The 144179-nt window shown below is 39.2% G+C and overlaps 3 protein-coding genes and 1 long non-coding RNA gene across 7 annotated transcripts; all 4 read left to right on the top strand.

Annotated features, from left to right (window-relative positions):
• The first annotated feature begins 2171 nt into the window (after nt 1–2171).
• On the top strand, nt 2172–49983 carry ZFR (zinc finger RNA binding protein). 2 transcript variants are annotated; one of them, XM_082783413.1, is made up of 20 exons: nt 2172–2249; nt 2591–2675; nt 16647–16929; nt 19442–19586; nt 20371–20589; nt 21871–22118; nt 23121–23312; nt 25429–25717; nt 26594–26787; nt 27297–27416; nt 28370–28515; nt 28881–29043; nt 30568–30773; nt 31030–31180; nt 32614–32755; nt 41584–41681; nt 42503–42598; nt 46669–46780; nt 46886–46983; nt 47567–49983. In XM_082783413.1, the coding sequence occupies exons 1-20, from the start codon at nt 2213–2215 to the stop codon at nt 47744–47746; spliced, it is 3204 nt and encodes a 1067-aa protein (XP_082639539.1). In that variant the 5' UTR covers nt 2172–2212; the 3' UTR covers nt 47747–49983. The 2 variants fall into 2 exon arrangements, with proteins under 2 accessions (XP_082639539.1, XP_082639538.1); XM_082783412.1 differs by having other exon boundaries at nt 25429–25729.
• LOC309890037 lies at nt 32764–34994 on the top strand. The gene is made up of 2 exons (XR_014319364.1): nt 32764–34603; nt 34686–34994. It is a non-coding gene; the product is annotated as an uncharacterized lncRNA (long non-coding RNA).
• A 10534-nt stretch (nt 49984–60517) lies between the features above and the next one.
• On the top strand, nt 60518–96477 carry MTMR12 (myotubularin related protein 12). Of its 3 annotated transcripts, none has more exons than XM_082784336.1 (16): nt 60518–60680; nt 68388–68442; nt 69590–69729; nt 71523–71595; nt 72790–72920; nt 73546–73639; nt 75752–75875; nt 77000–77075; nt 78249–78355; nt 80563–80687; nt 84191–84269; nt 85891–85961; nt 87100–87293; nt 88011–88178; nt 89099–89260; nt 90259–96476. In XM_082784336.1, the coding sequence occupies exons 1-16, from the start codon at nt 60621–60623 to the stop codon at nt 90844–90846; spliced, it is 2247 nt and encodes a 748-aa protein (XP_082640462.1). In that variant the 5' UTR covers nt 60518–60620; the 3' UTR covers nt 90847–96476. The 3 variants fall into 3 exon arrangements, with proteins under 3 accessions (XP_082640462.1, XP_082640463.1, XP_082640464.1); XM_082784337.1 differs by having other exon boundaries at nt 87121–87293; nt 90259–96475; XM_082784338.1 differs by lacking the exon at nt 60518–60680 and adding an exon at nt 65467–65499 and having other exon boundaries at nt 90259–96477.
• A 13801-nt stretch (nt 96478–110278) lies between these two features.
• GOLPH3 (golgi phosphoprotein 3) lies at nt 110279–143843 on the top strand. The gene is made up of 4 exons (XM_082784177.1): nt 110279–110824; nt 132551–132682; nt 138643–138757; nt 141854–143843. The coding sequence occupies exons 1-4, from the start codon at nt 110609–110611 to the stop codon at nt 142276–142278; spliced, it is 888 nt and encodes a 295-aa protein (XP_082640303.1). The 5' UTR covers nt 110279–110608; the 3' UTR covers nt 142279–143843.
• The last annotated feature ends 336 nt before the right edge of the window (nt 143844–144179 follow it).

The following is a 144179-nucleotide window of genomic DNA, read 5'->3' as shown; positions in this document are numbered from 1 at the left end:
AAGTGCTGTTTTATGAGCCCTCGTTCGTTTATGAAAACTGCATGTCACAGTGCAAAGCACACAAACGAGATGAAAGTATTTAAGGCTTCAAGTTTTGCTGTATTCAGAGTTTTGAGAAGCGGCCAATGCTCAGAGGGAAGCATTACTTAAAGGTGACATGGTCACTGCTGCTTTCCCAGAAAGTTGAATAGCTTGTTAGTAACTTCCTTCACAAGTGTTTTCTCCTGTCCTGACAGTAAAAGATCATCCACATATTTGTAACAGTAATACCTCCTCAGGAGGTTGCAATTGCTCCAAAATCTGTTCTAGAACTTGCCCAAACAAATAGGTTGCCCTGTAAACCCCTGAGGTAAAACTGTCTGCCTGTAATGTTGCTTCCACCCCCATTTCAGGGTCTTTCCAGCCAGAGGTGAATGTATCTTTGCTCTCAGGGCCTGAGAGCACTCCATTAATAACACTGTTATTCCAGTCTAACAATTTACTATTTGAATGCCCAATTTCATCGTCAAATCCCTTCCCAACAAGTTAGTCCCTGCCTTGGGTACATACAATAATTGCCCAGTGATCATTTTATCCCCTAGTCTCAGCTTGGTATCCCCCAAAAGTGGCACTGTTATCCCAGCCCCTTCTACCCCCATCACATTTACGGTTTCATTAGTTCATTTAATCCCTGATACTTTACAAGCCAGTAATGACCTAGCTGTCCCAGGTATTGGGTTCAATGGGAAGGTTTGGGGGGGAAGAAGGGAGGCTGCAGTGGCAGCCCCCGTGAGAAAAATCCAGAAGCCTCCCCGTGGCAGATAAGGGACAATTTCATCCGGCCCCAAAGAGGCCCACCGCTGCTCAGAGCCAAGCCATGAGCAATACAGTCCATGCCTCTGTGAGAATACATCCACGAAAACAACCAAACAAACATAAACCTGCTGCTCAACAGCAGCTGGGAGAGCGAGGAGTGAGAAACCTCCCCGCAGACACCAAGATCAGTGCAGAAGTATGGGAAGGAGGTGCTCCAGATGCCGGAGATGAAGCACCCCTCTGGGGGGGCTACAGGGGTAAGATATGCTTATCACTGTAAGCATATCTTAATGCTACATTCCTTTCCTCTAAACAACATAACTGTGCAAAAACAACATTTCTATTCCCACGCTAACAGGAACAGAACTGCACAGGTGCAGGTTCAGTCACCCGGAGCTAACTGCATGGCCTGCAGTATGCTGCCCCACAGTTTCTAGGAGCAATTTGGTGGACTGTTGCTGTGTGGAAACATCTGATAAATGTGCCGTGTACATGTAAGTCTTTACCTTGCGTGCAAAATAAGCATAGGGAACTATGGGAATTTGTGGGCAAGCTGTGGTATGGTGGGGACGGGTCAGGCTAGGTGTGCACATGGCCTCAGTTGGGTGACAGCTACTCTGCTTTTCTCTTGCGTGGTTGTGGTGGCACACCACAGTGCACAGGTGAATTTGGAGCTCAGTCATGGCAAATGGAGCCAACTGTAGGTTTTGTGGCGAGCTCTGTGTGAATGCAACTGTTTTTGCTGTCTTCTGGCTGCGTGACCTTGTGAGTGCGGTAGCTGGGTGCTTGGTGTGTGTGTCAGGGTTGGGGTGGGAAGGTGCTGGGGTGGGACACCTCTGGTAGGTGTGTGGGGACAGGTATGGCGTGGGGCACAGGTGGTGGGCACCCCTTGTGTTACTGGCTGCTGCGTGTGCTCCCTGCGTAGGCAGGAATGGGAAATCAGCCCTATACTTTGCCATATAAGCTCACGGGTACGCCCGTGGTGCGGCTATGGGCACACACACAGAGTAATGGAGGGAGCGAGGAGGTACACGCGCTGCTCCCTCACGCCTAGGGCCTCACACAGAAGAACTACACCTCCCAGCAGCCTTTCGCACATCCCGCGCACGCGCACCCTCCGGGGGCTCGGCTCTCCGAGCTGCGGCGGCGCTCACGGCGCGGGCGGGCGGGCGGGCGGACTACAACTCCCAGCGCCCCCCGCGCGCATCTTCTGGGTGCGCACGGCGCCGGCCCGGCCGCACTCCGTCGTTGTCGCCGTAGGTGGGTGGGAGGGAGGGAGGGAGGCAGCGAGCGCGGCGCTGAGGAGGAGGAGGCGGAGGTGGTGGAGGAGGAGGAGGAGGAGGAGGCGGCGGGAGGGGGGGGGGGTGAGAGTTGAGAGTTCAGACGCCGCCGCTGCCGCCGCCGCCAGCTCGGACTCATGATTCCCATATGCCCGGTAGTTTCGTTCACCTATGGTGAGTAACGGCGCTGGGGGGGGGGGGGGGGTTATGGGGGCGGCCGTGAGGGGAGCGGGGAAGGGGGGAGGGGGAGGGGATGCGGGGGGGGGGGGAGGGGAGGGGAGGGGGGAGGTTGTGAGGGGAAGGGATGAGGGGGAGGGGATGCGGGGGGGGGGGGTGCTGAGGTGCCTCGGCTGACCGGGCTCGTTCTGTCTGTCCCCTGTCCGTCTGTCCCCTTCTCCCCCTCACCCCCTCCTCCTCCTCCACCTCTATCCCCCCCCCTCCCCCCCCTTCCACCCTCCCCTACTCCTGTCATGGCCCCGACCGCCGCCTCCTGTCGGTTACCGCCGCCGCCGCAGTGCCCGGCCGGCTGGGAGAAGATGCCAAAATGGCCACCGGCAACTACTTTGGGTTCACCCACAGCGGGGCTGCTGCTCAGTACAGGTAACCGCCGATGCGCTTCACTCTTTTTCCCCGCCCCGCCCTCCCTCCCCTCCGCCCGGGCCCGCAGCCCCCTTCTCCCCCTGCTCCCTCCCTTCCAGCTCCCGCAGCCTCCCCCCCTCCCCGCACCTCCCTTCCCGAGGGGAGCCTGGGGCTCGCTGCCCCCCTTTTGGGGGCCTCCTCCGCACCCCGTCCCCGTCCCAACCCCACCCCCCCCACCCCCACCCCCCCGGGTGGTGGTGCCAGGGACCCTTCTGCTCGCCTTGCCCCGCCCGAGGGTGTGTTTTGCTTATCCTGCTGCCACCCGCGTCCCCCGTGGTGTGAGGGTGGGGAGGTGGAGCTGGGCACCACGGTGGGAGGAGGAGGAGGAGGATCAGCGGCAGCATCAGGTCCCGAGGCCCTTAACGTTAAAATGGCCACTTGCAGTCAACAACACCAGCGAATTACCGCCTGCCGCCCCCGGGCCCATCTCCTTCAGCTGCAGGGAGGACAGGGTTTGCCTCCACCCCCCCCCCCCCCCCCCCCCGTGTCTTTGCCCCCACCTCTGTCAGCGTGGGAGGACAGAATCCTTTAAAATTACACCATCCCAGCTGGTGGGAGACTGGATGGATAGGGCAAGAGCTGAAGCTCGGGGAAATACAGGGGATTGTCTCGTTTCGCTGAAGCAATGTTGTAATTAATGCTTGCCTGAGAAAATAGGGAATGTACTTTCATGGCCAAGCAAGCACCTTTTTAAAAAGATTTCCTTACTTGGTTATCTAGGACCAGGGGAAAGTCTTGGAGTGGAGCTCAGGGATCTGAAACTGTACCTCTTTTATGTAATGCATGACGTACTCCCTTAAATCTTGGTATCTTTGTGCATCAAAGACTGTGTATCGGAGTTGAAAAACAAAAAAGTGGTAATTGGTAGCATCTATTGTCTCTTTCTGAAATGAATGCTCTTAATTTGGCAACAAAAAAAAGCAAATTATATAACCAGAAACATCTTTACATTTTTGATTTGTATTGGAGTAGTACCTTGAAGCCAACATTTTAATCCCCATTATTTGTTTTATACATCTCTAATAAAGATCGCCCTAAACACCCAAGTCTTGACTAATGGAAAAAATGTAGTAATAAAGCAAATATATCAGAGGTTATTAACAAACAAATGCAAATGTTAACAAGCTAATGTAATTACTGTTAAAAAAGCTAATGTTAACCATTGTTAACAAGCAAATCAAACTTGCATACCTGGTGTAGTTTCAGGAGAGTACAGTTCTATAGAGGTCTTGCAATGATGCTAAAGTCGGTGCATCTATTCTTTCCTGGAAATAGATATAAAATATGTTTGTTTTCATTTATCTTCAATGTTGAATATTTAAAGGAAGGGATTAAAATTAGCACATCTACTAGTTCTTTTAAGATGAGGTGCTCATGGTGTATTTATGTGTTACTTGACAGTTATAGTGAAATTTGAAACTGGGTTCTCATGGGTTGTAGAACAGATTTTAAATAGCATAGTGGATTTTCTTTTATTTTTATTTTTTTTAAGAAATGATCTTAATGAATGATTCTTAATGAATAATAAACTGTGAGGTCCATATGACTGCAGTTATGGAGATGAATTTTTAAAATTATTTTTGCTTTTGTTGTGAAGCTGAGGGGGTAGGTATATAGACTTAAGAACCTGAACAGCTCAGTTGAACTTTCCTTTTGCATTGTAATATTAGAGTGTGTAATTGGAATAAAGTTCAAGTTCAAAACTGTTTTCATAGTTAATCATAAATGCGTTCTTGAGAAAATGGAAAAACTGATCAAAAGATGGTTTTTCCCCTTTCCTACCACAAGTATATCAGTAAGACTTTGTGTCCTATAAATGGTTTGAATGTGTACTGTGTCTGAAAGTGATGAGACACAGCAACCAGTATTAAAGCAGTCCTTTCTTGAGAGAAATTGAATACTTTGATCAAAAACCACAGAAATCACTTGGAGCAGCTGAAAGGGGGTCTTAGATTCATAAAGCAGATTTGACAGGTCCTTAGTGGCTTATTTACTGAGTGCTACAAAATGTATATTCTACTCTAGTATGTTTTAGGTAGAGATAGAGGCCATCAGGGAAAGATAATTGAAGATGTAATATTGCAAAATGCTCTTTAAGCTTGTTACCAGTATTCAAAGTATCACAATATATAAAAATACTAAAATTCCTGCCTTATCAGAAACCAGGATTGTAGGGAATACGGATGAATGTTTATCTGCTAGCTAACACACAGGTGGGCCTCATAAATCCACAGAAGACTTCTGGCCACAAAAGTAGTCTGTGGATTTAAAAAAGTTGATCAAAATAACAGGTGGTTTAGGAGGGAAAATCAGACACTTGCAACTGCGGACTTTGTTCTTTTTATTCTTTTTTGTTATAAGCCAGTTACAAGTTGTCCTATATCTGACCCTTCCCAGCTCTTGCTGCACTCCCAGCTCTTGTTGCACCCCCAGCCTGCCCGTTGGCAGGACAGAGTGAGAAGCTGAAACGTCCTCAGTGTAAGCACTGCTCTGCAACAATTAAAACATAAGCATGTTATTGGCACTCTTCTCATACTAAGCCAAAACGTAGCATCCTACTAGCTACTAGGAGGAAAATTAACTCTGTTCTAACTGAAACCAGGACTTAAGTTTTACTGCTCTGGCTTTTATAGAAAGTAACAGAAATGTTCATAATAAACATGATTAGTCACATTTTTGGTTTCTCTCTTGACAAAATGGCTGTCAAAAATTCTGGTGCATTGGGAGGACTTCAGGATACGACTTTAAAGGGAGTATCAGTGCTTCTTTATGATGATTTGTAGAATCTTGTTCAGCACTTCAGCTAAGTGCAAAAAAGTCTTTGCAGTTCTTTGTAGGATATAGGCCTTTCTTGGAATATCTCAAAGTGCAAAACCGTTAAATTTTCTGTTGAAAACATGCAGATGGGAATAAAAAGAACTTTGCATCAGAAAGTAGAGGGTCTAAGTAGTTTCTGAGATACAGTTTCAGAGGAGAAAATCTGACATACTAATTGATAGTTGAAAGGTGTTTGCAGCAGAGGTTTTCTGTACTTAATTGCAGGCTCATAGATGACCGGTATGAAGCCTGTTGGAATTCTTTTTTCTCAAAATGTTAAGTCTGATTCACATTAATGGTAGTGAAGACACAACGTATTAAAAGCGTTGGGCTCAAGGAGGTGGCTTCTTAATGTCAAGAAATGAAAAGATGATGAAGCTATTATTGACATAGAAATCACTGCATGTCTTCCTGTGATTCTGGGTTGTTTGTGGCCATGGTGGATCATTTAAATATTGTCTCATCCTTCGTGTGCTGAGTGAATGATCAGTAGCTGCACATATGTTAGATCTTGGGTTTGGGAGATTCATGAGCAGAGTGTTCAGGAGTTGATAACATGTTTACTGTTTAGACATGTAAGCAGTATAGCTCCTGAATTGGCTAGATAAGAAAGGGAATAGATGTCTTTTTTATTTGTTCATAAATATTAGTTTTCATAAAGTACATCTGAAATCTTACCTCATTTCATACTTAATCAAAGGCAGCAAAAGAGCTAAGTGCCCTTTAAACCTATAAATAATGGATTAGAAGCATTCTTGTTCCTTTCAATGTTGTTACTGCATAAAATTTCCTGCTGCCCGCTTCATTTAGAATTCTTCTGTGAACTGCACAGTAACAATATCATGACTTAATGAGAGAAGAATCAGATTATGCAAATACCCATACAGGAAATTTCTCTGAATATTGGAATAGCTTTACAATTTGTACTTTCTGCTGATGGTGGTATTACGACCTAAAGTTATAAATCTGCGTGCAGTGCAAAACTCATCTGTTATTTTTTTCAGTATCTGTTCTAATCTATTTAGGAGTCTGAAATAAATGTGTAATTTGGTGATACCACTATTCTTCTCTTGTGTGTGTGCACATTGTAGCTCACATGAACCACTGTGTGTCTTTGGTTTGAAATGAAGAGCTTAGTATTGGCTTGTCTTTCACATGTAAAAAAAAAAAAAACAAAAAACAAAAAAACAAGGCATTCTTATTTTGATGCTGCAGAGTCATTGTTACACTTTTATTTTAAAGTTGGCTGATTAAAATATGGGGATGCTGGTGGAAAGATGAGAGCATTGAGAAACATTTGGATAGAGAAGTAAGCTTTTCTTTGCTTGCAAATGTAATGGTCTCATTTAATCAACCTCGCGTTAAAATTTTGGTTTCAAGAAGATAGAGTAACTATTTGAATTTCATCTTAGTGATGTTCTTACCAAGGCTTTGCTGTAATGAGACAGGTCATAGATGGGAGACCCTTGGGTAGTTAGGAGTGATTTGTTAACTTCAAATTGCTCTCAAGTAACGTGAATATTGTACATTCAATATTGCAAGGTGTAACACATAAGGGCAAAGGAAGCTGCTTGGGTCCAGAGCAAATCATGACACTTGTGAGTTTAGGTTAACATGCAGTCTTCTAGGCAGCCATATGGAAGTGAATTCTTACAGTTCTAGCTCGTGTGGCATTCAGGTGCTGTGCTTAAAATGAATGGGGAACAAAAGTAATCATAATTTTATCACAGGATGAACCTACTTATATCAGATAGAAAGCATTTACAATTTTTACAATCTGTGAATTTTATGACCCTTGCTGCTCTGAGTTGCATCACATCTTAAAGGATGTGCACTTTTAGTGAAATGAACTTCTTGATATGATCAAGGTGCCTGTATTGCTGATTCTCCTTTGCTCAATCTATGGTAGTCTTAAACCTGCTATTCCATCTTGCTTAATGTATACAAGAAGTGTCCAATAAGCTACTGCTGTTTATGCAAAGATTTTGGTAGACTTGTTTCCAAACCAGTGAAGTGCCACCCTCAAGTGAGATGTGCCAACATTACTAAGGCAATATGGAGCTCTGGTTCTGTTAGTGTGGGCTGTGTGCCAGTTCTGCAGTTGACTATTGACAGGGAGGTGGTGGTGCTTGGGGAGGAAAGGTGCCTCAGTAATAAGAGAAAACTTTGTCGTTTGTAAGACTGAAGTCTGACAATGAAGTGAAATTTGCAAAAGGCTTGTGACTTTAAGAACCAAGAGCTTGGGGAAACTTTTCAGTTGATTCTAAAGTCTTTCGTAGTTGTAACCTCAAAATAGATTGATTGTAACTCTGAGGTGTTAAATTTTTTGTAAAGTTTGTCTGTCACCAGGTAGGGTGAAGTGCAGTTGCATTATTGGTACCTAGAAAAGCAAAGTAGCAGCTAAAAGCAGGAAATATAGAGTGCTTTGAGAATTAAATACATTTTTCCATACTATTGAAGTTTCTATCATCTAATAGAGAATTTGCCAATTTTAGTGTATCTTTTTCTGACAGGGAAAATGTTAGTAGTTGATATTTTTTCAGGCAGATGTGACATCTTGAGCTCAGTTCTTCTGTTGTGCTATCATTGTGAACGTGGCTGTTAACTAGACTTGAAGAAAAGTAATGTTTTGATAATGAAGAAAGCAATATAGGGATGAGCCGTCTGTTGTGTGCAACTGAGTGTGGGGGTGGTAGATACAGAGTGTATATTGCATCACTGTTGTAGATGCTTGCAGCTATGGTCAGAGGTACAGAGAGAAGAAACATCTGATTTGATTGGCTTAAGAAGGTGGTGAGAATGAGTGTGAAGATTAAATGGTAAAGGTATATTAAAAGCATGAGCATATTCATCTTTGAGATGAATTATTGATAGCATATGATTTAGCTATGCAGTTGCAGTCAGTACTTTTTGTAATAGAATGATACAAAGATGTTTTTAGAAACAAGGAAGAGGAAGAGAAAGTTAAAATTGCTATAAGGAAATGTCTTCTTCAGGTCATGTGTAGTTGGACTGTAGAATGCATTACCAGAAGCTGCTAAAATTTAACAGGATTCAAGAGAGTTGTACACTTGCATACCTTCATGTCTCCGTTTGGATTCTTTGTGAATTGCATTACAATCAATATTCTGTTCACAGAATTGTGATAATAGGAAGTAATAAATTTTGTTGAAGTAATAAAAAAATTATATTAAATCTTCATTAAAGTTTGATGCTTACATTGAGTGACAGGCTACAGAAAAACAGAAGTCTCTTCTAAAATACAAACTAACTTACTGTAACTGAATATCTTATTTCAGCATTTTATGCTGTTTATCGTTCAGGAGAAAAATGTTTAGTATTTTTCACTCTGCCCAAGTTTCATTAACACATCTGAAACTTCATCTGACCAGTTAATTCAGTAGTACCACTTTATCCATTTCTCTGTAGAAGCAGCAGGTTGTAGCGCTTCATGCAGTTTTTGCAGAGTTAGGTCGTACTCATTTCAATCTTGATGTCATTGAAAGAAAAAACTGCAGAATTATATTTTTAGACAGACATTTTCTATTCTGCTATTGATAGAATAGTCTATGAAACTTTGAAAAATCCCACAGTTGGGTCTCAATAAGTACAGTTTCCTTAATATTAAAATATTTGAAGAGGTTGGAATTTTCAAGAAATAAAGTTTATTTTTTGTCTTAAGTTCTAGATATTTGTATTTTTAAAATTATGTTTGAGTAGCTCAAATGTTGTGCTAAGATGTCATGTAAATGACTTATTTAAATGAAAAAATATGCAAGAAACATAGTGAAGTTGTTGTTTCTGAGGAAGCTTGTAATTTGGGTTGAGACAATTGGTTTTAGATTTACTCTAAAATCTCTGTCCAAATAGCACTCTTCAGAACGCTAAAAATGAAAATACAAGAATGTCCTTTGCCTCTAGGAAGAGTTTTCAATGCTCTAAACCAAGCTGGAATAGCAGCAGAGTTGAAATTTATGTATTGGTTGTTAGTACACATGCATAGGAGATCAGCATTTTTATATTCTATGGTCTTATGTGCATGTGAGCTGTAATTCATTTTTAAGTTAAATAAGTTTGTGTGGTGAAACGCAAGGCTTATAGGGAGCCTTTTTTGTAATATTCTTTGTTACCTTTCACATGCTGAATACCCTGTGTAGAAATTCTGTGTTCTTTTGAAAGTTAATTCCTCTGGCAATAATAGCAAAAAGTACCATATTAAGTTTCTTAATGCATGGCTTGCTCCACAGATGTCCTAATGAGGAAAATAAAGTATCTTATAATCTCAAGTCACCTGAAGTTATCTGGTAAAACAGACAGCATTATATCCACGTGTTACATTTGCTTGATATTAATAATAATAATAATAATAATAAAAAGAAATAAAGCATTAAATAAATAAAGCTTTCTACTTTCAGTGTAATTTTTTAGCAAAGCCTCAATTATTTTTAATAGAAAAGGCCAATATCTGGAAACGGGCAAAAGCAAAGTGTACTCCAGAGGAGGATTTAGTATTTGTTTCTTAAATTCAAGTGCTCTTAGTTCTCTGTCATTGTTAGGAAGATAAATCACAGGAAATCCAAGCCTTCCATCAGTGTTCATTTACAAAAATAACTAACAAGAGGGGTGGGGGTTCTGCTGTATTAGATCTAACAGTTAAAAGTTCCCATCTAAGCTTGTTTTTTGTGGAAGGATACTACTCACTTGCCAATCTTTATTATATAGCTGTTTAAACTAGACAAACTTTTATTATTTTGGAACTGGACAATAATGTTTTGCTAAGTGGACACCAGTTCTTCATTAATTGCTATTGATCAGCAACATCTGCTTCCTGGCTAGCTTGTGATCTACAATAATTTGAAGTGTTCTACCATCATGTGGAGAAAGGAATAAGGACTTTCAAAATGGGGGAAAAAAAAAAAAACACTTCTAGAGACCATATTTCTTCTTCTATATCAAAAACACTGCTGCAGTTTCCTTGGTGAAGATTTTTGTGCAGCACAGAAGAGGCTTTGAATCATTTCTTGAATATACCTACAAGCACACTTTTTTATTTTTTTAAGCTATACTATAGCTTAGCGGATTTCACAGTGTAGAATTGGGCCCTCATAACTCTTCGATGCCTCTGTGTTTTGGAATGGGTCCAGTCTTGTTTAACATCTTCCTTCCCAATCTGGACAATGGGGTAGAGTACATCCTCAGTAAATGTGCAGGTGATACAAACTGGAGGAGTGGTCTACTCACCAGAGGACCATGCAGCCATCCAGAGGGACCTCAACAGCCTGGAGATGTGGGCTGACAAGGATTTGATGGAGTTCAACAAGAAGAATCACAAAGTCCTGCTGGGGGGCAATTCTGCAGAAAAGGACCTAGAGGTCCTGGTGGACATGAGTCAGCAGCATGAGTTGAACACGAGTGAGCAACGTGCCCTTGCTGTGAAGAAGGCTAATGGAGTTCTTGGCTGCATTAGGCAAAGTCTTGCTAGCAAGTCAGGAGAAGATGATCCTTCCCCTTTATTTAGTGTTGGTGTGGCTACACCTTGAGTACTGTGCCTGGGTGGTTCTTCACTCCTCAGTACATGAGAGGCATGGACATACTGAAAAGAACCCAACTGAGGGCAACCGTGGTGGGCCACCAAGATGAAGGAGGTTCCCTCTGAGCATCAGAAAGCACTTCTCTGCGGTGCGGGTGACAGCACTGGCACAGGTTGCCCAGAGAGGTTGTGGAGTTTCTCTCCTTGGTGGTCTTCACATCTGGACAGCTGGGCATCCTGCTCTGGGTGTCCTAGCTTGGGCAGAGGTTTAGACCACATGTCCTCCAGAGGTCCCTTCCAACCTCAGCCATTCTGGGATTCTTAAAATTTTAACATGGAAAAGTTTTCTATGTTACACAGGTTGAGAATCACAGATCTGGGTATACACAATACCAAATGCTGATACTAACACTGCAGCTACAGTCATGGTCTTAAGTCCAGCTTGCAAAGTATAAAAGCAAAACATGCATCTATCTTGGGAAAACTTTCTTTGACTTCGTGAAAGAAGTTTCGTACAGCACACAGCAATATGGACAAGGCTAACTTCTGCAGTGGCCTTAGCTCTGGGATGAATTCTGCAAGATTGCAGGACAGTGCATCCCTTTACCCTTCAGAATATCAAGTTGATACGGGGTTGGAGTTTAGTGTGGAAAAAGATGTATGGTCACAGCTCATTGCAGAGAGTCTTATCTAGGAGGTCTAATGTCATGGTATTTCATATGTGGTACTTTTTCCCTGATACTAACACATCAGAAAGATTTTATTAGTATTTTCCAACATTAATGCCAGTAGAAAGTAGTATAGATGTTCTTCAAAGATTGAGTCAATGATTATTTTTTTTTTTCATACAAAAAATACTTTTCTCACTCACTGTAGTCCAATAATTATGAATGTAGATTTCATTCTCAATCTCGAGGTTTCTTAGGTATGTTATGGAAGATAAGAGCAAACTAGGTATAGTGTGGGGTGTAAAATTTGAAAAGAAGCAGATTTATGTGGCAGTAATGAGCAAAGAGCATGGGGAAATACAAATATGCATAGTAGCAGTTTAGGGCAGGAAGGGAAAGACAGTAAATTCAGTATGGTGCTGGAAATGACATTAAAGTTGACTGAAATTGACTGGAGCAGGCGACTTTAGCACTAAGTGTAGACTGTAAACTGGCTGTGGCTGGGATAGTGAAAATAAAGTGAAATCTGAACTGGAAGATTCTTACTAATTAATGTGCATTGTTCCTAGAATAGAGAAATGGAAGTGAGCTTGTTGGTGGGGAAGCACTGTTGCTGTTAAAATCAGCTAAAGAAATAGGTTGGCATGAATTGAAAATATTTTTTGAATTAAAATTCCTTTTAAAATTCTTTAAAGTCCTTTACTAATAACTTAAATAATTATGTTTATTTTGATTTTGTTCTTAGAGTAAGCTAAAACACTGTAAGAATTGTAATATGAAGTTACCTTGAATTGAGTGGTCACAAGCTGGATTTGCTTTAAGTAAATGTTCATCTAGCACTCCTTTGCTTTCCTGGAAATAATCAGAAATTGACTAGAGAAAACCCTGAGAAACATAATTAAACTTCAAAAATATCTGTGCTTTGAGTGTAGAATTAGCAGAGATGATTTCCGAAGGTTTGTTTCAATCTGAATTATTTAGTGTTTTTAAGCTTTGCCCATTTAGTGAAGTCAGTTGGTCTCAGTGAAACTCCAAATTCAGAGATGCTTATAAGGACGTGAGAATTTGTTTTGGGCAAGAAAAGATTTGACCTGCACAGAAAACTGGCTAGGTTAACAGAGCATTGAATTTGTTTGTGTTAGCTGTGCTGCAGTAATTGTGTGCATGTTCTTAGCACATAGAACATACGGAGGAATTTAGTTCAACTTTTTCCCACTGTGTTGGATGATTAAGCTAAACTGAATTACTTTCTTTGTTGTGTTGAAGAACACGCACGTGTTTTGTTACCATAGCTCAGCTGGCATATTCATTGTTGCTCTAATAACTTGATCACATGCCCAAGTCTTTGGGTCTTGTTTATTGGGACTAAGTTGAAATACTTGATGAGGTGCAGTATGGAAAACTATTACTTAATGTAGAGATTAATAAAATAATTGTAGAGACGTGCTGGTAGGGGTGGTTATTAGAAGAGTGATCGTCAAATAGGAATAATTACACCGGAGTTATCCACGGTTTGGTTGATTGTTATTTAGTATTTACTTTAGTATGGCATGTCATCTTAGAGTTTGACGTGAGGGAAGTAATGTCAATACGTGGGTAGCTTTACAAGAAGCTTATTTGAGAAAGCCAGACTGGGAAGAAAGCAGTAGCTAGCAAGCACAGCTGAACCTTCATCTGAATTGATGCCATGCATAGCCACAAAAGATGAGTAGGTAGTAAATAGGTGCAAAGATGCATTGCAAGAAAGACAGGTAGAACAGGGGGTCTGACCAAATAGTCTGAGAGGAGTTAAGTTGTGTGATGAGACGCTTGTCCCTGAACAAGGATAAAACCTCATGTAAGTCAAGTGACAAAGTTGGCAGAAAAATCGTTAAATACAGGTATAATTACATGGAAGAGTCTGGTCATCTTAAGTGTTAAAGGTTTTCAGTAAGGACCTGAGGAGAAAAAGGAAGCCTGTACATTTGGAAATGATTGTGTGAACTTCTGTAACGATGAGTAGTTCTTTCAAAAAGGAAGAAGCAGCCAGTTCTAGAATATTTTTCTTGTAATCTTGCAAACTCGATCACTAGCTCTGCATGTTGTTGCAGAAGCGAGGGGAACAGGTTTGCTAAAGTAAAAATGGTGATAGAACTGTACTGGCCTTAGAAATCAAATGATTGGGGCTGTTAATTCTATACCATGATAAGGAAATTTAATACAAAAATAACAAAAAAGTAAGACTGAGTAGAATCTTGTTAATATTACCATCACAATCTCTTTACACTGTTGAATACAGAAAACTTGCAGGTAGCTTTAATCATGTATTTCTGAGAATAAAAGCATTTTCTTTGATAAACCGGCTGATAGTGTTACCACATAATGTGGTGTGAGCACTGTAGTGCTGTTACTAGGACAAGGGGGATTGGCCTCGACTTGCACCAGGGGAGGTTCAGGTTGGCAATGAGGAGACATTTCTTCTCAGAAAGAGCAGTCAGGCACTGGGACGGGTTGCCCAGGGAGGTGGTGGCGTCACCGTCCCTGGGGGTGCTCAAGGAAAGGTTGGACGTGGTGCTTAGGGACATGTGGGTGACATTGGGGGTAGGGAGATGGTGGGACCAGGTGGTCTTGGAGGTCTTTTTGAACCCTAATGATTCTGTGATACTATTTTGTGATAGCAATTTGGGCATGATTTCATGAAACTAGAATTTTGCTTCCTTGGCAGGCCCCTTTCTTGTCTCCCCCTCCAAGTTGTTTTTTTTTTTCCATACATATGCCTCATGTCAGTTCTGGCAGTCAGACTGCTCTGTGAGCTCCAATGTTTCTAACCATTCTACCATGTCAGAAACTGGGCCAAGGGGAAAAAAAAAAAAAAATCTTGTACTTTTCTGCTAGAGTAATGAACAGCAGAACTAGCTCAAGGGATGGAATATGGCACGGCCAGATCCAGAATATGGGAGGAGGGAAGAGCGAGAATGAGGCTGGGGTGGAGCAAGACTGACCCTTCGTTGTCAGTATTGGACTGTTGATGAGTTCAGGTGAAGTCCAAGTGAAAGTGTAAGGCTGCCTGTTTTCCAAATGTAATACAATTACCTCAGAACTTGTGAATATTTTACACTTCTGTGCTGCTACGTACATAGATACTGCAGCCTAATTTTATAGATTATCATTCACTTTTACTATCTTAAAATAGTCTTCATGAGTGTTCTGACACAGTCTGATTTCTGACCATATGCTTACAAAACAAAGGCCCTACCTATGTAGATCAGGTAGGAGAAATTGTTTCAAGCGGTGGTAGGAGCTACACCAAAGTATTTTAGGTCTTACCCTTCCACTGTTAATGCTAAGAAGCTGAAAATAAAATGAAATATAATTGTGAGTACAACCCACAGCTGCGTTGAATTTGGATGTACTGTAAATGGTCTTTTAACAAATGAAATGTCAGGGGACTATGGTGGAAAGAAGGTAGAGTCCAGACATGGAAGTCCAGTAGTAATAAAATTTTCTCAGTGTGTTTCTGCCATAAAAATGGCTTTTTAATATGTTAAAATCAATGTGTTCTGCTCTAATTGAATGACAGTTTTATTTTATTTTTAATTACTAAACACAAGGGAGTTATGGAAATCTTTTTAGCAAAAATTTCTACAGCACAAACATGCTTTGTTTCTGGTAGTTATGTCAGGGAGAATATTGCTGTCTTTTGGAAAAACTGTTGTGACTTTTTGTTCTTTCTGGTTTTGAATATAACCATTTTTCAATTCCACTTTGTCACTGGTTTTCTTTCAAGTGAATATAGTTTCTATTTTATTTAAAATAGTGGCTATTATCCCCTCGATGGACATGAAATTGAGTTTGAATTAGCTTGTAGTAGTTCTATGGAGATGTAAAACCCCATATAGATTCTTAAGTATTATTGGACTGTACTAGAAGCGTACAAAAAATCAGAATAACCACTGAATCCCCATTTCATATCGTTGTTCCAGATAATGATATTTTGCCCAATTTGTTTTATTTGTTTAAAAAGCAAAAGCACTATTGTAAGCTTTCAATCGTAATGGGTACAGAAGTAAGTAACATCAATTTCTGTTAAAATAATTAAACCTATTATTAATTTTCTGTTTCCACAGTTAGTAATTACTCATTCTTAGTAAATAGAGGCACATTAATGTCCTACCTGCAAATATTAGAAAGGCACATTAGGCACAGCGTGTGCCTGGAAGATTGCCAGAACTCTGGTGGCAGTCTTCTTGCTTGATTTGGCTGTCTTTTGATGATGCTTCATGTGGTGAGGCAGTGTATTCCTGTGCAAGTGTGGCCAGTATTTTATAATTCTAAACTTTAGTGGGAAGAGCCTGATGTTAGAGGTATGTTTTGAAGTGTGTCTGCCTTAACTTTTAGAGTTCTGAGCTAATTTTCATGGAAGTCTTTAAAAGCTCATACCTTTAATATGATTTACTGAAAAACTTTTCATTTACTGTGCAAGTGCAGGTCAATAATGAGCCTTAGAAAATAAAAGTAGTATTTTTCTTAATTTGACAGGTGGTTTTATTGAAGAACTAATGAAGCACTTATAAACTTGTCAGATATTAAAAGATAATGGTTTAAAACATTGAGTGAAAGACTTCTGTTCCACTGCTTCAGAAAAAAAACAACCACAAAACCAACCCACAAACCTTCTCTAAGAAGAAAGTAATCAGCCACTTGATACTTCTATATCCACAGAAACTTCAAAATAATATACTGTTGTTTATTTTTTTTTGAGAGAGTGGAAAAGAGGTAATACTAGCCATTGAAGTGTATACATAGGTAGATAGCCATTCCTGTTTTGTTTGTAGAACAGACAAGTATTGATCAAATCCAGGATTTTGAAATGTTTACGTGTGATCTTAATATGTTGAATTAATCTAATTATTTACTTACTGTCTTTCTCCCGTGTAGCCAGCAGCCTGCTTCGGGTGTAGCCTATTCCCATCCAACCACAGTTGCTAGCTACACTGTCCACCAAGCCCCAGTCGCTGCTCACACGGTTACTGCAGCCTATGCCCCAGCAGCAGCTACAGTTGCAGTAGCCAGGCCTGCTCCAGTAGCTGTCGCAGCTGCTGCAACAGCTGCTGCATATGGAGGCTACCCAACAGCACACACAGCTACAGATTATGGTTACACACAGAGGCAACAAGAAGCTCCACCACCCCCACCTCCTGTCACTACACAGAATTACCAGGTATGTTAAAAAAAAAATACTCTGTTTAATGGTTTTTAATGGTTTTTAAATTACATGTTAAAAAATAGTTTTTAAATTACATGTTAAAAAGAAGAGGCCTGTGATGAAGAGAATGTGATGGTATTTGTATTTTTTTTTCCTTCTGTGAATCACAGCATGAATACAACACAAATTACTCAGCAACTAAAATTGATTGTGTGAAGTGACTGCAGTCTCGTGGCCCACATAGAGAATTATCAGCAGTACTACTGTGAGATCTAAGACGTTCACACAATAGTGAACTGACATTTACCTCCAAGTGATTTTGTGAACTGCTGCTGAGAAAAGTAGTGCTGTCTTGGCTAGCCTAAATGTTCAAGTAGCATGTGTTAAATTAGGTCATGGAACTGACTTAGCTGACAGAAATGTTTCAATAAAATTTTTCAGTGGGAGGTAGAAATTGTTGTCTCATCAGATTCTTGGGTGCCACAGGAGTTGCAGCAGCAAACATAAGAGGACAGAAGATTGCCATAGGAGAGAAAGCACCCTTTTTCCTCTCTGCACTAGCGAGGTCACTGCCTAACCTTGTGTGACTACAGACTGCCACAAAAAGGAACTGTTTCTCTATTTTCATTTTTCCCGGTTTTCTGTTGACACTTCCTTGTGTTGAGTCCAGAAGTTGTCAGCACTCAGGTGGGTCAGTTCAGGAAAAGGATCCCGTAGAAAAATAACCAATGAAAAAAGGAGGATCTTTCCATGGGATTGATAAGCTGAGTTAAATCTGTTTGCCTCTGCACAGTTACGATGTCAGTGCAAGAGGTAAAGGTGCGATGACACAAGGCTGTGAGGAGTGGTTTATTGGTACCTCAAATAATTTCCCATTCTTGCAGTGGCTTAAACGTAGTATGACAGCATCCTGTTACTGAATCATATTCCTCCTCAGTTAACGAATAAATAAACATGCAGTATAAATCAGAATGCTTTATCAGTTTTGCAGCTGGAATAGTTCAGTCTGCAGAGGTCATCTTGGAACTTTATAACATACATGTTTACTCCTGTTCAGTTTTTAGAAGAGAGTTAGAAGTTGCAATTTTTCCTGTCTGTCTAGATTCACATAATACAGGTGTATAAGCACATCAATATCCTAGCTCATTGGTTTAGATAGGGCATTTTAGATGCAGAAAGAGTGGGGGTTTTACGTGGCCAGGTAGTTTTCCATTGGAAATGTGAGCTTGATTTGTATTTTTAACAGCGTTTTTTCTAGATTAGCATTAATTAGTCCACGTCTTCAGTGGATATCTCTAGGCTGGTGTGTTTATGCACAGGAATTTTATAAATTTTGTGACATGGCTCATTTAAAATTTGCATTTACTAATGAGGCAGAGGATGTTGAAATAGTATGTCCCATGTAATATCTCCTTAAGATATTAGTTATAAAATTATCAAGGCGTTATATAAATTCTAATTAGTAGTTTTGTTTGTTTAAAAGGATGGTAGTGTTGTTCTGTGTTATCAGTTTTTTTTTGTCCAGTTTTCAGAATTTGTTAGATACAGTAATGCATTGTATGTAACCTAGGAGTCCTTCCAGTTGGGTGTATACTCACAAGGTCGTTAAGGTAGTCAGTTACAAGATATATTCAGACAGATAAGAGGGTCACCTAAATTAAAGAGAAAAACAATTCCATTTTATGGAGTTGGATGGAAGAGAGTATTGTTATATTTCTTGGAAATTTCATGTGTCAGTAGACTTCAGCTAACGTAGTTCATGTGTTGCTACCCACTAGTCAGTCGGTTAGTCACACTTTACCATAAATATGGTAAGGATGAGAAAATACACGTACATGTATATAGTGGTTTCCAGGGTCACCTCTTCCAAGCTTACTTACCATCTTCTTAGTTTTGGCCATGTTGAATGGACTATTTGCCTTGCCCTTCTAGACTAGTTATGGTTCCCTCATGGAACAGTTGATATGTCAAAAAAAGAAGAAAGCTTGAAAAGTGTCACTTCCATATTCTAAAAAATACAACCAAGAAAAAATATTCTTGATTATGGGATTTTAAAGGCAAATATATGGTGATGTTTTTAACCATGTGACTTTTTTGTTTATGGAAATCACATTTTGTGGAGACCACAAAATTGTTGTTTTTTCCTTCATATACTTTAGGAATTTGATATAGTCCCTGTGAAAAAAACTACAGAAACTAGTTGCTTTTCAGTTACAAAAATAGTGTGGAAGGGAAAGTGATTTAGAAACGTGAGGTTAATTTCTATATTAAGTCTGAAATTACCAGGATTGTCTTTTGTATGGAACTATTTGTGAACAAATATAATAATTTAATTTCTTTAATGCATATATCTACATATATTGTCTCCATAAATATATATCTATTAAATATCTCCTTTAATATAGACTAGCAGGAAATATGTTTTGTTTTTTTTTTTGACACTCTAATGATCTTTATTACTCTAGATACCTTATTTTAAGGAGAAAATTACTATTTTCTTTTTTCTTTTTTTTTTTTTAATTTTTAGGATTCCTACTCATATGTTCGATCTACTGCCCCAGCTGTAGCTTATGACAGCAAACAATACTATCAACAGCCAACAGCAACTGCTGCGGCTGTGGCTGCTGCTGCCCAGCCTCAACCTTCAGTAGCTGAATCATACTACCAGACAGGTGGGTTGCATCCTTCCAGCTCCTGTCATTATATAGTATGGGTAATACATTAATGCCTTAAAAATATGTCTTTGAACATAACACATTACCTAGATTTTTTTGTTAGTTTTCTCATGTATTTCTCGCCAATATGTAGAAGTATACGCTGCATCTAGAACTTGAACGTTACTGGGACATTGCTGTAAGCAACTGTCTTTGTTTTCGATTGTTATTAAATGCACACAAAACATACTTCTAGGCAAACGCTATGCTGATTTGTCTAGAAAGTTTGCTGAACTAGGTACAAATAGTCAATGATGGGTTCGTATGATAATTTGGTTAGACTTTATTTGTAATTCTGTGGTTACTTAATGATATATGTAGTTCTTTAATTATTGGTATCATGGCTGCTACTAAGTGTATTTTTTTTTTTTTTTTTACATTAGTGAGAAGTAATATAAAGGTTTAGATGTTATTTGGCTGAGTATATTCCACTGAGTAAAACCACTGAATGAGAAGGTCATTTGAGAACGTGACAGCGTAGTAAAAATAAATAAATAAATCTGAGGCTTACTAATGTGACCTAAGACATAATTACACAGTTGTGTGTTACACAATTGCACAATATGTAACCATGACTGTTAAAGTAGTAATAATAGTAATAAAGGAACTAACCAAAAAAAACACCTCCCCTTGTTATATTTAATTCCCAGAATTATTAGGTATTAAGCATTACTTAATATGGTTTACACTGCATTCAACTAAAGCCTATCTAAGTTTGTATACTTCTGTTTTCTATATTTAGCTCCAAAAGCAGGATATAGCCAAGGGGCAACTCAATATACTCAAGCTCAACAAACGCGACAAGTGACAGCTATAAAACCTGCAACCCCAAGTCCAGCAACAACTACGTTTTCTATATATCCAGTATCCTCTACTGTGCAGCCAGTAGCAGCTGCAGCTACTGTTGTTCCATCCTATACTCAAAGTGCAACATACAGTACAACAGCGGTTACTTACTCTGGTAAGGGTTTTGCATATTATGCTGCTGGGATCTTTGCAATTGTTACAGAAGATTACAGGATTTAAATACTCTGAACATTTGTGTTCAATTACATCATAGTCTACTGAGAATTGTCAACCAGTTACATCAAAATGTTTTGCCAGTATAATGATTTATCTTTAAGAGTTTCGATGATCAAGTGTGCCTATTTTGTTACATGTGAAACTATAGAAAGTATTAGCAGTGGTATGTGCACCGTGTTCTGTGACTTGCTATAAGTTTTGGAGGGGAAATATGGGGGGTTCGAAAAAAATGAAGAGACACGTCCACACAAATAAAACCCAGGGAAACTGGAAGAGAGCATGATACTACCAAACAACAGAGAGGAGCAATCCAATATAAATCTTGTAATTTGGGGATGTATTGGCCCAAAATGGGGGGAGAATGGGTGCTAAAAAAATAACAAAAACACTTTCCTTTAAACCTTAGGGGTCCAAATCCTAGTTAAAGGTGAAAAGAAAATTAAGTTGTATGGCCAGATGGTGATCAACTGGCATGTTATAGCTACCTTGAAGTCTCTTGTTTTCTATTTAAAAAGGAATTTTAAAGGGACTTCATTGAAACAGAACTTGATCAGAGGATTAAAGTATTTGAACCAGTAGATGTAGAAAGTTTATGGGAAAACTGGCTCAAAGGTATGAAGGCCAATTTCCTTGATTTATTCAGCTTTTATACTAGAAATCAAGGAATGCATATGTCGAGTGTGCTGCAGAGGTTTTAGCAGACAAGCAGATTTGCACTAAAACAATTTAAATCACTGAAGTAGAATGTAATAGCACTAGCAATTCTGTCTTTTCTGTTCATTTTTTTCCCCTCCCTTTACATAATTTCTGTCCTCCTTTTAATTTTGTATCTTGAACAGTGAATCTGGTTCCAAAAGACCATTCCAATTGGCTTCGAGAAATACTTTATTCTTGTTACATCATACTCCGTCTTGCCAGATGTACCAGGAATTTTCATGTATTCTTTAGGGATGCTTTGATATATCCAGCAACATAACTGTGTGTCTGCAAGGACGACAAAAAATATATATATATATTCAAATATTCCCAATACAAGTAGTATGCTGTATATTTGTGTACTGTGAAACATCAAGAAAAACTTGGAATGTGTAATATGATATCAACAAATTGTTTATACCCAACACACTATTACGCAGCATGCTTGTAACTACTGTGTTATGTAATTGATACAATATGTACTGTACAGTGATGTAATATTTATTTTATTTTGATCTTTGAGGTACCTCTTATTCTGGCTATGAAGCTGCTGTGTATTCAGCTGCATCATCCTATTACCAGCAGCAGCAGCAGCAACAGAAACAGGCAGCGGCAGCAGCAGCTGCTGCTGCTGCAACAGCTGCTTGGACAGGGACCACCTTTACTAAAAAGGCACCATTCCAAAACAAGCAACTGAAACCAAAACAACCTCCCAAACCACCCCAGATCCACTACTGTGATGTTTGTAAGATCAGCTGTGCTGGACCACAGGTACCTGTATTATGTAATATTCTGCTATACGTTTTTGTTGTAATTTCTTCAGCTTAAAAAAATGACCCACTTTAGAACATTTGTTAAATTTTAAAGACCAATTCTGCAATTTTATTAAAGGAATAATTAATTAAATGAAAGCGTGTGCTATTACAGAGTTACTATGAGAAGACAAAAGATGCATCCTGTTAGCTTGTACAGCGAAGCTTCAACAATACTTTGAACTTCAGAAGTATTATAAACTATGAATTTTATTTGCTTGTTTAGCATAGCAAACGTCTTAGAAAATAAGTTTTTCAATATTACTCAATTATATACATTTTGTCAATGCTAAGCCTGAAAATTTGTTCTTCATTGTATTCCATCAATCCAGTTTAGTTTCACAGTGGGTAAAAGTGTGTAAAAAAGTACATACCAATTCACATAAGATCTGCGTGTGCTTGGCTCAACAGTTCTTTAAGTAAATATATCATTATTTCCCACCCTGTATCTCTCTAGGTTGCCATTGCTGTTATAGGAGCAAATATCAACTCCTGCATTTCATTTTCAGCACAGCTTTATGTGCTACCTTCTTTTGAATCAAACTGTTTTGCTCTCAGGATACGCTTAATTAGTGTAATCATGCAGGTTGAGGCAAATGCAAATTTGAGAATAATTCAATGCAATGCAGGAAACTGCAACTGAGATACAGTTTTCTGATCATCTCAAGTTTACAGTCACAGTATCTTTAGAACTGTACTTGATTGAGAAATTGAGCAGGTAGGGGAGGAAAACCCAGACTGTATTACTTCTAACAGTGGAATTCTGGTGGAGGAGAAGAAAATTTCTTGGTCTTACAAGTGGCCTGCTTATTCTTGAGAGCATGTCATATAAAATAAAGGTTCGGAGTAGGAAGTAGTTCTTATACAAAGCATGTATTTTATGTTACATTCTATGTGTATTCATTTGAAAGATGAACAAGCAGTACAAAGGTGGTTTACTGTGTATTATTTATTTAAACAGACTTACAAAGAACACTTAGAAGGCCAGAAACACAAAAAGAAAGAAGCGGCATTAAAAGCTTCCCAGAACACCAATAACAGCAGCACTTCTGCTCGTGGAACTCAGAATCAGTTGCGCTGTGAGCTTTGCGATGTGTCTTGTACAGGAGCAGATGCGTACGCTGCCCACATCCGTGGAGCCAAACACCAGAAAGTAAGAGCTTTCTTTGTTCTTATTACACAAGTCAGTTGTATATTTCCCCCCTCATCTTAGAGGGAAGAAAATGAGCAGAAATAATTTGAATAATTTTGTTTAAAAATGTTTAGTTCTGCTTTCTGTTTCAAATGTAACTTTAAGCTCACTATTAGAAGGGCATTTTGGGGAAAAGGGGGGAAAAATACTGTCACTGCATCAATGAGGAGGGAATGTATTAAGGAAAGGATGGAAATCATAGCATGAAGATGTAGAATAAGGTGGGGAAAAGAGTCAGTAAGTACATGCAGTGTCATGCTTGTCTTTGCTAACTCTTTCCAAAACTTTTCTTGGTAGCCAGCCTACGTGTTTGGTGCTGTGGAGTTCACAGTGTGCTTTGAAACACTGTAAGCTGAGTCAGTACCAAGGGACGGGACAATTACACATCACACCTTGGCATTTCTTGCTATCAAAATTCCTCTGTGGGAGCACAGAACAGTGCCCCACAATAGTAGACTTCATAATGAGTGTGTTTGGAGTACTTCAAGTAAGCATGCTTTCCCTGCTATCTGGGTGCAGATATGTAGGCGTGTTGGAATGAAGACTACAGGCTTCGCTGTGACCCTGTGACCTGTGTTTTGAATTTGGTCATACAATAGTAAATGGAATAGCACTGTAGTGTGTGTGTGTTTATATATTACAGATCTTTTTCATAATTTGAGCAAGATTGATGTCAGTAACATATACGGTGTTAATATTCAGCTTTTACAGCTCTTACCTTTCTATGTCAGTGGACTGTACAAAGTGGTATCAGTAACAACATTCCTATTAAAATAAAGAAATCTCACAGTGCATTTAAAAGTTTCCTCAATATCAGTTTTGTTACTGCAAGAACAAATACAATTTAGACTAGTCTAATGTTTTTTTCATAAATATGTTTAGCCATTATTTTTTTTTTGTGGTGTGCCCAGTAATTGGGTAGGTATATGGAGTGTGGTATATATTAACCTCATACATGTGGATGTTTCCCCGTAGATAGTCACTGTCTACTGCTAATTTAAGTTGTCATCTGTGTAAAACTGAAATCTCAAAGAAATCTCTTACTTTGACACACTATGAAGAATCCTGTACATTCTACTACAAAAGTCATTTTGAAGAGTTGCTTAAAGTTACAGTCTGTATTCCAGTGGAGAAAATATGATTTACTTTAAAAAGGAAAAAAAAAAAAAAAGAACAAAAAACTAAGTGTGTTTGTACTGTTGTATGCATATTATTGTCTACACATGTTTGTGTTAATGGTGTGTCTAGCAGATTTTTTTACTGCTACATTCAAATCTTTCCTAATCTTTAGCTTTCATTTTGCATGTTTGGTTTTTATGGACTGCTTGCATTTCTTTTTCAGGTGATGGTCAGCTGTTCCAAAAAAAAGCAATATTCTATCCTTAAGTACTAGACAGCTAGATATCCTTAAGCACTAAGATAGAAGTTATGACAAATCATGTGACTCTTTGCTTTCTATGAATTTTAAGAGCTCTAAAATACCTCTCACATCCTCCTTAGTTGCCTCTGTGGATGTGCTTAACGAGAAAAACAATTACTTTGTCTAAGGAATCTCTTTGGTTTTGCTAAGTAATTTGGCTGTTCTTTCAAAATGAATATACTTAAAAGATAGTGATCAAAAGAGAGAGAATCGTTGAATTTGATTTAAATAACTTTTACTTCTAAGGTGTATATTTGGAACCAAAGTAATTTAATTTACTGTGCTTTTTGAAGAAAAGAAAAAGCAACCAGGCAGCAGAACAGTGACATTAGAACAGTTTGAGCAAAATCCTTCCTTCAGTTTTATGGGCCTTTCAATTTATTGGCTTTCTCATCCACATAGCTTTTGGAGTAAATGCTGAATTTGCAATGGAAATAAGCAATCTGAGATGACACTTAACTATTTCCTTCTTACAGATGACAAAAACTTCTACGTGTTCTTTTTTTTTTTTTTTTTTTTTTGCCCAAATCACTTGATTTTTTTTTTTTTTTTGGCATCATATTAATGTTTGCATTACAGCTTCAATAACCTATAACAAGTTATTTTTTTTTCTGGTTGTCCCAGGAACATTATATGAATTTCTTTTTATTTTTATAGGTAGTAAAATTGCACACAAAACTTGGCAAACCCATTCCTTCAACTGAACCAAATGTGGTTACCCAGGCAACTTCCTCAACATCCACATCTGCTTCCAAACCAGCTGCATCTGCTTCAAATATAGCAACTAGCAGCAGTACTGTGAACTCCTCTGTTGCATCCTCTGCAGTGAAAATTCTTACTCCCATGACAAACACACCACTTAACACGGCGTCCAACAACAAAACAACTTCACCTGCTGCTAATATAGCTGTAAAGAAAATATCTACACCGAAAATAAACTTTGTTGGCAAGTACAGAAGTCAGTCTTTATTTTGAAACCTAACCTATTCCATATTTTTTTTTAAAGATCTTAGTGTAGCAAATGCAAATGTATTTAGTTAACCATGCATGACTAATAAATGATAGCTGAAGATAAAAATGCATATAAAAGTTTTGCTTCACAATTCATGGTGTTTCCTGACCTGTTGTCTCCACCTGACCTTTCCTGGAGGCTTCTTCCTCTTTCATGAGTGTTTTGGTTTCTTACATAGTAGCTGATGGAGTATTGCAGTTTATAATCCAGTTGGTCCTAATTTTAGTTTACAGTTTGGGCTGCTAAGGCAGGCAGGCCAGTTAATAACTGGACAACTGAAACATCTGTATAACAGTGGAAGTGTAACATGGAAGCTTTTGAAATGAGCTTGATAGACATACAGAGATAGGAAGCAACTGTTCTGAAATAAGCTATCCTCCTCTTGAGGGAGAAACCTATGCAGTTGCAACATTGAGAGCGTAGTACCTTTGCTAATATGCAAATTATGTGGTTTTAAAACACGTTTTTGGATCCACTTACAAAAAGATTTGATGATGACAAGAGACTATTACAATGTCTTTGTCCCTTTCAGTCTCACCTATTTTGAAAAATCATGAAAGTAAATGATGAAAATCATGTAAAGCAGTAGGTTTTTGTGCTAAAACTAATACTAAATGTTTAAAACAAACTCGAATGTTTTCAAACTTATTAAAAAAAACAAGACTGTTTAATTATAGTTTTAATATGTTTAAGTTTTACCTTGTTTTAGAAGACTGATAAAGCTTTGGCCAGAACATTGATATTTGTACATCATGTGTAATCAGGTTCTCATTTTATGGAAGTTAAAAATTTTAATGTTTTGATTTGTAGGTGGTAATAAACTTCAGACAACAGGTATTAAAGTGGAAGATACGAAGTCAGCAGAAATTGTTAAAACAGCTCCTGTTGCCATGGTACAAACACAGGAAATAAAACAGGAAGTAAAAACTGAACCGGTGACTCCTACAACTCTTGCTGCCTTGCAAAGTGATGTCCAGCCAGTGGGCCATGACTATGTGGAGGAGGTATTGAGACAAAAATGTGTATTTTAACTATTTCAGTGAAAATTTGTTCATCATGAAACAAGGCATTGAACCTGCAAAGGCTTGTGCAAATGTTCACATTTTTGTGTTGTGTATGTTTTGAGCAGAGTGGGGCACTCTTCGTGTTGGTGGTATGAGATGTGGACGAAATTACTAGAACCAGAATCTGATGTAAATTTTTCATTATTTGCAGGTTTACAATTATGAATTTCAACTCAGTATGTTCAGGTTGAAGTTTAAAGCTGTGTGCTCATTGGAATGGAAGAACTCTGTTCGTTACGGAGCACAATGGTGTCTCTGGCAGAAGTGAAAGTTCTAGTTTGCCTTCTTTTAGTTATTGTGTGAACTTTAATTTACCATATGTTGAGTAGACAGTATCCAATGTCACTAAATTAAAATAATTTTTACATCACTTTTGGGTTTAAAACAAGAAACAAAAACAGCAACAACAACAAAACCCACAAAAACAACTGTTAAAATTTATTTTCCAGGTAAGAAATGATGAAGGAAAGGTGATCCGCTTTCACTGTAAACTTTGTGAATGCAGTTTTAATGATCCTAATGCCAAGGAGATGCACTTAAAAGGGAGGCGGCACAGACTTCAGTATAAGGTTAGTTAAAATGTTGATGCTGCTATATGAAAATCCACTAGATGACAGCTGACTAATTGCACAGTCTTACATTTAAAGAATAGCTAAGTACTCTGAGTGAACAGCACATTAAAGAAGGTAGAGAAATGCATTCACCTTCCAGTTGATTTTCTTCACAGAATAGTCTTCAAAGTAGTAAGGCAGACTATAAAACTGCATTTTGAATTTGTTTTTTTTTTTAAGCATTTTGAATGTAGCTTTTGGGAAACTTTGCAACATTAAAATATGGTACAACATATGCAACCAACAGTAGGTTCTTTTGTGTTGTTTACCATTAATTTCAAACAGTGTAAAAGAACAGTGTTTAATATTTGGGCAGGATAGACCACATAAACCTTTTGTGAAGACACTTGATAAACAAGCGTTGGAGCTCTTTTTCCAGTCCTGGATGGAAAGCCACCTGTATTGACATATGGTGTGCATTTTGATTATTATGAGCAATGTAAGAAGAATCTACTGTGGTCTCAGGAGATGTAACTAACTTGTGTAATCGTGAAAGGGATGAAAGAAGAGAATTGCTGGAAAAATGTATTCAGTAACTCATGCCTGTACATCTGTATGAGGTACCTTTCAGGAATAGGGTGTCAAAAAGCACACAGTAGGTGTGAGGAGATTTTTTTTCAGGCTACAGAATAGTCACCCAGCTACAGAATGAACAGCAAATTACTTGGTGTTTCATGTAACATTTTAATCTTAAGTAACTTTGTTCTTGATGTAGGTAAAGAGGGGATTCATTCTATTTGTAATAAGTTATTTCTTTAAAATACTGGATAGCTATTTTTCTTCAGCTACTCATTCAGTGTAGTTCTGAAACTGCATTTTACTCCCCTGTTAAGCATTCCAGAAAAAAGCCTGTAATTTTGAGATGGCAAGAGGTAAACCAACATTTCATTTGTTTTTTTTTTCTGAACTAGAAAAAAGTAAATCCAGATCTACAAGTAGAAGTAAAACCCAGTATTCGAGCAAGAAAAATCCAAGAAGAAAAGATGAGGAAACAGATGCAGAAAGAAGAATACTGGAGAAGGCGAGAAGAGGAGGAACGCTGGAGGATGGAAATGAGGTAATGTGTTGTTTTATCAATAAATGAGACAAAGCTGCAGGCAGATTAAAACTAACTCTGCTTCTGTGGTTATTTCTTTTAAATGATGTGGGAACTCTGTACTGTCTTGTTTTAAATTAAATTGTCATTAACTCACTGGGGTTTTCATTTGCTAGTGTTGGAGCCCTCTGAGGAATGTGGACTTACTAGAATTACTTTGCTATAAACAAAAAAAAAAAAAAAGCCATTCATTTTTGTTTACCCTCTGGAATTCTCTGGTATTTGCACAATTACTAGAAGGGAGTGAGTTAGTACATCCAAGAATTCTTTTAGAATGTTTGGAAATACTAACATCTATGTAAAGAGAATTCTTTGATGCCCTTCAGGCGATATGAAGAAGACATGTACTGGAGGAGAATGGAGGAAGAGCAGCATCACTGGGATGACCGTCGCAGAATACCAGATGGAGGATATCCTCATGGTCTTCCAGGACCTCTAGGCCTGCTGGGAGTTAGACCAGGAATGCCTCCTCAGCCCCAAGGACCAGCTGTGAGTTTAACTTGAGGAGAAGAAATTAAATCTTACTTACCAGGAGGCACAGTTAAGGGCTATAAATTATTCAGTGCTGAGATGTCTCCATTGTTTCTTAATAAAGGATTTGGAAAGGTGAAGAAAAAATTACATGCTAATGAAACCATGTAGACGAACCTTTCTTCCAAAATAAGTCCACTTAATATGACCATAGGATGCCTCGAAGACAAATACTGATGCTTCTGAAATACAAGTCTTTCTGGATTTGTGTATTACTTTTATTTAATTCGCATTATACAACATTATCTTCTTGATCTTTAAAGGTCCCTTCCAACCCAAACCATTCTGTGATTCTATAATTGTGGGCAAATATATGTGTAAAAAGTGGTTGGATCATCAGTCCCAGAGGATAATGGTTAGTGGTGGGTCCTACTCTCCTTTGAGGTTGGTAACAAGTGGAGTACCACATGGGTTTATCATGGAATTTGTCTCGTTTAGTACCTTATCAATCATCTGAAAGGTGATGGAGTTAGTGCATGCTCATCAGGTTTGCTGCTGATGTGAAACTTAATTGCATCAGGGTGGGGAGAACAACCTGTACCTTTGAGAACAGGATTTCCATCCAGATGGACAGAGGAATAGGCTGGCAGGAACTTCATGCAATTCTGCAAGAACAAATAGCTAGTGCTGTACTTGGGACTGAGTAACCCATTGCATTGGTGCAGGCTGGGGAATGACAGGCTGGGTAGCAGAGCTGCTAAAGGGAACCTGGGAATCTTGGCAGACAGTAAGTTGAACATGAGCCAGCAATGTGCCCTGCCAGCAAGGAACACCAACAGCATCCTGATCTGTATTAACAGCAGCATAATCAATAGATGATAGAAAGCAATCTGCTTTCATTAAACCCAAACTGCAATACTGCACTCAGTTTAGGGCTTTCTAGTACAAGAAAGACATAGATAAATAATAGCAGGTTCAGTGTGGGGTTACCAGAATGACTGGGGGCTGCAACACACGTGCTTTGTGGAGGGATCTTGTCACTGGCAAGAGAGGTTCAGACCGCATACAGGAAGTAACTTTTTTCACAGAGATGTTGTGCAGCCTCCATCTTTTGCATTTTTCAAGGCATGACTGGATAAATCCCTGAGCAATGTGATCTGATCTTATAGCTGACCGTGGTTTGCACAGGAAGTTTGACTAGAGACCCCTGAGGCACCTTGCTATTTGAATTCTTCTTTATAACAGCAACTATAGATACCTTGTTTTGCAGCAGTGAATAAGTATGCAAGTATTTCCCATTTAATAAAAAGACCATAGATATTTATTTTGGGGGAGAGGAGTACTTTGGATCTAGAGATTTCATAATTGGTTTTATTTTGATACAGCTTATCTTTCTTCAAACGTGATTGTTTGTGAGCAGTGTAAGTTGTTAAGTACATCTCAGCTCATGTTTTGTTACATTTCAGTCATTTGAGGCTTGAATATTCTGTGAACTTTGAAATGTTGTCACATTTCAGAAATACACTTTTTTTCTCTGTTTAGCCTGTACGCCGCCCTGACTCCTCTGACGACCGCTACGTGATGACCAAACACGCAGCAATATATCCAACAGAGGAGGAACTTCAGGCAGTCCAAAAAATTGTTTCTATTACTGAGCGTGCTTTGAAACTTGTTTCTGACAATATGACCGACCATGAAAAGAACAAGAGCAAAGAGGGAGATGATAAAAAAGATGGCAGTAAAGACAGGTATTTTTATTTTTTAAGAAATTCACCTTTTGTTTCTAAAATCTTACGGTTTTCCTTGTACCTTTTTCAGTGCTTCCAGGGGTCCTGTTCTGTTCAGGTTTTTATACAGTAAATTTTGATGAGGACTGTGTCCTCAAGAGTATGTGGAATATTCCTATTCCATTTCATTTTTCTATCTGCAGGACTAGCTTTAAAATTTTAATACTACTTTAAATACTATTTTAAATGCAACTTCTGACTATAATTTACTTCACAGAGCTCTGAAAGGAGTTTTACGGGTAGGTGTTTTGGCTAAAGGTTTGCTGCTCCGTGGAGACAGGAATGTCAATCTTGTTTTGTTATGTGCTGAGAAGCCTTCAAAGATGTTACTCAGTCGTATTGCTGAAAGTCTTCCCAAACAACTTGCAGTAAGTACAGTTCAGATTCTTTCATCTGATTTTTTTTAAGTTTCTGTGTAAAAAAAAAAAAAAAATAATAATAAAAAAAAAAAACTGTCCAAGTCATGTGTCTGCAGGGCTGACTACTGCATTCCATAGCTCAAGTTGAATTTCTTCTGTTTTGCTGAGTGTTTCCATCTGAATTCAGTGACCACACTGCATGTTTTGCTTTCTGTACATTGTGTTTACAAGTGTCTAAGTGTCTAGGTGTTTATGCTAGTGGTGTAGTATTAACCATCATTTAATAGACTTCATTTGACTGGAAAACAAAAACGAGCAGAAGATGACTTTCTGTTGTCCAGTTACCACCAGTGACAGAGGTAATTTGTGCAGTGTTACAGAAAGCTTACTGCTTTAGGGTCAAAGTTCTCCATTAATGCCAGTCTGCTTCCAGTACGTATGCTTCGTAGTTCCACAGTTAACAAATTAAGTTTTGTAGCTTCTTAATGTGGCACCATTCTTAAAAGTTACCAAAAAATAAAAAGGCTGTCTTAGACCATTCAGTGGAACGCATATAAACTATTTGCTATATTCCTATAACAAATGAATATTGAGTCTTTAACTCCATTGCTCCCTACAGAAAAAAAGCCTGCCCACCATCATTATAGAAAGGTTTCTTGTGGCATCAGTGTTTCAGTACAGTCTGGTAAATTGCTCAGCAGAATCAGTGGCATGGTAGAAGCATTAGCAGGATCAGATTAATTAGGAAATAGTCTTGGGTCCTGCTCAAAGTAATAAAGCAAGAAAAGCTGAAAATTGCTCATCCTGGTCTGTCTTTGTAGAGAACTGGCTTCTAGTTTGTAAAACGAGATGACAGTTTCCTACAGCTTCTTCTTGAGATATTTAGAACTATTAAATCAGTAGCAAGAAGAAATGCAGAGTAATCTTTGTTCTCGTCTGAAGATGTGACAGCCAAGTATAAAATGTGCCTAGCAGTACCCAACCTCTAAATGAGAGCTGGAAGGAGGAGAATCACCGAGGCTTTGTCTTTAAAAAAGACTCGTATGTTTGACCAGGAATAATACCCAACTGACATTTCAAGTGGCACTGAGGCTTTTCTTTCTTTTAAATGCTGTCCAAGTTTATGCTGTGTAATTTACTTTGCATATGAACTTCCTATATGGGTAGTTTTTCCTCTTTCTTTTGCGCGCTTGGTGACTGCTGTGTGTTTTCATTAATGATTTGATAACAGTAAGTCAGTCCACAGATCTATGTGCATCTACATGTTTATACGTTTTTTTTTTTTAATTGCATATACTGTGACCTCTTTGAATACAGAGGTATTTGCTTCATATAATTAATGCTGCATTTCTGTCTTTCTGTTAAAAAGACTACATTGAAGTCCATTTTCTTCTCCATACTTTTATTGTTGCTGATAGAAATCTCTGTTTCCCAATATTTAGGTAATAAGTACTGAGAAATATGATATCAAGTGTGCAGTCCCAGAAGCAGCAATAATTTTAAATTCATATGTGGAACCCAAAATGCAAGTTACTATCACGCTGACATCTCCAGTCGTTCGGGAGGAGAACATGAGGGATGGAGGTTGGGAAGTTGTTAAAAATGTTACTTCTTTCTTATGTATTTTATATGTTTATCTATTCTGCTTAAGGTGGCGTTAAGGTCCTGGAAGGTAACATGCTGGCACAACTAATACTGATTGAAACCTTGTTTTTCAACAACCAGTCTTAGTAGACAACAGTTGGTTAAAACAAATGTTTATATGATGCATTTATTTAATTTTTTGAAATTGTAACTTTATGTCCAACCTCAGCTTTCTGGAAAAGGTACAAACTTAAGTGTTTTTCCCCTCTTATAAAATAACTTGAAAAACTAAGTATTTTACAGCATGTGGCTATAAACTGGCTTTGTAGAGCAGTCTTGCCCTCAGATAAAGATTTTATCATTTTAGAAAAACAAATCAAATGGTCTTGGATTTAAACCAGATCGGTATTACCGTCACTTACACTTCCAATTAGCAGTACCACTTAAAATACATTTGTGTAATAATTTTGATGGTAATGGTGCTTCTAACTTTAAAAGACAGTGCGATTTTTTCCAGCTCTCTGAGGTTGCTTCTTGGTCTGGAGTGCTTTTTTGAGTATATTTAGGCTCCTGGTATTACAATCAGTCTTCTATCCAACTGGCAAACCCAGACGAGTAGTGTAAGAAATGGCTTTGTCATTGAGCTGAAGAAGAAGGTTGAGTTTATAAATCAATTTACATTTCTGAAGTCCACAGTTTCTCTGGTGCCAGCAGTGTTGCTTTAGGGTCTGTTCTGTAACACTTTCAAAGCTCCAAAAGCTTTTAAGCCAACAAGCATGATTAATGTCTGCAGTACATTGGTTCTTTTTATTTACGGGTCAGATAAAATTAACTTTTGTTTCCTTTTAATCCTGTATTTTCATAGTTGAAAGACATGGCAAACAGGGTTCTGGTGATTGACAATGAACCTACAAATAGGAAATCTGGTGTTAATGCTTCTCATGCAGGTTGAAAAATTGTGTTTGTTTATGTATACATGTGCTTGTGTATATACATATTTATATAAGCCACAGTTTTTTAATTTCATCTGATCATTACATGTCCTCTAAAATACTTGAGGTTTTATACTGTATTAGTAAATGTTCTGTAGCTGTGACTAGTGCATCAAAGGCAAACTGGGTTAACAAAGTCATCCTATGTAATCAGAACAAAATCAAGATGCATTCTGTAGTTTGGATGACTTCTGAAGAGTCTTTGAGTGCTTTGTACATGACTTTTAAGCTGCACATATCATACCTAACTATAAATGCTTTGTACATGTACTGTCACATCCAACCAATACTACTTGGTTTTTGGCAATTTTAAGTGTCACATGACTTTTGGTTTGTCTGAATCAGACTTTGCATATTGCTTAAGTCCTTAAGGAATACTTTCTCTTAAAAGCTTTGATTATTAAATTAGATTAATAATTAAAAGAAGTTAACCTTAAACACTATGTTAATTTCTTAGTGTACTATGCAAAAGTGCAATATTGATTCCTGCCATAATACTCAATTTCAATTGAATTTTTTCAGGCCTAAAATTTTATGATGCAGACTAAAAATAAATTTCAAATGCCTACAATCAATCCCTTAACTTATGCCCCCCAAAGGAAACAAACCTGTATTTTTGTCTGACCCACACTTGAGTTAAAATGATCGTTGTGAGTTTATTCACTGCTGAATGCAGTACTGCCTCTAGGCAAGCCAAATCAAGTTAGTTTTCTCTTCAAGACACTGAGCAGAATAAAATGGATGTGCAGTAAAGTTCACTCTTGAAACAAGAGAAAATAGAAGACTGAATTGCAAATTATTGCAGCAAAGAAAGCCCTATTATGAAGACTGCTGGTTATTTGCTGCAGAGTTAACAGTATGTGTTTGTTTTTTTTTTCTTACTGCAGCTTCTCATGCTCTGTGTCTTACAATGGTTTAAAGTTTTCATTTTTTTTTAGCTCGCTTGGGAAGCTAGTTCAGGTGATAAGGAAGGCTTTACCGGAAGAACCAGTTTGAATAAAGATGAGACTGAGATTTGCACTTGGAGTAGAATCGTGTTTGATGTATAATAATCCCATTACAAGATAAAAGGAAAAAAAAAAAAAAAAGAAAAATACAGTGTGAAATAAAATTGTTAACTGCATAGCTACTGTTCCTTACAGTGTTGTGCATTTGACAGTTTCCCAAATCTGATACATTCAAAGTGCTCTAACCCCTGCTGTGGAATATTTCCTTCAGCAAACAAAGTGTACATATTTATAAACACATATGTGTGTGCGCGTGTGTTTTTTTCCATCCTTAGCTAACAGCCCCGGTCCAAAGCCTTCTAGCAGAGGGACTTGATTCCTGTCAGGGGTTGCTGCCAAGACATCGGAAGGATTTTTGACCAAGGTTTTCTAAAGCTCATTGTCACACCTGCCATACATTATAAAGGAGGGGGTTTGGATGCATAGTCCTAGCATCTCCTGTTACTTTGTGTTTGGCTTTTTTTTTTTCTTTTCGTCTTTGTCTCTCAGAGTTCAGCAGTGTTCACACTAGTTTTGAAATAGTTGACTGGGTAATATGTGTTTCACGTAATAAAACTACCAAAATTGATATACCTGTTAACTTTTAATGAAGAAGTAGTGTGGACACGGCATGTTTAACTGAAGATTAACCCCTTATATTTAGGCTAGTAATAAATATGTAGGGTGAGAATTCATGCTTGTGTTTTGTAAATTAATTCAGTTTTGTGATTTAGCTTTAGGGTGGTAGGTTAGGAGTCTGAATTTAGTTGAATAGTCTTTAAGGGGTTAATCCTAAAATGTGAAACATGCAAAAATCCACAGATTAAATATTACAAGAGTTCCTTTTTTTTTTTTAAGTCAGTATATTCTTAGTTCAATAAGTGCCTTGGCAACTTCTGACTTTCACAGTCTTTTTAAGTTTCAAGGGTATTCATATGATTTCTATTATTAGAGGGACACTGTAGATTGACATTTCCAGCACTAAGTGCACTTCTGTGCTCTTACAGTGTAATAGTTACTAATAAAATTATTTTCCAAATTAAAAAAAATATAATTTTTTTTTCCAAAATTATTTTCCAAGTTTTTGTAGAGTTGGAATTGAAGTAATCAGAGTTTAAAATTACATAGTGAATTATTGTGCTATAAATTTGCAGTGTTACCTATTTGCATATTATGCAAGACCGATGGGCGGAGGCCAACTGTATGAAGTTCAACAAGGCCAAGTGCTGGGTCTTGCACCTGGGGCACAGCAACCCCAAACAGAGCTACAGGCTGGGAGAGGAGTGGTTGGAAAGCTGCCTGGCGGAGAAGGGCCTGGGAGTATTGGTGGATAGTCAGCTGAATATGAGCCAGCAGTGTGCTCAGGTGGCCAAGAAGGCCAACGGCATCCTGGCTTGTATCAGGAACAGTGTGACCAGCAGGGCTAGGGAGGTGATCGTCCCCCTGTACTCAGCTCTGGTGAGGCCGCACCTCGAGTACTGTGTTCAGTTTTGGGCCCCTCGCTACAAGAAGGACATTGAGGTGCTCGAGAGAGCCCAGAGAAGGGCAACGAAGCTGGTGAGGGGTCTGGAGAACAAGTCCTACGAGGAGTAGTTGAGGGCTGGGCTTGTTCAGCCTGGAGAAGAGGAGGCTCAGGGGCAACATTATCGCTCTCTACAGGTACCTTAAAGGAGGCTGTAGCGAGGTGGGGGTTGGTCTATTCTCCCATGTGCCTGGTGACAGGACAAGGGGGAATGGGATAAAGTTGCGCCAGGGGAGGTTTAGGTTGGATATTAGGAAGAACTTCTTTACTGAAAGGGTTGTTAGGCATTGGAATGGGCTGCGCAGGGAAGTGGTTGAGTCACCATCCCTGGAGGTCTGTAAAAGATGTTTAGATGTAGAGCTTAGTGCTATGGTTTAGTGGAGGACTGGTTAGTGTTAGGTCAGAGGTTGGACTCAGTGATCTTGGAGATCTTTTCCAACCTAGACGATTCTGTGATTGGTTTTATAAGAATGTAAATAATTGACTCTTTAGGCTACTAGAACAAACAAACCCATATTTTGTTTTAAGCTTATCAACTTTATTAGCTTCTCTTTTCCTGCTGTGGGTTTTCTCTGGGTGTACCCCTTGTCTGTAATATCTAAGTCATACCTATTTCTTCTGTTATCTTACCTGAAACCTTCCTTGTGTAGGTTTGCGTTGGTTCACAGAATCACAGAATTGAAGAGGTCAAAAAGGACCTTGAAAGATCATCAGGTCCAACCCCCCTGCCAAAGCAGGTTCCTCAGAGCAGGCTGCCCAGATAGGCGTCCAGAGGGGCCTTGAATATCTCCAGAGAAGGAGACTCCTCAACCTCCCTGGGCAGCCTGTCCCTGTGCTCTGTCACCCTCACCATGAAGAAGTTCTTTCACATGTTGGTGTGGAACTTTCTGTGCTCCATCTTGTGGCCATTGCCCCTTGTCCTGTCCCCACAAACCACTGAGAAGAGGTTGGCCAGATCCTTCTCTCTCTCTCACTTATGGTATTTGTAAACACTGAGGAGATCCCCTCTCAGTCTTCTGAGGGCTGAACAGAGCCAGGTCTCTCAGCCTTTCCTCATAGGGAAGATGCTCCAGGCCCCGTATCATCTTTGTGGCCCTCCACTGGACTCCTTCCAGGAGATCCCTGTCTTTCTTGTACCGGGAAGCCCAGAACTGGACACTATTCCAGGTGAGGCCTGACCAGGGCAGAGTAGAGGGGGAGGATCACCTCCCTTGACCTGCTGGCCACGATCCTTTTAATGCATGCCAGGATCCCATTAGCCCTCTTGGCCACAAGGGCACAGTGCTGTCTCATGGTCAACCTGTCATCCACCAGGACCCCCAGGTCCTTCTCCTCAGAGCTCCTCTCCAGCAGGTCATCCTGCAGCCTGTACTGATACATGTGGTTGTTCCTTCCCAGGTGCAGGACTCCACACTTGCTCTTGTTAAACCTCATTTGGTTTCTTCCTGCCCATCTCTCCAGCCAGCCCAGGTCTCGCTGAATGCCAGCACAGCCTTCTGGCATGTCAGCCACTCCTCCCAGCTTTGTGTCATTGGCGTACTTGCTGAGGGTGGACACTATTCCCTCATCAAGGTCGTTGATGAAGATGTTGAACAAGACCGGACCCAGCACCGACCCCTGGGGAACACCGCCAGTCACAGGCCTCCAGCCAGACTCTGCGCCGCTGATCACCACCCCCTGAGCTCGGCCAGTCAGCCAGTTCGCAACCCACCTTACTGTCCACTCCTCTATCCCACACTTTCTCAGCTTTGCTATCAGGATGTCATGGGAGACAGTATTGAAAGCCTTGTTAAAGTCAAGGTAGATGACATCCACTGCTCTCCCCCCACTTACCCAGCTGGTGGTGCCATCATAGAAGGCAATGAGGTTGGTTGAGCACTACTTCCCATGGTGAATCCATGCTGACTACTCCTCATAATAATCTTCTCTTCCAATTGCTTGGAGATGGCCTCCAGAACAAGCTGCTGCAATACCTTTCCAGGGACAGAGGTGAGACTGACTGGCCTGTGGTTTCTTGGATCCTCCTTCTTGCCCTTCTTGAAGACCATCGTGACATTGGCTGTCCTCCAGTCTTCAGGCACCTCACCCGTTCTCCAGGACCTTTCAAAGATGATAGCGGTTCGGCGGGCGTTCACCTCTGCCAACTCCCTTAGCACATGTGGATGCATCGCATCGGGACCTATGGATTTGTGTGGGTTGAGCCCACTCAGACGCTCACAAACCACTCCGTTGTCAACAAGGGCGGAACCCTCCACTTCCCAGACTCTTTCTCCTCCCTCCAGGGTCGAGGAGTCCTGGGGGGGAGTCCTTGAAGCAAAGACTGAAGCAAAGAATCATTCAGGATCTCTGCCTTCTCAGCATCTCCCGTTACCAGGACACCCTCCTCGTTCAGCAAGGGACCCACATTATCCCTAGTCTTCCTTTTACTGTTTACATACTTAAAAAAAAAAAAAAAAAAACAAACCTTCTTGTTATCTTCTATGTCTTTTGCAAGCCTCATCTCTAGGTGGTCTTTAGCCTTCCTTGTCGTATCCCTGCAGACCCTTACAACCCTTCTATACTCCTCCCAAGAGGACAGGCCCTTTTTCCACATTTCATAGACCTTCCTCTTCCTTTTGATCTTATCAATGAGCTCCTTGCTCATCCACACAGGTTTCCTGCCCCCCTTTCCCAATTTCCTACTCTTGGGGATGCATCAATCCTGAGCTTGGAAGAAGTGCTGTTTAAATGTTGCTCAGCTCTCACAAGCACCCTTGCCTTCTAGCAACCTAGCCCATGAGATACTCCCAAGCAAGTCCCAGAAGCGGTCAAAGTTGGCTCTCCGAAAGTCCAGGGTTGCAAACCTGCTTTTCGCCTTACTTCTTCCACCAAGTTCCATCTGGAACTCCACCATCTCATGGTCGCTTCATCCCAAGTTGCCCCCGACCTTCACATCCCTAGCAAGCCCATCCCTGTTGGTAAGGACAAGGTCCAGGAGCAATCCCTGCTTCATTGGCTTCTCCACCACCTGCGTCAGAAAATCATCTTCAACGCATTGTAGGAACTGTTTGGACTGTTCATGCCTGGCCGAGTTGCTTACCCAACAGATGTCTGAAAAATTGAAGTCCCCCAGGAGAACCAACGCCCATGATCGTGAGGCTACTACCAGCTGCTTGTAGAAGGCCTCATCAACCTCCTCCTCCTGATCTGGTGACCTGTAGTACACCCCCACAACAGTATCCCCCATACCAGCCCACACCTTAATTCTCACCAACAAGCTCTCCACTTGTCCTTCACCCTCCTCCAGCTGGAGCTGGGTACACTCTAATTGCTCCCTCACACCCCTTCACTTCCCCAGCCTGTCTTTCGTAACAAGGCCGTAGCCCTCCATGACAGGATTCTACTCATTCAAGCTGTCCCACCAGGTCTCTGTGATTGCAACGAGATCGTGGCCCTGCGACTGAACACAGATCTCGCGCTTATCCTGTTTATTTCCCATGTTTCCGCACATTCCTATACAGGCACTTTAGGGAAGCAGCAGGCACAGTGACCCCTGGAGGGATGCAAGAAGAAAAAAATTCTGGATGGAGTATTGGGATCATTGCCTTAACTGAGGAGCACTCAGACAATCCTATGGGACAACTCAGAGGTTTTTCCCTACTATCTTCAACAGTGAGAGTAGTGACAACTTCACCCGGCCCTTCTCTGTCGCTTTTAGCTCCCCTCTCTTATGGTTTCTTTGGGTTTTCTTCCTTTTTTTTTTTTTTTGGACTTTTTTGATTTTGTTTTAAATGAAACACATTAAATGTCTTCATTTGCTCTGTAAAGGCTTTGTTCGTTTCTTATTTCCACTTCAACATATGGTCCATAAGTTGATTATCTGTGAGAGAAGATAACCTTGTTTTTCTCAACTTGGTTCTTAGTCCTCATTTTAACCCTATGCAGAGCAATAAGAATATCATATAAAAATGCCTAAATCTCAGTGTAGTACCTTAGTTGAAATTCAGTTATTGGAAACTTAGAGCACCATGCTCGTTTACAGTTTTTTTTTTTTGCTCTGCGTAGTAGAGTATCCTACTGTTCATTATATATTTGTCTATAAGTATGTGGCAGCTTCAGGGCTGTCTCTGCAGCATACCTAGAATTTTCTCCGTGTTGGCCTGTTTCGTAAGTCTTTCTGTTTTACTAATTCAATTCTCTGACTTACCGAAGGTTATATCTTGCTGCAGTAAACCATATAGTTTTACACAGTCAGTTCCTGTGAAACAAGTGCCATTGAGAGAGGGCTTTTTGTTTCCTCTTACCTGGTATATTACCAGTCATGCTACCTTTTTTTGTTGTTGTTACAGGTCACAATAACCATTTTCATAAATAATAAAATAAAAACATTAAATGTATCATATGCTTATAATTTTAAGCAACCTGAATATACCATTTCAGACTGTTCAGTGTGGTTCCTGTTGTTGATTAAACCAATTCCAAAATGGCCTTCTGGTCTACTCTATTTAGGTAACAAAGCAGTCAGCTTGGTAACTTAATTAAGTCCTTTTCTGAATATTTAATACACAAGATCTACATTTGCGTTTAGACATTGTGCTTTTGTTTTTTAAACTATTCCTAGCTTTTCTTTTTTCCTGCTGAATCTTAATTAAAGCAGTCCCCTTTCAGATCTTTCTTTACATCTGAAGTTATATTGGAGCATATGTATTATGGGTTGAGGAATTTGAGTAAGAGAGGTTAGGTACTAGAAGGTAGTGGAACTCTGTAATATTGAAGAGCATTTCAGATTCCTTCAATTAGCTTTTAAAGCAAAAATCATTTCATACCAAGGTTAAGATATAATAAAAATAACATCACTACTAAACGTCTAGTGCTTCTGAGATGTTATACGTCTTTTGAGGACTAGGTCCCAAATAACAGATGACAGTTAAAACATACAAGAAACTGAGATTAAATGTTACTACTTGGTTAAAGTGGATTTTTGTGTTCTGTCTGTCTTGTGTTCTCTGTGCTGGCGCACTGTGTCCAACCATCCTTCCTTCAGTATTTAATTTTAGGGGATACGTATTTTTCCAGTGATAGCTTAAATAAAGAAGTGCTAAGCATTGCGTAATCTGCAATGCATTTGAAAATAACCTGAGAGCTAAATGAAGTTTATTATGCTCTTGATCTTCATGCTGGGTTGCCCTAATCCTAATTGAATACCTTTTATGGAACATTTACACGTGTTGTTCAAGGGTTTAAACTTCAAATGGCATGTGTGACATTGAAGCTACTTTAAGGAAGTGTCTTGCTCACCTGGTCAAACACCCATTCCTCACTGCATTTTGCCAATTCAATCCATTTTAGATGTAACCTCGGGTATGGTGAAAGACCCAGCGGACGTCTTGGACAGGCAAAAATGCCTTGACGCTCTGGCTGCTCTACGCCACGCTAAGTGGTTCCAGGTTCGGAACATCATTTTACTTTCTTCTTGTAGCCTTATGAGAGATTAGTTCAGTTGCGATATAAATGTTTAATTGTGTGAAAACACTCAGCGTTGTTCATGCTAATAATACTTACTATTTTTCTGGTCCCTAAATTTAAATGTAGAAAGTTGAGTATGGAGGAACTGCTTTATGCAGTTATTGCTCATTTGACATGATTTTTTTTTCTGGTCATTGAGAAGGCGATGTTGAAAGTTTGACTTGCTTGGGGTGATCATATGTTGTATATTTGTTATATATTCCATAAGGCTGCAGAGTAACTTTGCTTTAAATAATGGAATATGTGTTTAAAGCTTTGTGTTTAGATTTAAGACTTTTTTTCCTATTTTTTTTAAGTGCATTAAGTGTAGGGAATGAAAGGTGAGAAGCAACTGTTTGGTTTAGTGACTTTGCATTCTGGCAAAGGCACAATAAAGAAACCAAACAGATTCCCTTGACCTTTCAGTCTCTATACCTACTTCTTAGGCATTTACTTTATCCTTTTTATTTCTAATATAGAAAGATACTGTATTTATTGTTACAAGTGAACATAGGTCAAAGTGTACAGGGGATCAAGAAATGTTATTCTTGTATAACCTGTGCACTTTGACTTTTACAAGCTTAAATTACTAACCCTGTATAAAATACTGCTGTAAATGGCGGCTCATGGAATAAACTTGTAGAATGATTTGTTTCAATCTTGTATCTGAGCTTCCATTGAACAGTGGTGTTTTAGTCTTTCAACAAGGCCTATTTGCTGTAGGTGCTGGCATTGATTAATTTGATTTTGTATCGCTCTCAAGGCTAGAGCTAATGGTCTGCAGTCCTGTGTGATTATCATACGTATTCTTCGTGACCTCTGTCAGCGTGTTCCAACTTGGTCTGATTTTCCAAGCTGGGTGAGTAATAGTGTTCCTGAATGAGTCTTTTCAATGCACATGGTGCTGCAAGTAGGGCACTGGAAAGTGTTAGCTGCAGTTAAGTGTAGAAGTAGTATGTTTTTTGTGCTTGTATTTACAGGGAATATAGAGGGTGCCTCTAAAAACATAATTTTCTGAAGTTTAGTCATTTGGAGCTGGAATTTTTCCAAAGGAATTCTCTTGTTCTTTGGAATTCTTTGTGTTTAGCATCCTTTTTCTAGATTTCAAGTGTTGTTTGTTTATTTTAACTTTATATAAATAAGTCTTTGTTTTGTTTTGTTTTACCACCTACTGGTGGTTAGAAATTCCTTGGGTTTTACTGAAACTGGTTTGAAGTGATGTCAGCTATGCCCAGGTACCTTTGTGATAACAGAAAGGTCACTTTACAGAACAAATCACAGTAATTCCTGTGATTGTTAATGTGACCATTCTCCAAGACGAAATACCACAGTGCTAGTCAGTGGATGTGTCAAAATTAGCATCTTTAATCATTATCACTTCGAAAAAGATCTGTAGGTTGAAACCATTTACTTCTGATAATTCCTGCAGCTGAGCATTCTTGTAGCATTGCTTTTGCATTGGTTATTTTAAAAGATGCCCTACAGGAGTGTAATTTGCTCTCCAGTCTGTGGACCAGCCAAAATTAGTCTGAAAGAAAATTTCAGAAATGTGTGTAGATAAACTGACTGTTTTGTTTCACAAACCAAATTGTGTTGCATTGTTCTGCTTCCCAGTATAAACTTTTCAGTTTTGACAAGAAGATCACTAACATTGTCAAGACAGTTTCAGTGGTTGATACTCTTTGAATGAGAAATGTGTTAGACTTTGAGACAATTCTATTAAATTCTGACAGTGATGATTTTTTTCTGGAAAAAGATAGAAAAAGTTACATACTTTTTTTAAGTGTGAATAGTAATATATAGATATCATGCCAGTTTCTGTGCTACATGTCTGAAAGGTACACTGTATAAATACAGCATACAAAAGCTAGAAAATTATGTAACTGTCCTCTTAATTATCACTGTGATGCTGAGTTGCCAAAGAATAAAATCTGGTGTGCCTGCAGGAAAGCACCCTTACAGCTGTTGCAACACACATGAAGGTGAAGAACAAGGAATGTTGTTTCTTCTTTGTCACTTTGTCTGTTCTAAGGCACATCTAAAAGGAAAGAGAAGTGTGTGTGAAGTCTAGCTGCATCTTAATTCTCTACAAGAGTGTTCCCTGGTTTTCTGAATTGATTTTTGACAATGCTGATATGCATTGTCAAAATGTCAGTAATGTGAACCAGCACTGAAGTCTGTGTAGTCAGTAATTGTTCTGGCCTACTGGCAAAGTCTTACTGACAAGGCAGTTACAGAATGAAAAATTGTGATTTTAAATACCTGTAATTTATGCTGGTCACAGATTGAATTTCACAGATTGAAGAAACATACGTATTTTTCTGAATACAGAACTTGTTCTGACCTGTATGCTAGAAGCCTGTTACAAGTCAAGGAGCTTTTCAAAAAGAACCTAAGTGCTTCTAATAATAGAAAGTCTTAGGAAGCTTAAACACAGACATTCATAGCACCATCCTTATTTACCTAAAAATAAAAACTAAATTGGAAGAATTTTGTCAACTTCCTGCATGTTAGAAGGAATGACTATTCAGGACTTACAGGTACCTTAAAGGAGGTTGTAGCGAGGTGGGGGTTGGTCTGTTCTCCCACATGCCTGGTGACAGGATGAGAGGGAATGGGCTAAAGTTGGGCCAGAGGAGGTTTAGGTTGGATATTAGGAAGAACTTCTTTATGGAAAGGGTTGTTAGGCATTGGAATGGGCTGCCCAGGGAAGTGGTTGAGTCACCATCCCTGGAGGTCTGTAAAAGATGTTTAAATGTAGAGCTTAGTGCTATGGTTTAGTGGAGGACTGGTTAGTGTTAGGTCAGAGGTTGGACTGGATGATCTTGGAGGTCTCTTCCAACCTAGATGATTCTGTGATTTTCCAGACTTGAAATCCAGGACCTTACATGTACATGAACACTAGGGCATTGTCCTCAGGTTTTTGGTTGCAAAACAAGTGAATAAATGCAAAAACTTGTTTTGTTTTTTAAATTTACTGATGTGTTTTGCTTCATATCTGAAAACAGCTAAGTTACTGTGGATAGTACTCCAAAGCTTGGTCCTCAGTGATCCAGTGGAACTATGGAAATGCCTCGCACAGGAATTGAAATTTATTAGTTAAACAGAGCTAACATGGAAAGGAATGAGCACCCTTAATGAAGAATTGTAATCAACACTGACTGTAATTAGTTGCACGTGTCAGAATGTGCATTTACTCTTACAAAGTGAAAATAAAAGGCAGCGTTTGAAAAAGTGTAAACTCAGAGGAAGGGGAAAAAAAGACATTGTTTGAAAATGAGACTTGCAAATGAAGTGGTATTGAAACATCTGTTCAGTGCTGAAAAAGCTAAGGAAAGCTATTCCTTGCCATTGCAAATCTTTTTAACAGTTTTCTGAAAAAAATACATAAAATAGGCCTATAATAAAAAGAAGCAATGGAAATAATCACAGAGGGGGGAAAAAAAAAAAAGAGAGAGAATTTAAAATACACCTTTTAAAACGATCATTTAAACAATTTCTGATGTGTAAATTTTTGAAAATCTGTTGATCAATAAGATTTTTTTTTAAATTGTTTAACATCTGAGTTAGTATTAGCTTAGGTCCAGAAAAAAATTGCTGTGAACTTCAGTTTTGTTAAACCAAGGAAGTAGTAGCGATTTAGATTAAACTTCAAAAGACACTTACATTTTTGATGATTTGAGTTTTTGTGTTCTTATAGGAAAAAAAATATTTTTTGTCATAGTCTGTTACTGTCATTAGATACGCTGTGTGCTGTTTATTCCTCTGGCTGCCAGGTTTAGATAACCCATCATTTTTCAAGCGTTCTAAAAAAGTTGTTGGACAAATTGGCTACCTGTCATACAGTATGTTATCTTATAAATTTCTAAAAGACTTTTGGGCAATCTCTGATGAGAAGAGGCATGTCCACATTGGTAGTCAATGTTAATCTTGCCCCAGCTTTCTTCTATTCATTCTATGCATTTTTTTTCTATTTTAACTGAAATTGTTTTGTGATGTGTAATGTTCTTCAAAATTTCTACATCAATTTAACTGAAATTGTTTTGTGATGTGTAATGTTCTTCAAAATTTCTACATCAAAAGTTGTTGAGTGAACCTAATGAGGTTCCACAAGTTCAGGTGCAAGGTGCTGCACCTGGGTCAGGGCAATCCCAGACAAGAACACAGACTGGGAGAAGAACCCACTGAGAGCAGCCCTGCATAGAAGGACTTGGGGGCTCTGGTGGACAAAAAGCTTGACAGGAGCCAGCAGTGTGTGCCTGCAGCCCAGAAGGCCAACTGCGTCCTGGGCTGCAGCAACAGAGGGGTGGGCAGCAGGTGGAGGGAGGGGATTGTGCCCCTCTGCTCTGCCCTGGTGAGGCCCCACCCAGAGTGCTGCATCCTGAGCTGGGGCCCCCAGCTCAAGAAGGATGTGGGGCTGTTAGAGTGGGTCCAGAGGAGGGCCAAGAAGGTGCTCAGAGGGCTGGAGCACCTCTCCTGTGAAGAAAGGTTGAGAAAGCTGGGGTTGTTCAACCTAAAGAAGAGAAGGCTCCAGTGTGACCTTATTGCAGCTTTTCAGGTGCTTACAAAAACGATAGTGACTTTTTGCTCAGTTAGATAATGACAGAACAAAGAGAATGGTTTTAAATTAAAAGATGGGAGATTAAATTAGAGGTCTGGAGGAAATTCTTCACTAGAGGGAGGTGAAGCACTGGAACAGGTTGCCCAGAGAGGTTGTGGATGCCCCATCCCTAGAAGTGTTCAAGGTGAGGTTGGACAAGGCCCTGAGCAACCTAATCTAGTGGGCACCCTGCCCATGGCAGGGTGGTAGCAGCTAAATGATCCTTCCAAAGCAAGCCATTTTATGAAAAATTCCGTATAGAACAAGAGTAGCAGCTTTTTTCTGTTTTGATCAGTCTTCTTCATTAGCCGGTTTTCTTATTGTTACAGGCTATGGAGTTGCTTGTAGAAAAAGCAATCAGCAGTGCTACCGGACCACAGAGTCCTGGGGATGCACTTAGAAGAGTTTTTGAGTGTATATCTTCAGGAATCATCCTTAAAGGCAAGTTGAATTCGATCAATGTACTTAATGCTGAAGTAATATAAAATAAGTAGTCGTGGTCACAATAAGGTAGAGATGTGCTACTAACAAGCCTAACCATTCTAGGTGGTCCTGGCCTTCTGGATCCTTGCGAAAGAGACCCTGTTGATACACTTGCTGTAATGACAGATCAGCAACGAGAAGATATTACTTCAAGTGCACAGGTAAGGGAGAGTATGTGTAACATTACTAAAATTGAAGGCATTTGTTGTTTGTTTTTGAATGAGGCTATGTGTACATGAATTTTCCTTTCTTATAAGAACATAGTCCAGTTTTTTAGATGATGATCCTGAAGCTAAGCAATGACAATGTCACAGGATAGGATGCAGAGCAGTATTGTGTTTTGCACTAAAATAGCTGTGACAAGTTTGAAGCACTCCTTTCTGTATATGACCATAAGGATGCTCTGTCTACAGCAGTATTCTATTAGATTTAAAATGATGTTGGAACTTAAGATTGTATAAATAAATTTGTTTAAATTTTAATATTTATCCATTTATAGTAATGACCAGTCACACAGCTGAATAGCTCACTGACTATGTTGAAGTTGAGATGCTGGATTTTGTACAGAAGCAACAAATGTGACACGCATATATTAAATACTTTGTTGACATTGTGGGAAGGAAAAGGATGGATAGTGAGAGCTAAGGATGATATTATCTTACACAGTTTCTTCATTGTTTGACAAAGTACTCAAAACTGACATTTGCTTCTAACTGAAATGTCTTCTTTATTTCCTTTTCATAGTTTGCATTGAGACTCCTTGCATTCCGTCAGATACACAAAGTTTTAGGAATGGATCCATTACCACAGATGAATCAACGCTTCAACATCCATAACAATCGTAAAAGGAGAAGGGACAGTGATGGGGTTGATGGATTTGAAGCAGAGGGAAAAAAAGACAAAAAAGATTATGATAACTTTTAAAAAAAGTTTGTCATTTTATTCTAGGATTGAAGGTGATAAAAAGTCCATTTGTTGCCTTGCTTTTACTTCATTCATAATAATGTCTGTTTAAAACATCCAAAACTAACTTGGGGATTAGATTTGGAAGAGAACAACCTAGCTCTTCTTTGAGATTCTGAACATGGTAATGGATGTGCCGTATCAGACAAATTATGGATGGAAAGACTACAAATGGAAACTCTGTCCTTGGAAAAAAAAAATAGTTTGAGGTTTTTACTTTCATTGCATTTTCTTTAAATGTGTTGCTAACTTTAGTAACTTTTCTTCTTTTTTTGTCCTTTTTTTTTAATTAAGAAGTGTGTTGTCTTACCTTGACTGTATTTAATGCAGCCTTTGTGCTTCTGTTGCTGTGTGTATTTTGACATTTTATTTAGAAGTTTTTTTTGTTTGCCCTTGACACTAGTTGTATAAGTTACTTTGTGTTAGATAGTATAAACTGTTCCCTTCCCAATTAATATTTCACAGAACTTTTCTTTTTTTTGTAAAGTGAGACTGCAGGATTATGTTTTTTTTTTCCTAAATGTGAAGGGGTTACAACACAATTATCCTGCCATTTGAGTGCTCAGAATTAAATGTTTTTGCCAATCTTGTGGCATTTGTCTTCTTAGTGTGATATAACGGTGTAATTAAGACAAATTTGTGTTAATCTAATCAAGTTTGCCGTTAGTTGTGCATTAGCAGTATAAAAGCTAATATATACAGTATGGTCTTGCAACAGTTTTAAAGCAGCTGCATAATTGATCAAAGTTTTGCATGACGTTTTTGTTTTTAATAGAAGGGCTTTTAAAACTATAATTTTAGATTAAATGCGTAGTTCTTCTTATGATTGACTTTGTGACATAGCAAGGCCAAAAAATAACTTTCTGAATTTCTTTTCTCAACGTATAAGCAGAAGCGGGCATTTCCCATTTGGACAAAGTTTGTCATTCTTTTCAAACAACTTTGTCAATATGATATTAATGCCTCTCAGCCCTTAACAAATAAATGTTTGTCATATCAGTGCCTGTGAGGTTATTCCTTATAGCTATTCCTGTATAAAACTTCTGTGATTTTTTTTCGATATTCAAATTTTAAAAGTGAAGTATTACTAAGTGAAGGTTATCAAAGAAAAAACCCAGAAAATTATTTGATGTGGCCATAGTGTATGCTTATGTCTCTTTCAAAAAGCTAAATATAGCAGTGGTGTAAGTAAAGTTACATCATACTGTTGATGTATGCTCTGGTACACAGGTGTGATTTGTTGTCACAGCACTACAGTGGAATACTCGAATAAAAACTAAAATTTATTAAATGACTTAAATTCATTATACACTGGAAACTGAAGTTTCAATTACTCTGTTCAATGTGTATTACGCTTTGTTGCAAACCCATAAAACACACAGATAACATAGACTAACATTCCGGTATCTAATCACTGGCTGTATGAGAGTGTCAGGCATCACAACTATCATTTGTTATTTCTGATAGTTTATTAAAAAAAAACCCTTTTGTTCCAGTTTGTGGTTGATTTTATCTTTGACCTTTTTAAATAAAATAAGTTTTGGAGTAGGGGGATACTTTTGTCTTGCAACACCCACTGCTAACAGCATGGGTCTATGGAATGCAAATAAAATATTTTAGAAAATAGAAGTGGTCTTAAAGAAAAATGTTAATACAGTGTTCTTCAAGTATCAGAGTGCAATTTTAAAAGGAGTGAGTATTAGTGGTAAGCAAATAAAGAGAAAACATTCTCATTGTAAGTAAGTTTTCTTAAATAATTTCAATAGAAATAAAATAATTAGTGTGTGCTTTAAAATTCCTGTAAAAAAATAAAAAAGATTACACTAGTTTCTGTTGTCCAGCCTTGAGGCGTAACTTCCAAGTGTGTGCTTGTGCTTAGTCTTTTTTCTTTTTTTTTTTTAAGAGGGGGATATCTTGCTGCCATAGTGTCTAGTTAGCCATTACTATTTATTTTGAAAGCTACAGGTGCTATTCGTGTGGCTAGTTCAACTCCATACCAAAGTTTCTTTCCTCATAAAGCTAAAACTTGTCTATTCAGGCATGGGACCCTAACTTTAGGATTAAAAAGGTCAAAGATGTTATTTTGGTTTTCCTGTATTTTTGTTCTGCTGGCTTTTATCTCTTAACCAGTTTCTGGATCTTTCGAAATATTGTATACTTAAAGTGATTCCACATTAAATACAAAGCTGTGACCATGATTTTTGCGCTGTGTGGTGAAGAGTTAATTTCGGTTTCTTCCTGTTTTTCCTGCCCGTTTTAATGGGCTGTTTTCACTAGGTAACTACTGGCTCTGGAAAAACTAAGAATGGAAAAGCAACATTTTAAAATGTACAGAGATAGTTTTGACTTTTAAGTACATTGTGTGCTTAGGGAGACAAAACTTCCATTCTTTTTCTTTCTTTTCTCTGAAGGCTGTAAGCTGAAGAGTTTTCTAGCCAGAAAGGCTACAAATCAAATTTCTTCTGATAGATTATTTTGTAAATCTTCTCAAGAGTTTTTCATTATTTTTTATTCAGTGTGGTATTTCTCAGACCTTTTCAAATGAAACAGGTAACAAATCTTTTGGGGATGGGGAAGAAATCCAAGGTTTGTCATCTGTAGTATAGTGTTACCACAAAGGTTCTCAACCAAATAAAAATCAGGCTTAATTCTGTAAGTATCTGTTAATTTTGTACCCATTTTGTACCATTTTCTCATTTGAATTTATGAAAATTGCAATTGTACATATAAGTTCATAGTACTGTTCCCAGTTGTTCATTGGACTGCTTTCTGATGTTTACCTTCTGCATTTTAAGAAATGCTACCCTAATAATACTTGGCAAGTGTAAAGTTCCTAACGGTAGTGTGCATCATTTTTCATAGCTATCAGATTGGCAGCAGGGGATTTTTGTCCTACACAGTGCATACTTTCCCACTTAATGTTGCCTTAACATACCAGCATTAGAAATGGTCATCTAATTAATACAATTGTTTTCTTAAACTGTTTTGCAAATCCATGTCTATTAATATTCTGAAGCCAGTGATTAATTAATTGAAGGATAGTTTAAATTTAGAGGCTCAGCATAGCTTAATTATATTCAAATACATTCTACATCAATCCTATTTCAAATTGATGTCCTAAAATCCAAAGACACATAGAAGGTATCAAGAAATAGCTATTAATTTTTGAAGTTTCCTACATTTGAAAATGTTAAGTTTGCAGAATGGAGCAGCTGACAAAGATAAAATAAATCATTTACAGCAGAAGGTTACTTCATCATTAAAAAGGAGATTAAAAGTCTTGTTTCTACATGAGTCATAAACATTGCTCCTTACATAAGCCTTTTTTCTTTCCTCTTCTGCATACTGTGTCATGTTTACGTCAATTGTATGCATATGATTAGGAAGCTCTCTAGAATATGAGATACCTTCGTCACAGATTTAACTGCAGGCATATGTTTAGATTTATCAGTAATCTGCTGGTTGTGCAAGTTAACGGTTTGCTATTAGGACAGGAAGCTGAGCTGTATTGCTGACAATGCAAGTCAGAACATTATGAGAGAGGTTAAGATGCCTCAACACAAGGGTTAAGTGCTATTTTATGTGCTCCTAAGGTATGTGGTGCTGCAAAAGGGGACAGGTTTTGCAGAAGTCTGACTGTATCAGCCAGCCCTGTATGTATATTTCAGTACATGACATATAAAATGGCATTGTTTAGCTATGTATTGTACCATGTATTCATTTCCATGATAGAAAAGTGTTGGTATTTTTACCTTTTTAGAGTTTGTGCCAGTGTGGTCCAGAGCATTGCCAGTATAGTCACATGAAACAGCTACAGCGAGGCTGGATAATCATGGAGAAAGCACTGGCATTAGCAATGTTGTGTGCTTGTCACAGAAGGAGGGGAAGCTCAAATGCCTGTGATAATTAAATACCATGCCGATTTGTCCCAGTAATGATGGTCGTTTTTTTAAGCATCTGTTCTGTGATTTACTTCTGTCCAAGGTTTTAAGAATACATAGGAATCATGGTCTACAGCTCCCTCACGAGGGGAGCGGAGGGGCAGGCGTTGAGCTCTGCTCTCTGGGGACAGCGACAGGACCCGAGGGAACGGCATGGAGCTGGGACAGGGGAGGGTCAGGCTGGGGGTTAGGGAAAGGGTCTGCACACAGAGGGTGGTCGGGCACTGGGACGGGCTGCCCACAGCAGTGATCACAGCACTGAGCTGCTGGAGCTCAAGAAGCATTTGGACAAGGCTCTCAGATGCATGGACTGATTTTTGGGTGGTCCTGTGTGCAGCCAGGAGCTGGGCTTGGTGATCCTTGTGGGTTCCTTCCAAACTGGGATATTCTGTGATTCTACGAATCATTGACTTGACATTTTTCTCTTCCAAGCTATTTTAGTAACTTTTTTAAACATACAATGGCTAACTTGGTTGGATTGTGTTCTTACTGCTTAAATGGAGTAAGAAAGTTGCTCTTCCAGCACGAGGGACTAATTGTTTCTAATCATTTACAAAAAACATTTATCACCCATATAAATATTTAACCTGTACAAACGTGCACATGAATTTTCCTGTTTCTTATATTGAGCAATCAGCTTTCTGTGGCCACATCTCGAGAATGTCACCCAACAGTCTTTTTCCAGTCCCAAACATATTGTTTCTGATAATGTGGCTTATTTCAAGTTCATTATGATTTTGGTGCCCTTTTGCAGAAACAAGGATGTACACATTTAAGCAGGAAAAAGAAGTAGGATTTTAATGAATTATGAGAAGGGGAAAGAAACTGAGTAAAACAGTATCAGAACAGAACTTGTTAAATGGTTCCAGTTGAATAAATTAAATGAGGAAGGCTTTTTGCTGGAGAACTACCAATGAAATCTAAATGCAAAACTGAAGAAAAGTGATGTCAAGTACTAAAACAGATCACTATAAATATAAATAGTGCAGCAACATGAAGGCTCTGTCTCATGCAGAGAGAAGGGCCAGTGCAGTATGTAATTTGCCACCTGTGGCAACTACTGCAGTGCTCTACTAAAGCGTCAAAGACAAAAAGTGCCAGGTTATTGAGGAGGTTGAGACTGAAATGGTTTAAGCTGGTCACCGTTCATGTGCTTGGGGGGGGAAATGAAAGGGAAGACGAAGAGAGAGGGCTGAGCTTCCATATGCATCCATCTTACTTAGCAGGCAAAGCTGTACGTCTGGCATTCGTGCCTTGTTCTGCTACGTTTGAATGAAGGGAGAATCTGAGAGCAGTGGTTAAAAAAAAATAAAATCTGAAATCAAGATGCTGCAGAGCCAAAAAAATTGCATTTTTATGCAGGAGGAAATCAGCCGCCTCAGCTGGGCAGATGCTTGAAACGTGTCCGTGTGCTCAGAACAGCAGAGAGCGCTCTTGTCATTAGCAGCAGCTGCCCTCTGGCAGGGGACGGTTAATTCTCACATCGCTGCGACGAGCACGAGGCGAAAACTGTGATCTTTCAGCTACTCCGGTGTTCCTCTATTGAGAAGGGTGCACTTAAAAAAAAAAAAAAAAAAAAAAAAAAGGAGAGAGAGGGAAAGAAAAAAACGCCAAAATACACTCTCGATGCATCAAAGTTGCCATGGCAGCAAAATCCAATCACTGCTAGTGTATAAGAGGAGATCAGTGGTTAGAAGCCCAGGCAGGACTACCTCATGAATAAATTAGAAGCAAATACTTTCTGGGGTAAGGAAATGAAGCATTTCAGCAAGTAGGTTTGGGAGAAGAGCGATTCAATTTGTCCAGAGTCACTTTGGAGCTGCAAAGAAGAAATGAGCTCTAGAAGTTTTCCCAGGTAAATAGAGATTCACATTGAGAAAGAGGCTACAGATGAAGACTTGAGAAAATGTGCTTCAGAAGAATCTGTCTTGCAAGTCACTGGGAACAGGAAGAGAGGCATTTTAGATGTAATTCCTGTACGAAGAGACAGCGTATTTCTGCATTCTTGCAGCCATTTCTCAAGAAATGTCTTGCAGCTGTGTTTGTTGTCTGCCTCTTGTGCTGTCAGGGGTGAATTCAGGATAATGGATTCAGGATAAGCATTCCTCATGTGGCAGTGGTAAATCATAAACCAGCATTCTGGATGCCTCAACTAATGTTCCCGGCATGCTGTCCAGTATATCCAAAAGCATAAGATGTGCCAGTTTACAAGCTGCACAACCAATTCAGAACTCATATAACAAGAGCAGCCAGAGCAGAAGTGTTTCCTAAAGAGCAGCAAAGCAAAATCAGAGAAAGCAAACCTGAATGCCATGGGCTTGGAACAAAGCCCTCACAAGAAACTTCCATACACCCTCTCTGCTCTTTTATGTGTTTTCCCCGAGGAATAGCCCCTCTACAAATGTCACCCATGCATTAGGGGAAAAAAAAAAAAAAAAAAAAGTAACTAAAGTAACTAACTTCCCTGGCAAAACATTCTGGAAGCGCAGGCAAATGCTGGGTTCCCCAAGACAAACAGCCAGATTTCCAAATACCCATCTGACATCTAAGTGTGCCAAACCCAGTGCAGGCATCACCACTGCCATGGTTTAAGTCTAGAAAATTTGGTCAAGAAACTTTCCACATGAAAAGTAGAACTGAAAAACCACAGTAATTCCAGAGAAAAATGTTCTAGCAAATGGAAGACAGTTGCTAACATGGAAGAATATATGGTATTAGCAGATTTCTTTTACAAGATCTGCTTCTGTTGCAATGGTTTGCTCCTTCAACAACTCATTTTCCTAGCAGTATACCTTACTTAGATGAAGGTCATTTTGGAGACAAGGACAAAAATGGGAAGCTAGATCCAGTCCCTAGACTCACATTTGTGTATTACCATCAGTTTCTGCTAAAAGACACATAGCTTTCCTTAATGGGTGAGTTTATGCCTGTTTCTTAAATTATCCATGTTGGAATTTTTAGTTACAGCAACTGTATGGGAACTGGGGATGACAACAGGAGTGCTGGGCTGGATGGCTTCTGTCAATACCCAAGATACGCGATTACTGTGAGTCACACATGCATTTTTCATTGGGAAATCAAATCCAAGAGTATGTCAAGGGCTTAGCAGGCAAATTAAAACAAACACATGTTTTGCTTCAGTCATGCATTACATACAATTTTTACTGATAAAGTAGAAAACCGAAGAGACAGGACATTGTTAGCACAAGCTTCAACTCTGTGTCTGCTTTACAAAGAGAAGAGGCTCCTGTCTCGAGCAAACACTGAATATTTCTCCCTACTGGTGTGCTGGAACCTGCCTGTCCTGTCCTGTCTGACTCAGATGCCGGATGGTTCTCTCTGACTTCTCCCAGAGCGAGACCACTCAGCCATCAGGAAGAGTCCTGCAAGGAACAGCTATTGAGCTAGATGGACCACATTCTCACCTGGTGATGGATAGCTAGAAATCTTCCCCAGGAAATTTCTGTCCACATTGTATTTGGAGAAGTTACTTGGGCAGAAAGAACCTGGGCTGCCTGGTAACTCTAGAAAGAATTCCTTGGCAGCTTTTTCCATCACCCTTCTCAGGGACTGACATCCAGACTGGGAGCTGAATGTTTCTCTTTCCTTACCTGGGGTTCATTCCAAGGCAGAAGAACAGACTCAGGCTCTTTGATGCCAGTAGATCTGTGTCTACACTTATTTTCTTGTTTTATAACAATCCTTAGCAGGTCCCTTTGCCTGCAGGTTGAGAAAAAATGACGTTGGGAGGCAAGCCCTGACGTAACTGCCTCATATCCAGTCCTGGCATAGGCTTGCTCCTGAGGCATGGCTAGAGAGAATAAGTGTACAGCTTGATGTAATTTGGATTCAGAGCCTTTGGAGAATAAAACAAAGGTATACCACACAACAAAGATGACTCAGCATGCCCAAGTAATTGCGTTTGCTTTCAGGAGAGCTAAAAAAAGGTGGAGAACTTCCCTAGCTCCTGTGGTTTTTGTTTCTGTTGCATGTGCTTCCTTGGGTGATTAGAGATATTAGTTACTTCCTCTTCTCCCACTTAAAGCTAAGAAAAGGAGGTGGTTCTGCTAATAGAAGTGAAGTACTTTGTTCCCTCAATTTTCACAGCTCTCATAGCAATATTTTGCTTTTTATTCTCAAGTTTAAAACATGAAATTCCCAAGTACATCTGTATGACTCCAGTAAACACTCTGCTTCAGGGTGTGTTCTCAGCAGTGAACACCTCCGTCCTAATCTTCATTATGTTGTTGTTAATAAAGTCTTGCATTCATGTTTTGGCAGATGAACCCCAAATGGCACGTGAACCCTCCTGGTAATTGGTGGGATGCTCTCATGGCATCTCTCTACTGCCTTTTAATACCTGGCTTGATACTTGACCAGGGCTTAAAAAATCTCAGTTTCTTCAATGGGCTCTGGAAGGCCCTTGTAAAGCAAAAATATTTAGTAATTAGGGGATGGAACATTTAGTACTTAGGGGATGGATGCAAAATTGTAATGGCCTGCATCACTAGGGCTGAAGGAACTGCTGTTTGCCATCTGAGTAATGACAAATGGCCACATGGGACCTCCCAGACAGTTTCACTTCAGAAGTTAAAATGGATCTCTTCAGCGACCTTCAGAGAGGAACCAGGCATATCCTGCCCCAGAGCTGAGTCAGAGGATGGTGCAGGAGTTGTAGCAAGAGGGCTCTGCCGAGGAAAGCTGCTACGGTGCTGCTTTGCCTTTACTGGAGGATTTTTTTTTCATGGTCTGCAACAGTGTCACCTCTCAGACGTGCACACACAACCCTCCCTAGAGAAATTCCCAACAATGAATAGAAAACGTTACTGAAAAATGTAAGTACACTATGCAGCCAGTGCAACAGAAGGAAAACACAAAAGATTAATATAGGAGGACAGCATTACACAATCTCTGACCATATACTCAGTACCTGAGAGTAAAAACAAGAGCTCCAAGCTCCAAATGCTACCTTGAAGTTCACTATGAAGGTGCCAGACTGTGAAGGAAGAAATCTGAACTGAGTTTGGGAACCAGGTCCCAGAGGACATCTGAAAGCACCTGCAGATGAAAGTGTCAATCCAGCACTAAAGACATTGCTTTATAATCTTCTTTCATCTGCTTCTTACTTTGATAGAACTCTCTCAATTTATATAAAGCTAAGACTTTTAATATGAAATTGTCTTAACCTGTGTAGAGCAGAGACAGCTGCTGGTTGTTTATGGGCAGACAGATTCGCTGACCTTTACCCAAAGGACATGGCAGTACATTTCTCATTTCCATTTTTTTTTTCTTCTGGTAATTTCCAGTAATCTGATATCCAGGTTAGGATTAAGTCTTCCACATTTCTTGCACACTGTTTTCAGCTACTTTAATGTGGTCTCGTACCTTTTAATATAATAAACTATGAGTTACTTAATTGAGCAATGCAAATAGGGAGTATCAGACTCACTGTGGCTGATCTCTGGATACTCAGGGTAAATCCAACACTTTTGGGATACCTCCTGCCTCCTAAGCATGCATGGCCATCTGCAATGCTCTGGGGAGTATCAGCCCAATTATACTCTAGAAATATCCAGATTTCACACCTAAGGACAACTTTTCTTGTAATGCTCAGACAGGAGTAAAACAAGAAAAGTCCTACAATTCTATCTGGGTAGCTTTTCTGGAAAAAAAAAAAAAAAAAAAAAAAAAAGGTTCAGGAGACTTTTATAAATAGGAGCTTTCTCATTGTGAGTCTCTCCTTCCAGCTGCGACTTCAAAATCTTTACCTGTGTCACCACTGGAAGTGCATTTTCTGGAAGCAGCCTCTGGATCCAGCCCTGGTGAGGGCTCCAAGGGGCAGCACAGCCACAGAGTCCTGCCAGTGATTTCCCATCCTGGAACAGAAGCTCTGCATCCCTCTGTGCCTTTGCAGGTCTACAGTAGGGCAAAGCATCCCTCTGTTTTCTTCAAAATAAGGAAGTAAGGAGGGTAAGATGTAGTCATTCAAGCGTGCTCAGTGCTCAGAAATGGATTTTACTGCTCACTTTGTTAAACCTGCCTAACCTAGAAAGTCTGTGGGTAACAGGGAGGAGAACTGTATCTCCATGAATGTAGATGAAGAGTGGGTGCCAAGCTGGGCTGCTCTCTGAATCTCCTTCCTTGGAGTCCTGAAGAATGACGGCAAGGCATTTCTGCCATCACAAACAATTCAATTAATAGATCTTTGACTTGACTCCAGATCTGATTTGGCAGGAGACAAACATTCAGATCCTTCCCAAGAGAGGACATGTCTCCCAGCAGAAGTGTTGCCACAACACCAGTTTTAAACACCCAGATGCTACTAACTCAGGTTGCGGGTGGGCTTGGCTTGAAGATCAGCAGAGAGGCTGAAATGTGGCATAAAGCCGTATTCGGTGATCTTCGCCAACTGCACTCCAGCCAGTGCCTGGGATAATGCCTTATGCAGGCTGTGTGGGACCCACAGAGCCAACAGAACCCTGACAAGGAGGGAGAAAAAAGAAAACAGGAGATACGATTTGTTGTAGCTCAGAAGATCTCTGAAAGTGAGCTGATAGGAAAGCTGCAGACAGCTCCTTTGTGGGCCCCCTTCATCAGCTGCTCCACCGATCCCTGGGCACAGCTGGGAATTCGGCCCAAGGAATTACTCAAATTCATGGCATGTAAGTTTTTTAAACAAAGTAATCCCTGTTCATGGGAAGAGCGGAGCTGCTCTGTGAGTTTCCCTCCTGCGGACGGCTTTGTAGAGGTAAATACTGCAATTATATTTTTAGAAAGAATGCAAAATATCAGGAGCAGGTTTAAAAAAAAAAAAAAAAAAAAAAAAAAGGATAAAATGAGGGCAATGAAATACCAGATGTCCTTCAACCCCCGTGGACAAGCTAGAATTTGACTCTTTACAGAGTTTTACTCCCACATTTGCATGATTGTCATTGACATGCATCCAAATTTGAATTAATTTAAATGACAGCACTTGATATGCTCACTTTTATCTTGAAATGGACTGAAAGGTGGTGGAAGCACGGAACTAGACTTGGAATTTGGGTGTTACATGAGACGACAGACAGCAAGAATACACCACCCCAGGAACCAGCTTTGATTTTTCTGAACACTCCTCATGTATCTTGCAGATTTTGAGAAAGGGAGAAGACAGCGCAAAGAGGTCCTCAGGAGGAGGTGAAAGGGAATGGAGCCCCTGGTGCCCTGTAGTTTGTTGGGGCATAGTGACTTTGGGTGGCAGCTGGCCTTTTTAGATGCATATGCACTTTCCTGAGGGAAGTTACCTTGCCTGCCTTAGCAGCATTGTTTCTTCCATTCTAAAAACATGAAAACCCAGAGATCTAAATCTGGCCCTCAAATTACTGGAAAAGAGCTTCAAATCTCTTCTGCAGTGGGTTCTGCCCAGCACAGAGGAGTCCTGGGGAGCAAGCCCCCAGACAGAGCACTCCTGCTTGCCCCTATCCTCTGCTCCTACTTTCTATCTGGGGGGTGGACACGGGGCTGTGGGGCTGTTTGGCTAATGTGAAGCAGTGGCCACATTCCGATTTTTTGGATGCTGGGCTTTTTTGATGAGAAGTTGAAGAAAGAATTCCCATGTGCTCTGTGGGAATTAAAGCTCCTTTTGCACTTTCCATCCGAGTCAAGACTCTGGCCCAGTGTCAAAACATCCCTTCCATATGTGCTATGCCATCGAACAGCTGCTTTTTGCCTTAGGCTGCTGTAAAGTCAGGGAGTGCTTTGAGGTAACCCTGCGATTGCCACCCTAACTCCCAACCCTTATTTATTTTTTTTTTAAATGTATTATCCTGTTTCTTTGCATATATCCCAGTTTTTCCCTCCCCCTGGACTTACACCAACCAGTGTAATGTCATGGGCCACGCAGCCGAGAGCAGAGGCAGCGCACAGGAATGGGGTGGGAGCAGCTGTGGGGAGAAACACAAGAGCGTGGGATGACGCAGCAGGGCAGCCCTTGTGAAACTGCTAATGAAACCTAGCCTCCGAGTTTTCTGGGGTTTGCGGTGTTTTTTTTTTTTTTTTTTTTTTTTTTTTTTTTATTCATCCATTTATTTATTTATTTTTAGGCAGAAGGCGGTTAAATCAGAAGGGCTGCTCGTTCTTTGCGCTCGGGCTGAAGGAAGGGGAATTAATTTCCTTCTGAACTGCCAGTCACTACCTTTTAGCTCTATAAATGCTGCCTTACAGAGTCCTGACAGTGTTTATAGAGCTAAAGTGCGTGCACTTCTTTTGCCTTTGCTTTTTGTACACCTGGGCTTGGAGTAAATAAAGCGGAACACTACAGCAAAAGGAGTGGGAGGAAATGAGACATGCTTATCGTTAATATTTCATACATTGTTGTTTGTTTGTTTTGTTGGTTTTTTTTTTTCAAATAAAAAATGCCCACGTCCTACAGCCTACTGACACTAAAATAAAGCATGCTTTATTTGGGGGGGAAAAAAAAATATATATATATTTTTAAAAATATATATATATATATATATTTTTCCATAAAGTCTACCCCGCATGCAAATCGCCGCCTGGGCAGCTGTTGTTTCAGCGGCGGGGCAGCCCGCCCCGCCCACGCCCCGCACCTCAGCCTCCACCAGCACCCGAGCAGCCGGGGGTTAATTAGCAGCGCTAATTAGCTGCTGCGCAAAGGCGGCGCCGACGCCGGGCTTCAGCAATGGGAGGAGGGCGCGCCTGTGACTGATGGCGGCGCTGCCCAGTCAGGGCGGGCGAGGCGGGGAGGCGGCGCCTCACAAAATGGCCGGCGGGGGCGGTTACGTGCGCCGGATGCCGCAGCTCCTGCTGCGGAGCCGCTGAAGGAGAAGCCCTGGGGAGTGGCGGCGCCGCCGGCTCCTGGGGACGGAGAGACGGGCGGTGGGGCGGCCGGAGCCATGTTGAGCAGCGGGGCCAAGGCGGCCAAGCCGTCCTTCGTGTCCTACGTCAGCCCGGAGGTGCGGGGCGGAGCGGGGCTGCCGGGTCCTCGCAGCGGCGGGGAGAGCGGGTCGGGGGCTGAAGGGGCTCCGTGGGGTTGTGGGGGGTCCTGCGTGGGGCTGTGGGGGTTTCTTTCCTCAGTCCCGTCTCTTGCAGAGCCTTCTGTTGGTGCTTCGGCTCGAGGTCTGCTCACTGAGGGTGTATTGTTGGTGCTGTTAGCGCTGTGGTTGGGCTCTGCTCGTTCTGGTAGCCGGCGAGTAACAGTTGTCCGGGAAGGTTAATTTTCGTGGAAACTAGCCGTTTGCCCTTGTTTTTCCTTCAGAATTCTTTGTGAGGTGTGGGAAACTGATTATTCTCGATTTCTGTCCTCTTGATAACTAAAGGAAAATGTTTTTCCTTGTCTTGTTAATTAGTACTGGGTTTATCACTGACAGAACCTTGAAGAATGTTGTTTTATTTTTCAGTGCCTCTAAAGCACCCGTGCGATTATTGCAGCCTGTTCAAGGCAACTGTGCTGTTTAAAGCTTATTTTCTTGTTACTGGTAGCAATTTTGTTTTTATTCTTTTTTTTTTTTTTTTTTCCCTCATTTTTATGATCTGTAGTCTTGTAATTTTACTTCAAAAGCTTTCTGTCTTCTCTGTATACTCCCTGGTGAAAAAGGATATAAACAATAGGTACAAAGATTTCGTGAGTCTGCCAATAAATCCATGTGAAGTCAGTCTTTCATTTTAGCAAGGTGTTTACGTAGTACAAATAAACAAAAACGTTTACACTCAAGAAGCTGAATTTTTTGTGAAAGTAGGAGCTTCACTTGTTGGACTTACTGGAAGATATTTCACCATTAAAACAAGCTGCTGGATGATTAAACTTCATGAAAAAAATGACCAATGGTAAAAGCTGCAAGTCATATGTGGTATGGTAAGGCATCAATGAATAAAGAGTGCTTTAACGTGATGGTAACTACTGTAGTGTAACTCCTCAGGTCTCAATGGCTGCAGGAACAATAACGAAGGTACTTAAACTGGAAGATGAGGTTCTTAATGAAATATCCTGATGTATCAGAGCTTGCCCTCACTTGTTTTTTATTTGTTCCTGTTGCTTTTAACCATCTCCCTGATGCACTTACATTTAAGGACTTTGTGGGCTATTGCAGTGGAAACTTTGAAATACAACCGTGACTTCTGCCACAGAACTACCATCTTTTTGCAGTGCCTAAAAGCTCCTTGAAACTGAGGTCAGGCACTGGTAGCAAGTAAAGCAAGTTTAACTCATTGCCCTGTCAGGCACTGCTGCCTTTCTGACAACCTGTAATTGCCTTATGGGATGGTTACACAGGAAGCTGAAGACTTGAGTGGTTCTTACACGGATTAGAAATACAACTTTAGAGATATGGTGAAACTTGTTGAGGTTGTTTGGGGATCTGGAAGAGCATGGTAGCTATCCTCAAATAAGCAGAAGTGATTATCTGTCAAGGAACTGTATTCTGTGTGAATATGAGAATAACCACCTCCTGAACACAAACTTTATGTATGTTTTAACTGCCATCTTGAGTTTTAAAACTGGGACCAGACAGGTAAAACAGTGGAAATACTTCAGTCCCTCCTAGTTTGGTCGAGTGGAAACTGTCATCGAGGTAATGTAATTGCCATGCTAGGGCAGATATTAGATAGCCTGCTTCTCTCAGTAGTAGATGCTTGGGGAAGTGCATGCATGATGGATATGTTTAGTGTGGTGTTTCCTCTGGTAGACCCTGTCAGAAGGTGGGAAAGTGCAGTGCAGGGGCTTTGTGAGCTTGAGGGTATATTGAGTTAGAACCTGACTTTGTGGTGGGATTGCCTGTGAGTGTATGGGGCTTTGCTTTGTCTCTCTTTATGCTTCTGACTTGTAATAGGACTTTCTGTCACCCCCGATGCAATACAGAGCAATATAGTAGTGTTATAGTGTAGTCCTTCATGCTGCAACTTTTAGATTTGTTGGGCTTGTCCTCCTTTGCCTGGAAAGTTGTTTGAAACCTTGCTCTAGGTTAGGGGAGCTGCGCAATAAGAACGTGTGGCAGGTAGAGCTGAATTTTTTTTCTAGTCCTAGTTTGTTTAGCCACCATTCCTCACATGTGAGGGACACATGAGGTAATGTTCAATAAAATCGAGTTAGCTTTAAAATGCATTAGGTTTTTGTTTGAATATGAAGAGAAACAGGAACTCAGTTCCTGTTAATAACATATGGCAAGATGGAAGTAAGGTATGAGCAGAAAATCCTATTTATTAAGGAAGTGAGGTGGCTTCCGCTGTGTTTCCCAGGATGTCTGGAAAAGTGGAGTTTTTGACAACTGACTAAATATAACCTAGTTATGCTCTGCTATATGGAACCACAGATCAATCATAGGTCTGTTGAGAGTGAGCCCATAGGATGTTGATATTAATGACACACTTCCCCTCAGGACAGACTTGGCTACCCTGCAGGAAATGGGGTGAGCACTAGGGTATGAGAGTCAATGTTTTGACATGTCTGATCACAGGCTAGGACTGTTTGTCTATAGAGACACAGAAACTGGGACCAGTGAATTATTTCAGGTTTTCCAACTTCAAAATGGAAAAGCCTTGCAAGGTTAACAAGCTGGATCATACTTCCCATAAAAATCTCAATTTGAATAAAGTTTGTGGTGTCAAATTTGGTTTGAAGCTTACTGCTTATTTTTGTGTGCATTCTGAGAAGTTATATACTATAAGGAGTAATGTGAAAGATTTTAGTTCTTACATTTGCCCTTAAATTTAAAACAAACAAATTGTTTCTTGCTTATAAATCCTGTAATGCTCTTCCATATAATTTCAGAACAGCTGTAATGGTGCCCAGTGGTTGCTTTGCCCAGTCAGAGCTCTGTGAATGGGTATGTGTGTAGAGTCAAAGCAGGATTTGAAAGAGGTGCCAGCTGCTGCTTATTTATTAAATGCAGAATGTGTCCTGTGTGGAATGTAGGTGGAAGTTAAGTAGCCCTTGAAAATATGGGCTCCCACAAATACTTGTTCCCTGTAAATCTTTGTGCTGTATTATGTGTTCCGATGCTCTGTCTGAATTAGTAGTGGAGGTGAAGCATGGTGTAAGGAGGAAAATTTGCTGAAGTGGGCAGCTGGACTCTGAATTGACGTGGGGGAAGCCAGGCACTGAAGTCAGAGGAGATGAAGAGAACAATGTAAGGAAAGAGGAAAGGATAAAAGATGAAACAGCCATGGAAAACATGTGCTATGATCTAATGGGCTATTGGATAATGGAGCTAGGGAAGGAAGGAAAACAGGCGTTTAGAGATTATTTTCAGTGTTATTTTAATTGAAATATATTAAGTGTCTCCCCTGGATTTTACAGAATACAACATGGGATTAGGTTTGCTTGATCAAGGAAGTCATTCAGAAAATACCAAGCATGGATTCTGGTTTGCTTCTGAATGCTCTGTATATGCTAACTGTGTTCGCAGTATTCTGTTTTTCTATGAAATTCCAGTAGGGCTGTTAGACATTAATTTGATTTATTTTGCTCAGAAATAGCACATTCACTTGTTTAGCACAATAACTTGCAAGTATTTCATTATACTGTTTAACTTTACAACTGAAAGATAGCTTTCTTAACTATACATTTCTCCGCCCTCTCAGCCTTATAGCAAACCATAATCAAAATGAAGTTCACAGCAAGCCTGAGCATAATGTAGAGCTGTTCTGTGGAGTGATTACTTGTGAAAGCTACATAATACTAAAATACTCTGCGTTCTCACAGCAGAATCTGCTGTCAGCCTTGAAAGAACAGATGTTTCAGCCAGTGCTCTTGAAACCTTGGAAGTGATAACTGGTTCCTCCATGACATGACTCTAATAAATGTTGTTTTCCCCAGCATGTTTACTAAAATTTTGCCTTCCACTGCTGGAATTACCTCTGGCAAAGATATCAGGCTATGGGCAAGTGGAAACTTCACTGTGGGGTAAGATAGGTTCAGAGCTTACAGCATGTAATTTGCTGTAACAGACCACGTATATGGTTCTCTCTGGCATGAGAGATGAGCAATATCCTGTATCATTAGGCCTCTATATGCATTTCGCAAGTTTTTCAAAGAAATTCTTAATTTCATGACAAAATCAGAGTAATCTGGGTGCAGACATACAGGGAATGTTTCTCACTTCTTCCCCTTTTTTTGTCCACAGTTTATTTCCCTGTGGAGTGGGAGGTGAGGAATTGCTGTCAGTTGTGGTGAGTCTCCAGGATGCAGAACAGGATGTGGGATCCCTCTCCTGCCCAAACTGTTAGGACCCTGTTAACGCAGCATAACAGCTGCTTGACCTTACTGCCTTGAGCTCGATGTTTGTGGCTTTCATATGCTTCAGCACTTGGTAAAAAGTTACCTCCCCAGACAGACCTGGGGAATACCCTGTAGACCCTCTGCAGTATCTTTTGCAGAGAGAGCTGAATGGAGTCCCTGGGTATTGCAAACTGCGATTGTTCCTTGTACTTGAGTAAATCCCTAGGCTGTCTAAATATTCATAATAGAAGAGGTGAGCCTTTAAGAAAACTGTTTTCTTGATTATTTGCTGCTCTTGAAGCAGAGAATGTGCACAGAGCATGGTGCCCCTGTCCTGGGCACTTCAGGGTTGTTGTAGTGCTGTGCTCTGCTCAGCTGAGGTTGGCTTGGGCTAATGAGAAGGATGGTGAATAACAAATCTGTATGGTGTGACATGCTTTCAGCCTGCAGTTTCAGTATGACTAGGTACTCTGTACTGTTAAAATTAATAACTATAAGGTTTTGATGTGTTGCCTCTTGCTATTTACTCAGATAACCTGGGAAGAGGAACATAGTCCATGGTAAGTGTGGGAAGCACCTCAAAGTAAGAAGCTTCTATAAAGCCTCCAGTGAAGCAGAGGTCTTTGTTTCTATAATTTTTGGGGGGAAATCCATACTTCTTGCATGGTGTCCTCTAGGTATCTGTTTTTAGATAGCCCTGATAATAGGGTTTCTGTGTTGTGTCTTGAGTAAGAACTACAAATATGCTGCTTGGGGCACTTGGAATGAGGAACTCCAGGTGAAGAAACATCTATGTAGAGGTGTCTGACTTCGAGTGGTTTGTGTCCTTAATTTCAGCAAATGGTCAAAGGGTAAAATTTTCCTAAGGCCTGAGCAGACTTAGCAACTTGTTCAAGGAGATAGACCTGCTTCTGATGCTCCCCTGTTGTTGTTTCTCTACTCGTCTTCTGTCCATGAGCCAGTTCTGCTAACAATAGGCAGTAACAAGAAAACCAAGCATAGCAAAAGTACAGACTTCCCAGCTGATGTTATGAACTGTGAATTACCTCACCATGTAGGTGCACAAACCTGGGTGTAAGGGGAGGCAGAGGGGCATAAACTTCATGCCTCTGATTAAACCGATGTTGAGGAAAAAGGACAGACTAAAGTGACTGTCTAAGATTTGTATTATCCCAAAGTGGTAACCATTAGAAAAATGAAGTTCAAACTGAGAAGAAAGACTAGCTGAATTTCTGGGTTCCTACATAACTCACCAGGAATCAGTGCAAGCTAACAGCTTTTCCTCATGGAGATCTTTGCTTTCTCTCTTAAAAAGAACAAATATGAAATGTTATGTCAGTAGAACTTAACATTTTAATATCCATCCTTGGAAAATGAGCGAGGCAGAATGTATTCATTAGCAATATTCATCTGTTCCCTACTTGCATTCTAGCCATCCCTAGTGCATATGTATGAAAACTGTCTTTAAAATATCTATGCTTTTATTATGGGAATGCATGTGTTGACTCTGAAATAGAGCTTGCTTCTAGAGGCTCAGAGGTTGGAAGCTGTTGTATAGGAATTCTACCTGCAGTAAGCACTTCAGTTTGTGTTTTTTTTTTTTTTTTTGGTCAGCAAATAGTGAAACTGGATTTTTAAATCTTAGCTCTGGTTCTTGTTTGACTGAAGTTTCTTGCTGTGATGCATTTAATTAAAATTCTCGCTGCTTTCAGAAGACAGCCAATTTACCCTCTAACCACTTCTATCATACAGGCAAGTTATTTTGAACCTGTTATAAAAGCTTCATTGCACTTTAAAAAAGATGGATGTGAGCTCAAAGGACTTTTTTGGGGTCAGTTATGTTTTTGGTCTACTTTTCTCACAGCATTAACATAGTGATGCTCATATCTGTAAGAGTGAAATTTAAGCTATTCCTGTATACCCAGAAGTTCTCACATGTCTTATGAGATCTTGCAGAGCAAAGGCTAATGAGGAAAACACCTAGTTAGTATATTAATTTATTGTTCTATAGCAGTAATGGTTGGCATATAGTTTGTGAGGGAACAGTGCTGCATTTAGTGGTGCATAAACAGTGATGACAGAAGGCACGGCTATACAGACACTAGGCAACCCAACATTTAGCTTAGAGCTGCTGGTGGTGAAGACACAACACAGGGAAAACTCATATTTATCTGAATGCAGCAGTGCTCTGCCTGAGCCACATTTGTATAATAATTTTTTAGCTTGAAAACATGAACTTTGATTAAAAATGACTTGTACAAGATTCAGACTTGGGAGTCAAAGGCCATGAAATGTTTTGTTTTCTTGTGTTAGCTGCCAGCTACAGTTAGCGACTCTTCTTCATGACACCACCACTTCTGTTTTTTGTGAACCTTTACCACTGTCAGCCTACCTTGAAAGCCTCTGCTGCTCTCATGACAGTTTCCTGGTGTTTCTAATTTTGCTATGTCTCCTTAAAGCTTTGTTTTAGGTCTTCTGAGCTTTGAGAGCAAGTGTTTATGTGAATGGCAAAGGGAGGCTATTTTTATGCTCTCAGGGGCTTTTTTTCTGTGTTTAATCCAGCAAAACTGCTATTGCTTATGTCTCCTTCTGATTGCTTGCCATGATTTGCAAGATCTGGTTCTGGATGCTGGTCACAAACTAAAATTAGTTTGCTGTGGCTCCCTGGGGGGTTCCCATTAACTAATAGCCTTCCATGAAGACTCCAGTGCGTGTGAAGTGACTCTGGCTGCAGGAGGAAGTTCTGATGGGCTGAGCAGGAAGGGTGTAGTATGTCCTCTGGCTTCATAGTCTCTCAGCTGGAGATTTTTAGACCAACTGTCAGCACCTCAAGGATAGAGTAAGTGATACTGAGAGTTGAATAGATCTGTTCTGTGCAGTTTGAGTCCACACTGAAGGATATCCTGTGACTTGTTTTACCTCTTTGCTCTGGGATTCTGAAATCCCTTTCTCTGCAATTTTAGTAGTACTGTTCAAGTGACTTAACTTTGTTTGCAGTAATGCATATAAGAGAAGTAGAAATGGGTAATGAAGGATGAAGCATGGCAAAATTACAAAGGGTACATTAGAAACAAATATTTAGTCATGTGGAAAAGCTTTTGAATGAACTCTGGGAGATGATGTAATGCATCAGCTCTACGCATACCCTGTACTGAAAAATTGTGAACAGTGTTAGTAATGCTTTGTTTTTGTCTGTTCCTTATGCAAGTAATACATTTCCTTTTTTGTTTTTCTAACTGACACTGTGGGTGTCAACTTAAAACTTATCTAGCCAGTAGACCACTGACCTTAAATGGAAGAGCGTACTGCAGTCTTTTTGTCCCTAGTTTGTAAGTATTCTCCATAATTTTCATATTAGCTAGGATGTAAGGAATTTAAGAGAAGGTGCAGTCACAGCATATATTACAGATATGATCTTGCAAAGAAGTAATTACTCTTCTCTTTCTAGGAGATACAGATAAAGGAACCCATAGAAAAGGAAGTAAATCCTCGTTTATTACCAGGTAACTTGTATGTTTAGAATTATATAATTTACAGTATTTTGTTACTTACAAAGATTCTAACTGTTCAGCAAACACCCAAATGACATCTGTGTCCATAGTAGTAAAATAGAGGTTTGGGAGTAACCACTCAAACCGGTTGAATATTTTAAGTATCTGTATTTGCATGGATTACTGAAAAAATATAAAAACTGGATTTTTTTATATAGAGAACAGTATCTTCAGGTAAAGCTGCATGTGGCAAATTGTCTATACTTCAGTTTGTCCTGCTTCTTAAAGGTGGCTTTGCCTTTTGTCCTGGGACCAAAGACAAAGAACTAGTAGAGACATAACTTCTAGTTGCTTTGCTTCTAGTTTGAGCTGTTCAGGCCTTTCAATGCTTCATTCACTGTTAAGATTTTATTGTTAAATTTGCAGTTCTTTTTTTAAAAATTCTTAGTGTTTTTCAAGGTCAGGAAAGATGACATTGCTAACATAATATACAACTAAAAACTCAAATGTGTTGTTCTGTCAGATTTTTGTACTTTGTAGTAACGACTAGTCTGACTGTTCACCTATTAAAACCTGTCTTTATTTTAAACTTGAAGATCAGTTCCTGCTAATTTGAATAGTAAAATTTCATTGACCATTATTTATATAAATTTGTTTGAGAACCTTAAGATAGTGCTTGGGCCTATAAAATCAGCAACATCTCCAGTCAAAGCTACAAAAAACTAACTGTGATGAACTTGATGTTTTAGTATTGTTAAGAGTTTAGCAGTGTGGAAAACTGGAACAGTTTTCAAATTATTCATTGACTATATTAACTATATTTACTGGGATTTGTTTTTTTCAGGTATATGTTTGCGTGGTGTCTCTTTGCTACTGCATGTATTATTCTTCCACCAGTTAGTTGGCTATAATAGAGATGCTTCTGGATACAGAACTCCTAAATCTGTTCAGCTAAACAGCGTTCAGGCCATACTTTGAAATCTTAGTAACAACCTGGGAAGCTCTGAGTACTTATTCCAGGAGCTACCTCTTAGTCTTTGCCTAACAATGATGAATTATCTTCAGGCACACAGTTACAAGAAACTGTTGGGAAGTAAATACTGTGTTTGAGATAACTGACGTACCATTATTTCAACTAATGTTATGTTTTTTTATACAGGTGAACTGCTACTATGTGAGGCAAGCACAGTATACAAGTACATACACGAAGATGGGTCAAATCGTGGCACCTGTGGGAAACTTGTATGCACAAACTTCAAGATTGCTTTCCTTGATGATGATTCTGCTTCAGATGATAATGTAGGAAGACAAGTCTTCTCGTTATGACCAAACAGGCTCTGAAGAAGTATAGTGTTTCTTTGAATAAATCTTACCTTTCCTTTATGTAAGAACACAGACTGCATATAGATTTATGGAAAGTTTAATGATCACAAGCTTCATGTGGATCAGTCTGTGCTATCTGGTCTATATGTAACTTTCCCCAGTCTCTAATGACTATTTCAGTGAAAATATCCGAAGTCTGTATGTGGACACTTACAGTTAGATGTGATTCATAATTCTTTATATCTTGTGAATTGGTAATCATGTAAAGCTTAAGTTAAAAGAAAGGATTGGTTTGAAAGGTAAATCTGTGGTTAGTTTAAGCTTGATTTCTGACTGCTCATCTAATTGCAATTGTAGAAGTGTCAAAGTGTTGTTAGAAGTGTTAGAAATATCAAACAATTGTAAATTGGGGCTACATGTGCAGAACCATTCTAAGGTTGCACAAGACTGAGTGGGCTGATATGCAATTGAAATGCTCCAGATAAATGCTTGCCCTGTGGCTCTGTGTTATTCAAGAGTCAGGTGTCAAATGCGAAGACTTGAAGCTGACAAACACTAGAGAAACTAAAAAGTCCCCAGTTCTTAGAAATGGGTCTAGTTTACTTTTTTAGATGCCCAAACTAACATTATCACTCCACTTTGTCAAAGAGGAGTGATAATACCACACTTCTGTGGATATGCTAGAGCGTGTGATGCTCTATGAAATTTAGAGGAACATAATACAGGTCTTACAAGTGGAGGAGAAGCTAGCTATGATTCTCAAGAGTGCAGGATGACTTTGAAAGTGAACAAGAATGAGAATAGTTTGACATATTGTTTGTCATCCGAAGTTTCTCAAGCTAAAATTCCAGGGAGTTGAATGCTGAGAACTAAAGCTTCTGCAGCAACATAGAGATTTTTGGACTGCCTAGAATTAATTTGGACAAAGCTTCAGAGCCCTTTCCCCAGATCACATGAGGTATATGTTAAACCCCATAGCGACCTTGCTAATTTCTGTTCTATCACTAGCTTGCTAAATCCTAGTTTTGTAGCATGCTGAGGTCAGCTATATTTCTCTCAGTGGAAGTTTGGTGTTAGTCACTTAATACAGAGTAGCGCAGACCTGAACATCATTTGAATGAGATTGGCTGTTCACAGCTGTCTTCATGTAAAATATAATTTGCTCGTGGAGTGTACCATAAGCCTTCTGGTAGTATTTAACATAAATGTTTAAGTGTAGTTAACTTTTCACCATATCCTTTTTTAACCTCTGAATTAGTGCAATTGAAGGGAGCCTAACAGAACTGAGTTGTCTTTATTTTGCCTAGTGATAAATCTGACTCTTAGGTTGGAATATGTATTTCAAGAAGACGTGGGATACTTATTCTCTGTCTTAAGAGAATAAGTATCCTTTCCTGCCAGGTTCCCACAGCAAGGAAATTTTTCGTAAAAAGGGCTTGGATTACATCAAGTTACTGTACTTCCTGTTTACTGCAATGATTCTAGTTTAAAAAGTGACCCTCAATAGAAATGCATACTTTGAGGTTATTTGAAAAGTAATAACTATCTACGTTGCAGGCATAGTTAAGACTTAATCAAACTGGATCTGCAGTTTATGAATTATGCCTATATAATGTGCATCTGTTTGTAATTTACTAACTGTTCAGTGTTCTCCCTTGCACAGCTTAGAAAAATAAAACTGATATTAAAATGTACCAAATACATGCTTCACTTGTGAGAAGGTGCTACTGTTTAGTGTGAGATTCCTGAGATTTTTTTTCCTGTTTTAGGAGCCACAACTTAAGAATAAGATCATAGGAGAAAATGACATAACCCTGCAATGTGTAGATCAAATCTATGGAGGTAGGTCAGCTCTTAATTTAACATGCGTCATACTTCTAAATGAATTCTCATGCCAGTGTTCTTGTTACATACCCACACCTGTTTTAGAAAATGGGTAGTAGAGTTCTTGCTTTTGAAACTAGGTGTGGACAGTCTGTAAAGAGCAACTGCAGTGAGGTTAATTGATGAAATGGCAGATGAGATCTGTCAGAATACAGCTTCATCTGTGAAGCTTGTCCAGTCTACATTTACTTACCTTGCTGAGACATATGAAACAGTTCCTTCAAAATGCTGCGATTCATACTGTACAAACTCTCTGGTTAAGATAGGTGTACAAGTATCTTATTCCAATGCACCAACTATTTCCTATAAATACACAGGTACTAACTTTATTTAAGCAGTAGTACTGCAGAGCAGTACAGGTGACATTCCTCAATAACCTCTTGTTTATCTAAGGGATCTTTGTTTCATGAGATTCTTCATGTCTTGTAGATATCAAAGATGGTAAAAAAGGAATTTTTACTTTACAAGACAAACAAAAAGGACTTGATGTTTTGCAGCAGGGCCTACAGATGTGCCTGTATTGCTTTTTAAAAAAAGAGTACACAAGAGTGAGGCTGGTAGTTTGTATGCAGTAGGGAAAGCTTTATTGAGTAGCTTGACTTTGGGCTGGTATTCAGAGTATTTGTGTGTTGATGTGAATTGGTGAAGGAGTGGGCTAGGGAGAATATTGAAGCATGGTTGTGAGACAGTATTTGTTTTCCTTTCCAGTGGCCTATCTGGCTGTACTTGAAGATGTGAAATGGTACACTCAAACAGAACTGAACAAATGGTTGTCTTCAAGGCTTTATGATGGTTTAAAAAAAAATCTTTTAGGGAACTTAATACAGATGGTTGCCTGGGGACTCTTTTTGTCAAAACTGCTAAATTCTTTATGTTTATCAAAACTTCGAACTTCCTGTGCAGCCAGAATGTGTACAGAGGTAATCACTGAGCAGCTGGCTTGCTCTTAAGTTCAGTTCCTATTTTATAGTGAGTAGCTTGAGTGGGTTTATTTAAAAAACCTTGAGCATATCAGCACAACAGCTTGCAATGCTGCTATATGGTGCTTATTTTGACTTGGGCTTGAATTAGTTTCTTGAATTTTGAGATGTCAAGCAGGGATAGTTTTACCAAGTAATGGCAAAGTTTTTTGATATTTACTTAATTTTTTAGTTTATGATGAGAAAAAGAAACTTCTAACTGGACAACTGAGAAAATACCCAGAGAAGCTAATTATCTACTGTAAAGACCTTAGAGTATTTAATTTCTGCCTGAGATTCACAAAAGAAGAGGAAGTAAAAAGAGTAAGTATAGTAACTTCATTTGTGTTTTTCCTCTTTTTAAGCTTGCTGTTGGGTGTTGGTTTCTTCACTGGGGATGAGAGAAGGATATGGTGTACTCTGAGAGATCCCTTTAATTTGAAGTGCTTTCTGAGAAAGTTTTGGGTATTTTTTTAAACTAACGTTATTTAGTAACATGTATAACAATTAAAAGTGCACTGGCTCTTTGAAGAGAAGTAGAGTTTGAGTATTGCATATAATTAGCTTCAACTTAGGCAAATGTGTAATACTATTCTGTGTTTTCAAGATATTATTTTACTACATTATGAACTGAAGCCTTGCTCATATGGAAGCAGTTTTCTGATAATTTGAATTCTTTTGAGTTAATTTGAACTCTAAACTAGGAGTCTTTGTAGTTTTAAATAATAAGAGACATTCTGTAAGTTTAATATGTATAATGCTTCTCACAGAGTCAAATATGTACGTTCTACAGACAATGGAGAAGGCTTTCCAAAAGTTACTTTTCAGCTGTTGGGGATAGAACCCATGGAACAACTTTGTTTAAAACCTGGGAGAGAGGATTAAAAAGTGATACTGTTTACACTGTTTTATTAGTCTGCTTGGGTGTTAATTTTTGGTCCTTTCCTAGATTGTCAGTGGCATAATTCATCATAGCCAGACTCCTAAGCTGCTTAAACGCTTGTTTTTGTTCTCTTATGCATCAGCTGCCCCAAATAACACAGGTAAATGTTTTTATATTTTTAGGTAGTATTTGTTGCATGCTGTTAGTTCCTTAAGCAGTCTGGGACACTTAGTAGCTGAGTTTGCACTTATTTTATGACTCTGCCTGGTTAGCAGTTTGCTTCTGAAGATTCTAATAATGCATGAGAAGAGAAAAATGACTTGTTGATTAAAAAAATAAAATAAAATAAATCAAAATATCTAAATCATCTATGATTGATCTTTGTGGAGTTGCACAGAAATTTTCTGAGTAGTATGTGTGGATTGAAAACTGTTCAGTATATGCAAATGCTTTTCATGTGCTTCTGCCCAGAGTAGTCTCATCTAGAAAATATTTTGCTTAATTTATTATGGTGTTCTGTACCATTGCAGTGAACCAAACTTCCTGCTCTTAATTTTTAAATTATTACGGTTGCAGTTGCAACTGATGGAAAGAATTTCCCTTTTTTGCTCTTCTTACAAGCAATCTGCTTCTCCCAGACATCTACAAAAAAATATAGGTTTGCATAATGAGGTTTGAGTAGTTGTCTGACTTCCTCCTTATCTCATAGCTAACTTATTACATAACCTTCCCACTTGATCAAACTTCACTAATAACATAGTAAGCTGCAAAGTTTAATATAAACAGTTGTTAGTTCATTCTCTAGCATTTCATAGTTTTGACTTCACCTGACATAATAGTACATTTTTGAGTTAACCTGATTCTTGGTGCACCAGGAACACCTGCCCCTTTTGCAGAAGGATGTTTTCATGTGCCTGTGGTGTTAAAAAGACTTATTGAAATATGTCATGATTACAAACAATTGAGGTTATGTGAAAACTTGAAATCTGTTGTGTGCATGCCCATCTACTCCTCCCACTTGCCTTGCATCCCTCAGAGTAGGATCAACTGGGTGAGGTTTTCCAGGGCCACATCCATTTGGATTTTGAATATATGCAAGGAGAGTGGTGCCCACAACACTTCTGGGCAAACTGTTTCATTATTTGACCATTCTCATAGCAAATAAGTTTCCTCTTACATTTAAATGGAATATTCTGTATCTTAACTTGTGTATGCTGCTGTTTGTCATGTCACTGGATGCCTCTGAGAGTCTAGCTCCATCTTTACTCCCTGTTTCCTCTATTCATTCTTAATCAGGAATTTATACACACTGAGATCCCATACAGCTTTCTCCTCCAAGCCTGACTGATCCCAGTGTTCAGCTCTCATATCCGGTGCTTCAGCAAGCCCTTAGTGGGACTTTGCTGGACTTGGTTCAGTGTGCCTGTCTTGTACTGGGGAGCCTAGCACTGCATACAGCACTCTGTCCACAGTTTCACCTGTGCTGAATTGAGAAATCCATACTTCACTCAACCCATACACAGTGATTTTGCTAATGCAGCCTGAGAATACGCTGGCTTTCTTTGCTGCAAGGGTATGTTACTGGCTCAGGTAGCTTTTGAGGCTTCAGCTGCAACTGGTATTCAGTTAGAACTACAAACATCAGGAAGATTATAAGTTTTTCCAGGTAGAGACTAAGCAAATGTGGAAGAAGCTTAATCTTTTATAGCAACGTTAAAGTGTTGTATCAGAATTCCTTCATAATTTCACAATTGTCTTCAGTAATAAATGCCTACTTCTCATTCTTTAAAAATTGGGTTTTGCATGGTGGTATGACTCTTCAAATCTTAACTTGTCTCCTACAGCTTGTACTGTTCTATTTCCAGCTGTAGGTTTTTCAATTGCTTTATCTTCTTACAGTAAAAAGTTTCAACTTGCCATCGTGTCTGCCATGGAAACTGTAGCTCTGCTTGGTATTTGTTAGCTATTTCAGTGTTGCATGATGCTTAATTATGACCAGTGTCTAAGATGATTGGCATCGCTCCTTAAGTTGTGGCTTGTAATTAAGTTCTGTGGCTAAATCAGCCTGCTGTTGTAACTGCTGCTGACGTGGCTAAATAAAAATACAGAAGAAATCTGGGTTGAATTAACTGAGTCTAACTGCTGTAATCAATTTTTCCGTTCTTATCAAATGCCTGAAATGTTGTCTTCAGTGGGAAACTCCTGTTTTTGATGAAAGAATGAGCATTAAACAAAATGCAGTATCTGAATTATCATAATTGATGTCTAACAGATGAAAGAAACCAAACGGTCATGTTTGATACTCTTGAGGACTGGCGCAATGAGTTGGAGCGAACCAAAGGGAATGTGCAATACAAAGTGGTGACAACCAATGAAGGCTACAGAATTTCTGAAAAGTAAGCTTGCCCTGTCTAATGACAATGTTTATATATACATCTCATTAATACTTGTAAAAATGAATGCTCATCATCAAGAGGTAGCATTATAACATTTTGTAGGATTTGTTTTCCATTTTGATTTGGGACTCCAGGTCGTTTTACAGAACCCTGAACTTCAGTGTTAGGTCAGGCTTAATCTGTCAAATTTTGAATATCTTCAGGGGTGAAGAATACCACCTTAATGTGGAATAGAAAATCTGTACACCTAGTACCTACACTTATCAGTCAAGATGATGCTATTGGTCTTATATCTTTACTTTGGTAAGACTTTAACATGCAACTGAGGTTTCTTATTGTTTTAGCTGGGGACGGAGATGGACTAAGTATCTCAAGTAACTGGTTTGAAGTGTATCTGCAAATGTGCTAATGGAAACTAAATTGCATGTCCTGTAGTGGAAGGTTAAAGGTGTGTTCATCTGCCAGTTTTGCTAGGGAGTATCTGTAGGTGATTCCTTTGAGATCTATACAGTACTTGGTATATTACTGTTCAGTAGTCAAATCCTGAAAAGCTTCACAGACCTTGGAAACAAAGACCAATTTTCAAAGTAGAGCTAAATCGTGTTTGTTCATTCTGGAGCTGTCTTGAGACCCAAACTGAGGTTAAGTACGTATCATTGCTTCTGTGGCCCTTTAACATAAAAGTGCTGTCTGATGCTGGAAATTCATAATACATCAAATGGCATCCTTAAACTGTTATGAAAACAGCTTACAAGAAATAAAAATGGAAGTAGTTATCCAGCATTACAATGGTATTTTTGAAATGTCGAAGAGTGAGAGAGCCAAGGCAGTCTTAATGATCAGTTTTGGATGTTACAATTAAATGTAGGAGTTAATTGCAGCATTGTAAAGGCAGGGTAGTGTTGCAGTGAAAATAACGTCTCAAGGTTGGAAGAGAATACATTATCCAGCAGGAAATAAAGCAAGGGTGTTGAGGACAATATAATTATCTAGTTAAAACTTTTCTAGTTGTAAGAGTGAATAAGTAATTATCATGTGGGGTAGAGCACTTGCTGTTGTTAAAAGGAGCTTGGAGATGTTCCTTTTTCAGTTCTCAAGTGCAAGAAACTTTTTTATCATCTTAGGTTGCCTCTATATTTTGTTGTTCCGATATGTGTTTCTGAAGAGACTATCTTGAAGTATGAAGGCAGAGGCATTCCTGTAAGTATATTTGCATGGCTTCTTCTACTGAGAAGACAATTCAACTAACATTTCAGATGTTACTGCATATTATTTTTGAACTTGTTTTTAACAGGTCATGTCTAGAATACTTAGTTTATAGAAGGGAAAATAGGTTTTGGAAGGAGAGGCACACAGTATTCTGTATTCCCCTAAACAGAGTAGAGTAAACAGAGTAGTCTGCTTCAGTTCAAAGCACCATGCACTTAAATAAAATGCCTAATGTCCTATACTCCACACATACTACTAATTTTATTTCCATCAGTCTGTTTTTCATGACTGAGTACTGGCTGACATCTAGCTGAGGTGGGATGTAGGGCTTGAAATGGTCTTTAGATACTGAGGTGAGCACTATGCATGCTCAGAGTTGAATACCTCCAATACCCTTGGGTACTGATAAGTAGTATGGCTGTAATGATGCAGCATTTTTTGCTAGTGTAAATTGGTAGCACAGAACTTTTAACTTCCCAATTTGGCTTTCATAATTCTTATGAAAAGGATACTGATTCTTAATTTCACATTGAGTTTAAAGATCAGTTTAAGAGGTTCAAGCAGGAGATGTAACTCAAATTGTTTAAGGGAAATAAGAAACTTTGAGGACTGACTTGCTATAGGGAAAGTCTGCAACAAACTGGAACAGCTTGTTTCAGTTGTGGAGTGTTTCATGTGACTAGGTGACTTCTCATGAACAGTTCATGTGGGAAGGCATGACAGGATCTATTGAGTTATCTCAAGGCTGAACTGTAAGAATAATGCTACCACCTGTGTGGAGAAACTAGTGTGAGTTAGTTACAAGAGCCATCTTTAGAGTATCTTCTAAAATACTTTGGCCATAGCCATTTTGATCCATTTTTTACCCATGAGCACAGTTGAGAAAGCAATGTTTTGTTATAATCTTATATCTTATGTATACTTACGTTTTCCTGTGCTTGTATAAAGCTTAACTTAAAATTTCCAAGTGGTAATGCAGTATACTGAGACACATAGTTGGGGTGCAAATACAGGAGTGTGCTGTTACTGATAGATTCACTGAATGCACCAAACACTCAAAGCACAGCATAAAGAAACATCTTGTAATGACTCAGTCACTCAGGCAACTATTTTGTACTGGACAGTTTACCAACTTTTATCCACCTGGTAAATGTCTTTCTGCAGATTTGGTGTTGGTCTTGCCATAACGGTGCTGCTCTTCTCAAAATGTCTGCATTTCCCAAAGAACAGGATGACAGTACTGCACAAATGCAAAAAGCCTTCTTGGATGGGTCAGTAATAGCTATTCTGTCCACAACACTTTGCTTGGTATGGACCTTGCTTCTCTTTTTCCATATATGCTATATCTTTAAGCTTGCACGCATCAGGAAACAAGTGCTAGATCTAAAAGTAGTTCTCTGTAGTGGAGTGGTTTTAAGCCCTTGGCCTAACAGCATCACTTGTAAATTGTGCTGGACTGTAACATCACTGAAGGCTTACTTGCCTATATGTATTTGTATATATACACAATAGAAGAATTTCTGTACAAACTGGTTTATTAAATAAAGCAGCACCAAATTCTTTAGGTCTTAAGTACAGTGAAAGTATCGTTAACTGATAGGCCTAGTTGTGTTTGTAAGGAAGTGAAATTCAGACTCTTTGTATCCAAACTTGAATTTGCAAGCTGAGGTTTTAAATTTTTGTAAACTCAGCTGTCCTTTCAACTAAATTCTTGCTCTTAGGTAATGTTAGATAAAGTGACCCAGAATGGCTGAGACAATTTATTGGTTCACATTTGCTACTCTGATTATGTGGTGGCAAGACAGTACTTTGTTTCAGCCAAGTTAGTGCGCTGATTTTACTCAGCAGTTTCAAAAATGCCAAACATAGCATAAATCCCTTTAAGAGCACAGTTGCCTGTCTGGGAGTTACAGCAATGACTTAGTGCTCTTTTTTCCCTGACTGTTTTTGTGACTTGGGTCCTGGAGAGAACTTCTCTCTTAGGAGCAAGCTATAAGATAGGTCCGTACATACCGTTTATAGTTCTTGCTTCTTCATAATAGATGCGGAGCCTGTTGATCATACAGAACTAATAGATGGTAACTTGATTAGGCTCTTAAACCTCTTTTTGTTTTTAAAATTATTCTTGCAAGGGCTTTTGACCCTTCCTGCAGGTTCTTTAGCATTTTCCTCTGAAATGGGGAAGTTTACTTGTCTTGTGTCTCTTCTTAATACTGTTTCAAAATATGAAAGTAAAACTAGCAGTAAGCTCTAACAATGTATAACTGATATTCTGATCTCTTGTCTGTGGCCATCTGAACTTGTGGGAGGTATTGTTATATGTATTTTCTGCTGTGGAGTGCAGGTGGTTAACCACTAATACTTAAATATATATATACAAGTTGTCCATAAGGGTGTGTTAAGCCATTGTGATGAGTATCTGAACTCAACCACACCGCAGATGTATACTATTAACAGCTTCTTTTATTGAAATGATTTGTTAAGTACCAAATCTTCTGCCAGAAATTATTTGTCAATTATGATACTATTTCCAGATTGAAATGATTGCTTTTGCTCTATTCTCTTTTGATCTGATACATCTCCCAGTAGGTATAATGATCTGCATTCTCACATGGACTCCTGTGGTTCTTTCTTAAAGCAGGGTCCTGTTCTACAATAAACAGGAAACTAGATACTCTCTTGTATACTGGCCAAGTGTCTGCAAAGCTTTGCTTCTGAAGTACAGGCTGGAGTTGCTCTTCCCAAATCTTGACAATAAAGAGTCAGCCTGACAACAGAGATATTTACTAATATATGTGTTCAAGTACGGTATTCACAGATGACCTCTCTTATTCAGGCTCCAGAGGTTATTCTGGGTCCAAATCAAAGCTTTATATGACCTAGCATTTTTGTCCCCTCCTAGGGGAAAAATGCAGGTATGTGAGGAAGTACAAGGCAGGTATACTGTCTTGAATCAAAACAATTAAAATATTTTCTTTTTATTCACATGTTTCATGAGCAGACCTGGCAGTTACTTGTCAGAATACAACTTGGTAAAAGTCAGGAAAAATAAGTGTCTACTGGGAGATTTGGGTGTTTCTGTCCATCTGGTCTTTCTGGATTTACTTCTATATAGCCTGCTATTAAAATAGTTTTGGTGCCTGGCCTCCAGTGAATACCACCTACTAAAGAAGCAGTAATAGAAGTCAAGTATTCTTTGTAATATTCATAAAATTGCACAAATATGCATGAACATCCCTTTGTGGAAGAGGTCAGAGCAGCAAAACTTGTCCTAAGCTTGTAGGTGGTATTGTCATAAGCTTCCAACCAGTATTTAGATGTGTATGGAGGCCATTAACTTTTATGGGTGTGTATCACTTAGTCTTACAGCTGTTTCCCACACTATATCTGCTAACTTTGTCTTCAGTGGTGGTAGTTCAGTGGTGCATTGTTTCTTTTGTGAAGGAGAAAGCTTTAATTTCTTGATGATTTGATCTAGAATCTACAAGACAATTAGCAAACCTCCCTATGAACTCCTGAAGACAGATGACTTGTCAAGCAGCCTTCCATCTCTGCAAGATATCCAGACTGCATACACAAGATATAAGCAGCTGTTTTTGATAGGTAAGGCAAACTTTACTTGTTAATCTCTAAAGGGACTGAGAAGCAAGGCACGACAATGCTGTTTTGTGCCTAATGAATGTATTGCTTGTCTTGATTAGTGTCTGGCTTCTGATGGTTGTTAAAAGCAGACTTTTAAATATATAAATGAGAACTGTGCTTAGGACTGGCATACGAATGCAGATCTGTAGTACTTAAACTTAGTATCTCTTGCTAAGCAGTCACAGTATCTGAAAATCTTTTTTCAAGAGCAACTATTACTGGAGTTTAAACATTAGTTTGAATACACTAGCTGGATTGAAATTGATGTGAGACTTTCAATTCTCTCTGGTCCACTGAAATTGAATGCTCAGTGTTAAGCTTTTTAATCCTTTAGGCTATGTCAAGAGTTAAGAGTAAATGCTAATTAATTTTTCCCTTGCTTTTGTTGTAAACTAGTTACACATCAAAATGTAGGAAGCATGAGCCTGATTAAAATTCTGTTGTCATTCTGGCTGTAGAGCTGTACATAACCACTGTAAATAACAAGTCCACTTGGAAGGGGTGGAACCTGGAGCCATGTGAAAGTGTAATCTAGGCTTTCAGGCTCTTTTCTGGGACTCCTTAACTATTTTGCTGCCATGAAACTACATGGATCTCAGATACTAGCATAATAAAGGCTCCACACCAACTTGCAATTGTTCAAAATGTGCAGTTAGACCATCTTGGAAAAGTGGGTCTTTACAGGATAATGAGTGTAAGTGTTGCAATATCCTCTGGTGACATGCTGAACACTGAGGACAGTTCACCTAAAGCTACTGATGCTAGACATAAAGGAACTGGGGAACTGGTCATCACTGAGGAGCTGTATATTTGTAGTGTAGCCTACATACAGCATGTAAGTTCTGTTGATTTAATACACGGATTGTAGCTGGTAAGTTGAAATTGTATGTTAATTAGCATGAATAGCTTGTTAAATTTGCAGTAAGTATTTTGGTGATGCTGAAGAGCAGTCTAGGATATGAGGTATTTGGCATTTGAGGTATTGGTTTATACTGAAGATGTTTTTCTAGAATACACTGTCAAATTCATAATGAACCCTTCATACTACTTCAGAGCTAAAAACAGTTGCCTGTATTTTCATGTAATTTCTAATACTTTGCCCTCTTATAAGAAAAAGGCCAAGGTTTGAATTTGAGTTGCTCAACTTCTCACAAAACACTAAATTAAAATAATGTAGGAGTAGTACATTTACAACATTTAAAACAAAAGGAAATACACGTTCCATTTTATCATAAAACTTTTAAATAAGTCTTGTTAGTAAACTACAGTTCACTGAATATAACATTAAGTACTGGGAGTGTGAGAACCATTCAGGCAAATTTTTGCATAAGAATTATGATCTTACATGAATCATCTGCCTTAACATTGCTTTTCAAAATCTGAACACAGTAACCATTATTTTTGTTCGATGCATGCCTAGTTAATTTGTTTTCAGTAACTTTCAGTGTGGTTTTAAATTTCCTGAATACATGCCCAATCTGAAGAGAATTTTGAAATTTAAAAAATCCTTATTAAAAAAAGCTGAAACAAATAGGTAGCTTCTTGAAAGAGTATTTTGATTGGAAAACTTGTATCTTTTTACATTTCAAATAAGGGGAACAATTTTGCAAGGACAAATACTAGTTCTGCTTGACTGATCAGTAGTCTGTGTGTGCCATTTCTTTGCACACCTTGAACAAGACTTTAAGTATATCAGTTCTCAAATCCTACTGAAGTATTTCTTCCCCATAGAAAATGGGCAGAAAGGGAAAGCTTGTTCTCCATTGTAATGTTATTAAGAAAATATTGAGAAAAATGCCACGGTTAAAGGTAAAGCAAGCTGGAAGTGCTTTGTTCTGGCTTTTAAAAAGAAGTTCCTGTTTTGACTTGGAGATAACTTTGGAATGGAAGTGCCAGACTAGGCAATTGTTTATAGAGGCCTACATTCAAGTAGTTGAGTCTAATCAGTGCAACGGAACAACAACAAAAAACATACAACAAAGCACCACACCAAATTTAGCTACTCAGATTTTTGAAGTAAACTGAATTCTATATTGTCTAGAATGTAAGAGAAGTAATACACATTTATATTACAAGCGAAGTGTAATCATCTTGGGTGAAAATGTAATATTTTGGCAGGCAAAGATGACAAATCTCTTTTCCTTGGCATCGTGACTTTGTTTAGAGGTTGTCTTTTTTTGATAGGACTAGAAATTGGTGCTATACTCTTGCACCAATTTCAGAATGGAATAGAAGTCTTTCAGATAGTGATGATAAGCTAAATGGAATGTGAGACTTAGAATATGCCCTTCAAAAATATGCATTCAAAACTTGGATGGAAAGAAGGTGAACTGGGGAGTAAATGGTGTCTGTCTTGAAGTAGTATAATATATATATACTTAAAAAGTATGTATAACTTTCAAGTAAAGTACTTTTATACATACTTTATAAATACTTTTTAACTTTAAAGTTCTTTATATGGAAGTGAACTTGAAGATGTCAATCAGAAAAGATCAGAGAAAAATGTTTAATGTGAACAGAAATTACTAGAGAGCTTTGAAGATGCACTATAATGCTTAAGTTGCAGAGAGCAGTTGGGAGTGAACATTGGAAGCATATGGAGAGGCTTGGGTGAAAAATTATATGGAAGCATGAAGAACTGAAGTATCAGAGTGGCACAGAGGGTTGGGGAGGAAGTATGATGTATCAAATGATATCAAATTGTTTTAATAGGACTGTCATAGACCCTGGGACTTAAAGGTTTGTGTCTTACGCAGGAAAGGTGATCTCTTCTGGTTTTAATTGACCATATAGGCTAGTGAGAGCCTTTCCGTTTCTGAATATTGACTTGAGTAGAAATAAAAGCAATAGAGGTTTTGGTTGTGTTTAACCAGCTACAAACATCCTAGAGAAATTCGTAAGAGTTAAATGACTGTGGTATTATTCTCATGGTTTATCCTTGTTATTTATTGCCTTTTTGATGTTTTAATGCCTCTTTTATAATTGCAGTGAAAACTGCTTAACACTTGTCTTGGTATTTTTCCATCTCACAAACTTGTGTAACTCCCTTCTAAAATCCACTTATTTCTGGCTCCAATAGTGGTGACTTTCAAAATCATACCTCCTTATGTTAGTCTTTGTATAGCTCGTGCTTTAAGGTCCAGGCTACTGGAACTCAAAAGAATTCATCTCCTCTGATTAAACTTAATTCTCCAGTTTTGCCACCAGATTTATTTACTTGGTCTGGTTATTATGAACCTACAGTGTACTTACTCTAAAAGCCTGTCATGCTACAAAGCTTTACTTGTGCTTGTATTTGTAAGGTTACTTTACTTATTGGTTTAATTATAAATAGTGTCAACTTTCCTGGTGATCAGGATTTACTAACTCCTTATTACTGATTGTTTTATAGCCCTTCATAATTGAGGAATAATATAATGGATGGCTATTAATTAGCACTACAAATAAGTTAACTTTTTTTTCAGATAATAGTGCAGACTTCTGGGCAACTGATGTGAAATGGTTTTCGTTACTGGAGAGCACAAACTGGCTGGAGATTATCAGGTTTGCTATATCTATAGATATCCATATTTTTCTGGGTTTCAAGTTGTTAAAGGAATTTGTAGTGTTTGAGAGATCTTTGTATTTCAAGAAACTGTTACTCACCTTTCCAGTAGGAAAGAAAATGAAGAGAGACTTATGGTCCTATGTATATCTTATTTCTACAAGATGACAGTATTTTTGCAGTGTGCAATTGTGTTAAGCCTCCCACATTAAAAGATGTAGGAAGCAGCAGATCATTTCCAACTAAACTCATTCAACAAACCTATAAAAAAGAAAAGCTACAGATCAGTAACTTCCCTCCTGTACTTAGCCACCTTCTTTCCAAACTGAAGAATCTTTTCTTGCATGAAACCAATTCCATGTCTCTGACTAGCCTTGCCGTTCTCTGTACTCTCTACTTCTATAATATCCTTTAGGATGGGATGAACTGCAAGATGCTAGCCTACCACAGATTTATAAAATGACAGTTGTTCTCAGTTTTGTCCCCTTCCTCTCCTGATTATTCCTCAAGTTCTTTTTCTTCTCTCAGCAGTCCACAGTGAGTAAGTCTTGAAATGGTGTTGGCTTAACGCAAGGCTTGTTGTAGTGGAATGTTGAGGTTGTTTTATTTTTAGTGTTATTTTGTGTTGGCTTAATTGTCTGTCAGCTTATTCTGTGATTGGCTTGTTTACTATGAAGTATTTCTGTGGTTTTCTCCAGTCAGTTTCAGTTCTTTGTATTCTGAATAATAACCAAATATTGACCTTAGTGTTCATTTACTATTCCAGAACTTGAATTTAAGTTGAATGAGAGGTTCTAATGAAGATTATATGTGAGAAATGCATGGATGTAACTTAGAAGTAGTTAAAAGTACTTACTATCCCAAATTCCTATCCTTAAGTTGTTTTGAGACTGGTTGCTTCCATACTTGGATCCAGTTGCTTCCTGGATTAGTCTATTCTTAGCTTCTTGGAATCAGTAGGAATGCCTTCTTAACTATTCTAGATGCTTAAAGAATCAAACAATTTCACACTTATAAAATAAACAGTCAGCTTCGAGACCTAATCTTTTACTAGAATCCTAGTTTCTGTGCGGACTTCTGCTGAAAATAACTTTATGAATTTAGGACTAGAAACCAACCATGTTAAATCTGGTTTTACCTGGTCTGTAATCCCTCTGTCATTTTAGTTTAATGATGTTCTCTGAATAAATATTGTCTGCCTGCTTACAAAATCTGGTTGCTGATCCTTCTGGTGCTCAGAAAGATTGTGGGAGAAACATACTATAGTAGATTTGAAAATAGGTGAGGCAATGTACATCTCTTCAGGATAAAGGTCTGGATTTTAGCAATAACACTTCAGTTTGTTTCAGTTTATACTGATCCAGAATAGAGTACTGTATTATGAATGTACAGAGGTAATATGGAAATACATGATTCTTTGCCAGATAAAGATACCTCTTAAGTCTTGAAACTAAGTATTTTTTAACTTACAGAAGTTGAGCATGACTTTTTGGTTGTAAAGGACTAGGCAAGCTTCAACAGTGTGATATTTTCTCCCCTTTTTAGGGGAGACTAATGTGAAAGACTTGTTTTTAAAAATGCGATTAGGATGTTCACTTAATCTTTTTTGTACCACAATAGGCGAGTCTTGAAGAAAGCCATAGAAGTTGTTGAGTGTCTGGAAAGGCAGCATACAAATGTTCTCCTTATCGGTAAGTATTTCATGAGACTATCCTGTTTAATATATAAAATCAGGAAATATATATAAGGAAGGTATCTTACATTTAATTTTCTTCTGATCTCCTTTAAATGTAGCTTAAGCTGTAAGCTTGTAATTAACAGGAAAACCTAGTACAATTCATAAGCATCTGCTACTTAAGTATGCTAAAGCTCACACATTCCTAGAAATGCTTCCTGTAGCTTAAAAACAAAGCAGAAACAAACAAAAACCCAACCAAAATAAAAGCAAACACTTCCAGTATAGTTCCAGGCAAAGAAGAGTCTATTATGAATGAATAAGCTGCTTATAAATTTGCATGAAAGTCATTACCTCTTATGTGTTCTTATCCTAATGTGCTTTCATTAAAGGTCTTCCAGACCTTTTGCTGTACTTTCAGGTGGGGAAGAGAAGGAGTTACACACAAAACTTAGAACACAAGAACTATCTGAGAGGATGCCTTTGTTCTAGATGCATGCTGAATAATATGCAATCTCCTTATTAAAGAATATGTTTATTGTACACATCTCGAGCAATTTGCCTAGACGGAGGAAAGTAATCACACAGAAAACAATCTTAATGTCAACCGTTACCCTATTTTTGTGTTGTCAATTCAGGGATTTTTTCCCCCACACTGCTGTTTGAGTAACTTGTTACGAGATGCTTCTAGAAGGCACCTGAATGGTAGAGCATGCTTATTGCTTGAGGAAGCAATTTCAGTGCTGCTGCACACTCCATGTGTGTATGTTTAGGGATACTTAAGTCACAGCCACACCTCGTGAAAAGATGTATGCAGGTTAGGAGGGGTAGACATGAATAGCTGTCCTGGTTGCATAATGCAGGGGAATAGTATGTGCACTGTAGTAGACTGGAAGAAGTAGGGACCAAAGTTACAGTATTAAAAGCTTTCTTTTTAGGTATAATCGTCAAAGTTTTATCCTGGTATAAGTGTACATAAAAACCCTTAGGTTTTCACAAAAAAATGTATTAGAAATATGGGTTTAACTCTATTCGGGTATATAATTTGTAAGAATGTGCTTCTCTGGGTTTGCAGTACAATTTTGTTTCAGTAAAGCCACCAGTTCTTTGATTTCTTATCAAAAACTTTAGGAATGGCTTAGTAGACAATGTAGCCTTTTTCTTCTCTTCTGTAGAAGAGAGTGCTACTGATCTGTGCTGTGTAATCTCCAGTCTGGTTCAAGTGATGATGGATTCATACAGCAGAACCAAGTCAGGTTTTCAGAGCCTTATTCAGAAGGAATGGGTAATTGGAGGACATGGCTTTTTGGATCGTTGTAACCACTTGCATCAAAGTGACAAAGAAGAGGTATGATTTTTTTTTTCTTTACATGATATTTAAAAGTTTACTTAATGTGAGGAGGAATTCAGATGTTAGCCCAGAAGTTCTAATTGCTCTGAGGATCTTCTATTCTACATTTTGATTCATGGCTGGGTGTTTTTAGTGTTACTATTTTTGCTATTCAGAGTTCAGCAATGTCCTTAAAACTAAAAAGAATACTAATTTCACTTCTGATCCAGGAGTATTTTGAAAGACATGTATCTTGTGTACTTTAAACTGTTAATTGGTGAAATTCATATAAATTACTTAGTGAATTACATTTTTGTCACATCTAGAGTTTAGCTTTATACTGTATTTCTAGATGCTGCAATCTCATTTCTACATGTTTGTATTTGGGGAATAAATCAGATCGCTACACAAAAAGAAAGCCCTAGGTGTAAACTGTTCAGTTCTGATCAAGAATTGCTGTAAACTAGAATTACTCTGTCAACTGTGAGAGTTGCTGCTGTGCAGCCTTTTATAGTGAGTTAACCTGAATTTGTACTCATTAGAAAGTATTAATTACTTCTATCAACAGCTGGTCAGGGATGATACTTCAGAGTTCAGCCTAAGTTACTTACAGCAATTTTTGTAGTTCACCAGATTACTTTCCTTAAGACTTGTACTTGGGGACACTAAATACTGTAATATAATTGGTCTGTGTGATAGAACACTTTCTGAAACAGATGCAATATTTTCTTCTAGGCTCCTGTTTTTCTGCTCTTGCTAGATTGTGTTTGGCAGTTGGTACAACAGTATCCTGCAGCATTTGAGTTCACAGAAACATACTTAACTGTCTTGTCAGACAGCCTCTATGTGCCAATTTTTAGCACTTTCTTCTTCAATTCACAACATCAAAAAGACACTAATACGGTAAGGGTTTGTTTTGTCAATGCAATGTGTTAGAGAACAGGTTTGACCAATGAACTAGGGATACTCAAAAAAGGCACTAGCAGCATGCTTATTTTTGCCTTTTCCTATTTTTTTTCCTATTTAATTGAAGGATAATGTGATGCATTGAAGGTGAATGAGTGCAATATTAGTTGTATGCAGTCAAGCTCAGTACTCTGACAACATGAAAATAACTCAAATTACTTCTACTGGGGGGTTGTATTTTCATGTTCATTGCTCTCCATTGAAAACTGAGCTCTTTAACTGAAGGAGAATATCCCTGTCGTCCATAATAAGTTACCTACAAAATCGTTATGTACTGTTCTGTTCCAAAATCAACACTTATTGAATGTTGCTTTACATTTAGTTCATGCTTTTCTATAACCTAAGAAGCTGGAAGCAATGAGGGTAGGTATCCTCTGCAAGGTTGAACAAAGACTAAAAAAAAAAAGTTGAGACCACTTGCGTATAAAATACTGACCATAACATTTAAACTGGCAGCACTACATAGCTGCAGTTAACTTTGAAGTTTGGAGAGGTTTATTCCATAATTCTAACATGCACCCTATGTTTGAAGAATGTAAGTGTCTGTTTCCTGCCCGGTTTTCAATTTTGTTTTTTCCCCTCAGTTTTTGTCTCATTTTCAGCTGTGAAAGACATTCTTGGTAGTGTCTGATTACACAGTTGAATCGAAATACTGTCTTAAGTTAGAGAACACTATACAGGTAGGCTTTGTTTTTACTTACTTAGATGTAATGATCTTGTCCAGCTGTTGAATATGTAGAAATCAAGTGTGTTGCAACTCTGTGGGCTTCTGTATGAAAAGCCAGTTCTTAATTCCACCTTGACTTGGTCAGAACTCCTTTATAGCAGTCCTAATTGTGACCTGTTTGTTTTGGCAGACTGGTGAAAGCCTCGAGACACAAAGTGGTCCTTTCAGATTTCTGACTGTGTGGGACTGGTCTGTGCAGTTTGATCCCAAGGCCCAGGCTTTTCTGAACAACCCTCTTTATGCAGAGAAGCCAAAACCAGATAAAAGTCAACGGAAAACTGCACGATTCAAAGTAAGATATTTGCTGCTTAACCTGTTACTTCTATCATTTCAAAATAAAGGTATAACTCAGTCATACTTCCAGTGTACTTAGTGGAAGCATTAGTGCCAGCAGTTAATGGGAAAATTATGTACACCTCAGACTCACCTGTGTCTTATGAATGTGGCTTGTCTTCCTCAGTTTTCCAATCACTATTTTTACAGTTGCTGTACATAGCCATGAACTTAGACTTTCTCATAGTAGTTTTGTGCAAGTACAGTAATAACTTCTCACGGGACTTAACATCCAAGTGACTTGTAGTGATGGTTGAATTGATTTTATTGTTCCACGGAGTATTTAATTGAAATACATAACAGGTTTAAAGCTGCCTCCCTAAATTTGTTTTGAATGTAATGGGAGAGTGTGCATGCATTTAAAACACAAAACCCAGGAACAAACAAAATTTGTCCAGGGTATTTAATATTATAGATGGATCACCTCATTACTAAAAAGCAGTACAAATTCAGCAGAAACGTTTTTTTTGGCTACCTGTTTCTGATTTTTCAGTTTCCCTGTTATGTTGGTTAAACTCTGTTCTGTACAAAAGCATTCTCAGGTGAGATGCTATTAGTGTGATTTACAGCATTATGCAGGGAACTTGTGTGGTGGGAAGCAATGAGGAACTGACAAATTAACCTTCAAAATCAAATACATATTTCCAAGTTTAAGCTAGCCACACAAAGTCATTCTTTCTTGAAAAAGAAAAATGTTCTTCATACAAGTATGCTTTATTCAGTGTTCCTTTCCCTGCTACTGTAGTGGTGAAGTATCTTCAAAATAATCTGTGTGAAGTATTCAGCGTATTAGCCATTGAAGAGTTAACAGTTTTTAGACACTATAGCAAAGGTGTAGCTGTGTTTAAGCCACTTCAGTGACTGCAAGTATTTTCTGAATACAATTTAATATTGTTCTTTCTCTTAAGACATTCTTCTTGTCCCATTAACACTTTATATGTTTTTTTCTCTTTAAAGCATCAGAGACAGCTTTCTTGTCCATTGACACAAACAAAATCTTCCCCGAAGAGAGGATTTTTCAGGGAGGAAACAGATCATTTAATTAAAAACATTTTGGGTAAAAGAATTGGCAAGTTCATTAATTCTTCAGATGAACCTCCTAATAGCTTCAGGGAATTTTACGATAGCTGGCATAGTAAACCTGTTGACTATCACGGTCTTCTGCTACCTCGCATTGATGGGCCTGAAATCAGAGTCTGGGCACAACGGTATTTACGGTGGATTCCTGAAGTTCAGCTACATGGTGGTGGTACGATAGCCACAGCTGCCAGGATTTTGGACTTGATGGAAGAAGTGGAAAGATTACAGGTAAAAATGGATGAAGAACATAGCCAAGCTGTATCTGGAAACATACATGCTGTTCCAATGCTCAGAAATTCTGCCCGTTTGTCGTCTTTGTTTCCATTTGCTTTAATTCATAGACAATCTGTCAAACCAGCTTTACCCACTAGCACCTGGAAAGACTTGGAAGATGAAGATGACTTGGTCAAGAGGGATGATGAATTTGTTGATCTAAGTAGTGATATGTTAAAGTGTATATATTAAAGTATGAATTGTATGTGGCTAAGCTCTGAGGTCAAAATGTTGCGCGGTATCCTAATTTAAAGAACAAGTATTTGTAGCCTGCTGAGTGGATTTGTGGGATTTTAAACACCTCAGTTAACTGAGTGTATTTTGAATTTCTGTTTCACTATAACAGTACTGATTGCAGAAACACTTGTAGCATAGGTATAATAAAGTCTAGGCTGGAGCAGCCATATGGTTGGTTTATACAAAAATATTTTCTGAGGTAAAGATAGAATACTGAATACAACAACAATCATAAGGAATGTGCAAAATTACTTTTAACATAAGCCCTCTTCCCCATATGTTAAAAGTACTGGAAACTATTAATACATCTGCATTTCTCCCTGATGTAAAATAAAGAGGGGAAGGTATAACTAAATGTGTTTTTAAGCAAAAAGTTTTTTACAGCTGAGGAATGAACTTGTGGTCACCAGGGTTTTTCTGTCTGTTATGGCATCAGCTGAAGTCACGTGCTTGTCAACCTCATCTTTCCTGACAGCGTTCATCTTTGGCTTGCAGAACTTTACCTTGTGTAGTATTGTAATAGCAGCTTGGCTTTTCTAAGCCTCTGCATGCACTTAGCTTAAGGATCAGATGCAAGGGCTAACCTAAATGTTTCAAGTCGTGCGTGTCTCTGCTGTGCTGTACTCCATTGCTGCCTTGAAGTATTAAGTTCCAAATGTTTGCTGTTAATTGTAGAAAATAGCCTGACAGATTCTGGATTGTTATGGGTATTTTTCCAGTCCTTTTAATGGAGAGATCTTTTTTATTCTAATTCCTGTGCTTATCCCAGTTGCCTTTGAGGATTTCTGAAGCTAGCACTGAGACCCATCACACAGAAGCAAAAACAGTCATGGATTTGCAGTCTGTTGCCACTTGTCATGAGTTAGTGGTAAAGCTTATGAATGTGGCTTTCATACCCTATGAAACACTTGCATCCTGTTTGCTGGATGTTAGAACAGTACCTCAGTGAAAAAAGCCATAAAGAAATGCCTGACTTTTTGATCTACTGTGTATGTTTATATAAAGTATTTTTGCTGCAAATAATTGTCCTTTGTAAAGTTGAGTATTGTTTGACTCTCAAATGTATTTTGAACCCTTAGGTTCTAGAGTACCCCAAGAAGAGATGCAAATCATATTATCAGTTACTTTGAGAGGGTAGACATTAATGGCTTTCTCTGTATTCTTGCACCAGTTTAGAAATCCATGCTGAAAGATCTATGTGGTAAAGTTGTCACTTAAATTCGATCAGCTCAGTGTTACTAAACTGGGTTACTGATTGGTCACTTCAAAATGAGTTGTACTTAATCTGTATAGCAAAATATTGTCTGCAACTCTCTAAAAATATACTATGTTAAAACAAATGTATTAGTTGGAAAAGGGGGAGACCTTGATGCAACTATATGCCAAACTGAAGCTTCTCAACTCTTGATTGCCTTAAGTGTTAGTAGCACAAGGACAATACTTGAGTTTGTAGCATTTTATTTTAAAATGTGCTAGCACTTACACTTTATTCTGTGATACATATCTCTTTTTTCATAGCTAGCATTTGCTAGAATGGGCTGTCCAGTACATGTCCTTCAGGCTTGATTGTAGCTCAAGTGATTCAGTTTTGCAGTAACTCTTGCATATTGAATGAACAATGCATTTTTATGTAGAAGAAATCTATCATTTTAAGGTCATTTGGGTTCAAGGGTTTTTTAGAACACTGCTATTAGGGAAAAAAAAAACTATTACATGGATTTTTCTGTACTTTTGATCAAACTTGTAATGTTTCAGTCATGACAATTACATATTTATATTAACAGATGTTGGACATCTGATTTGTACATAAGTTATCGAAAGTTTATATAGAAGAGAAATATATTTAGAAATGAACATGAGAACACTTCTAATGTAGAATAAATACCATTGTTACTGGTTTTCTGCACTGTTGAATTGGAAATATACTTTTAGTATTTTTACTTAAGGCTTCTGTTTATACCTCTGAGTTTTTACACTGAATGCAAGCTAGAAACTGTAGTTGGCTTTAAAAAATGCAAAAAAGACTGGTATTCCTCTCTAATGGGCTGTTTGGAAAGTGTTAATAAAATGCATTTTGATGTATGTAACCTGAAATAAGAACATTTAAGCTCATATTTTGCAAAATGACACTAAATCATAGTAAATTTGACAATCTGCAGGGCCAAGACTTACTGAGTTGTACACAGGGTATTCACAGACTTAGGGAAGGAAGCTGTTTTGACCTGGCTGTGCTGTAGAACAAGTGTGTCAAAGTGATGCTGTAGGATGACTATGGGAAACCACTGAAGTGGTCTAGAAAGTGGCTGCTGAATGGTGGTATTTGGAGGTCTATTGAAACACTTCAGTCATGGCAGCATACTTGCCTTTCATTACATAGTTCCCCCAATTCATGAGAGAATGTTCTTACAGTATCAAGTGAGGCAACTTGCTGAAATAACAGCAGCAGAGCATCCCTTGAACCAGATGCATGTTGAGCACAGATTGCAGGCTGGTCACAGTAAACTGTAGAGTACAAATGAGAAGCATCTCTTTTATTATTTTCCAGAGATGTCAAATTGCTATCACAAATAACACTTTCAAAAGCAATTTCCTGAAGGGAATGTACAAAATTGTGATGAGGTTTAAGACAGGCTTCTTGAAGGAACAGGAATAGCTCAGTCTGTGAAGTGCTGGGTCACATTGTAATGCAAGGTGTGCCACTGCCTCTCCCACATCTTCTAAAGATCAGCGCATGTACTTTGACCGCTTGGCTTTAAGGCTGCATTCACTGGGCTGAAAATGTTCAGCTATTGGTGGACACTGCTTTGGAATGCAGGCATGTGCTTTACCGGGGTACTTACAGCCAACTTAGCCTCCTGATCTGTTCCTTCAATTAAAGCTTTTTCCTTTCATGTTTTTTTCTTTCAGGTTAGAACCATGTAGCCATAACTTCTTTACTACATCCTAAGAAGTTAAGTACTTTCTGCAGTAGATGTTTTAACCATGGTTTACTATGGTGAATTAAATGACATTTCCTCATTGGCATTCCCCTGGGCTGCATTCCATGAGTACTTAGGGGCAATGACAATACTCAGAATATTCATGCATTCAGCACTTAAATCTATGAACTCCTAATCACTGAACTACTTCTGTTACACTGCAGATTACCTTCATGGTGGTTGTTAGCTGGAAACTTCATACACGGTACACACTGCCTTGTATACACTTGAAAAAAGCTTACTTTTTGTGTAAAACTCAGTTTTGAAATTACCTGGACTGGACTTCATTTTCTGGGCTGGGGAAGAGGTGGGTTAGTGAACTCTTCTGATTCTCATGAAGGGCATACCCCATGAAGAACCACGTAGGCTCCTCTACTTTGAGCGTAGTGGTTGAAAAAGGGGATGGCAAGATCTTTGTAATGGTTGCGTGTCTTTTTTCATTTATAGTGAAGTTATTTTGTGTCATATTCTTTCTGCATTTTGCCATTCTTCTTTGCAGAATGGCAAAACTCTTGCCTGGTGGGTTAGTAGAGTTATCCTGGAAAGGAACAGGTGCAGATGACCATTGCTGCTGTTTGAGCTGGAAAAACAGCTATTTTCTCAGTTTCTTTTTTCTTTGACAATCCAATAAAATGAATTAAGTATTTCCCCCAGCGGTTTGCCTGGCTGCTTGAAGCAGGCAGAATGCCCTTACCTCGGAAGTGCCTTTAATGCACTATTTTATGAAAAGTAGAACTATGAAGACCAATTTCCCTGCCATTGTCTTGTCTGGCCACACTGCAGTTCTTTGAACTTCCTTCTTTCTTCTAGTGCGTCCTACCCTTCCTCATACCATAACATCTGTCTTTCCTCCCTAAACTTCCTCTCTAATCTTAAGTCACATGCTGTGTTAGCAGTTAATAGGTTTCTCACTGCTATTAACTTGCCGGGCAAGCCACATTCAGTATTTCTGTTCCTGGGGACCAAATAAAGGGCCATGAGTTGGCTTGGCTGTTAGATTGTTGGAATCTAATAACTCTTAAAATCTATTTATGTCAAATATGGTAAAAGTTACCTACTAGTTTTCCAAAGCTTTGGTGCAAGTGGGTGGAGAGCAAACATTAGCTGCCCTGTGTGGCCACTAAGGAAATGAAGGTGAGAAAAGGAAACTTAAACCCCCTGTGCCTGCAGCTCAGTTGTGATTTCAGCCTACAATTTTCAGACAAAAAGCCATGCAGCTCCCAGATAGGAAAACCCACTTGTTTACAGTCGTATCGGGTGTCTGGGCTTTCTTTTAAGGCAACAGAATTTTTATTTATCTTGGTTAATGTCTGTTTTTGCTCTCTGAAATGTATTTTTCATTACAAATTAGGAGCCAAAATTCAAGCTTGGGAACCTGTTGAGTTTCCTGGAAATAAACTGCATTTGTATGACTTCTGAAAGGTCACTTATAATCCTTATTGTTAACAGTATTCCCATTCTGGGAAAAAAAAAAAAAAAAGTAAATCCAATTAAGAACAGCTAGCAACTAGAATTAATGTAAAATTTTGCTAGTTGAGTGTAAATCTTCAAATACTTTGTAAATACTATCAACTATTTAAACGTCAGAGCTCTGTAGGCTAGCTGGCTCACTTAGCATTGAGTGGGATTCACTTCCTCTTTTCATTTCTGCAGGCATTGTTTTAAAGTATGTTTACGCATGAATGTGATGACAGAGAAACATATTTTATGCAAAGAGCTCATTGCTTCATGTTTTGGTGATGATGCAAGATATTTTAACTTTCACTGTGACCCTGATGCACAAATCAAAACAGGATGCTGCTTACCAAGCTCCTGATGTTCCCTACACAGATTAATCCAGTTTGTTTCCTACAAGCCACTTCCCCTATTTTCTAGTTTCCCAGCCCAGACTTTCCACTGTGAGTTTGCTCTTAAAAAAATAAAATAAAAAAAAATCTTTTTGACATTCCTTTCTAAAGGCTTTGTTGAAATTTGAAAAAGATTGGTTCTATGCTTGCCATGGTTTTTCCTGTTGTGCTCTCCTAGGGTGATGGGGATATGTGAAACCCAGATAAGATTTTCTGCAGATGGCTTAACTCATAACAATTAACGTGCAGTCTTTTCAAAGTGCAAGGTCACTCATTTCCCTATCAATGTGGAACACGGCAGCTCTGGTAGCTGTCCTGTAATAAAAGGTAATTATTTAGAACAAATAAAACCCTATCCTGTTCCATTTTTCTGTAAATGGAAACTGCATCAAGGAAAAACCAGGGTGATAATCCTATACCATGCTTTCTAATGTAACACATCTTGTAGCTTTCAGTACATTGCTGCACTGGTGCCAGCACTGGAAGCAATGGTCTGTTCTCCCAGCGGTGCCTGGGTTTGGGTTACAACTGATGTGGTGCAACCACAGGCTGCAGCCGAAGGGGTCCTGCTGTGTCCTGCCCCAGCAGCGCGCTTCCACTGCCTTGCCATTAGTGTCATGTAGCCAGCAGCATGTTTTATGGAAAAACAGGCTTTACTTTTATGGGTTGGTTTTCTATTGCATCAGCTTGTTGACACAAATCACCCCATGGTGGTACAAGGGAAACAACAGGAGCAGAGTGCTTGAGGATGCCCTGTGCTGTGACTGGGGGCTGTCCATTAAAGAGGAGGTGAAAGATGGAAACAACTGCAGTAAATCTAGCTCTGGAAAAGAGGGAATTCCTGGGAACCATATCTAATGTGCAGCTAGTTGAAAGGTTTTAAATAACTTGCACAACTAATTCCAGCTATTTAATACTTGGGAAACAAACAAACAAACAACAAAAGCCACCAACCAACCGAACAGTTTTGGTTTGAGGTTGCCTGGGAAAGCTTTATAGGGTGATTAAAAAAACAGTTGCATTGTATTGGATATGGTTGCTACACTAAGAAGATAAGGTAAGCAAACAAAGCTAGTCTGATCTACAGTCATCAGACACTTCAATGCCTGTTGTTCCTTAGGCTGTACTTTGGTTTGGACTGGGGTGGTTTTAAATACCGTTGTGCTGCCTGGGCTGTGATTTAGCAGTGATTGAGTGCGGCTGTTGAAAAGCAAAAATCATGTTTTGACTTGTAGCGTGAAAACAATCAAAGCTCTGAAAATGATCTTGGACTCCTGATGCATTCCTGTTTTTTAAGCTTCAGCCATACATAGCTAACTGGTTACCTTTTTTTAAAAAAAAAAAAAAAAAAAAAAAACACCTTTTTTCCCTTTTTAGCATTTTACTCATTTATTTCTGATTTTTGGTTAGTTTTAATGCAGGTGATGTGCTTTGTCTGTATGCAGCCCATTATCTGCCTCGGGGTCAGGGGGAGATGGAGCTCTCTCCATTCTGAGGAAGACCCTGATCTCCCAGGGGTATTCATGCCCCTAGTGCCTTTGCAGAGGCAATGGCCCTTTTTATGATTCAAATGGCAGTGGAGATGTAAATCTGGCAGAAATGATGATAAAAAGGGCTAGTTACTGAAATGCAATACATTAATAGTAAAACCATTACTTAATGTATCAGTATTAAGTAGAGGCTCTGTGAACACACAAAGCCCCTGGAGTTCTGCAGGTAATAATGAATACTGGATGTAGATGAAATACGATTACCAGAGACCTGGACTCACTTAGGCAGCAGGAAATGACTGAACATAAATGTTTCTTCATAATCCGTGTATCTTATTAAAGCATTAACAGCTCTATTGGTGCTGGCTGCTGGCATTAATATTCTGTCTAGACTGGTAGACATCCTTCCCTTTTCCAAGCGTTTTCCCTCTCAGCTGTTAATGCCCAGCCTGCTGCTGACCCTCACAAGGCAAAGGGTTCTCCAGCCAGAATGCATGCTCAGGGGAAAGTTGACTTATGTCTTTGCATTTTTCAGAGTAACATTGTGTATGGCTGTTCCTCTCACCAAGAAATTTCCTTTGAAAAGTTCTCTTTGGTTAATTCCATCATTTTCTGAGTGAGAACTGGGGTTTAAAGGGTAAATGTAATCATGGGACTGAATAGGAGTTCTTTAATACAGCTGAATGAACTCTTTTAAGTGAGGAAGAAGTATTAGCTCTTCGATCCATGTGTGGCAGAAAAGAGATGCTGAAGGAATGTCAGCCTTCAGCAGCATCTGGCCAGCTGTGTGAATTTGTGGAAAGGTTTTATGAGGGGAATTTTCTGTTAGTGTAAATCCCTTTAGATATGGGTGAGCACTAAAGGTGTGGAAAACTTATCTCCTGCCTCTATCTTAGATTTTGTTCATTTAACAGTTGGTTTACCAACAGGTACCACTCTGACAGCTACACTAGCTGCAAGGTCTTTTTCATCTAAAATCTGGGTTTTCCCAGATCTCCTGGACGTCTGCTTGTGTCTGCTGTGGGAAGTTTCCAATGGGGGCTTCGGATGTTGCAGAATCACAAAATGGCTTGGGTTGGAAGGGACCATGAAGACCATCTAGTTCCAATTCCCCTACCATGGGCAGGGATGCCACCCCCTAGATCAGGTTATTCAGGGCCTTGTCCAACCTGGTCTTTAAAGCTCCAGGGATGGGGCATCCACAGCCTCTCTGGGCAGCCTGTGCCAGAGCCTCACCACCCTCTGAGTGAATTTTTCCCCTAACCTCTGATCTAAATCTCCCCTCTTTTAGTTTAAAACCACTCTTCCTCATCCTGTCAATATCTGATGGAGAGCAACTCTTTGCTCCATCTTATAAGTCCCCTTCAAGTACTGAAAGGTTGCAATGAGGTCACCCTGAAACCTTCTCTTCTTTGAGCTGAACATCCCCAGCTCTCTCAGCCTGTCCTCATAGAAGTGCTCCAGCCCTCTGACTAACTTTGTGGCCCTCCTCTGGACCTGCTTTAACAGCTCCACATCCCTCTTGTGCTGGGGGCCCCAGGCCAGGACGCAGCACTCCAGGTGGGGCCTCACCAGGGCAGAGCAGAGGGGCACAATCCCCTCCCTCCACCTGCTGCCCACCCCTCTGTTGCTGCAGCCCAGGACGCAGTTGGCCTGCTGGGCTGCAGGCACACACTGCTGGCTCGTGTCGAGCTTTTTGTCCACCAGAGCCCACAAGTCCTTCTCTGCAGGGCTGCTCTCAGTGGGTTCTTCTCCCGGTCTGTGCTCATGTCTGGGATTGCCCTGACCCAGGTGCAGCACCTTGCACTTGTATTTGTTAAACCTCATTTGGTTCACATGGGCCCACTGCTCAAGCTTGTCCAGGTCCCCCTGAATGGCATCCCTTCCTTCTGTTGTGTCAACTGCAGCACTCAGCTTGCTGTCATCTACAAACTTGCTGAGGGTGCACTTGACCCCACTGTCTATGTCATTTACAATGTTATTAAAGATATTTGGTTATCACCAGATCCTCAGAGCTGAGCCAGAGAAGTCTGTCCTGTGCTGAGGTTAGTGATCACGGCGTAACCACGATGAGCAACTTTGGTGCATCAGTCAGATCATGTTTTGAAGTGGGCTAGATGGCAGTGTGGAGCACCAAAGTGTTGCTTCTCAGAGAAGTGGTAAGAGAAGCCCCTCAAGAGGGCTTTGGGGTCAGGGTGCTGACTGAAGTATCTGTGTTTCAAGAAACTGTCTCCAGCTGCTTGATTTAAGCTGTGCTCAAAGAAGCGGGGCTGTGTGTTTTTTGTAAATAAACCAAACTGCATCAAAGGTGCTTTATTCCCAACTGGAGTAACCTATAGGACTTTGAGCTGGCCAACTGCCCAGATCAAGAAAGAGCTCTTCCTGCAGGAGGGAAGTTGGCAGATGGAGAAGAATTAGGAATTTTGATGGGTTGTGGTTTTTTTTTTTTAAATTTTTGTCAGCTGTGCTGAATAGACATAGTAAAAAAGCCTGCTTTGAAGTAGTTTATTTATGTATTTTCAAATCTGAAAATTATTTCTGTGCTACAGTATCTTTCCAGTATGGTCTTGTCACTCAACAGTGGTAAAAATGGCATTTTTCTTATTTCAACAGTTTTGGTCCTCATGTACATCCCATGCTGTATTTCTTGATGTTAGTGTCAAAATTAAATCCCCACTACTGTCAGCACTCCAGAGAGGGGAGAAGAGCTGTGAGTACACCTTTGTAAAAGGCATCTGCTGAAGCGTGTAGTTCAGTCACATGTAGAGCTGAGAGCAACATGGCCTCGTCACACTCCAGATATAGCTCCTGTCAGAAAACAGGATGTTAGAAACACTTTAGCACCTTGTACTAATTTTATTTTCACACTGACTGGTGAACACATATTCAAATGTGATGATGTGACCTGCGGCCAGTTCACACTCCTGGGTTCATACAGGTGCAGGTCGTGCTTTGGATGTTTATGGCAGACGGTGAAGTGCCAGCTTGGCTCTTCAGTTCCAGGCTGAGTTTGCCATTAGGAAAATAGAGCTCATTTCAGTCAAAAAAGAGGGAACTTCCTAAAGGCTATTTTTTTTTCTCACAAAGCTGGTTTTTAGAACAGGACTGTGCTTTCAGGACAGGGAGTGCTTTCTTTGCTTTGGCATAGTGCCTGGTCTTGCTGCTGAGCTGTAAGCAGCAGAGATCACCTTGCTGGATGACAGCCACAGGTGTGTTTTGAGGCTTAAGGCCAGTAAAAGCTTAAATGTCTTTTCCTTGTGTTTGTTCTACAGAAACACAAGTTGCATTTGCTGTTCCAGAAGGTAGGATACGAACAGTGAGAGTAGTTTTAGTTCAGGGATCTTTAATTTTTTTTTTTTTTTTTTTTTTAATTTTCTCTGCAGGACTTACTGTATAGGATATAGTTAAATAAAATCAATGTTGTATCATTTGGCAAAGAGAATTAAGCTGTTTCCTAAGTATCAGTGAAAATATTTAGTAAGACCATACATGCCAAAGTAGGACACCTTGATCGGAGAGGTTGACTCATCAGTGTGATATATTCCGTGTTAAATATGGAAAGCTCATATGTCTTCTCTCAGTGAGAGCAGAAAGAGATTTATCTTCCAGAGATGACTTATAAACCAGACAGCATCTTGACTAACTCTCTAGGGAGGTGAAAATACTGATGTGCTGTGCAGCTTCTTTTCGTTCTCTTCCATCCTCCTCATAAGGGGAACTCCAGGCCTGTCAGCCTGACCTCGGTGCCAGGGAAGGTGATGGAACAGGTCATCTTGAGTGCAATCACACAGCATGTGCAGGACAACCGGGGGATCAGGCCCAGCCAGTATGGGTTCATGAAAGGCAAGTCCTGCCTGACCAACCTCATCTCCTTCTACCATTGGGTGATCCACCTGGTGGATGAGGGAAAGGCTGTTGACGTTGTCTACGTAGACTTCAACAGGGCTTTGACACAGTGTCCCACAGTATTCTCCTGGAGAAGCTGGCAGCCCATGGCTTGAACAGGCACACTCTTCACTGCGTTAAGAACTGCCTGGATGGCCAGGCCCAGAGAGTGGTGGTGAATGGAGTGAAATCCAGCTGGTAACTGGTGACCAGTGGTGTTCCTCAGGGGTCAGTGTTGGGGCCCATCCTCTTTAATATCTTTATGGATGACTTGGATGAGGGAATTGAGCGTACTCTCAGTAAGTTTGCAGCTGACACCAAGCTGGGGGGAAGTGTTGATCTGCTGGAGGGTAGGAAGGCCCTGGACAAGTTGGATCAATGGGCAGAGGCCCGTGGGAGAAAGTTCAACATGGCTAAGTGCCGAGTCCTGCCCTTTGGCCACAACTACCCCATGCAGCGTTATAGGCTTAGGGCAGGGTGGCTGGAAAGCTGTGCAGAGGAAAAGGATCTGGGGGTGATGATTGATGTTCACCTGAACATGAGCATGCAGTGTGGCCAAGAAGGCCAGCAGCATCCTGGCTTGGATCAGGTACAGTGCAGCCAGCAGCACCAGGGAGGTGATCATCCCCCTGTACTCTGCTCTGGTGAGGCCACACCTCAAGTACTGTGTTCAGTTTTGGGCCCCTCACTACAAGAAGGACATCGAGGCCCTGGAGCATGCCCAGAGAGGGGCTATGAAGCTGGTGAAGGGCCTGGAGCATAAGTTCTGTGAGGGGTGCTGAAGGAACCGGGGGTGTTTAGTCTGGAGAAGAGGCTTGGGGCAGAGCTTATGGCTCTCTAGGAATACCTGAAAGGAAGGTGTGAGGAGCTGGGGGTCAGCCTCTTCTTGCAGATAACTAGTGATTGGACACGAGGGAATGGCTTTGAGCAGCACCAGGGGAGGTTCAGGTTGGAAATGAGGAGATGTTTCTTCCCAGAAAGAGCAGTCAGGCACTGGGATGGGTTGCCCAGGGAGGTGGTGGAGTCACCGTCCCTGGGGGTGTTCAAGGAAAGGTTGGACGTGGTGCTTAGGGACATGGTTTAGTGGGTGACATTGGGGGTAGGAGAATGGTTGGCCCAGATGATCCTTAAGGTCTTTTCCAACCTTAACGATTCTGTGATTCTGTGACTCCCTGCTGCACCCATGCAGCTGCATTGGTTTTATCTGTGGGATCCTGGATCATGCCAGGACCACCACCTTATGCTGCTGGATGTATTTCTTTTTCCAGTCACCCTCTGGGTTTCTCCACTGAATTTTTGTTTCTAACTTTCATTGAAGAGTGTGTGGCAATAATTTTTATGCTCTTTCCTTTTTCTCTCTACTCGTTGGGGAAATTGTCGGAGTCCTGAGGATCTAATCCTGGTTTCCATCACCTCCATGAGCATCAGATCGCCTCTGGTGGCTGTGGGAGACATATTTTGGGAGGTTTTGTTCTGTAACCAGCCCTACAGCTGCCTCAGCAAGGGAAACCTGCCCGATGGCCAGTTGCCACATGTTGCTACTGCTGTAGTAGCCTGAGGTTTGTGGCTGACAGGGATCAATATCATGCTTGAAGCTGTAGTTTGACTAATAGTAGATGGATTCAAGAAGAAAGGAAAGCTTCTTTCACCCTACACAAAGCTAGCTTCTGCAACCACTAAGTACCTTTAGAAAAATATAATAACGATGCCATCAACATTATTACCATTACATATCTTGCCATCAGCAAGCCAGCAATTTCATATAGCTGAATACATCCCCCCCACCCTGTCTGAAGAAACCCCCTAAGAACACACCCACATCCAGTCATGCTCTCAAGTGCACCATCCCTGCCTGTGGGGTTCCCTTTGGATGTGGAACTACCTCAAATCCAGCATTCCCAAGCCAGACTCTCCTGCACTGGACTGATTTCAACTCAATTGGAAGCACCCAATAAAGAAGTGAAAGCACAGTGTTTTGCCCATGATTTTACTCTTAGGTGACATGCATGCCCTCAAAACTGGACCAGATCCCTAAAAAAATAAAAGAAAATAAAAGAATCATCACTCTTGTCTAATGTTTCCAGCTATACGGTTTGTTTTTAGAGCTGTTTGGCTTCAAAAATTAAGCCCCAAATGCCCTCTTTTCTTCCTCAGTCTAGTTTTGAAAGGGAAAAAAGGTCCACTAAAAGGCAGGAACGTGAGCGGGCTAAGTGTACAAGGCTGATTGTAACACTACTGCTTTGCCATGACTTGTGAGATCATTTCAGATTATGTAGTCAAGTTTCTGCTCCGTTTGAATCCACAGTGATTGCTACAAATACTAGTATTAAAAAAATGGAGATACTCAGTTATCAGACACCCTTGTGTCCCATGTTTGGATATTGTACATCATCTTTGCCATGTGCAGGTTGTCTTGTGCATGGGGCTGCACAAGTACACAGCAGGAACTCGTACATATTTATAGTCATTAATGAGCTCCTAACACAATCAGTACTTATGGAAACGTGCTTATTCAACGGGGCAGTAACATGCTTTTAAATAACCAGGTGGCCTCAGAGATTATGTTGTATTTCATGCTCAAACACTCTTCAATTTATACTATGCAGGTAACATCCTGAGTTGCATTTGTCCCACCAATTCAAATTATTACTTTAAGAATGTGGTCTGCAGAGTAGATTTCATTCAAAAGTGTCTTTCCATGAAGAGCTTTCTGTTGGAACAGCAGTTCTTTATCATCAAACGTATGAATCAATGTTTGTGTTGATAGTAAAGTGTTAGCTGGTGCAATCTTTTTAAAAGCCGTCACATAGAAATGATCTAGTGATAATGTTATTTTACAATATTAAAGATAGATGGTTGCACAGACATTGTTCAGTGCAGAGTTCACCCAAAGAAAATCAATCCATGTTTGGCTTGTTTTATCCCTGTGGGAAATGTTCACAGGACAATTTTCTCAAGATTTCTTCTTCACAGTCAATGGAGGTGCCTGAAATTCAGTCAAAATGGAGAAAAAGAGCAGTGCCTGGCAGGGTGCTCTGCTGCTGAGTGAGCAGTCCCACTTCTTGTCTCTTCCACCCCACGACAATCAAGTACGTCCCCTCCAGACAACTGGAATTTTGTTTCTTGTCCTGTCACAATCAAATCTACATTTAGTTTCTAACAGGTTGTGACGGCAACGGCAGTGCAAAGTCCACAGCAAGATGGTAAGACACAGTGCTCTATATGTAACACTTGAGTAGCACAGGACTTTGTTCAGTGTTTTCAAAGATGAGTTTAAGTGAAACAAACCTAGCTAATTAGATGTGCTGCCATGCCGTTTTGACTTGGTGAGCCAGGGAGAAGCATAACCTAGAGATGTCGGCATTTTTAATCTACAAATGCTTATCACAGGCTTTGAGCTCCCTGAGTAGAAGGTATTACGGAAGGCATTATCATCTGGGCCAAAATCCCAAACCTTCTGGTGTTCACTGTGATCACAGCCTGGCTGCCCTCAGGAGTAAGTGCAAGGCAGGTGTGCAGCCTTGCCCAGGCACAGACCAGACCCTGCAATGTGCTTGTCTGAGTTTTCAGGAAGAAGATTCCTTGAAAATACAGCTTCATCTCCTGACTTCATAGAGGCTTCAAGATGGCTGCTACCAAATATTTCTACCTTTTTCTTCCATTTCCCCTTCCCCAGCTGCTCACACACTGAGACGTTTAGATGTAGAGCTTAGGGATATGGTTTAGTGGGGATTGTTAGCGTTAGGTCAGAGGTTGGACTCAATGATCTTGAGGTCTCTTCCAACCTAGAAATTCTGTGATTCTGTGACCACTAGATCTGGGAATTATTATTATTATTATTATTATATTTCTCCCTAACCTCTATGTTTTTTTTTTTGTTTGTTTGTTTTTTAAAAAAAGAACATTTACTATGTTCTAAAATTATCACTCATTATTTGATTATCTTTGCATGAATCGTTGGATATAAGTAGAAGGTGCAAACCTACCAAAAGTCATGGGTATGTGTTCTATGCACACTTCTGCATGAATGTGAGTATCCTTTAATTAGACAAAAAAAATACTGTTCTAATCACTATTCATCTTGTAAATTGCAACTCCTTGGAAACATTTCCTTTGCACCATCTGGCTTTATGTATTTTTTTTTTTTTAATGAGTTGATGAGTATTTATATACTTTTAAAGGAACAGACAGTAAAGCATTTGTTACATGGGAAGTGAAATAAAGCTTTTTCAAAACTGAGTTTATATAAAATCGATTGCATTAAGCATTTTCAGTTTTGCCAAATACCAATAACAGTTTTTGTGGTTTTTTTAATTTTTTTAAAATTTTTTTTTTTTTAATTTTCATGGGACTTGCACCTCATTTTACTCATTGAACATGGTAAGAAAGCTGCACATTTTTCCTAGTGATGCTGGTTGAATTGAACCAATGTGTAGAAATGAAAGCACATCTTCGTTAGAAATAGCACCTTAACCGATACTTTTGTCTTTATGATTTAAGTACTATAATTGCTATATTGAAATAACAAGTGCAGATTTTTGCTACTGAACAGCACCACTCAAACACAGGGAGAAGATGCTATTAAAATGCAATGATTTCTGAACTCCACAGAAGACGAGAGGATCTGGAAATACATGAAATGAAGAAAATGCTTTTTGAAATGAGAAAATGTGACTAATACCTATCCACGTTTGCTTTTGTTTTTCCTATTTTTTTTGTCACAGTCTGCAAAAACAAAACAAAACAAAATCACAATTTATTGATTTTGTATATATAAAAAAAAGCAGTACTAAAATTTTGACTGAAAGCCCTGTGAAGTTAAAAGAAATCTTTTTACTGACTTAATGGCTAATCTGATTTTATATGAGCTAGGTATTAACATCTGGCACTATGCCACTGAAAGTAATTTGTGAGTTCTTCATTTACTGATACATTCTATGTCAAATATGGAATAATTCTTCATATTTTTGAGAAAACATCTTTAAATCACACCAAGGTAGAGACTTAAAAAGAGGTTTCTTGGAAAAGATATATTGCTGAACTTCAACCTTGTGAACTGAAAATTTTAATTATGTCTAATGATTGAGTGCTAACAGCTGTTAAAGCGTGGGTTTGTTGTATGGACAGAAAGAGACATATCAGTTGGTGCTTTTAACTTAGCAAAATGTGCTGCTAGTCTTGTAAAGTTTATTCCTAAAACCAAAAGAAAATGCCAGCTGGTCTACACTGGCTAGTGAAAAATTTATTGGGTAACCAAAACAACACGATATGAGTAAAACAGGTACAGCTGAAACTGAAAGAGCGGAAAGGATAGAGACTATTATGCATCCACTGTGTATGGCACGTGATTTTTACAGTCAGTCGACCACCAACTCTGGTTTCTTCCCTCTTATAATATTGCACATTAGTCTGCTCACTTCTCTTGCCCAATAACCCTCTCGTCACTCTGCATCTTTCAGCATCTTGATTCTTACTGCAAGTCAAAATCCTGTTCTTGGAGCTGGTAATAGTGGATGGAACAATTCTCAGAAGATATTTTGTTCCTTCGTTTTTTATTATTAATGTCTACTGCAGCACTTAAGCAGCATGCTTGTAATCAGCATGGTTTTAAGGATGGTTTGGCCTTAAGAAATCCCTGTCTCCCTTTCCTCCTGTCTACTGGTTTCCACATTGTGTACGATAGCTCCTTCAGCAATGATATGGTGCCTATTTGCGAGGCTGCCTGTCAACAGATTTCTGAAATGGTATGGGGTAAATATTATGTGTTTTGTTTTGTTTTGTTTTTGATATTATATTTTCCAACAGCTGCTCCTGACACCAGTTTGCAGTGGCATAGCTGGGAGTGGCAAACTTTCACTGCAAGGGAATGGAAGACACAGATAGGAATGTAAACAAGCCCAACTGGCAAAACCACTGGATGGTGAAGCTGTAGGAGAGCTGGCAGCTGGCTGCTGTTTCTTCTAGAAAACCACTTCTGTACTCTTGCTATCAGTCTCAGAACCAGCACATGCTATTAAGCTGATTGTCCTTCAAGAGAAAAATCTGCCCAGCAGTATCTAGTTCTAGTTTTAACCAGCTCTATGTCATGCTCGGGATGTTCAAGCTACAATGCATTTGTTGAAAGTGAATAGCAGGTGACCTCCTGCTTATTAAACAACATTACTCTTTTTTTTACCTGCTATCCCAAGACATTTGCATTCCGTTTGTTAATCAGTTTTTCTGCTGACATTAGAGGTAAGCCCCACTCCCACTGTGAAGTAAATCATGGGAACTGCAACCAGCACAAAACAAAACGAGAGACTAAGATCCATGCCTTTGCTATTTTCCCTTTCATTTCTCCTTCCCAGGGGGCTGGCAGCAGTTCAAAAAACCCAGGTACTTTTGAAGTTCTAGTACAGATAATTTAGACTCATCGGCAACTGTTAATAGAAATTCTGCCAGATACTGGCATAAGAATAAACAGGGATGCGTTACAAGGTCAAATTACTGTAAGACAAACAAAAACTATTTAATGGACTACAGCCCCTGCTTTTGCATTATTTGTTCTTAACAGAACATGTCACAGATCTGGCCCCTCATCTCTCAGGCTGGGGGACACTGGAGTTGGGGCAGGGGGAGTGACATGCCCAGTGGCAACGCAATGACAGGAAGCATACATTGTAGCATCCACTGCCAAGCACAGGGCTGGGGGTTACAGCCTTCTGAACTCCTGATAAAGCCATATATGACTCAGAAATATATTTAAAATATACCCTGGTACTGTAAAATAAATGCAGATGAGAAGGAGGTTGTGATATGGCACATTAGGACCTCCTAGGTGAGGATCCAACAAGCTGTGTGGTCCCCCTTCTGAAACAACAGCTCTTGGTAGTGTACAAAGGATAAACATCACCGAAATCTGATGTTGAAATGCCTCCTTTGATATCCTTTTCCTTCAAGTTTTGGTTTTGTCTATCAGTGTTGCACTGGTGTTTAAAATAAATAAATAAATAAAAAGTAGTCATCTCAAAAATTCAATGATAGCCATTCTTAATTTGATTGACTCTGAGTTCATTAGTTGAGTTCAATGATAAATGATAAGGAATCAGAAATGACACCATTAAATTCATGCAAACATCTGAGTGTGTAAATCAGAAAGGTGACACTATCAAATAATGTATGGAATTTCAAAGTACACCTCATCCTAACAAACGTGAAATCAGTCAACAAAATATTGAATTATTATTAACCTGTAAGTGATCCTACTTGATCACTTTTGTAACACAAAACAGAAAAGCAGGCAAATCAACAGAATAGTTAGCTACTGCTTTTAAAAAGCAATTTTCAGAAAACTGAAAATAATGGGGTTCTCTAAAAAAGGACACAAACCAAAAAATACATTGATAACTAGGAACTGCCAATGAACGCTCTACCAGTTAACTCTTAAAATGTAATCAGGGCAAAAAATGAACACAGTTAAAATGCTGTAGTAGCATAGTAGGAAATGAAAACAATTTTAACAGCCCAAACAGCGCAATGTAATGATAAGAAAGGAGAGGATAATATTGCTTTGTTAATTAAAGAAAAAAAAAATGTGATGAAGAGAATTTTTTGCCAGCAGAAAGAAACTGAGAAATTAATACAGGTGCAAGGAGAATGTAACAATGAAATTGCTAGAGGGAAATGCATGAATTTTTAGCAACAACCCTTTTTAAAAAATGTTGAACCTTTGCATTCTGAGGAAATATTAATGTTTTATCATATAATACAATGATGAAATGCTTTCCATTAACAGTGTACTTCTGTTGTTTTGAATTTTTCTTAGAACTACGTAATTTGTAATCAGTAAGCCAGGGTAAGTTGCATACAGGTTTTTAGAAGATCCTTTTGGAACTTCTTTTTGATTTCTTTTCAATAAATCTTGGGAGTTCCAAAGAACTGGAAGAAAGCTAATTCAGAAGGTACAAGGAATGAGCCAAGTTAATTACATGCCTGTCATCTTGATCATAATCCTCAACAAGATATCAGAGTGGCTTATATAGGACTAAATTAATAAGGATTTGATTGTAATTACTACTCAGAAAATACACTTCCACAAAGCAGGTCTTGTAATGCTGTTGTGGTATCTCTTCTTCATGCAAATGCTTACTTGATAAAAACAATAATGATGTTATACCCTTAAGCTTCTGTTGCCATCTGACTTGGTACAGCAAACATCTTAATTAAAAAGAAACAAACAAAAGCCACACACACACACACACATAAAAAAAAAAAAAAAAAAAAAAAAAAAAAAAAAAAAACTAGAAAGACTGTGTATAATTGGTGGGCCTCAAAATACGTAAGAGGAATGATTAGCAAACACACATCAGTGATTCAGTGTGGCAGGGTCTACAAGGTCCTCCAGTGACCAGTTTTGTTCCTCTGCTGTTCTGTTTTATCGATGACCTTAAAGAAGTGATACTGAATGATCACTAAGTAATGCTGGCAGATGATATTAAAATCAGCGTGTTTGGGAAATGATGGAGGCTAAAGTCATTTACAAAGTGACTTGCAGTCTATCCTACCCCTGGAGTGCAGGCCGTCCTTGCGTCAAAGGCAGCTTTATTCCGCAACAAAACGCATTATCTTGGAATGAATACATGTGGGATCTGGCTTTGATAGTCTGAAGTTTTGGTGCAACACACCACTTCAGTGCTTGAATTGGGTAAAAAGGAGAGAAGTTCATGGGTAGAGAAGTTGCGTTGCCTCTGTTTGTGGCCGGAGCAGTGGCACCGCTGGTGGCGAGGTGTTGGGCAGGCACACAGGAGGAATCGAAGGTGCCCTGGGGACAAAGGATTGTGTTTGTTCAGACGGCTACGATCAAAATACAGCTTGAGCCTGGTCGCTGTGTTTATACATAACGTTTATATACCACAAACACACATCCAGAGGGCTGTAGCAGCAACCGGGCGGCTGAAACTGACACAAAGCCGAGCCAGGGCGGTCAGCAGGACACTATCCCTTTGTCTGGACACCCACGGCTCCTGAGGGGTAACCCCCGAGGGCTTCGTGTCCGCCTCCCTCCCTCTCCGCCCCTCATCTCACCGTTAACCCCCCCCACACACCCCACAGCCTCCCCTCAGGGCGGAGCGGAGCCGTGCGGGAGGCGGGGACAGCGCTGGCTCCGCCACCATCCCCGCCGCCGCCACCGCCGCCGCCCGCGGCCCTTTCCGGTGCCTCCCCCCCGGCCGCCGCTGCCACATCCTCCGCTGACATCAGCCCGCGCCGCCATATTGCGCCAGGAGCCGCCTCCGCCAGCTCGGCCGCTAAGGGGGGGACCCCGGCCCCGGCCCCGGCCCGTGCCCCCGCCGCCTCCCCCCCCCTCCGCGGCCGAGCCCCGCTCCCCATGAGCCCGGCCGGCCGGCCGCAGCCGCGGTGCGGGTAGGGCCGAGGCGGGAGCGGCTCCCTCGCCTTCCTCCTCCTCCTCCTCCTCTTCCTCCTCTTCCTCCCCAGCGGTCGCCGAGCGTCCCCTCCGCCCCTCGTTCACCTTCTCCCCGCCATGACTTCCCTCACCCAGCGCAGCTCCGGCCTGGTGCAGCGCCGCACCGAGGCTTCCCGCAGCGCCGCGGCCGCCGACAAGGAGCGGGGGGCCGGCGGCGGCCCCGAGGACGAAGGCCGGCGGGACGAGCCGGGGGACGACGAGAAGGGCGACTCCAAGGAGACGCGGCTCACCCTGATGGAGGAGGTGCTGCTCCTCGGCCTCAAGGACCGCGAGGTGCGGGGGGTGTAGGGTGGGTTTTTGGGGATGTGAAGGAGAAGAGGGCTCCCGGGGGGGGACCCCGCTGCGGCTTTTTGGTGGTTGGAGGGGGGTTGTGAGGCAGACGGAGAGCGGCTGGTGGGCGATCAGGACGAGGGAATGGTTGTAAAGTTAAAGGAGAGGAGGTTTAGGGTAGAGGTCAGGAGGAAATTCTTCGCTCTCAGGTGTGAAGGTGGTGGCGCAGGCTGCCCAGGCAAGCTGTGGGTGCCCCATCCCTGTAAATGCTCAAGGCCAGGCTGGATGGGGCGCTGGGCAGCCTGGTCTGGTGGGTGGCATCCCTGCCCACGGCAGGGGGCTGGAGTGAGGTGATCTTTGAGGTCCCTTCCAACCCAAACCATTCTGTGATTGTGATGGTGCTGGAGGATTTGTGTGCTGTTGCGTGCCGAGGGGTTTGGAGGAGGTGGGGAGAGTTGGGACCCACTTTGGATGTGGGCTTGGCAGGAGGGTTTTTAAGTTTGTAGCATCTCAGAGAAGGCTCAAGGGAGAGTTTGGGGGTTGGGTACCTGGAGGTGAAGGCCAAGGTCTCTGGACAGCGCAAGTGCTTGTCTTGGAGGCCTGGGTAGACCTGTGATGTTTGTATTTCTCCTCCAATTTACCTGTGGGTCTTACCTGGGAGACCTGTCCACCCTGTGTCAGACACAGCTATACTATACTTCCTTCAGGATGTGCAGCAGCCCTTTCTAAAAAGACTTTTCAGGCTAAGGCACGTGAAAAACGCCTTAGAATTCAAGGAGATACGTGTGATAAAAATGGGTCTTGAACCGTAAGTGGGTCAAAATGAGGAAACTGCCTAACTGTAAAATTCTGTGTTCTTGCTGAATTTATAGATTAATTGTTTGACATGGTGCTGTGAATAACATAAGGTATATTTCTACTGGCATGGTGGTCAGTTTTATATTGATGATCTTTTGGAAGGGATAATCAATATAAAAACCATGCACATTGCAGAAAGTCAGCCCTATCAGGGGAAACAGTTTGATATGGTGTATGGTGAAGCATAATATGAGTTTATTTTAGATCTGAATTACAATATGAATTTCATGGAGTGACTTGTTTTATTTTTATTTATTTATTTTTTTAAGTAAACTGATGAAGACAGCTCATTGATTTGGGTGGAAGTATCTTGAAGTTGTGCCTGTTCACAAGCACAGAGTAACAGGGGGGGGGGAAGCTGATAAGTTGTATGCTCTTTGACAGTGCACTGCATCTAAAATAGATTAGCTGTTTGATGACAGATTAAAGAGTAGTTTTCATGCTTAATGTTTGTTTTCTAATGTGTGGGGGGTGTATCTGTGTACATACCTGCTACAATAACATGCCTTATTTCTCTCTGACTGCGTGCTTCAGGCCATATTCTTATAATCCCATTTTTTTTCAGATGGAGCTTGCCATGGCACCCTAATAAAGTCAGTAGATATTCGCGATGATGTGTGCTTCCACCTGTTGACTCTGAAGATGTGTCTATGCACATTTCTCTTCCAACTCACCTGAATAGTTACAGGGAAGCATTAGGCATGCTGATACAGGTTTCTGTCAGGATTGCCTACGAGGAAGAGGTGATAGACTGGGTTTTTCTTTCAACCCCATTTCTTCAGGAATCTGTGGTAAATCTGCTGAATTTGTGGGTACTGGGCTGTAAAGATTTCAAGTTAGGTAGCGTTCTGTCTGCCTATGAATATACACTGTAAGTGTTTCTAGTATTTGAAAGTTAGTAATTAACATTGGGCCTAAAAAAAAAAAATATCCAGCTTTGCACTGGTGTACATCAGAATTATAAATCACCTGACTTTAGGAAGAGCAGCAGTGGCACATGCTACAGATAAAGTATTATTTCTTTGTATGGAAAGAAGAACTGATTACAGTGACATTACACTGATTAAAGTGGGTATTCATGACTCCCTTAAGACTTTGCAGTGGAAACATCAGCCAAGAAGAATGGTAATGTCATCTCTAGAGTAGGGGGCTTATGTATACAAACAGCATATACGGTTTCTGAGGTTTGTTGGACATGAATCACCAGGGTTTGTTTTGCTTTTCTGTCCCTTGTGTCCCTCTCTTTTATAATAAGCTCTTTGTCTTTTTTATTTTAAACTATAGGCTTGTTTTCAGAGATGACTTTTTTCTCTATTTTTGAATGATAAGTAAGCAAAAGAAGTTTATGCAACTGGGAGTGTTTTTTATACAGTTTTTACTTCTAATAGAAATGGTTCCCAATGACGTTTCTGTGAGCCTTTGCCATGACAAGAAAACAGAGAAAAAAGTAAAACAAGCTCTGTAAAGTATAATTGTGAAACTACACAAAGTATAAGGGAAAGACAAAAGCAGGGATGTGATCTTAAAACTCAACTGAAAACCAGTAAATATAAAGCTGACAACATCATTCCTATTTAACTGAACGCTGAATTATTTTATCCTTTCTGGAATAAAATAATGATTTGGCCACAAGGCTGAATTTGTGTAAGAGCATATTTCTCTGAAAATATTTCCTCTCTTGGAAAAGTCACTAATAACTGCATTGTTAACTTAGCTTTGATGTTTTGAGGGGTAATTTTTTTTTTCTCCAACATTAAACACCGGTGAATGTGGCATAATACAACATAAATTGTGTATGGAACGCCTTGCATGCAAGGCAATGTCATTTATAATTTGTACATGTAGGTGGAAGAACCTTTACTCTTAGGAGAGTATTACAGGAAGATTCAGGCAGTGGTGGATAGATGAGTTGCATGTTTCTAGGAGATCGTTAGATCCTTATGTGAATCATGCTTTCAGAACAGAGCAGGGCCTGTAACAGCCATAGCAGAACTCTTGAGTTGTTGCCCGGTTGTCGCTGCAGTACTGGTTGAGTGATATGAATGTCCAGCTGCCCTAAAACAAACACAGCGTGCCTCAGCCCATTTTTAATGCTTGCACACAATTAACTGCCTTCACTTATGCTTCCTGGGCATTGCCTTTTTTTTTTTTCCCCAAGTTTGATCTTATTAAAATGTAATTTATGGAGGGCTGGTTGCCCTGTTTCTTTTTTTTCTCACCAGTGGTTACTCTTGGCTTGTACCTTCTTCGTATATGTAACTATTTCTGTATTCCAAAGTCAGGATAGGTTGCAAGGGGTAAATGCTGAAATGCCTGCATAACGTGACAAACGCGGTGTCCTTGGAGGAGCAGGTAATACACTGGAACAGGATGCATTACTGCAGTTCTGGAGGGAGCATCCCCGAGGAAATACTTGGAATCACTTCAGAGATAAGGCTGGGAATAGGAGTCGTGCCTGTCCATTTAGAGCAGAGCCATAGCCTGTTGCTATAGGAATAAAAAATACTCACTGAAATAAAATACTTTGCTGTATTAAGTTAAAAATAGTTTTGTGGTAGGGTGGGTTAAAGCTGCACTGAAAGGGAGGCTATTATGTAGAACTCCTGAACCATCTGAGGTCACTGCTGCCAAAAGAATGGAGTAATAAATAGTGACAGTCAGCTTATTTGGAAATGACAGCTCGGAGATGAGCGCAGACCAGTTTGTTCCTTATGGCTCTTCTGGACATCTTGTGACTCTCCCTTAGAAAACTGACAGGCTGAAAGGTGGCAGCGCTCTGTGACCGTCTCTCCATTTCATTTGTGTGTGTGTGCATATATATATATTTATTTTTTCTTTGTGGAGTTTTCTCTCAGTAGGAGTTGGGAATCTGTTCAAATGCAGCAACGCTCACAGCTGCTCCTGTACACAGTGTGCCACAGCGAAACAAATTGATCTAGCTGTAGAGACATGGCACCTACTTCTCTAGATCAGATAACTGTCCTCAGTAAGTAAAAATACTTAAACTATTTCCTTATTTGCTGAAAGAAAACTCACATCAGTGTGCTGAAATAATAGTCCTGCACTACTGCAACAGTGAATATCTCTGGATTTATTTATTCTTTGGTGAAGCCAAAACACCGTGAGTGAAGTGGTGTTCAGTCACTTTGTTCAGTACAGAAGTTCTCTTGGATATGTGCTACTCATGTTGGTTCGGGTATTGCTGAAAAGTTGGTGTTACAGTAGTCATGCAGCATAGCTTTCTGTCCAGATAGTTCGTGAGAACGTTTCTAGATTGTGTTTTCATTGTAGGAAGCAAATTGTTAGGGAGGTGTTTTGCTTACTTCAAATTTGGTGTTTTGTGTTGATCAGATCGGGGCTAAAATGAAATTTATTCTTTAATTCTCTTACAAATCTGAGCAGCTGGATTTTTTTTACTGAAATTTGTGTGTTAATTTTAAAGATACTCGTTTAAAAATGAGAATAATTTTAAAAACATCTGAGATAAGGGTGGCATTTTCTATGATCTTAGAATTTGGACTTGAGGAATTCTTATCCTGATGCAGAAATGCTGTGATTTTTTTTTTTTTTTCCCTGTGTACAAATGATGAAGTTCTGGAAAGTCTTGTTGGTATCTATTTTTTTTTCTGTTTGTTTTTGTTTGTTTGTTTTCAGTTGTTCTTCCTGTTTAATAAAAGGCTTCAGCAGTAGCCAGAGTATCAGCTCTAGCTCCCAGGTTTTGCTGAAAAAATTCTGGGACGAATGAGTGAAACATGAGGAGGCGTCTGTCGGGAATTCACATCACGGTTGAAGAATGATGTATGAATGTTGAAACCTTGACAAAGACGTCCTTTTTCTCAAATGTTCAAGGCCTAATAACAACAAAGTGTGTAATGTCTGTTATGAAAAATTCTTTTTCGTAATTGCCTACCTCTCTGGTCTTTTTTGTTTTCATGACCATACATAAATAGCAGGCCATCAGAAGAGAGGAGGCACGGGAGGAGGAGTGCCCAAGTTCTGAGCACTACAAGATGCAGTGAAGTGCCTCTTCACTGGGCTTCTCAGTAAATCTTGCTGCTTTGGGGCTCTTTGGAGAACATGCTCATCTGGAAGCAGCATTATAGTTACAAGTTGACTTTATGTATTAAAATGGAGTTTACTTTTCAGGTTTATTTCATGCAGCCAGCATGGTTATCCCTGCTCTTCTAGCATGGCTAATTTGTAGTCTATATGACTTATTCACAAATATCTTTAAGTGTAGTGTTAGCTCCTTCTTTAATATAAGGCTGTAAGAAGACCAGGCAAAAATTAGTCAGCGCCTATCTAGTGACACTTATGATTTTTTTTTTTAAGTGCTCTTAAAAAGCAAGGCTGTAACTCTTCTTCGTCTCCTACAGCAAGCTATTTTTTTGTAAATTTTGTATGAAGTATACATGAGAAAGCATGGCTGGTTAATCACGGAACTGAAAAATTAACGTTTTCCATTAAAGAAAAAGTGGTAGTCAGCTGGTTTTTCATGCTAAAGTAGTTCAGGCACTGCTGCACTTAGAAAGCTACATGCAGTGAGCCGCCTTTGCAAGGCTAAAATGACCAGCCAAAGTGTTGCAGACAGTAAGAGTAATTAAGAATGACTGTTCTACACAGAGCATATGACTGCTGCACTTGTGTTTGTGAACAGAGGAAAATCATCTCCAGTAGTGGTGTTTGTCAGTTTCCTCTGCATGGACAACGTTCTCAGGCTGTCTCGTCTGAACTTTTGGTAAAGAAAGGAAAAAAAGTTGTAGTCAGCCTACTATGTGCCACTGCTGACTGTTTTTCACAGCTAACCTGCTTGTAAAGTGTAAATTTCAGTAATTTTTCTTTCCTTTCAGAAAGAAATACTCATAATACGTTATTTCTGAAATCTTTCTGCAGTAAAATTGTGAATAAAATAATATACAGCTGTTCTCCTCCTCTGAATTGCACTGTATATCAGCCTGGACGAGTAGGAACACATAGATATGTGGTATTATGATTAACCCATATTACGCATAAGTAAGCTATGTCCACCAACTCCATGTCCTAAACTAAATTACTGTATTTCAGCCTTTTTTTGTTGTTGTTGTTTGTGGTGGAGCTTTAAAAGGATGAATGGTATGCCTTGTGAGCTAGGTCTTTGTAATTAGAAATGCAATGAACATTTGCAGGTCCTTTGCTGTTTGTGGATGTTGTATGATTTATTTCTCACACTAGGAAATCCGGCTACTGGCCTTCTTTGCATATCTTTCTGTTGCTAAATTTCTTTTAAGTACACGTAAGCTGCTGATTGCTATATACTTTCTCATCATCTCCCGTTATGGTCTTACTGGGTAGCACTGTGTGGTTCGATACAGTCCTTAATTGACAGGCTAGCTGTCTTAGGTACACAGAGTGTGTACTCAGACATTGTACCATGGGTTTTCTGTCCAGAAAATGATTATTTCACAGAACATGGCACTAACAGTTCTCACTTTTGTAGATGCCTGACTTTTACACTGGCACTTCCATGTCTGTCAGCCTGTTCCACGAGTGGAGCATTCCTTTCGTATTAAGTTCCAGCACACGTTCTGCGTAGTGGAGAAGGCAGGTATTACATGCATTGGTCAGGTTGAGGTAAATGCCCTGTAGATGTTAAATCTGTGCTAGTCTCTTAAATGCTGATTACAACTGCTTTGCCCATGCAGGATATTCAAATGTGCCTTCTGCTTTAGCAGCATCTGCAGACTGTGTGTGGGGCTTTCAGTTTGCTGGTGGGTACATCTTAAGTGCTAAATGGAATAATGTGTTCCTTTTAATGCAAGAACAGTGCATTGAGTGTTATTTCTTATCTCACAGTGAAAATTTGTGATGTGGCACTGTTGTGAGATGGTCTGGTTCTTGCAAATTTTTTGCACCTGGGCAAGTGAAACAAAGAGCAGTTCTGGAAAGGACAAGCTGAAAGGAAACTGGGAGTTCAGACAAAAGAGAGGAACCCCTATTGGTTATGTACGCTTTTTTTGGACACCAAAAACATTACTCTGGATGTACATTCTCATCCATGACTGATAAATAAAGAGCGATGAAGATCCATCAAAGTGAAATACTGCACTGCTCCCCAGTTTGAAATAGCCCTCTGCTTTACTTAAGAGTTTTAAGTTGTGTTAACTGTAGGGTGGAAAAGGTTTATTTTTATTTTTATTTTTATTATTTTTTAAAGAATAGCTGTTGTATTTGGAGACAGATACAGTATATTTATAAACCCAGAGGAGGGCATTTTAGTTGTAATGTTGCCTACTCAATAGACAATTGGGCCAGGTCTCTTCAATATCTTCATCAATGATCTGGACAAGGAGATCAAGTGCACCCTCAGTAAGTTTGCAGATGACACCAGGTTGGGCAGGAGTGTTGATCTGCTGGAGGGCAGGAGGACTCTGCAGGGGGATCTGGGTGGGCTGGGCCCATGGGCTGAGGCCAACTGCATGAGGTTCTACAAGGCTCAGTGCCAGGTCCTGCACCTGGGGGAGTACAACCCCATGCAGTGCTATGGGCTGGGGGAAGAGTGGCTGGAAAGCTGCCTGGTGTAAAGGACCTGGGGATATTGGTCATTTGCCAGCTGAATGTGAGCCAGCAGTGTGCTCAGGTGGCCAAGAAGGCCAAGAGCATCCTGGCTTGCATAAGGAGTGGTGTGGCCAACAGGACCAGGGAGGTGATCGTCCCCCTGTACTCAGCTCTGGTGAGGCCACACCTTGAGTACTGTGTTCAGGGTTGGGCCCCTCACTACAAGAAGGACACGGAGCTGTTGAAGTGAGCCCAGAGGAGGCCACGAGGCTGCTCAGAGGGCTGGAGCACCTCTGCTGTGGGGACAGGCTGAGGGAGCTGGGGGCATTCAGCCCGGAGAAGGCTCCAGGGAGACCTCACAGCAGCCTGCCAGTGCCTAAAGGGGGCTACAGGACAGCTGGGGGGGGACTCTTTGTCAGGACTGGAGTGATAGGACAAGGGGGATGTCTTTAAACTAAAATATGGTGATTTTATATTAGACATCAGGAAGAAATTACTCAGAGGGTGGTGAGGCCCTGGCCCAGGCTGCCCAGAGCAGCCGTGGCTGCCCCATCCCTGGCAGTGCTCAAGGCCAGGCTGCATGGGGCTGGGGGCAGCCTGGGCTGGTGGGAGGTGTCCCTGCCTATGGCAGGGGTAGGAGTTGTATAATCTTTAAGGTCCCTTCCAACCTAAACTGTTCTGTGATAGTTGGTCAAAGTCAGTTAAACCTTCTCCTTTTACTTTGCTAGTACTAGCACTGCCTTCATTGCCTTAGAGGGACTTAGCGGATTTGCTCTTTTCTTAGAGTATTTAATAGAAGTGTACTGAGTCTGGCTGGGTTGGAGTTAATTTTCTTTGTAGCAGCCAGTTCAGTACTCTACTTTTGATTTGTGACCAAAACAGTGGTGATAACTCACCTGTGTCTGAGCTGTTGCTGAACAGTTTGGGCTCAGCATCAAGGCTTTACCTGTTTGCCCCTCTGCTCCCCATAGCGATGAGGCTGGGCCTGTGCCAGAAGCGTGGAGGGGACACAGCCGGGACAGCTGACCCCAGCTGAACACAGGGATATTCCATACCATATGGCATTGTGATCAGCAGAAAAAGGATTTTTTTTGGTACGTAATCATTGCTTGGAGGTTGGATGGACATCAGTCTTACCTGTAGGAGGTGGTGAGCCATGGCTTTTGCATCACTTTTTTATTTGCTTCCTTTGTTCTTCTTTTCCTTTGTTTATTAAACAGCTTTTATCTCTCACACAAGTGTTTTGTTTGGTTTTCCTTTTGCCCTTCCTAATCCTGCTGATAAGGGAAAGAGAGGGAGCAATTGTGTGGGGCTCATCTGCCAGCCAGGGCCAGCCGCAGGGAGGCACTGAACGTGTGCAAATTGCGTGTTGTAAGCTCCTGCTCGTTATACTTGTATCTGGGCAGGATGTGAGCTCTTCTTCTTTTCCTGCCATGTTTGCTTACTGCTGTTTGAAGACTTCTTTAGGGTGAAGTATGTGATGTGGAGGATCTGAGCTCCAGTTCTAAATAAACACTTCTTTCAAATGCATGCCAGATTTTATGCTCAGTGACAATAGCTGGTATTGTAGGAAATAATTGGCAGGCTATGGAATAAACTGCAACTTCATTTTACATGAAGTATGGAGAATATAGGTTGGACCCTGATGGAAGGGGGTGGCTTTGAAGTAATTCTCTCCATGTGCATACACTAATCATGCTGAAAGTTAGGATGTGAGGATTTAAGTTTCTTTTAATTCCTAAAGGAACAATCAGAGTTCCAAGTTGTGCGTGGGTGCATTGCCTCCTCTTCAGCAAAGTTGCATTTTTTTTTTTTTTGTCTCCCTTTTAGCGAAGAGATGTCTGTGTACATGCTTAAAAAGCTGTGCGGTAGCATTTGGCTTTAGTGTTTTCGGTAGTCGACAGCAGTTGCTGTTTGTTATTTATTCTTAAACACAGTGTCGGGCTGATCAAATACCTGACAAGTTCTTTGTCAACAATATTGGATTTTTGAATATGCATGCTTGCTTTCCAAAAGTATTTCTAGTGTTTGGCTGTCAGAACACTTCAGAGACTTTTGCTCGCTAGCTTACCTTCTGTTTATAACTAGACTGCAATTTATGTTCCAGTAAAATGGCTAATGATGTAAATTGCATCAGAAGTTGAAAAATAGGGACTGCAGTCTGAAATAAAATCTTCAGGTTGTGGTATTTCAATAGAAAGCACTCTGCACTGAGCCTTGCTTTTCCTTCTTAAACCGGAGATTAGTTTTTAAAGGTTCTGTAGGTCAAAGTGCATCATTAGATGTTCCTGCAACCACCTTGGCTGAGAAGGTGATGACTTGCTTGAAAGATAAGATATTCAGTGAAGAGCTAGCAAGGTATAGGTTGGCATAGAATCTTAGTCTGGTTTGCAGAGAACGCGGAGGAATCCTGTGTATTTTAATTGCAAAACCGCGGACTTGATGTTAGAATATTTTTCCTTTGATAAGTGAGAAAATTTGCAATGTTCCTTTAGAGATGTGTATTTCTTGAATATTTTGAATATTCACAAATTCTGGACATGTTTTTATCTACATGTTTATATGTACTGCTTACTGTGTATTACTATATTTGAGGAATGACTGGTAAGAGTGATGAATGTCTCTTTTACATTGTTTTGTTTTCAGAAGAACATTGATATATTTTTTTCCAATTACGTAGGTAGACAGAACTGCTTCTTTTGCTGAAACTGACATCTCTATGTACCCATTTAAGGGCTACCTGAGAAATTGTAATTCCAGTTTTGGTTACAAGCCATGCAATATATACAGAGCAGCCCTCTCTGAATACATTTCTGTCAGGTGAAGATCTATCTTGTTTCTTTCACCAGAGAAGTTGGTCCAGAGAAACGGTTAAAATTGCAGTCTGGCCAACAGTAGGTGTGAGAACAATTCTGTTTAAAGGAAAAAAAAAAAAAAAAAAAAAAAAGGAAGTTTGGTCTTTTTATAATTTTCTAGATGATAATAATAAACTTTATTGAAGCTTATTGCTTTCAACCCCCACCCCTCAAAAAAATAAAAAATAAATTGCATTTCAGGGAAGCTTTTTCTTATGTTTAGATTCTAACACAAACTTCGAGCATGTTCGTAGCTAACTGTTTTCTTATATTCCCGAGCAGTCTTCTGTTATCCTCTTGTCTTTTAGGAGGGAATGGATTGATAAACAATGAGAAGAGACAAGGCAAGCTATTACTAAGGAGCTCCTTAAGCAAGACCCTAACCCTGAACATTATCTTTTTAGACAAGCATGAATAGGTTGGGGTAAGACCACACAGTTCCTTGCCAAAGGAAATCGATTTAGGACTTGTTAGAGAATTCTGCCACGGAAACTCAATTTGGTTTTGTGTTCTAATGCATCTGGCATTGTGCACTACTGTGGTGTAGTGGAGTATCAGATTTTCTTAGAGGTAAAAAATCTATAGCTGTTAGATTTAGAGATTAATACAGGAGCTCTGAATATGTATTAGAAAGTAACATAGAATGCCTAAATCATTAAACCACATGCAGATAATAATAAATAAATAAAAGTAAAATAAACGTCTGCTTTTCTTTTCACTGTTAGCTGCAGCTTCTGTGCTGTGGTTAATCCCAATTTCAAGTAGATTAAATCGCAGTAACCTGTGGTGGGAATAAAAAAAATACATATCTTTTTATCCTTTGAGGGTGAAAATGGATTAATGTGTATAATAAAAAAATGCCTGTGGTGAGATCAGCCTAACATTACCTTTATGGTTCAAACAATTTTAGACATGCTAGCCTGTCTTCAACTAATGTTGCGATGAAGCTTTTCCTTTTCTCTTCTTCCATCATTGTTTTCTATTGTTTGCATTTCCTCCCAGCTCATTGTGAATATGTTTATGCTGATGAAGGAAGTTCTGATTGGTTCTCCCTGGAGTTTAAGGTCCTTTGTATGTTCACAGCTTACTTGAATAGCTGGCTAAGAGCATGTAGAAGTCCACATAAAGACTTAGTAGAGTAGAAGCAGATGTTGGCTGGCTGCAAAGAGGAGTTGAGCAGAACTAGTGCAGAATTGCCCATTATATTCCTGTTATGTCTTGTGTCCACAGTGAGCCATCAGCGGTTTGAAGCTTATCAGATTTTTGCAGAGCAAAATTCTGTATGTATCATCTGTTTCCCATCTGATAAAACTAGATTTCCAGTTTTCCCGGTTGCCAAGAATTAAATTATTTTACTGGCCTATAGGAAACATACAGAAGCGGTATTTGAAATACTTGATAAAATATTTAAATGTAATTAGCAGATTAGATAAATTTATAGTTTAACACAGTAATTAAATTTGAAAGGCACCATGTATTATCCAATATGTCAACCAGTATTACATCAAATTAAGTATTTGTGCAGATCGGAGAAATAAGTAGCATTTTTTTTGCAGTGTTTTGAAAGTTTAACAACCTTAGTAACTTCTTTACATGCTTTTCTGGTATTTCTGTAATGAGACGTGTGATTGCCAACCATTCCTACTGATGTGGCAGTGCATGTTATGTGAAGTTGTGCCACCCAGCCGTATTACATAGACCACAGTTTGAGTAATGTTGATCTGAGGGATTCAAATGATAAGGATGAATACACAGCTATTTGTCCAAGTAGTGACAAGCTTTTCCTATGTGTAACTGAGAACATGGAAAAAATTATGTTTTTTGTGTGTGTTTTGTTTTCATTTTTACAAATCCTGTTTACTTGTTTTTATGTTCAGAAGCTTCTTGCAATGATATCCTGGAAGAATAAACTTAAATAATTTTTTAAAGTGTTTGTTATTCTAATATAAGAATTTCCTGCTCTGAAAAAAGGATATGGTTGAAGTTTTTAGGATTAACTGAAAAAATCAGGTACCAGATTGTTGGACAAATACTTTATAAATATGCTCAATGTTAAATTAGGCATACATTGCATCAATCTTGCTGATTTCCACTCAGAAGTTGTATTTGTTCTTCTTTGTCGAACGATGGTGTTTCTAAATAAAACACCAGCTTCCAAGGGGATTTCTTATCTAAAGACTCTGTAAGCGTTCGACAGTAACTCAGTTATTGGCTTTGATCTGCATGAGATTTTTGCTTTAAGTTGCATTATCTCAAATAATAGATTTACTTACTTGTAACAATACCAGGCAACGTTTTTTCTTTTTAATCAGTGATTTTACTTTCAGCTAAAAGGATAGGAACAACAGAATTGTATAAAGAATTGTCTGGATTTGAGGGTCACTTACTATTGTTTATCCTCTCCTGCCCCTGTCTCCTGGGATCTCCATTTAGTTGTATGACTTGACCTTAATATCCAAGAAGATGTAGTTTGTGTCTTGAAGAAGAATCTTGATAACAGGTATGCTTGAAATTCATAAAATGAACCTTCTGAGTCAACGTGAAGGAGTGAACTTTTATGTCAAAGCGTAATTTGTAATAAAGAATAATGTAAGCATCTGGTTTATGTATACATACTTGCTTGTATTTCATATTTTACCTCTTTGGATTTGAGGAGATGTTGACGCTCTTGAGGTGCTTCCAGCTGCTTTCAAAAGTTCAAGATACTAATAATCTCAGAGACTATATAAAGGGAGCAGTATGTTAAGATCGTTCTCCTCTTTGTGGGGGTTATGATAGCCCCATGCTCCCCAGTCTGCTGGTAGTCTTTGTTAAAATTACAACACTTAAAAACAGTGTTTGGAGTCAGCAATCATAGCTGTGCAGCAGATAATGTGTTGCAAGCCGCTTTACAATTTATATATATCAGATATATCAGCAAGAGTATGCAAGGGGAGGGAAACAGCCATCCCTGACATGAAAACCATGGCAGAAAAAATTCCTTATAACCTGTTGCATGGCACCTGGACAGCATCTGCTGTTACTCCTTTACCCCCTGTCCTCTCCAGCTCTTCCTGTAGGTCCCAAAATTATTACTTCAGACAGGAACTCCTTGACTGAAAAAAGCAAGAGTTGCATCGCAATTGTGGTCAAGTCCATTATGAAATACGACTTGCAACAGCCCACGTTTCAAGAGGAATTGTCTCTGCCTGCCTTTTACAGTAGGTTTCGTATGGGTGACGGATGATGATTTTGGATTATTAGGTTCTGTCTGTGCTTTGTGCTAGCTAATAATAGGCTAGCAGACACCTCTGAAAGTACTTGCTGTTGCTTCAGAGAATCAGAAAGGGATGCTATTGCTGTCCTGTCAGATTTAAATAATATAACTTCAAGTTTATGATGATCAGGGTAATAATCATTGCTGAGATCCAAAAACAGGGAGCTAGAGGTAGTGATGAATATAGAGTGTGATACCTCAAGCATTGTGTCCTTTGTGTCTTCTGAGCAGATAGTGCTCATTAATGGCTTCACTATAGGTCACCCAATAATGTGTGATTTTTTTTTTTTTTTTGAGATTTTTATCCCAAAGACTAACTGAATAGTTCTAGCCTTAACTATTCAGGTTGTGGTTTTGAAGTCATGCTAAAGAGGGGATTGTCACTGAAGGGGTATCTTTGCCTTTTGCCAACTGTCCTAACCATATTCCTTTCCTTTCTTGTGCTGCCACTGAAATTCATTCACCTGCTCAGTAGATGAGGTGATGGAACCGTCCATTAGCTTTCACAGAGACCACTTTCCTCATCTAGTGTGCTACGCAAATGCTGCTGTGGGCCCAGCAAGCTGCTATGGGATGACAGAGTAAATACTGTTTCTTAAGCAGCAGTTCAGGATTTGTTGGACTGTGTTCTCAGGTTTGGCCCTCAAATGCTAATAATGAAGGTGTGGGGGAGGACTTAACCTTCTCAAGTTAAATGATTTTGTTCAAGGTTAAAATGAAATGCTTTGACGTTGATTTTAAGTGTCAGTAAAACTGATGCGAGTCACTCAAAGGAAGGTTAGTTGAAAAGTTTTACAGTTTAAGAGATGCTTATGGTGGCAGAGGAGTTAAATGCTGGGATGTCATTTTGTTCTTGATTTCTCTTCCTGTTTTTTCTTTTCTTCCCTGGTATTTCTTGCTGCCATGTTAAGTACCTCTAAGAAAAGATGCTCGAATTTACGTAGATACAAAATGTGAGTCCGTGTCTCAGCACTGAAAACGAGCATTCAGGTATTCTTGCTTCATGATGCACCGTGCTGTGTAAATGTGAGAAGACTCTCTGATAACTGTGCAGTGCAACATCTTCAAAGGAAAACTGAACAACCTCATGTATTTTACTCCTCCTGAACCATGACTCATGAGCAGCCCATGAGGTCTCTAACGTTGTATTTTTATTATGGTGGATTGCAAATTTGGTGATGTTGATCAATGAGACCTGGAGATAATTGATGTCAGTAACATCCCATGATGACACCAAGCACGGAATGTTTTCCAGTATGTTTGTCATCTGTGATATCTGAGAATGTACCATAAATAGTATGCCACATATCAGAAAGAATAGAAGGCAATGAAGAAAACCATTGTTTGGGAAAGCTCAATACTTGTTTATGTATAAACATAATGATAGTTTTGTCATGGAGCTTTTATACTGCTGCCACTAATGCAGTATTTGAATGCCATCCATGCAGAAGTAATATAATAGCAAACTCCAGCAGAGTTCGAGAAGTCTGGAGTTTCTGTCTCTCAGCATCCAAGCAGAGCTGGTTGAAAATCTTCCTCTGAAGTATTCTTCTAATGGGAAAAAGGCTACCTGTAAATTCGGGATTTACTGCTAGTGAAAGCAAAAGCTTCCTTTGACCTAGATTGTGCCTCCTCGCTGTGACACCCTGAAGTGAGGGGTTTCATGTCTTCATAGTAGACTATCAGATGTATTGCCTTGGACCTAGAACCTTCAAGCCTCTTGGGAACTGCAGTTGCTGTTCATGGTTTTCTCTTAACTTCCCAAGTTGGCCAGCTCCTGTTCTGATGGGGCTATCAGGGTTCAAAAGGGTTACAGCATTTTTTTTTCCTGGTGTCTCTACATGAAATTTCAGAAATTGCATTCTTTGCTAAATTTAAGTCTTTTTGTTTGTGTCTTTCGTAAAAGAAGAATTTGGAATCTCCTGAGAACAGGAATTTAGGATTTTGGGTAGCTTCAGTGATGGTCCTGGTTTAGTATGTTCCCCTTTAATTGCTTGGTTTATTTCAGTTTGGTTACAGTCGATCTCTTGTCTTGCTTTTAAGTAGAGGATGCTAGGTGAGGTGTTTAAGGAGTGCTCTGAAGCCCAAATATTAAATGAAGAGGCTTTTAGAGAAGTTTAGACTAGGTGAGCATTGTGTTCCATCCCAGAGGAGCTCTGCTGTTGTGGTTCTTCATAAATGTGCATAGAGGTCAGTGTTGGGTCGAAGTCTCTGCTCTGACTCAGACTCAAATACTGAATGTGAGTCTGGATCTAAGGGTGGGCCTGAGAGGGCCTGTTGTTCATAAAACAAATATTTTGTATTTTTTGGTGAGCAGGCCATTGTATCCCTCAGTAATATTCACAGACTATTACATAGTTTTAAGATATTTTTAATTAAAAGACTTATAAAGCTGATACTCATTTGCTCTGGCTCTGTGGTCTGTAAAGTAATCTATAATAGCATGAGGCTCGCTGGGTTAGATCAGCAAATGCATTGGCAGCTGCAGTCTGCAGTGTGCTGTAGATGGGTTTGTAAACAGGTAGTCTTAACCAAGCATGTTAAATGATTTTTTTTTTTTTTTTTTTTTTTTTTTACCATATGTGTACATTGAAGCCTCAGGGTTGGAACTCTGCAAGTACTTTTCTTCTCTTCCTTTCTTCAGAATCTGACATATTTTCGCAGATTTTTCAGATTTCCTCGCCCTGCTCTGATCTCAGCCAGGTAGAGTAGAGCTGCTGGTCTCCCCCTGTGAGTTAATTGAAGAATTCCAGAGAGAGTGTATGTTTCTGTAGTGGGAAGAGATCCGTAGTACCTCCTATGGATGAAACAAAGTATTCAGAAATAAGACATTATATGGTCCCATACAAGTTTTTTGTCCTCATTTTCAAAAGGAAGTATTTTTTTTAACCTCCACTCTGTAATCTGTTAAATTTACTCAGTCAGTACTTTTAAGATAACAGCTATAAACGTGAAATGGCATCTGCAATTTATTTTTTTTTTTTTTTGCGTTGCTACTGTTAGGTGGCTTTAATTTGTACTTGAGAAACTATTGAACTTTTTTCTCAATAGAACAAAATTGACAATTGCCTGGAAGCTGCATAGAGCAATGAAGGAGGCAACTGAATGACTGCTCCATCAAGGCGGGCTGTTTTAATACTTCAGTGAAACATCTTTGAAGTTTCTTGCAAGTTTTTTTTAGAGACACTGCTTGTGTTGAAATCACTGATACAATTGGCATTGATATTTACCAAATATTTGCAGTTGTTCTGGTCAGGTTAGGGTCTTCTCCTTCTGATTGTTTACACACTTGGTCAGTCACAATGGTCATTAGTGCAGCAGCTTTTGGGATCTGAGATGAAGAAAGCGTTATCTTCTCTTTGATTTTTCTTTTTAATATCTTCAAATCATGACATTTATGTAACTTCTGGATCTTAAATATCTGGAAATTTATATTTTGAGTGGTGTGGAGGATAGGAAATAAATGTGTTCTGTGGGAGTGTACTCTTGATACTTTTGCTACAGCTCTTATGCTGCAATAGTACTGAGTGATTCAAAAAAATACACGAATAGACTGTGCACAGAACCCTGGTGTTGTCAGTCTTGTGTATGTGTTTTCTCTTTTTGCAGTGTGGCTTTGTTATAGCATAACCAGATGATGGCACTAGGTTTTTTGTAATCACAGTGATAACATTTTAGCTGCTTCAAGACATCAATATTTTTGGCTATGCAGGATTTCTCACAATTTCTAACAATCCTTACAAACACTTCTAGCAAGCTCTAGAACACTATCTTATTTTAAGTATAGTTTTGAGAAGATTGCCTTCAACATCGCTGAAAATCAATCTGCGTAAGGACATCCTTAGGGAATAACACAAGTGAAGGGTTTGAGGGACACTGGTAGGACCTTTCAAGTCGTGGCCTCTTCCCTGTGGGGTATGTATGTGAACCCTGCCCCATCACGCTCTGTGTGCCAGCATCTGTAGGGGTTAGAGTCCCAGCATGTGGTTACACTGTGCTGTATTCAGATGTGAGCTTGTGGATTCCCCCTGCACGTAGGAAGGAGCTGCAAGAGTTTGTGCCTTGCTCAGCAAAGGTAGACCCGGTGTATCAGTGAGGCTTGCTTGCTTGAATGTGTTTTAATATAATTGTGTGGCTTTTCCATCCCTCTTGGCGGCTGCTCACCGTATATACATGTAGCATAAATACTTTGCCTTGTCTGCCCCATCTGCCTGAACACATCTGAGGAAATCCACGAGGGTTGCAGAAACTCAGTCCTTTATAAATGCAGAAGTGAAAATCTAATGTATTTTATGTTATAGAAACATGTGGTGGTGAAGTAGGCAGCTGTAGGATAGGGTGTCACAGGCAGGTGGTGTGGACATGCAGCTGAAGAGGCAAAGCAAAAGTGGGAAGTGGAAGGTAAGGTGGTAGGCTGGTAATACCCAAGCACAGGGCCATGGTCAGGAGATGGGTGGTATTTAGGTTCCAGGTGACTAAAGGCTAACCATGCAGGAAGGCTTGTGTCAGCAGGGAATTGGGGCAGGTGCATGTGAAGAGCAGAAAGTGAGTAAATGCTGCAAGAAGTGATGGGAGGGACATGGTGTAATGCATGTGGATTTTAGATAACCTATTCTTTAAGTAGAAAGAGGATGTTAGTCTTGGTTATGTGCTTTGCCATACTTGAGTGGAAAGTCTGAGCTTTCAGAGTTAATAGAGTCGCAAGTTTCCATTATAAAATTCATTTTCATTCCCCTTTATGCTTGTCTAGCAAAAGCATTTTTTAATCTTAGAGTTTCTAGGTCAGCTCAGAAGAAAACCACTTCCATGCTGTTTCTGTAAATAAACATGACAGTTGTAAATGTTCTTCTGATCATTGAATCAGCGTAGATTTTAAAATTGGCTCACCAGCTATTCATAGCTTAAAGTGCAATTCTAATGCGAATGCTGTCAGATAAAAATAATTCAGTACCTTTTAAGACACACATGCGCCCCTTGCTTAGCACCTTTAAAGAAATAAGTATTTCATTGAGTTAGGACGTTTATAAAATTAGAGAAGACTTGTAAGAAGACAGATACAGCAAAAAATATTTGGTGTTTTATTGGTGGCAATATTAGTGCTATTCAAGGGTATTAAATAGTGGAATGACTTGCTGTAAATAGTACTGTAAATAGTGATCTTAGGTCTATAATGAGAGTGTTTTGAGACTGCTAGGTATTTGGAACATAGTAGGAGAACAGTGTTAAAAGGCCAAACCAAATACCTATTGTCTTCAATAACCTGTAACCAGCAGTGTTCAGGGGCTGATAGGCTCAGACAGACCCCTCTTATACTGTACACTCTGACCTTCAATTGTGTGGGGGCTTAACAAATCCTTTTTTTCAAATTTGTTTTTAATTTTGCCTTCCTGTAAGGACAATTGAATCCTCATGTAGAGAAGAAGTTGACCTGTGACTTTACTAACCTGTCAGTTTCAATAGTCACCCTCTAGGTCTTGTCTGGAAAAAGAAAAAAATGCTTGTTTCCTGTGTAAATAGTACAACAGTACTTCATACTGCTGTTCTTCCTCTCTGTATATTGTTATTCTCTCTGCCCTTTCCATTCCACTTTTCTTCACTGTCCGTGTTGCCTCTTTATTAGGCAGTAGTTCTGTAACGCTGAGCGTTAACATTATTGTTTTCTGCACTTGCTTCTAGTTGTGCTATATGCCACTTGAGGTAGGTGTCAAGGAGCTGTTTGCAGTGTTGAAGATAAATGTCCGGTTCTATTCTGTTTCAGCTACACCAGGAAGCTTGAGTTAATTTAAAGGATGATTTAGTTAGACTGTTGTGTGCTAACCTGACCTTCTCTGAAAGTTCCTTCAATTGTCTGAGGTCTTTACAGTAAGTGCCAAACGTTATCTATCTATCTGCTTGAACTACCTGGAAAGAACAGTTTAATGGATTGAAAAATGTTCAGGATGACACTGGCTGTTACATAATACCTCCTTCCTCACTTCATTAATAGTGGTATAATTTCTGGATATTGAAATACGATGTTTCTTCTCTTGGATCCCCTGCAAACTATGAGCCTGGAGAAAAATAAAAGCGAGGCGGTATACATTCTCATAACTTTAATGTCATCAAACCCACTAGAGCAAGCAGTTCCGTTTATGAAGGTCATAATCTTTTTGAACTGCCTTTCAGGATCACTTGATTAAAAACTAGCAGATGGTTGCTCAGTCTCCTTCCTTGCAGATTTTAAAGACCTGCCTGGATAAAGCCCTAAGTAACTTGGTCTGACTTTCGTAGCTGAACATGCTTTGAGCTGGAGGTAGGACTAGAGACCTGAAGTCTCTTCCAACCTGAATTATCCTAGGATAATTTATTTCTCTGCATCCCACAGCTTGTGGCCACATATGTAGAGTAAGTGCTGGAGCTAAGGATTTTATACCTGGTAATTGCTGCTGGGAATAGTCTAGTTAACGTCACCTCCTTGATAAATGCTTTAAATGCAGTTTTCATTACTAAGCAAGGGAATAGGTTTTAGAACAAACTGTTTGCATAATAATATAATAATTTTTTGTGAATAGAAAGAGGTATGTATTATGCCAGAGCTGTTTGTCTGGTAGATATTTAATTTGCATATGTGTTTTCTGATTTCAAAAATTACTTTTTTTTTTTTTTTAATAGTATAAAGAGACTATTTGATTGGAAATAAAATGTAGGAATCCTTGTTTTGTTTTGTTTTGTTTTTATCAAGAAAATATGGCACCATATCTTACACATTTTTTTGGCAAAGAAATGTCTGGTGCCTACCGAAAACAAATTACCAAATGGGTGATTTCTGAGAGTAGCTGATTAGATAACTTCTCAAATGCCTTTCCAACCTTATGTTTCTGGCCTTTTAAGTAAATATCTGTGACATTTCAGTAATGGCTTTCTACTAATTAAGTATTTTTGTAGAATTTTTTAGAAGTATGGGTCATTTATGTAATAAAGCTCTTGAAAATCGTAGAATGGTTTGGATTGGAAGATCATTTAACTCTAACCTGCTGCCATGGGCAGGGACATCTCCCACCAGCCCAGGTTGCCAATGGTTGTTGAGCACTGCCAGGGATGGGGCTTCTCTGGGCAGCCTGTGCCAGGGCCTCACAACCCTCTGAGTGAAGAATTTCCTCCTTATGTCTAGGAAAAATAGCTAAGAGCTAAATGAAAACAAATATTTTGTTGTTTCTAGAGATCTATATTTAATGGCATGCCTTACTTGGGACTGGATTGTGTGTCTAGTGGACATCAGGTGTTTCTATCTGGAATCTCTATACACTGGCAGCTGTCATTTGCAAATAGGATGAAGTTGTATTGTTCATGATTTAGGCTGGTCTTTGTTACTGGCTAGGGTAAATTTTTGGAGAGAGTACTCGTTTTATTTGTTTTTGGTTCCCTGTATTCCAAATTGGATGTTTTCATAAAGAGGATGTATTGCTAAAGAAGTTTTGGAAAATCTTTCAGGGTTGTACCAAGTGTTTCCACAACCACTTCCCAAAAGACAAATTATTTCTCAGAATGATTTTGTTTTGAATACTGTTCTTGCATGTTTGGTAATATTAAATGTCGGTTACTGTATAATTTAAATAGAATCCTTTTCATATTTTTGTCGGAGTTGTCAAGCAGTGAAGTACAAAATTCAATAAATGTATTTCTAGGGATTGAGTAAATTTATCATATCAAATATTTGGTTCTGCTATTTAAGCAGACAGCTATCTGTGTGGAAATATGGATGAAGTGTGTTAGCTGTGGTGTGGTTCATAGAATAAACATGGTTTGCAGCTTTGCAATCCATGTAAAAACTGTATGTATATTAATATTAATTTTCACATTATTATTTCAGTGCTATATTGTTTATGGAAGTAAAAGCATGTTAATGTTTCTCAGGAAACAGATAGCCCTGTGTGATGTTAGTAATGCCAAATGCTTGATGTCTTAAAAATGCAGTTAGTTAATTTTGACTACGTATAAACTAAATGGTATGTACTATTTTGTTTGGTGTCACTTTCTTGAAGTTTTGCTGTTCTTCAAAAAAAAGACACTAAGTGAAAAAAACAGTGGATGAGTGTTTCTCTTTCATGTTTACAGTACAGGAAAGGTGGTTGTCTAGTAGTGCTATTTTACAAGTGTGTGAGGATAAGAGGACTGCTTACAGAACACAGCAAGCCTCTTCTATTTGTTTTAAGGTGGAAGTATCTTACTGTCTTTCAATTTTCTCAGGGTTACACATCGTTCTGGAATGATTGCATCTCCTCAGGATTGCGTGGCTGCATGCTAATCGAATTGGCATTGCGAGGGCGTCTTCAGCTAGAGGCTTGTGGAATGAGACGCAAAAGTCTATTGACCAGAAAGGTAAGTGGGCACGTTTGCTTTTATGTCATGTTCCAGGCAATGCAGTCGTTACAAATTACAATCAGTTGTAAGGAAAAACTTTTTTTTTTTCTTTTTATGGGTTTAGATGTTCTGAGTAGTGGCTTAGGTCACAGGTACAGAGTTAGTAACTACACTGTTTAAATGGTGAGCTTAAAGGCTTTGTAAAAATCTTCTGTACTTGTTCTCAGCTCCTGTTAGTTCTCCTGAGGTGTTCCTGCTGCTGCTGGGAGCCTTACGCAATCAGCTGGCTGTGGCTGTGGCCAGGGTGCGGTGACAGCAGTTACTGCTGGGAGCCAGCAGCACCAGTTGTAATCTGTCCAAGGAACTGGCTTTTGCAGTGTCAGTGAGATGTGGGCTGGGGCTGAGACAGACAGCTAACTGACAGCGAGCCAGATGTATCCGGCAAGCCACCAGTTTGTGCTGGTGTACACAGTATCCTCTGCATGGTATGCTTTGCACTGCATGGGAAGGAAACATCCTTGTACTTTGGGCCCCTGAGAGCACAAAATTGTCTAGCTGAAGCATGTGACTGGTGTGTTAAATTGGTTATACTCTCTGACCTTTAAGATGGGCAAATTTTTAAGGTTCTGTATTGAATTAGGCTGAAGATTTGAAGCTTTAATTTATTACTTTTGCTGCTGGATTTTTTTCCTTAGTACAGAATGTGCAAAGTCATACCACTTGAAGAATTTCTACTTCATCAGCATTAGTGGATTCTTGTAAAATAAGTTTATTGAATAGTTGGTCAAATATTTCTATCCACCACAAATAATTTCTCTTTCATAGCCTGTTTCCTTGTCAATATTACACTTTGCTGATTTTTTTTTTTTTTTTTAAAAAGGAAAGCTTCCAAATTCCCTAACCTTTTCCCAGCTTCCTTCTCCTCTAAAGAATTGAACCTCTGTTCAGGCAAACAGCTCCTACTTCTTTTAGCTTCATTTAAGCATATTCAGCACTGATTAGTTTGTACATTTTTTTCCCCCCACAAAGCTTTTGGCTCCTTATGTATTCAGGAATGTTCTTTAGCAGTTATTTTCTTTCTATGCAAACCGTATCAGGTCTGTCTAACTGAAGTTTTAACTACTTTTTTTTAAGGAAAATGAAGAAATAACCTGTGTGTATCTTTACTACAGCGTACAAACCAAATTCTTGTTTGTCTCCCCTCCTTTTTTTTTTCCTAATTTTATCGTGATTTTTGGGGGTGGGTCTGTGGTTTTTTTTTTTTTTTTTTTTTTTTTTTTTTTTTTTTTTTTAAGGAGAGATAAAAGCTATACAGTATTCAATGCTTTGTTCTTTTTGTTGTTGTAAGAAAACGTAGAGTGTCTTTTTTTGCAGGCAGGAGCGTTCTATGAAAGAGAAATAACAAAATTCAAATGAAGATTGATTTCTGCTTATATAATTTCATGCAAATAAAACCCCTAACTTCTGATATCTATGATATTTCTTCTGTCCTGCCCCATCTCTCAGTTTAGAAATCATTCTTGTTTAATTTCTCATTTTATGCAAATTTTTGCGTTGTTTAATATGAAATTGCAGTCTTGTTCCCATATTTGCTAGATTTATGTGCCTTAGCTCTACCAAGTGTCCACCTCTACCCTCTTTGGTACAAACTCACAGGCTTTGCTTGCTTTGACCTTGTTTTTTTTTTTTTTTTTTCTTGCTGTGAATTAAATATCATGGTTAGTGAGTGGAATGAGCTGTCTAGTTGCATACAAGGTTGTGATTCAGTGAGGCAGCAGTATCACTTTATATAGCATCTGCACCTCAAGCTAACCCTTCTTTTGCCCTGTGCCAGACCTTCCTGGAGCTTTGTGGGAACGTAGAAGCTCCTGAAAACTCAAAGCTCTGGTATGTGTCTCAAAAATTGTGTATCTTCCAGCCATGGCATGAAGGCAGAAGCTCTTTTCATTTCAGTTGGTGCTGCAGCTGAGAAGGGTAGTCCTGTTTTGCAAGGAAGCTTAGTATTTTTGCAGTCTCTCGTTAGTGTTCTTGCAGCCTTGTCAGGTCATCGCTGTCTGAAAACTATTCCACATATCTGATCCATTGAATTTTTACTTGGATCATTTTCTTGGTCTTGTCACGAGGTGTGGCACAAGTAATAACTGAGAAGAAGAGGAGGGTAGAACTACTTCTTTGGGCAGTAGTACAGATACAGCAAGTACATGCTTGAATGCTGGAGCCAAACGAGACTGAGAAACTGGCAGGCAGACTTGATGGACTTCAGTAAAACTTTGAAAGTCAGTATGACATGTTTTTATCTTGCAACATCCTTGTACGTTTAGCTTGAGAGTATATAATCACTGTATTGTTTTAGAGTTGCATCTATTGATGGCATCACTGCTGGAAACAAATAAATGAAAGCTGAAGTTTGTATGTAAATAAGCAACTTCTAAGACAAGTGGTTATTGAAGACAGAAAATGGCACTCTATGCTGCCTTACTGTATCAGAAAGTAAAACCAATAATTAAGCTTTTTTTTTTTTTTTGGAAATAAAAGAAATCTCAACAAATCCTTGGTGAATTAACTTCTTATTTTATAACTGATAATTATGAGTGATCCATGCATGAGTGACTTTTTACTCATTATTAAAACTAAATAATGAAGAGTTTACTCAAAGTCAATGCACGAGGTGCTTCATCTTTAGCATTGCCTAATTGCAGAGCTTCATTGTGGAAAATGCAAATTAAATACTTTGTATAATTGAAATGTTCATAGCAGTCAGATACCAAGCAAAGCTAATATGTGATAAATTGCTGAAAAATTGGAATAAAGAAAGACTTCCTTAATAGGGCTAAGGATCATCATCTCTGAAGAACCAGGCTCTTAGCTTCTTTCTCTATTTTAACTCATCTATTAAAGAAAAGAAAATATTCCCCTTGAGGATACTTAGTCTTCTGTGATGATCCAATTCACAAGATGCCCGACCCACTCAATTTCCCACTTTTCTTGTGCTCTAATTAACCGAGAGACATTGATCAATAAATCCTCATTCAAGAAAGAGCAGATCAGTGAACACAGGAGAGAGGTGGCTGAGCTCCCATTATTGCCCATCTCCATGTGCTGAAAAAGGGAGGAGGAAAAAGAAATACTGGGGAGGTATAAATCAAAATGCTTTTATTTCAGGGGAAGGATAATTGGAAGAATCTGTACAGTAAATGTTCACTGTAGCAGAGAGTGAGAAGAAACAGTGCTTTATTGCCTGGCTGCAGAGAATGGTAAACTTGGATACAAAAACAACATGTTTTGTGGCTTCACTAGGGCTTACGGTGTCCTGAGTTGAATGGAGGAGTCTATGCTCCCTATAGGTCTTTGCTCTAACGCCTGTATGTTTAGTCTCAGACTGTCATCGTGCATTATCTTCAAACTAACTTCTTAAACTTCCTTGCAGTGGCAGTAAAAAGTATTTTAAGTGCAAATAAGCAAGGAAAGCTGTTTTCTAAAGTTTCTAAGATTTTTTTTTTTTTTTTTTTTTTTTTTCAAAAATGCTCTGAAGTCTGGGGTATATCTCTTCATTGAGGGGTATATGTGGTGCTGGTTGTTTTTCACAAAACATGTCAATAACTTGACTTTGCATCTTAGTGAGATGGTGAATAGTAGTAGGTTACCAACTGCAGGAGGCTGGAACTATCCACTATAACTAAAGTTACAATGAAAAAAGTTACATGAAATTAATCATTTGGGACACTTCAAAGAAACTAAAATTTTGCCAGAATGTCAGTTTTTAAAAGAAGTAAAGATGAATATATGTTGGGTGTTTTTTGACTAGTTTCTTAAGGAATACATGAAAGGTGGCTATTAATAGAGCAGAATCTAGCAACCAAAACTTTAAATATACTCAATATTATATACTCAAATCGTATACTCATAACCTCAATACAATGTATTTACTTGAAATTAAATAATAGAAACTTCCAAAAGTTCAGAAAACACAGTTTAGAACTGGGAGATAGTATATATTCTTATACATCATTAATGAAGTTTTTGAGTGAAGCTACACTACAAGCTTGTAAATCAGAAATACAGTGGTCATTAAGTGTGTTTAGTTTCAAGTAGGGATTGCCTGGACTAAAATCCTAAATTTCCTGATTGATAAAAATCCTGACTGATAACCACTTTGCAAAAATATTTTATATGCTTTGTTTTTGTATCTGAACAAGCCTAATTTTTTTTAACCTGTCATTGTTGACGGCTTCATTCTTGGTGATTTAATAAAATTTTAACTTTTATTAAAATTTTAATTTTTAGCACTTTATATGTACTGTCTAAAATGGACATAATATTCTAGCTATGACCTGCTAGGTATTCACTAAGATCTTTCATACAATTTTCCTGTTAATACAGTTTAGATTGAAATTATCCCTTTGCCAAAAGACTTGTTTTTTGTTGATTCATTTGTTTTTTAGTCTGCTGCTAGAATTACTAGATGTTTTTTTCTGCCATTCCAAATTAGACAGTCATTTATTGTATCTTTCATATTTGTTCCCTGTTTTTCACTCTGACTATAAGACTTCGCCTTTCTTTCTGATTTTATCTCATTGTCCTTGGATATATCTTCAGTTAAGGATCACTTTGCCATTATGAAGTTGTCCTAACATTGCAACTCATTTCTGTTCAGTGTTATCTACAGACCCTATAAGAGCATATTCTCCTCTTCTATTGCTTGTAGTAAGAATTATTAGAACTACAGAACTAAACTTGGGATGTATTTCAGTGGCACGCTGAAAGCTTTTTACTGGCTGGTAACAAGCATCTTCCTGATTACTGGAAAGCTTTATTAAAAATAAGACTTTGTATCTAATGATTCTCCTTTATTTGTGGAATTGTTTTGATGTGGTTAATTTTTTCTTTGTTTATTTTTAGCACTTTATATGCATCAGGTAAAAAGATAACTTATAAAACAATTTGAATTGTTATATCTAATCATTATTTTCATAAGCAACTTTGATGCTGTACTAATTCTTTCTTTCCTAAAGAAAGAGTGTTGTTTTTTTTTTTTTTGGGGGGGGGGGGAGTATTATTTCTTATAATTAAAATATATTGACTTGAGCTAATGAAATTCATATGTTTTTAGTTCAGTGCTGTTACCTTCTTTTTTTTTTCCTCTGGTTAGAAAGACATTTGTACATGGTTGATATAACTGCTTGTACTGGTGTACTGGTAAACAAGCAGTTACTCAAGGTCTTAAAAGTTATTATGTTCCTGTGAATGATTTTCTTTCTCTTGTGTTCCCTTGGGTAAATAATTCAATTAAATCATTTTATAATTTATTAAACGACAAACATAAACCCCTGTAATATGTAATGTCATCTCTGGTATGTACATATTTTGCCTAACATGTATGAATTAACTGTTAGTGAATGGAATGTAATATTGCTGGTCAGCACGTTCTTTGGAGCTGTAAAACTTACAGATGTTGTCATGAACCCGTTTTTTTCTGCTGATATATGGAAGAAAACCAGTTTTCCCGTTTTTTCAGTTTTTAATTGATTTCTCAGTTTCATGCGGCCTAATTGTTTAATACTGCAGTATTTTGAATAAATTGATTTGAAGCAGTAAAATAGACTGCCATCAGAGAGCAGTTTAACACTGTAGTATACTTTGTTTTGAGGAAGAAGTGAAGGACTTAATAATGTCAGTGGATTGTCTTCCTTAAAAATATGTATATATAAAAAAGAGATATTAGATATGTATGATTGCTATAAGTTTAGTTAACTAGCCTTTAATGTAGGTTACAGGTAACTGACTTAATATAGCTTTTTGTAATTAAAATCTTGAATAGTTTTTTAACAACTAGACATTTAAAAAAATAATGATTCTTACAGATTTCACTTTTTAAAGTTTTCCTTTTTTCTCATAACAGGTAGATTTTCCTGTGTTATATTGATGGATGTCTGTGTTGTATGAACTATGTGAAAATACTGTGTTTCATTCTGTCTTAGGTGATCTGTAAGTCAGATGCTCCTACAGGGGATGTTCTGCTTGATGAAGCTCTGAAACACATAAAAGAGACCCAGCCTCCTGAAACAGTACAAAATTGGATTGAACTGCTTAGTGGTAAGCCTTGGACATACCATATTTGCTTTTTTCCCCCTCCATGTGTCATCACTAGAGACTACACTGCAGGATTTTAGAGAAAAAATTATACAAAAGTGTAATTAGTCTGTCCTCTACAGTAGTCTCTTGTTGATTGTAGCCTTTAATCATACATAAGTAAGTGTTTCCTGTGACTTAAGTTGGTACAGAAAGGATCTAGATGTAAGTGTCAGAGAACACTTCAACTCTGTGGAAGAGATGTCTTCTGCTGAATCCAGAGTGAATCAGGGCTGTGCCCTGTAGATGTATAACTGCCTTCCTCTGTAACCAGCAATGAGGGGCAGTGGAAGTTTAGAGGATATTCATATGGATTCAGTATTCAGAGCTTTTTGATGAGGAAAGAAGATAAGGAGCTGACTGTTCCTATGTAAAAATTGAGACAGAAAATTCAGCCATCAACCACAGAGAAACAATAAAGAGATGTAACATATATTCAACATACATTGTAATGTCATGTGTTTATAGTTGTTCAAAACAAAGGCTTCAAAAGGAGCACTTAGTGCACAGCTTTTCCTGTAAAGGAAATTAAACTGAAATAAAACAAACTGCGTAAATTACACTGAAAAGACCAGTGACCAAGAGCATGTAGTGTTGTTTTTTTTTTTTTTTTCTGTCACCAAAATTTATTACCAAGGCTTTGCTGTTTTCACAAAACCCACAAGATGCAACTTCCCTGGAGTAGATCAGAGCTGTACGTCAGTTATCTGAGCAGTAGCGGGGAAGGAATCATTATTTTGTCAACAACATAATTTTGGGAGGTAGGGGTAATGAGACTTGAAGTTGTTCATCTAAATACATGTATGTTTGTTACTAGTAACAACAGATAAGTGAGTTTCAAAAATGAGCATAACCTCTCCAGCTTTCTCTGCCTTCTTGTTTTCATTATGTTTTTCCTATTTCTCCTGTACTGCCTGAAATAGCCTTCCTTGTACTTCAGTATTAAACTTGCACAGTTCATAGTCTGTGTCCTTGCCACTCCTTCCTTCCTGTCCCGTGAGTGTTTTGTCAGTGAGAGAGAACAAAACATTTCTTGTCAGTAGGGGGCATGGCTGCTGCACATCCCTGCAGTCTAGCCTGTTCTTGATCAGCTCTCCTCCACTTTTACAGCTTGCAGAAACGACTCTTTTTCTCCGCCCAAATACGTAATTTGCACTGACTATGTCTCCCAGGGAAGAGCGCATGAAGTTAGTACTGATTCAAAAAAGGTCAACTAATGAATGAACAATGCTGTAGGTTTCCTTGGGGCACGAGCCTGCTAAGCTTTGTCTCTGGGAAGATCATCATGATTAGTGCTGTGGCTGAGACTTGGATCAATCCTTTTTACTTGCCCATGGTGTTTAATTACTAGTTCTTTGATGGCATTAGGGTTCTTTGCATTTCCCAGGTTTAAGAGAACTGCCCTCTGATATTTTCTTTCGAAGTTTTACTTTAGGGCTGGATCCTGGAAAATAGCTATTTCAACCATAATTATCGGAGATGCAAAGAATAATGCTTAAAGTTCTAGTACACACAAGTTCAAAGCCATCATGGAAATACTTGTATGGACATTTGAGGCTATGTTTGTCAGGCTGTTGTTGTTTATAACAAAATTAAGGGAAGGAAGTATAGGAAATACCGAAGTTCAGATCAAAATGTCAGGTCTTTCTGCAGATGTAACAAATGTTATACCATTACATCTGTGTAATGGTGGAGATTGGTCACAAGGTGTCAGCACAGTACTGGTGTTTAGTATCGCATAGATCACCTGACAGATTCAGAAGCATCTAGGAAATAACCTTTGCTGTGGGGAACACTACAAGGAGACTGCATTTTTTGGAGGGTGGTAGTGGCTGGTATATGTCATTTTCATTCATGGTCAAGCTGGGAAATCACACCTTGGTGAGGTGTAGGACCTACAGGGACTTGGCATAGCTCAGGCCTGGGTAGGTTCTTTACCTTTCACTATGCAGTTGGTGTCTCCTCGATTGTGTACTTAACCTGGCTTTTACTTAGATGCAGTTTGTCACCTTTTATCACAATGATAGAAACCTTAAATTCATCTTTTTTGTTATTATTAAAAGTTAACCAAAGATAGCTTTCTAAAATAAACACAAGTTGCTATGTAAGTTGTCGTATTGTTTATGGAAAAAACATTTCTACATAAGAAATACTTAATGCTGTTTCTGCCCTTGCCTCTTAAAGAGCATAGGCTCTTTAATATCAGGAGGAGATTTTAATACTTAAGGTAAATACTAAAGGTAAGCTGGACCTAAAAACTTTAGCTGAAGTAAACTTCTAATCAAAGAAGAATTTCTCGGTGTTTAACAACTTCACTTTTATCAGTAGCTCCTGCTGTATTATTTTGTGCTTTTAAAATTTCTTCAAGTGCATGCACATGCTCTGAAGTGCCCATTTGTCCTGCCATAACAGAAAGCATTAGAAATAATTATTATAGAAACATCAAAGCCCACCTCAACACAAGTGCTCTTGTGTACATCCACTCACCCACACTCACAAAGTGCATGCCTGTTTCACCTTGGAGGGATCAGAATTGGAAAGAAGAGCATGAACCTGAAGAAATAAGGGAAATGAGGGCGTATGGGATAGGTATATATTAGCTTGTCTTTGTGACAGAAAGAATGGTGATGATGCTGCTTCCAGTCCCTGAATTGACAAAGACTGAGCAGACAGGGTTGGAGGAGATGCTTTTTTTTTTTTTTTTTTTAATTTTTATTTTTATGGTTACTGTTTTAAAAAAGTCTCCATGACTGATTTTTCATCAGTAGAGGAGTGCTTATTTGTCATATCCTTGCTCAAGATGTAGCTTGGCTAGTGTTGCATCCCAACTTTAAATGCACACAAACTCCTCAAAGAGGCTCTCATGGTCTCAGTCTCTATGCATGTATCTAGATGGGTCAGGGATCAGAGAAATGCTGACATGAGCACGCTATCTTACTGTTATAGTCAGCTATATGAATTTGACAGCTCATTCTGCACCACAGGAGGGGAAAAAATTGCTGTAGTAGTACAGCTTAGATTTTGCCTGACTGTTGGCTTTTTTTGTTTGCCTTTTTTTAGGTGAAACATGGAACCCATTAAAGTTGCACTACCAGTTACGAAATGTCCGTGAACGGTTAGCTAAAAATCTGGTGGAAAAAGGTGTACTGACAACAGAGAAACAGAACTTCCTTCTTTTTGACATGACTACGCATCCACTCACCAACAACAATATCAAACAGCGCCTCATCAAGAAGGTTCAAGAAGCAGTTCTTGACAAATGGGTGAATGACCCCCACCGCATGGACAAGCGCTTGCTGGCACTCGTTTATTTAGCCCATGCTTCAGATGTTCTGGAGAACGCTTTTGCCCCCCTTTTGGATGAGCAGTATGATTTAGCCACAAAGAGAGTGCGGCAGCTTCTGGATTTAGACCCTGAGGTTGAATGTATGAAAGCCAACACGAATGAGGTTCTGTGGGCTGTTGTAGCAGCATTCACAAAATAACTGCAATCAGACTGAAGTGTTCTCTTTTCTTTCATGTAAACCAGTTGTTTCTCTTCTATTGACTATTCATGTTTTCTGTAATTTGTACCTTCTCACATGAATCAGCTCTTGTTTAATGGGGATTATAAGTGGTGTATTCCCTCTTTCTCTGTGCATCTGTATACAGGATTCTGCTGGTACAAGAGACCTTCCTGTTTAAAACAACAACAGAAAAAGGTTTTACTGCCATATTGGCATTCCATTTCCTATTAAATTTGAGTTAACTGAAATATTTCTGTTACTCTATTTTTCATCTTATTGTTATTGAAGTGGTTTAACATGGAAAGCACCTCGAGGAAATATGCATGCAATTGGATCACTAGTCTCAGCTGACACAGATGTGTGCATGCATCAGTACTTCTGCAGTACAATTCATTACAGATCAAAAAGGGCCTTTTTAAAAAATCACCAAAGCTCCATGTTGAAGTGTCTGTCAGGGCATTTTATACACAGGTATTATTTCAATTATATCTAACAAAATTACTTTAAAAGCAGAAATTCCATTTAGCAGCTTTATCAATAGTTCCTGTAAAATGCCCCATAAATTTTACTTTTCATGTAAGTCTCTTGTGTACTTATACTTTCATTAGAATGGTAGCTGAGTCACAAGGCTAGTGTAGAAAGGTCCAGTTGTTTCATAAACCAGTTTTGGGATGGGATACATTCCATTATATTGTAAATATAGTTCAAGTTGTATATTAACAACTGCCCCATCTTAGTATTTTGCAAGATCTACTTAGTTGTACACCTGGTGCCCCTTACTTGCTGTCAGTCATTGCCATTTGGTGGAAGGAAAGGCCTCTTTTAAGGAGTATGTATGTGAAAGCTGTTTGTTTCCAGTGTCTACAGAGTTTGCTGTCTGGGTATTCTCTGTCTATGCATTGCCTTTAATAATTAGCATACAGAAAGAAACCACTTTCTGTCGTTCTTTTTCTTTTTCTCCCTCCTGTATGGAAGAGGCTTGTGACCAGTGCAATTCTTGAGTGCAGTTTTTAATTTTGTTTGTATACAAGTTAATGTTTGTCTCTTAAATGTTATAATCTGTTTTACATTTTAAAAACAGTCCTAGCAGGTGTTGCATGTAAATGGTTAGCAAGTAATGACTGCAGTTCAGATGATTAAGATTTCTGTAATGGGACACTCTACTATATTTTAATTTTTATATACAATTATGCTGATTAGCACACTTGTAAAAAAAAAAAAAAAAACAAAAAACAAAACAACTATATAAAACTTTGGCTTTTTAAAACTTATTGCCTCTTTACCACTGCTTGTTACATCTCCCATTCGTTTTACAGTGTAAATATTATGCATTGAACAAATTAAGCATTGATTTATATATTTTTTTCCTTATAACGCAGATTTATAGCGGGGCTTACAGGTGTTTAGAAACTTTATTGGTTAATATTCAGAGCAAGAATACTAGATGGTGTATAACTGTAGAGCTGAAATTTAAGAGATCCCTTAATCTGTATACTAGCTTTTTACCTACAGTAAATAAACTATGATCTTGAAAGTGCCTGAAACAGAGCAAGCATGTCATTTTTATTTTTTGTTGCTAATTAGTAAGGTTTTATTGCTTAACTGAAAGCTTTAGTTAATATCCTTCTTATTAGAAAGGGCGAGTTTATATTAAGTAGATCAAACTGACCTAATCGGTGGAGTCGCTCAGATCTGGAGGGTTCATGACCGAGACAGATTGAGTTAGCGTACGAGTGTGCAGCCGTGCCCGCCATGGGTAGACCTCTTCTATCTCAAGCACAACTCTACAGCCTCATCTGTGACTGGACTTCAAATTTTGCACCTCATTTCGTATTACTTAGATGCTTAGGTAGTTGATTTTAAAATAGAACTTAAATTCA

Source organism: Aythya marila (assembly GCF_965140915.1).
Source record: "Aythya marila genome assembly, chromosome: Z".
NCBI lineage: Eukaryota > Metazoa > Chordata > Aves > Anseriformes > Anatidae > Aythya > Aythya marila.
Note: the sequence above shows the minus strand (reverse complement) of the source record. Positions and strands in the feature narration are given on the sequence as shown.

Bases quoted from the DNA above. Each gene is read 5' to 3' on its own strand.
- GOLPH3 (XM_082784177.1), top strand. From the start codon at position 110,609: ATGACTTCCCTCACCCAGCGCAGCTCCGGCCTGGTGCAGCGCCGCACC. The intron at 110,825-132,550 runs GTGCGGGGGGTG...CAATTTTCTCAG, and splicing joins TCGGCCTCAAGGACCGCGAG to GGTTACACATCGTTCTGGAA. The intron at 132,683-138,642 runs GTAAGTGGGCAC...ATTCTGTCTTAG, and splicing joins AAAGTCTATTGACCAGAAAG to GTGATCTGTAAGTCAGATGC.
- MTMR12 (XM_082784336.1), top strand. From the start codon at position 60,621: ATGTTGAGCAGCGGGGCCAAGGCGGCCAAGCCGTCCTTCGTGTCCTAC. The intron at 68,443-69,589 runs GTAACTTGTATG...TTTTTTATACAG, and splicing joins AAATCCTCGTTTATTACCAG to GTGAACTGCTACTATGTGAG. The intron at 72,921-73,545 runs GTAAGTATAGTA...GTCCTTTCCTAG, and splicing joins AAGAAGAGGAAGTAAAAAGA to ATTGTCAGTGGCATAATTCA.
- ZFR (XM_082783412.1), top strand. From the start codon at position 2,213: ATGATTCCCATATGCCCGGTAGTTTCGTTCACCTATG. The intron at 19,587-20,370 runs GTGGGTTGCATC...TTCTATATTTAG, and splicing joins TGAATCATACTACCAGACAG to CTCCAAAAGCAGGATATAGC. The intron at 30,774-31,029 runs GTATTTTTATTT...TTTACTTCACAG, and splicing joins AAAGATGGCAGTAAAGACAG to AGCTCTGAAAGGAGTTTTAC.